At 40.9% G+C, this 144,179-nt stretch overlaps 6 protein-coding genes and 1 pseudogene across 7 annotated transcripts in view; 4 read left to right on the top strand and 3 right to left on the bottom strand.

The window, feature by feature from the left end:
- Positions 1-9,473, bottom strand: part of hells (helicase, lymphoid specific) — a 26,292-nt gene extending 16,819 nt beyond the window's left edge. The window contains exons 1-8 of one of the 2 annotated variants that reach the window (XM_038299399.1): positions 9,175-9,473; positions 3,635-3,729; positions 3,435-3,550; positions 3,231-3,353; positions 3,123-3,164; positions 3,016-3,052; positions 2,878-2,945; positions 2,757-2,798 (exon numbers count right to left, since the gene is read on the bottom strand). In XM_038299399.1, coding sequence (XP_038155327.1) covers positions 2,757-2,798; positions 2,878-2,945; positions 3,016-3,052; positions 3,123-3,164; positions 3,231-3,353; positions 3,435-3,550; positions 3,635-3,729; positions 9,175-9,182 — 531 coding nt within the window. In that variant the 5' untranslated portion in view covers positions 9,183-9,473. The remainder of the gene's footprint in view (positions 1-2,756; positions 2,799-2,877; positions 2,946-3,015; positions 3,053-3,122; positions 3,165-3,230; positions 3,354-3,434; positions 3,551-3,634; positions 3,730-9,174) is intronic. The other variant, XM_038299398.1, reaches the window with a different exon arrangement.
- A 1,730-nt stretch (positions 9,474-11,203) lies between these two features.
- On the top strand, positions 11,204-14,005 carry LOC119792675. The gene is made up of 7 exons (XM_038299412.1): positions 11,204-11,303; positions 11,613-11,831; positions 11,922-12,107; positions 12,203-12,350; positions 12,457-12,614; positions 12,715-12,859; positions 13,108-14,005. Exons 1-7 carry the CDS (start codon positions 11,209-11,211, stop codon positions 13,111-13,113), a joined length of 957 nt encoding a protein of 318 aa, XP_038155340.1. The 5' UTR covers positions 11,204-11,208; the 3' UTR covers positions 13,114-14,005.
- A 10,777-nt stretch (positions 14,006-24,782) lies between these two features.
- On the bottom strand, positions 24,783-26,086 carry LOC119792646 (annotated as a pseudogene).
- Positions 26,087-48,288: 22,202 nt separating this feature from the next.
- LOC119792673 (cadherin-1-like) lies at positions 48,289-68,286 on the top strand. The gene is made up of 11 exons (XM_038299411.1): positions 48,289-48,452; positions 51,780-51,894; positions 54,181-54,269; positions 55,648-55,800; positions 56,379-56,519; positions 57,819-57,974; positions 58,106-58,253; positions 63,619-63,791; positions 63,866-63,994; positions 67,677-67,809; positions 68,136-68,286. Exons 1-10 carry the CDS (start codon positions 48,402-48,404, stop codon positions 67,770-67,772), a joined length of 1,251 nt encoding a protein of 416 aa, XP_038155339.1. The 5' UTR covers positions 48,289-48,401; the 3' UTR covers positions 67,773-67,809; positions 68,136-68,286.
- LOC119792651 (cadherin-1-like) lies at positions 68,223-91,979 on the top strand. Its single transcript, XM_038299380.1, has 5 exons — positions 68,223-68,291; positions 68,521-68,668; positions 86,281-86,453; positions 86,528-86,656; positions 91,818-91,979. The coding sequence occupies exons 1-5, from the start codon at positions 68,223-68,225 to the stop codon at positions 91,977-91,979; spliced, it is 681 nt and encodes a 226-aa protein (XP_038155308.1).
- Positions 91,980-92,307: 328 nt separating this feature from the next.
- LOC119792672 (cadherin-1-like) lies at positions 92,308-110,740 on the top strand. The gene is made up of 13 exons (XM_038299410.1): positions 92,308-92,442; positions 92,673-92,820; positions 95,174-95,346; positions 95,421-95,549; positions 99,051-99,191; positions 99,505-99,660; positions 99,869-100,016; positions 101,314-101,486; positions 102,933-103,061; positions 103,236-103,421; positions 105,182-105,336; positions 109,683-109,825; positions 109,910-110,740. The coding sequence occupies exons 1-13, from the start codon at positions 92,374-92,376 to the stop codon at positions 109,990-109,992; spliced, it is 1,833 nt and encodes a 610-aa protein (XP_038155338.1). The 5' UTR covers positions 92,308-92,373; the 3' UTR covers positions 109,993-110,740.
- Positions 110,741-141,716: 30,976 nt separating this feature from the next.
- LOC119792650 (uncharacterized protein K02A2.6-like) overlaps positions 141,717-144,179 on the bottom strand; it is a 3,942-nt gene continuing 1,479 nt past the window's right edge. The window contains exon 1 of the mRNA XM_038299378.1: positions 141,717-144,179. This exon is cut by the window's right edge and continues 1,479 nt beyond it. Within this exon, the coding sequence (XP_038155306.1) occupies positions 141,717-144,179 (2,463 nt within the window).

Raw genomic sequence — 144,179 nt, 5'->3', positions numbered from 1 at the left:
ATTTTCTTTGGACTTCCGGTTTGCCATGCGGACAGGGTAGACGTAGCAACGGACTACTCCAGAACATTTCAACCTTTTAACTAAATTCACCCTACAGAAAGATAATTTTATGTCACCCATTGATACCAAAACATCTTGAACAGTGCTTTTGTTTACTTATTAACTAGTAATGGCCAGAAAAAGCGCAAAAGGAGCTAGGAAAGAGGATGCTAGCTTAACGCTGGAGGCTATCACCGCACTGCTTCAGCAGCATGGGGAGGATCTGAAATCAGAGTTCAAATCTTATGCCCACATGCTTAGCTCCAAGCTAGACCAGATGCGGCAGACCCTGGAGGAACGAGCAGAGCGAAACTCCTCCTTAGAGCTCGCTACAGAGGATCTGAGCCAGCGAGTGGCTAATCTCGAAGACTCGTGAGCTGCTCTCCGTGAAGACAACACCAAGTTAAAAGACAAAGTCACTGACCTGGAGAGCCGCAGTAGACGACAGAACATCTGCATCCTCGGTCTCCCCAAAGACAATGAAAGTGGGCACACTACTCATTTCTTTTCCAACCTTCTCTGAAAACTACTCAGGAAAGAGGTGCTCCGAACCCCACCGGAGCTCGATAGAGCGCACCGTTCCCTGGCAGGACGTCCAACTCGCCCGGTTATAATTCGCCTGCATCGATACCAGACCAAGGACCTCATCATCCGGGAAGCCAGGAGGAGAGGAACGCTCGACTACAAAGGTGCGTCTGTTCGTATTGTGGAAGGCTACAGCCCAGACGTCCTGGCCCGACGCAATGGCGGAACTCTACAGGCGGAGGTTGAAGCCGGCTCTTCTCTTCCCGGCCCGTCTTCATATTAGGCAATCCAGCGGTGCCAAAAAGTTCCTAGCTTCGGTGGAGGAGGCTCAGCAGTTCATTAAGAGGCTCCCGAAACCACCAGAAGACCAATAAAGGAGCAACGCTGTACTGAGAGCTTACTACATAAAAACAGGCGAGCTGGTTTTCTTCAGGGTGCAGTAGGTACTCTAAATACATCCTGTCAACATATTCTCTTACCAATTGACCTATTCTGTCCACCCTTTTTGTTGGTATTGGACTTTATGAATGGAGGAGCAGCTCTACTAACACCCGTTTATTTTGTCTCTATAGTGTCGGGAGCCTCCTTTTATCTCCTGTGGTAGCTTTATTTTTTCTATTTTAGCTACATTACTATTTTCCCTTGGTGTGCTTGGTGGCCAGTAAAGTACAAGATAAATATTCACATTGGGGTAGGGGGTTTATCTATTCCATGCCCACTAGGAGCAGTGGTTGGTTTGTTATTGACAGCTCGTTTTTCTTTTTTTCCTACTAATTTGAGGTTGTAGATTACTGGAAGATTCGATTTTTGAGAACGTTAATTTTTGAAGAGCTTGCTGCCATGTTGTTTTTTTGGGAATGGAAACATTGTCCCTCTCTGCCAGAGCATAAACGTTTGGAAACCATCCTATTATTGAACCCAACTTCTAAAGGGCTGGTTTCATGGCTTTATAATAAAATGTGTACTATGAAAGAAACCTCCACACTTAAACTTAAAGCCTCATGGCTTGAATATGACCATACCGGATCAGACATAGGACTCTATACTTAAACTGGTGAATACCTCATCTCTATGTGCGCGCCATTGCCTCGTTCAGTTTAAAATTAGTACATAGAGCCCACCTCTCCAAATATAAACTATCCTGTTTCTATCCAGGAGTCACCCCTTACTGCGATAAATGCAAAACTGCTGTAGCCACACTGGTCCATATGTACTGGTCCTGCCCCGCTCTTGGTCATTTCTGGACAGATGTTTTCCGTACAATGTCCAGGTTGGCGGGAGTGGTGATAACACCTGGCCCTCTTCTGGCTCTGTTTGGTTTTAGTGGTGAGGGGTCACCTTTACCGGCCTCTAAACGGCAGGCACTGGCATTCTGCTCACTGTTAGCGAGGCGCACAGTTCTGAGCAGGTGGAAGGGTGCGGCTCCTCTAACTCACAAACAGTGGTTATGTGACCTCATGTCATGTCTGCAACTGGAAAAAAATAGATGTTCTATCCAACATTCAACAGGTAAATTTAAAGAAATATGGGGGCCCTTTCTTGACTCATTCCAAAACTTACAATAATGCACTGGATAAAAAAAAAAAAAAAGATTCAATAAAATGTGTTCTGTCTCAGTCAGGGATAGGAAAGTAGTGTGTTGAGCTCTTGGTAGTGACCTGGGTGGGCTGAATGGGATTTTGTTTTTGTTTTTTTAGGGATTGTTTTTACTGTATTTTATTCTATATCCATCTTTGTTGGATAAATATATATTTTCTTGTATTTACAAACTGTATGTATAAAAGGAAAACTTAATAAAAAGACAGTGATTAAAAAGCTGATTTTCTGTTAATCACGTTAAAATAAACGTGTTTTAGCTGGTCGGTACACTGCTCCAAAATATATAGGACTAATGCTACGTTCAGGACCGTACGGAGCAGGAGGAGCAAAAACACGTGTACTGCTAACGTTAGCCCGTCTGCGACAACTCTGGAGCCCTGCTTGTTCCCACGGTCCTCTCAACATCAGAACTTTTTACAAGTACGCACTAAATCAGTAAATGGGCCATATAGTGAAGCTTAAAGCATAACGTTCTCGCCTCAAATCATCTTAAAAAGTATTTGGCAGATGAGAGCGCACAAGTACACATATTGAGAAACGGCCCTCGTTTTCAACATGTCCGACACACAAGAGGAGGAGAAGGAGGAGGTTACCTCTTCCTCTGCTTTGGACCTTTTGGCTTGAGACATGATCTCCTGCAGAGAAAGAAAACAACATTAAACCGGGTCCGACCGGGTCGACCAGAATAGGAACTGAAGCGAACCTTTGGCTCACCTCCTTAGACATGACATCAGCTATTTTATAGTCTTCATCTTTCCTCTTCCTCTTCTTCTTTTGTGACTCTAGAGTAGAGAAAAGAAGTCAAAACCGCTGGAACCGGGTCATCAGCAGCGCGTCTGAGACTCAGCTCACCTTTAAGAGTCTCTGCAGCGCCGGCACCAGAACCAGCCTGAAGAAGAAAAAAAATTTAGAGACGCCGACAGGAGGAGGAGGGAGCTACAGAGGAGCTCCTGTCTCACCTTCATGGCCTTCTTCTCCAGCTTCTCCTTCCTCAACTTCTCCTGGAACACAGTTAGCAGTTAGCATCGGAGGTCCTGCACAGGAGCCTCAGAAACACAATACTATACCTCCTGCTGCTGCTGCTCCATCTTGGTCAGCAGGAACTTGGAGTAGATGTTGCTCTTCTGAAGAAGATGCTGCAGCCTCTTGAAGCGCATGTCCTGAGAGTCCTTCTGCCAGGACTCCTGGGCCTAAGGACCAGAAGCAGAGGCGTTATCAACAGGAAGTGACCCCTGAGCCATAGCTTTGCTGTGGTTGGTCCTGCCGACCACCTTCTTCATCATCTCCTCCTCTTTCCGCTCCCCTTCCTCCATCAGCTGCTGCTCCTCCGCCTCCATCTCCTTGGTGATGACGACCTCAGATGGCTCCTCTGACTTCACACCGCCGTCTGGTAGGAGGAGATTAATATTACGGGCTGAAACGGAATGTGGACCCAGACCCTGCCCACCTGAACCAAAAGGTCTAGACTGACCTGTTCTGGTCTCCATGGCCGTGCCCAGGGGCTCCTCGGACTCATTGGGTTTGGGGCAGAGAGGCGAGGCGCTGCGGGGTTCTTCCTTGATACTGCTGGAAGCAAACAGAACATCAGATGTTTGGGTTCGCACAGAACCAACCCATAGGATCCAGGAGGACTGCAGGTTCTGTACAGGCCATGGATCCGTAGCAATGATGGAACCAAAGCTCAGAAAAACAGCCGGGAAACAGCAGCCCCAGAACCGCTGACTGAAAGCACCCTGCTCTGCAGACCTCCAGAACAAATTTGACCTCCGAGGACAGAAGAAAGGAACCATTATATTCCATCTCCAGGGTCTAACTACAGACATAAATAGACCCCGTGTCATTGGGTGACAGGCGTGCTGACAGAGCGGCCATCTTAGTTCAAATCAAGCTCCTATACGTGACGATATGAGTCAACTGAGGCAAACCCTTCTTTTGGGCCCGCCACAGTCTTATATAGACAGAGAGAGAAAACAACAACAACAAAAAGATCTGTCACTTTATCAGATCATTCCACAGCTGTACTTTCATACCGCCCGTAACCCAGCACCATACAGAGACAAATTGTTTATGTTATATTTTTTTCGAAGTGCACGTCCCGCCCTCCTTTATAAAAATGCCGCCCCGGCTGCCCGGTTCGCCTGTACAGTGTTGCCAACTCAGAGACTTTGTCGCTATATTTAGCAACTTTTCAGACCCTCTCTTTTTAAAACAAAGCGGCGTGTGTATGACGTCATCATCTGTGGTAGAAGCACTCAATATCTTCCAGGCATGTGAGGAAAACTATCAGCAGTTCAGTGGACAGGAAGAATAAATGGTAGCCGGAGCACGCAGATGATGTCATTCACGCGCCGCTTTGTTTTAAAAAAATATTTTAATATCAAAAATATAACTGTGGATGTCTGGGGGACAGTGATTCGCCTACATGTAATGAATGCTGGCGTAGCATAAAGAATAAATTATGAACAGTTTAGTTTGTGCCTTCAACTCGTTGCCCATAGGAAGATGTTACTTGGATATAACCTAACGGAATATCTTCAGAACGGCTCCAAATGACACCTAACTAATATGGGTGAGTAGAAGATGATGTAATAATGTAAAAACAAGGGCCCAATGTAAAAAAGAAAAAAAAAAAAAAAAAAAAAGCTTTTCCCTTTAAAGGCACACTATGCAACATTTTTCAGTTAATTAATGTGTTCCATAACGTTTTGGATGATTAAATGAGTCATTTCAGGTTGAACAAAGGTATTCTCGGCCGCCCTGGTGGTCTGTGGGGGAAATACTGCACTTGCAATTGCAGGAGCACCGACCCGCACCCACAGGCTCAGAAGTCTCGCGAGAGTCAGTCTTGCTTTACGGCGAGAACTGCTACACCCCCCAGTTAAAAGCATGCTCATTGCTAGCACAGTGGCGATCTTTGTGCAGTGCTGCTTTCACACCGGACACAGCAAAATCGCGTCTGCTGCTTCATTTTTACTGCTTGTACCAGTTAGTTCTGACGCGTGTTGGGCGGAGCTTCACTATCCTTTCTCTGCCTTGCAGCTATATTTGCTGTGATCAGTGGGAATAAAGTAGTTTTAATATGTGTTTAAGTGAGAAAATACACCTGAAAACGTAATCAGTGCAGTCAGTTCATTCAGATTATCATCCTGCCTTACAATATTTTTTCTTTCGGAGCCGCTCAGACCCCCACATACCAGCGGCGCGCCGACAGTAGGAATCCCTTCATCAGAAGCCTCTGGCCGGGTCGCCTCCTCGCGGTTCACCGCAGCAGCTGGTAGGTGTTTTTCATCTAAATACTCCAAACTGCAGGCAGCAGGATAATAAAAGCGAACATATTCTGCCGGCAGATTTCTGCATTTTAAGTTAATTTAGGCATCAATAAACTGTTTAAAAGGAGTGATCATAGCGCTCTGATCATCAGCGCTGTGTCTCTCTCCCAGCCAGCTCCCAGATCAGCTTCTCTGATTGGTTGACGCGGCGCGTCGAGCAGCAAAAATTCAATTTTTTTCATCTCGAGCAGCAGCGCTTTTGCGGCGCGTCACGCGCATCAGATGCTAGTCATTCGTTGCGTTGGCCTGTCTGCTAAGCTCAAAACAACCGCGCCTGGCTTGACGGAGAAACCAGGAGAACAGCTGTGCATATTTACGACAGTGCACTTTTACTTTCGCCCTCTGGGGGGAGCCTCGCTGGAAAATCAACACCGGTTGCATAGTGTACCTTTAATTGGATACACCACGCTTAAAAATGTATGAGGAAGATGACGTTGGCCTCGTCAATTTAAAATTTATCCCATATGAGAAAAAGGAAGAGAAGGAGGGAAATCACAGAGGCTTTTTTTTTTTTTTACCTTATTTAAATGTTCTTAGATGACGGAATACCTGTGAAGTGATGTTCAGAGGTTTTACAGGTGTTCTCTAAACTTGGAAATGTTCTCAATTTTACAACTTTTTGTGCTTCTTTACAAGCAGGTAAAAATCAGTGCTAAAAGTTTAGAGATGCTCTAAAAATGCTCTAATTTTAGGACAGTATTTCCACTTTTGTTCTTGTAATTTTAAGTCAATTTCTTTTTTTCATTCTACATCTTTTTTATTATGCAAAAATTAGCGCTTTTTTTTTTGTTTTTTTTGCATTTTACTTAGTGTTGTGTGTTTTTGCTTTGTTTCCCGTTTGGTTGCTGGGATCTTGTTAAAGGTCTAATACTGACACCCAAAGATGTCGTGTGGCAGAAAGCTTAAATAAAATGTTTTAAATTTGAAACCAAAGTTTGAGTAAATATATCAGTGCAATGGTATGCACTCCATTGTTTTTGAAGGTAATTTAAACATAGTGATATATTCTGTGTATCTCGATTAATTATCCTATGAAGTTAAGATTTTCTTAAGATCATCCAGCCCTATAGTTTGGAAGAAGTTTAGACAAACCTCCAAGGACAAAAACCCCATCTATAGTGTCTATGGTTAGACATAACATAAATGTACCATTTAGAACGATGTGAAAAAAAGTTTTGACAATGACAGATAAGTCAGATAAGTGGTTCTCCTAACTGTCAATCCTTCAGGTGATATGTTTACGTAAGGCTGTCCTATGTGCTCAGGCCGTTAGAGCAATATTTTCTGCGCACTTTCAAGCGTATATCTGTGGTGAGCTACGGTTTCAGACAAACAAAGATGGCGCAGGCACCGCACGGAGGAGGACTTACATGACCAACGGAGCAAAAAGCAGTGATTATCTGTCTGAACGGTCAGTTAAGTGAGTTCACAATAAAGTGCAAGAGATTATTGTATTATGTATTGCCTCCTATTCATTCTGACAGCAGCTTGAACTGTGGTCTGACCTAGGATGGCTGCCCCCAAGGCACGTTTATAGACATTAGAGTAGACCCAGCATTGAGTGTACAGGCGCCATCTTGGGGAGGTCGACCTGCTACCCTAACCTGCTGCTTTAAAGGTACACTATGCAACCGGTGTTGATTTTCCAGCGAGGCTACCCCCAGAGGGCGAAAATAAAAGTGCACTGTCGTAAATATGCTCAGCTGTTCTCCTGGTTTCTCCATCAAGCCAGGCGCGGTTGTTTTGAGCTTAGCAGCGAATGACTAATGCTGCGTTCACACTGGACGTAGCTGGCGCGACAGAAGCAGCGAGTTTACATGCAAAGTCAATGGTTGACGCGCGTCAAGGCGCAGCAAAAGGTCCAGCGGCGCGTTTTGAGCTGCAGGCGCAGCATGTCTGAGCAGCTGAAGCAGCGCATCGGGCGCGTTTAACGCAGGGAGAGAGACACAGCGCTGATGATCACTCCTCTTAAACAGTTTATTGACGCCTAAATTAACTTAAAATGCAGAAATCTGCCGGCAGAATATGCAGTTTGGATTATTTAGATGAAAAACACCTACCAGCTGCCACGGTGAACCGCTGCTGATGAAGGGATTCCTACTGTCGGCGCATCCCTGGTATGTGGGGGTCTGAGCGGCTCCGACAGAAAAAATATTGAAGGCAGGATAATAATCTGAATGAACTGACGGCACTGATTACGTTTTCAGGTGTATTTTCTCACTTAAACACATTAAAACTACTTTATTCCCACTGATCACAGCAAATATAGCTGCAAGGCAGAGAAAGGTTAGTGAAGCTCCGCCCAACGCGCCTCAGACACACTTTTGCACCGCGCAGCCAGAGCAGCAAAGCTGCTTCAGCCGCGCGTCAGAACTAACTGGTACAAGCAGCAAAAAGGAAGCAGCAGACGTGCTTTTGCTGCGTGAACGTAGCATTACTGCACAAAGATCGCCACTGTGCTAGCAACGAGCATGCTTTTAACTGGGGGGGTGTAGCAGTTCTCGGCCTAAAGCAAGACTGACTCTCGCGAGACTTCTGAGCCTGTGGGTGCGGGTCGGTGCTCCTGCAATTGCAAGTGCAGTATTTCCCCCACAGGCCACCAGGGCGGCCGAGAATACCTTTGTTCAACCTGAAATGACTCATTTAATCACCCATAACGTTATGGAACACATTAATTAACTGAAAAATGTTGCATAGTGTCCCTTTAAGCAGAACAGAAGAAGGATGCCTCAGCACTGCAATGGATTTTTGTCTAAACCAACAGGCTGTTAACATCAGAGCTCGAGGGATAACTTCATAAAGGCATCAGAGCTTTGGAAGACATTACTAAATAAACAGCAGATATACACTAGATAGAAACTCTCTTTGTTGTCCCACAGTGGGTAAATCGTCGTGTTCCAGCCGCAAAAGATTACAGCAAAAGTTGTCACACAAATTTGGACCTTATAAAGTGCATAAAAATAATAGAATAAGTGACAGAGTAAAAAATAAAAATAAATCGAACCCAATTTTATTAGTTAAGCACGTAAAAACAACCACCGCTGATCAAAGTACTGTAAATAATACATAAAACACTATAAATAAAAAGCAAAACAGCTAAAACATGGGTAAAAATAATATTCACATAAAACACAAAAAAATGAATATAAACAAAAAAAATGTTTTTACAAATATAAATACAGCGCATCTGAATAATAAATAAATATACAACTATGGACATTTTTACAGTATATATATATATATATATATATATAATTGACACCTGTATAAGTAGTTACTGCATACATCTTAGCAGAATAATCTATTACTCTTTACTCCACTAAGAATATTCAAATAAACTGAATCATTTGCTTGTTTTCAGCAAAAAAAACTATGAAAATTAGTTCAATATTCAAAAAGTTCAAGTTGATTAGATTTGATCCTGCTCAACAATTACACTGAGCGGAGCTGTCGACCGCCCCAAGATGGCGCCACCGAATCATGTCAGTGCTCATGGATAAAAGCGGACTACTATTATATTATGTCTAATGGCACAGTCTCCCTGCGTCCACTGAGGCGTATTGTCCATTGGCGACATTTTCAAAAAAACCAACCTGAACCAAAACCAAACATTTCTTCCGAAACATTTTTATTCGCTTATCTGTTTAGAATATTTCTTTATAAACATGTTTTGCCCACTGACCTGCTCATAGCTGTAAGCGAAGATGTACTCTTCTTGGTTGTTAACAGGGTCGTTTCAGCTCTCAGACACTTTATTGGAAGCTTGTTTCCAGAGTTACACAACCAGCGGGTTATTCAAGCCGCCATGCTTTGTGGCTCTCTGAGCTGCTGAACGGTCCGACAAACTGTAACCCGGTAATTTGGTTCCGTTCGGAACAAATAAGTAATTTACAGCCCTGAAGCCCAGCGAGCACAGCTGAATGAGTCAGGTCCGGTCCGACGTGAGCACCACTGGGCAGAGGGGTCGCAGAGGAAGGCGTTACGAAGAAGCAGCTAACACTAATCTACATCCGGTTAAAGGGTTTCAAAATAAAGTTGTTGTTTTTTTTCCCCTCAACACCAGTGTGATAAATCAGCTGCAGTGTTAACCTTACATTTATAGTGAAAGGTAAAGTATTTCTTTTTCCTGTTAATTTCCCTCACTTGTGCACTTCCGGGACACGGGGCTTCTGCCTTTCCCGCCAGTTGAGAATAAACCATTCCCCGTTTGAGGTAGGGGGCGAATTAAAATAAAGTGCCTCGAAAAAACTTTTAAGTACATTTAAATATACTTATGATTTTTACTGTCCCAGAGAAAATCTTCATATCATCCCAGGCAAAACATAATATCAGGGTAATATTTCAATTTAGCTTTTTTGTAAGAAGCCTGACCTCTGCCAAGTTATGAATCCAGCAAAAATGATTTATTGGAAAAGGGCCAGACAAATGATCTGCCACCATCAACTCCGGAAGTAGTATTTGTAGTGGTGTATATATATATATATATATATATATATATAATATATATATATATATATATATATATATATATATATATATATATATATATATATATATATATATATATATATATATATATATATATAGTCAGGTCCTCTGGTCCCTGGACCTCTGGTCCCTCGGTATAACGGGATCTATTCCACTGTTAATGATGGGGATTTCGCTCTGGTGATGGATGGCTGATGAAATAGAAAATTAAAAAATCATGCTCTGATCTATGTGTTCCAGGTCGGATCCATGCAAAGCCTGCTTTGACATTCACAGGCTGATCTGAGTCATTTGCTTTGCTCAATTAAGGCCAAAGCTAACCTCTTTTAATCCTAAACTTATTTTAAAGTTTAAGATTAGTTAAATTGCTAGTTAAATTGCCAAGAACTGTGAAAAACAATTTAAACCTTTTTACAAAATCAACAACAAACAACAAAGAAATTAGTGTTGACAAAATAAATTGCAGGTAAGGTAAGGCTGCAACAACATTAGCATTTGAAGTATCCAGTTAGTTAAAGACATTAAGGCTTTATAGACTTTAACTGGAAAACAGCATGCAAATAACACCACAATGGCCTGGGAATGGCTCGTTAGGGAAGTATGTAGCTCTGATGCGAAGAAGCAGTTTTAAATCGTTTCTGAAAAAAATCCTATTTTATAAACTCTTAAAAACAAATCTCAAAGTTTGATTGATCTTAAAAATAAAACACCCTAAAGATAAATACTATTGGTAAGAGATGAGAGTGGCTTCGCTTTTACTAACAGGCCTCAAAATGGCTGCATTGGTTCCTCTTTCAAGATTAAACAATCTTACAATTTACGAGATCTTCCAATCTTTTCAAAATAAATAAATAAAAACTAATCTACATGCTTAAACCGCTCTATAATTAAAGACACGTTTAAGATTAGTTCAATCTCAGGCCTTGTTGCATTAGAAGCTGCAGCTAAGAAGCTATACACAGGTAATAACTGGTTAAATTGCCAAGAACTGTGAAAAACAACAAAGCCTGCATGTTTGGTATCATTTTAAAGCAGATAAGCTAACCAACAAATATATGCCAGGGACAAGATAAATAAATTCTAATAGTTTAATTTATCTTTAAAAATAAAAATCGATAAATAATGTTAAGGTGAAGCCATACCTTGAAAACACTGGTAGTGGCTCCCCCCTTGGTCAACGCCCCTCGGGTAAGACTGGGGGGTTGGGGGGGTCTTCTAGCCTTTATACATGGTCTGCAGCCACTCATTCCTACATTCTTTTTCTCTTTTTTTTCAAGAAGGCAAGACAAGAGGACAACACAAGAACAACATGGAGGCTTCATAGTAAGTAGAAATCTGTTTTGGCTTAAAGTTTACACACTCTGAGATGTTTCTTAGTAGGAAATGCTAGTTTACTTATGCAGAGCTTTGCTCTGGCTTTACTTTTTTTTTTTTAAACATCATAATATGTATCCTACCATGGTTTTGTGTATTGACTAAGTTTAACTGATCTATTCCTCTTGCGGTACATTAGTTTAAAAATGTAAGTGGCAAGAAATAAATACCTTAAGATTGTTAAATCTGTTTCAAGAACCAAACCTCAAAATGGCTGCAAGGAAGACTAAGTTTAGTGGGTGTATTTTCTGTTTTCAGTGCTGCAAACAGGACTTACCTGCTGTGCCCTGTGTGCAAGAAGACCTGGCCAGCACTCTCACAGCACCTGACAAGAACCTGCATGAAGCGCAATCTGCAGGATATCCCAGGTGCTGTGGCAAAGGCTAAGACAGATGCCCATGAAATCCTGGTTTCAGGGCGTGTCTTCACCTTTGACCAGATCCAAAACATCATGAGGACTGCACGTGCATTACACAAGTATGAAAGATAATTTTATCAGAACTTTATAGTCATGTACTCATATGCCAAATACCGGAACCCAGTCTGTATCTTTTTATTTAATTTCAGCATGATTGAAGAGCTGCAGACGCGGCATTTCGTGGTGCGAGGCATCCCGTCCGACTTCTACCACAGTGCTGCCGGGCAGCAACCTGGAGGTTATCTGGCTCAGCAACTTTCAGGTTGGGCTGCAGCTGAGCAGAGTGACAAGTCTGAAGGAGTGGGAAGCAGCAGCAGTGATGAGACTTTTCAAGAGTACGGCTAAAACATCATGCTAGATATTTTTTAGCACAGCAACAAAAGTCAAAGCAAGAAACGCATTCTTCTAAACTCCTTTTTCTGCATTGCAGTGAGCCAAATGCTGGGTGGCAAACCGACAAAAGACAACAGATGCTTGATAGGGGTCTTTACGACAAGCACTCCAGGGATCACAAATTGCTCAGAGACTATGCTAGATATCTCCACAAAAAACGGCAGATTGAGAATTACACACAAGATGTAAGGACTACTCTCTTATTGTGACATTTTCTGAGCTGTGGTTCAGCACATGTAAAAAGCTCACTGTTGAACCAATTCACGTTATTAAATATGCAATTATTTTCAGGTGGCCAATGTAGCAAGATACCTGTACTACATGGACCCCAAGGAACCTTCTCTTCAATTTGTCCTGAACAAAGAGAAGACCCAGCAGTACCTCAGGGACCTGACCCAAGCCGGCCTAATGAAGCAGACGCAGATCAACTATCTGAAAAACCTCAAACGGTTAGTTTCTGTTTATATTTATGCAGGTGTATTTTTGAATCTCTGAGAATGCCATTGTTGTTTGTATATTATTCAAATGCATGTTTATTTCCCCTTTCAGTTTCCTGAAATTCCACACCTATCACACTGACCTGAAGAAGCGCGACCCCAAGCTTCATGGCCACTGTGTGGATTTCATTGAGTTCTTGGGTTTGCAACAGGGGACTTTATCCAAACAAGTGAGCAAGGGAGCTGGTAAGAAAGAGGTAGGTTAAACACATACAAGGAGGTAAAAAAAAAAAGAAATATAAATGCAAAAACCTGATTGGGAATCAGTAAAATTTCTAATCTACAGGCTCCCTTTAACAGCATTTAAAGATTTCGAAAGGAATCATAGTATTTAAAATAACGAAGAAGCTTAAATTTAAAAAAACTGTTTCACAACCTGTTAATTCTTTGCTTTCACCTTCATGAAAGAACGCAATGATTCATTTTCCTTTTTGTTTTTTAACAGGCATAGATCTTTATCTACAGACTCTCAACTTGCTCCAAAGATGTGGCTTTGCTGAAGACTGCAAAGACGGACTTTTTGACGGTCATTTGCAAATGAAACCCAACTCACCCCCCCAGAAATCACCCTTGTAGTCTACTACCTTGTTTTTTGACTTTTTGTTCTCAGGTAAACACACAGTCAGCTACTTTCACCTTGTAACCGATAAAATGTGTATGGTTCAGTGAAAATACAACAAGCGTACGCTCGCCTGACACTCCACACCCGTCTTGACCGACTTCAGCATTGGGTTTTGTACATAGATATTGACAGTCTCATTTACGTGGTTAAACCAGGTGAGACTCCCTTGGAGCTGGGGGATTATCTGAGTGATTTAACGGATTAGCTGGGAGGCAATACGATTCAGAAATTTGCATCAACAAGAACCAAAAAGCTTTGCATATCAGACCAGAAACAGGAAAAAGGTTGTGATGCACGTAAAAGCCATCACTTAAAGTCAGGAATGTAGTGATAGTGTGAAAGACCTGGTGGAAGGTTATTTACAAGGTTCTACAGGGGTCGTTTCAGAAGCTGCACAATGTACCATTAGGCGAGATAAAAAGCTTTCAGCTTAAAAATGCCACATTTCAGAAAAAGTTCCATGTGGTGCATGACAAGAGAAGGCTTTTTCCCGACGTAACAACTCTGCTGTTTGGTTACTAAGTGTTGTGAAAATGTTGGTCTCCTCTGAAACACAGGAGATTGACTTTGACCCAAGATTCAGAACACCCTTTTCATGAATGCTTGTAGGCCCAAGTGGATGTGGAAAATATTTCTTTGTAAAACCTGTTTTGCAGATATGTAACCATGTCATGGATGTTGTACCAGAAAATATTGTGTGGATTTATACTTCTTTTCAAAGTCTGTATGCTGAATTGCAACAAATGAATAAAAAGATTAAATTCATCGAGGGGTTACCTCATTCTTTTGATGATAAAAATCGGTTTCCTCGCGACCAAAATCATTTGGTCATTTTGATCACTGTCATTTTCCAGGCTTAGGAGCATCCAGAAGGGGTCAAGATTTTTACACAATACAGACATCATAGAAAAAGGAGTGTGATGATGTTGACTCAGAACAGAAGTACAGCCAAAACATGCAAAGGCAGAAAAACATCATCAGGCTGCTGGCTGATAAAAGAACAGGGTTAAAATCCAAGCAGTTGGCTCTGAAAAATCAGACGGGTGGCTTTGTTCTCCCCCTGCTCAGAATTGTAGCGCCTTTAATCAGAGAGCGAAATACTGAATGAAATGGGACTGAGTTCTTATGAGACAATGTCAGCAGGAGGAACCCCAAGTCACAGTAACCCCGAAATTCCACATCCTCCGTCACCGCTCCGCTCTGCCCCGCTGCGCTCCAGACCGTCTGAGCAAAGCAAAGCCTACATCATCCGCTGTTCCTCCTGTCTTGCTCCTCTCTGACTTTCTCGGAGTTTGAGGAGAACATGCTCTATATTATTACATTCAAAGCAGCAAAACAGGGTTTCCGCGGATCATTACAAATATAGGCCTTAATTGGTACTAATTAAATATGATTATCATGGCATTTGAAATGCTTTATTTAAAAAAAAAATGTTTATGAAGACAATTTCGTCAGATATATTATATCGCAATTAATTTGTGCATAACTGCATAACTGCTGATCATAAAGCGGTATGTTTGGAAAAGAAGCTCGACGCTGAGAAAAAGCTAGAGAATGGGAAAATGCTAATTTTAACTGGAAAACAAGGAATTCGGGATATGGCTGATGATTTTGTTGTTTTCTCTGTCTGTCTGTCTGTCTGTCTGTCTGTCTGTCTGTCTGTCTGTCTGTCTGTCTGTCTATCTATCTATCTCTCTATATAGATATATATGTACATATATACATAGCAGAGTCATGGAACTCTGCTTACAGCTCCTTCATATTTCATGTACACTAATAACTTGTGTACATGGTACGTGTTGATGGAATTAAAATAATTTCTAAAAGCATTAAAAGAGCATTCATTTAGAGTGACTCATTCCTGTATAAATCCTGTGAAAGCATACTTTAATATGACATATTAAAAAAAAACCCTACCAGCATCCAGCATATGTTCAGTTTCTGCCAATTTATTTTCTTTTTGTTTTAGATTTTTTGTATAAGGGATAACTAGTTAGTACTATGTTTTGTATAAACCATGTTTGTTCTCTGCTTCCAAACTTAGCATCTTTTGATCCATTCAAGCAATAAGAACTGTCTTTTTAAGTTGTGAGAGGCGCTCTTAGAAGTTTTGACTGGATTTGATTAAACTTTTAAGCATCTCAGTGTAAAATATATATTTCGATGGAGATGATAAATCGGCTTCCTGGTTTGTTGAAGTACCAATAGTTTGCATCCAATCATTTAACTAAATGCTCTTAGTTTTTAGGAATATATAAGAATTTTGCTCTAAAGTTTAGTTACCGATCTGTTGATACTATATTTTAATTTGACAAACCGGATCTTCTCGCAGTTCTTTTTCTTTTTTGGCGAGATTGCAATAGCGGATCTTGACCTGGCCGGACTGGAGTGGAGTAAAAAAATCACTCTGATCTGTATTTTGGCGGAGAAGGACGGAGACGAGCGGAGGACTAGCGGTGGATATGGAACAGCTCTCATTGATTAACATGACAGACTCGGCATGACGTACATGAGCTGGGCAGAGCACTGACGGAGTATGTGGAATCTGGGGGTAACACTGAAGCGTGACCCCATGCAGGCTCAACACCAGGGATGGCCCAACCTTTTTTAAACCAAGATCTACTTTTGAAGTTGATGGCATGTTGAGATCTACCAAGCCAAACACAAGGGATGGGCAGTATTTGTTTTTTATTTGCACAGGTGGAGAATAAACAGTAAGTCCAACAAACGGGGAAATTATCAATTGTGTCAAAAAATAGGTTGCAAAAACAGAACTTAACAATCTCATAAGAACTTACGCCATATCACTCACTCACTCACTCACTCACTCACTCACTCACTCACTCACTCACTCACTCACTCACTCACTCACTCACTCACTCACTCACTCACTCACTCACTCACTCACCAAAACTATAGAAAAGAGCAGTCAAGATCTCCAGACAAAGGCTGTGCAGTCAAAAAATCTAAATACACGAATTGATACACACACACAGAGTACAGTAGAGAGAAAACAAAAAACGTTAGAACTGTAAATTTACAGTCATATGTTTATATATATATATATATATATATGTATATATATATATATATATATATATATATATATATATATATATATATATATATATATATATATATATATATATATATATTTTTTTTTTTTTTTTACTACTTTTCAAGGCTGCACTTTAAAAATAGATGAAATTGTCCAGAGAGCTGTTCCAAACTAAATTTCCTTTTTGTTTTACACTTGTGTAAACAAAATGACAAATAAAATCTGTCTAAGATCACTTTAAAGCAGGAAGAAGGAGAAGGGAAGTCCACTATTTCAGAATGATAAACTTCACTGAGCATTGGCATTGGCAGAGAAACTGGCAGATGGATTAAAATTCAACAGGAAAACAGATAAAAATAGGAAAATACTAAGTACAAACTATGTGGATGTGAAGATGTAACATACAGCATGTAGCAGCTCCCCAGCATGTGAATTAAATTTGAGCGGTCTCGACGGGTGATTTTCAATGTTGTTTATTTTCTTTGATGTGGATCATCTCAGTCACCATTGTCACAGTGAAAACTAAACAAATACAAATATTAGAATATAAACATAAACTTACAACACACAAACAACAAAATAAAACGTACCTCGCTGCTTTCACCAGGGAATGCTAAGAATCACAGTGCAAGCACAGCTCTGACGGTTATTGTCGGCATTCATTGATACAGCGTTTTGCCGGCCTTTATAGGGCCTGTCCTCATTGAGCTACGGCAGCCCGTGAGGTACATAACAAAGGAAATTTTACAACATGCGAATACAATAAACAAAACAAAATACAAAACAGTGGTAATCAAAACAGAAAAATAATATCAAACAATCTGCAATCCTATAAACAATTTACAATAAATATATCCTATAAATAGTTAAATATAAATAATTTACAATAAATAGTTACAAGTTTAAATAGTTAAAGGAATAGTACACCCAAAACATGATTAGCCTTCATTTTCTACTCACCCCCATGCTGAACAAAACTCTGGAGTACTTTTTTGATATCTCAAATGCATCTGGAGATCTGGGAGGCTTCTTGCTGTCTGCTGACATTCAAATAATGGAGGTCTATGGCGCCCGAGGCAGAAAGGTCCATAAAAGTCCACAAAAAACGTGTCAATATTCCTCCAACCTGCTCGTCCAATGTATTCCAAGTGTCCTGAGTTGGTAGCGTCCATAATTTACTCGAAACGAAGTCATTTAGAATGTTTTTAGGGCATAAACAGTAGTGTATAGGATTTCCTCTGTGTACAAATCTTTGGTTACCTCACCGATCTAAATGTGGATTAGCTGCCCCAATGATACTCCAACCCAGAGCAGTTTTCTGAGCAAAGGGTTAATTTTCCCCACCAACAACAACTTCCAAGGGAGCCAAGGCAGAAGGACAGTCAAACCCAATTAATAAACCTACTTCACAGTCTTGTAAAGCAGCCATTTTTCCAGCCAGATGTTTAAGGTGAGGTCACTGTAATGCTGTACTTCTACTTGGTATGCAAGATGTATCAACAGGAATGAAGTCACGTGTGTATGCTTGAAAAAGCTCCTAATCTGTAAGTCAGACACAATTTCACTTGAAACAGGTGTATCATCAGAAACCATAGTACTAAGTTTTAACTGTACTGGTTTTGTTTCAACAGTCAAGTTTTTCACAAGATCTTCTAGGACAAAGGAGGAGTCACTCTAAGTATCTAGGAGTGCATAAGTAAGTATTTCCTTCCCAGGATCCTTCACAGAGGACAAAAAAACTGGAACAGTACTCGATGTCGCAGAAATGTTTCGGGTGAGTGCATGACACAAAACACTGCGAGAAACCTGAGGTGTTTCTTCTGAAGAGATGGAACACTGCTGAGCAGCATCCTGAGATCTTACTCTCTCCTGGTGCAAACAAGTAGGATTATGCCGTCTACACTCTCCACAAACATGGCGTGTTTTACAATCTTTCGATAAATGGCCCTTTCTCAAGCATCCAAAACAAAGATGGTTCTGATGTATAAATGACCTTTTGTCTTCCATTGATTTAACTGTAAATTTAGGGCATTTAGCAACACTGTGCGACATGTCTGTACAAATCAAACAAGGCAGTTTAGATTTCATAACATGAACTTTCTTGTTTCTTGAACTCCGTACTGGTACTAAAAGCTTTTACTTTCCTGGAAAGATCATTTGAAGAAGTTCTAGACTTTAACAAAAATGGAGAAGCAATAGGATTACATGCTATGCGTGCTTCCTTTTTTATGAATCTAGAAAAACATTCAAAAGATGGATATTCCCCACATGCATCAAGTACTTCAACAACAACTCTGCTCCATTTACGTACAACCCAGTCTGGTAACTTCTTCAACATCTTATGATTTTCTTCGCAATCATTTAAGATAGACAGTCCTTTAACTTGAGGCATCGCCTCTTCACAACTTTTCAAAAAGTCTGCAAAATCTCTGAGAGATGATGGATCATTTGGTGCAATCTTAGGCCATGACTTAAGTTTATCCCTAAATGCTTTCTGAATTACAAACGAGTTTCCATATCTCTCCTGAAGAACTGCCCATGCACCTTCATATGCATCTTCAGAACTTCTGTAAAAGAAACCTTCTACAGCCTTTCGGGCTTTTCCAGAGAGATAACTTTTCAGATACAACATTTTTTCTCCAGCAGAGATGGCCTTTGAATCAATTAAAGTTATAAATGATATCTTAAAGTCCACAAATTTCAAAGGGTCACCTGAGAATATGGCAGGTATAGGAACAGGGAGGCGACTTAAACTTAACGAGCTCGTTAAGGCTTCAGCCAAGTTTACTGCAGAAATCTCAGAGCAAACTTGAGATGGTAGAATAGTTGCAGCCCTTGCAGTCGACTTTCTTGGGTGTTTTAAAGGTTGTATTGACTTAACTTCAGGCTCAAAATCAAGATTTGCCCTTTCAACACCATCCTCAAGTCTGCTGTAAACATCAACCCGAGCTGCAGCCATTTTAACTTCCATATCAGTCTCCATTACCTTTAACTTGCTCTTTTCCTCATCAAGTTGCTGCAGCACTTCAGCCTCCTTCTGCTTAATTTCTGCCATAATCTGGGACTCATGCCATTTCCACTCACATTCAAGTTTACTGACTTTAGCATGTTGAGCTTCAATCTCCAACATGGATCTAACTTTAACCCTTTTGGCTGCAAGATCAGCTTCTGCAATTACCCGCTCTTGAGAAACTTTGGAACTGGTAGTTGATGAACCATATGCACATGAAGAATTTTCAGTAGAGGCTTCTCCAAAAACAGATTGATATTCATCTCTATTTAAGATTTCTCGCACCCTTTCCTTTTCAACTTCTTGATTAAAATGTTCTTCAACAATACTCCCTTCCAAACGCTTACACACAAGATCATAAATCTCATTTGTTAATAAAGTACAGGCATCTAGTTTCTGCACAATATCTGGAGTATTTAAAGAATTACGTTGAAGACACTCATAATTTTGTTTCACTTTATCAAGACTGTTTTGGACTTGCTGATTTATTTCATTCAGATTCTCCTGAGAGCAGAAACCTTTTAATTTCTTCCTGGCTTCACTGGCAATTTGCTTCCAGGATACATAAGATTTAAGAAATGCCTTTGTCCATTTCGCAGATTCTGCTTCTCTGTACTGCTCTCCCTTTCCAGTTAAAGGAATAGTACACCCAAAACATGATTAGCCTTCATTTTCTACTCACCCCCATGCTGAACAACACTCTGGAGTACTTTTTTGATATCTCAAATGCATCTGGAGATCTGGGAGGCTTCTTGCTGTCTGCTGACATTCAAATAATGGAGGTCTACGGTGCCTGAGACAGAAAGGTCCATAAAAGTCCACAAAAAACGTTTCAATATTCCTCCATACTGCTCGTCCAATGTATTCCAAGTGTCCTGAGTGGGTAGCATCCAGAATTTACTCGAAACGAAGTCATTTAGAATGTTTTTAGAGCATAAACAGTAGTGTATAGGATTTCCTGAAAGCGCGTGCATGCAAGTTCACGACGCTACGGAAACCGCGGCAGACCAAACCGGATGAAAGTGCGCATTCAGCTCGGCAAAGAACTCATGCTCTTCCTCAACACTGAAGTCCTCAGACATTTTTCTTTCGTTGTTTCTTTCTTTGCACAGGTAAACAGCACATTTCTTCTTCTACGCTTGCATTATTGGCAGAGCAGACGCTGAATGCGCACTTTCGTCTGGTTTGGTCTGCCGGCTTCCGTAGACTCGTGAACGCGCTTTCAGGAAATCCTATACACTACTGTTTATGCTCTAAAAACATTCTAAATGACTTTGTTTCGAGTAAATTCTGGATGCTACCCACTCAGGACACTTGGAATACATTGGACGAGCAGTATGGAGGAATATTGACACGTTTTTTGTGGACTTTTATGGACCTTTCTGCCTCGGGCGCCATAGACCTCCATTATTTGAATGTCAGCAGACAGCAAGAAGCCTCCCAGATCTCCAGATGCATTTGAGAAATCAAAAAAGTACTCCAGAGTGTTGTTCAGCATGGGGGGTGAGTAGAAAATGAAGGCTAATCATGTTCTGGGTGTACTATTCCTTTAACTTTCTTGTCCGTGGACCTGAAACCAACTCTTGTCCTTTTGGCTTTACATCAGTGCACACATCTTCAGTAGAAAGTCCTTTTACACTTGGCAGTGACATCTTAACCCTTTACAATGACTTAAACCTTACAGTGAAATTAAACCCATAAAAAGAAATTTATTTATTTATTTATTTTTTTTCTTCCTCTTAATTAGTCCAGTTACCTTTTAAGTAATTCGGCGTAATTTCACAAACGCCAATAACAGTCAAGTGACGTCATCTCCAAGTTGTTTCCGTGTTTGATTAATCAATTTCTCACCAAGCCAGCGATCATCTGTTGGATTCAGTTTCTGAAGCAAACTTGGGTCCACTGCGAAGACAACTCCTCATGGAGGCGTTGACTCTGATGCTGCGTCAAACTTCGGCCGATGTCCGATCCAGACGTCTCGCCGTCAATGGATGTCCAGACGCACAGAAGCCAAGAGTTTTCACTGTAGCAGCTCCCCAGCAATTTGAACGGTCTCGACGGGTGATTTTCAATGTTGTTTATTTTCTTTGATGTGGATCATCTCAGTCACCATTGTCACCGTGAAAACTAAACAAATACAAATATTAGAATATAAACATAAATTTACAACACACAAACAACAAAATAAAACGTACCTCGCTGCTTTCACCAGGGAATGCTAAGAATCACAGTGCAAGCACAGCTCTGACGGTTATTGTCGGCATTCATTGATACAGCGTTTTGCCGGCCTTTATAGGGCCTGTCCTCATTGAGCTACGGCAGCCCGTGAGGTACATAACAAAGGAAATTTTACAACATGCGAATACAATAAACAAAACAAAATACAAAACAGTGGTAATCAAAACAGACAAATATTATCAAACAATCTACAATCCTATAAATAATTTACAATAAATATATCCTATAAATAGTTAAATGTAAATAATTTACAATAAATAGTTACAAGTTTAAATAGTTAAAGAAAGTTAATTTTAATGGTTAACTACCCATTACACAGCAGAATGGGTTGTTGAGTGTTTTTTTAATTTCGGGCAAAAGTTCCTGTGATGTTATGAGCCGGAAAGCTCTTGAACTCCAATACCCAGCATGCAATGGGGCACGTGGCGTTACGGATTGGAGGCTAGTGCGAGAGGGCAGTTCTGAATGTAGCTTGCTACTGAAGGTTCTGTGGAAGTTTGGAAATAAATATACAGAACAAGTTTACACGCCTTGTCTGTTCTATATAGAATCGAAGAACAACACAGTTCCAAAAATCTTTCGAAGAATCTGCCACGACTCAGCCACCTGACGTCGGTGTGCAGATCAGTAGCAGATCAGTGTGGTCTGCACCTGCCTCCTCGAGCTGGGCACGGAATAAACGCCTCTGAAAACTCCCGGCCCGAACAGAGCAAGCGATCTTCATCGCAACGTCCACGACATGCTTCATATTTAAAATACTGCCGCACAGCTGTTGCTGTATGATGCAGCGGTAGCTCCAAAAATCCGGGAAAGTTTCAGACATCTTGAACAGAGCAACGAATCCAGCAGTGCGCCCAACCATAGATGGAGACCCATCAGTTGTGATAGATGTTATCTCATTTTCTCTGGTCCCTGGTAACAACCTAGCAACCGTGGTAAACCATGCCCAGCAATCACCATGCATAAAAAAGGTTCCCTGCATACTTTTTACTTTTCATTTTATTATTATGAAAACAGACGGGTTTTTTTAAACTTTTTTTTTTTGTCATAGCCATAAATAGGTTTACATTGTAAAACTTCTCACGATCGACTGAAACTCCGCCCACGATTGTCTGGTAGACCGCGATCGACTGGTTAGGCACCGCTGCTCTACACCGTCTGCAGCCAGACTGGATGAAAGAGCAAGGGAAGTTCTAAAAGCCCTGCCAAACAGAGATTGCAAAAAAGCAAAATACATATTGAACAAGTTTTTCAAAAGCGGTGAGAGCTAGACAACCAAAGTCAAATTTGTTTGTCGGGATTGTGTGACGGGAGGTTCTCATATACTCGATCTGCTGAAAAATCTTTTGCTTCCGTTTAAGAGGAAGACGCAGACCCAGGATCCTGTCAACATATTCTCATTATGAGTAAGTATGAAATCGTACGAAAAGTTATGCACACTATTTCGTACGTTTTTGGACGTTTTTCCTCAAAAAACCACATCAGTGCGCATGCGCTGGCAGACAGAAAAAAAAAGCAGATCTGCGGACGGACGTAAAAATGGGAAAAACAGTGCAATCAGCACTTATTCATGTCTCTAACTACGTTGCTTGCTGTTTTATATCTTAGGGTTAGGTGTAGGGTCAGGGTTAGGGCTAATTGTAATTTATATTCTATATTTGTGAATGGGGCGTCAGATGCGCATGCGCATTCGACGAAAAAAACGTCCAAAACGTACGAAATTACGGTGCATAACTTTTCGTACGATTTCACACGCACTCATAATGAGAATGGGTTGATCCTGTAAGGTGGATCCCTATCCTGATGGCCTTAAAGGAGCTAAACATCCCAGTATCCTCAGTCAGCAATCCATACGCACGCCAACACCAAAGACGTTTGAAAGAAACAGGTTTTATGGAGAAGAAGAATGGAGATAAGCATCTTGCGAGAAGGAAAAAATAAAGGTCCTTTCCCCAAAATTCCCAGGATTAGAGCTATGAACGTAACGGACAGGACCCAAATACGGACAAACAAAGAAGCAGAAGAGTTAAAAACCCACAATGGCTGAAATTTTCACCCTTTTTTTTGTTTGCTTTACCAAGTCTATGTAATAAAAGTTTGGTAAAAGAATTTTGAATAAAGATACTTTTACTGTTTCAAATTATTCATCTGTACAGTGTTTTTTTCTTTTAGACTAAAAGTTTGTAGCAATCTTTAAACATTTGTAAAGAACACGTTCCGTGACTAAATGAGCAGGAGGCCCCCTTTTTGATATATCGCTGATATTTTTTCACAAAATCAAATACCATAACATCATTTTTATAAACGTCATCCTCGTGGGTAGCCAATATTTCATGCAACGATAGCCCGCACACTTTACGACACAAATGATAAACACAGTGGTGACTGCATAGAGAGACAGAGTATTTTGAAGTTGACAATTATGAGAAAAATATTTTTGAGAATTTGTCTTTCAGAAATGACCCGATGCTTAATGGATAGCAGAGCTGTCAAGTAATGAAGTACAAATACTTCATTACTGTACTTAAGTACACTTTTTAGGTATCTGTTATGCCCAAAAGTGCATGCCTGCCGAGATATGCATCCCCAGTCGCGGGAGCCTGCGTCTCTCTGTTCAACTATTGACGAGAAAAACGGGTTAAAATATGTCCAACGGAGCTTAGATTCTTATATTAATGGTATTAAAACGTTTAAATATACCTCTCGTGGGGAAAAAATTGGTTATTTGACATATTCATTTACAAAAGTAAGGATTTTTATGACAACATTAAATCCAAAGATTTTGACCGAGGTATGGCTGATTTATTTGTTGTAGTCTCTTTTTATTCACACACAATAATAAGTCTTGAGTCTTGAAATGTCAAAGCTTTCTCTTAAAGGCCCTTGAGAGGGAGAACTGCAAAAAGGGGGTGGAGCAGTGTGTCCATCTGCAGCCAGACTGCTGGCATCCTCTTTCTTATCTTTGCCCTTGCTGAGGTCGATTGAGTTCAGGTTCAGAGGAGAACCAGTGGGGCAGGGAGAGGCTAGACTCTGATGCTCTTTGAAAGAGTTGCAAATAACTTCAGAATCTGGTATTTGCTTGGGGGACTCTTGAGCTGCAGACACTACAACCGGTTGAGTGAACCAAGCTGATAAAGATGAGAAGAGAAGTGCTGATGAAGAAGTGAAGGAACACCGAAGATTTAAAGCTGTACCCATGAAAGTCTTCAGAAAGCTCTGAGAAGAACTTCTGCTAGATCTTCAGCTCCTCAAATGGGCGTCCAATGGTCCTTTTGGGATGTTGCTTATTGTGATCCGTCTCTATGTCATCATTCAGGTTACACTGATCCTTGTCATCTTCGTCATTCTCAGTGTCTGTCTCTGCCTCTGGCTCCTCGTCATCGTTTTCATCTGCCACATCATCCACCCCAGGAGGCCGGCTGTATAGCTGAGCCAAAGGCCCACCAGGGGGTACATGAGGCAGCTGAAAGTGGACTGACTTGATAGTATGCAGATGCAAATGATTCTTAGGAAAACAGTTCCTCATGACGAGGCTTGAAGTGTTCACTAGTGGATCCAGTATCCGCACTGCTAGACACTCAATGGAGGAGTTGAAAAAGGATTCTAATGCCGTCAGCCTCTAAGAAAGCCTTTCGGCCCAGTTTGATGTTGGTAATGTTTTTGAGGCAGACCAGCAATCCTTTACGAATCAACACACATCTATGTCGGGTGTCATTGCAATGCAAATACAGGTACAGAGTGAGCAAGACAGACACATGGCCACTGTCCACCAAACGGCAAGCATTAGGTTTAGATTAGAGTAGAGCTCCAAGTGCATCCAGAGCTATCTTGAAGAGGCTGGTGTTCTTCTTACTGTAGGGCCCGACAATCTTGAAAATAAGTTCCATCACACCGCATTTGCCCAAAGAAACAGCATTTACCGAGTTGGTACAGTAAACCCTGAGAACCTGCAGAAAAGGCAGAAGCAGCTTTGTGTTCTGTAGATTCTGTTTTATTACATTGACCGTGATGTTCAGAGCTCCACTCAAATGTGCCTTTGCTCCAAACCTTCTGTCTTTCGGTCCAACCTTGGCCTGTAGTGAGTGAAGCTGCACCATGAGTTCCTCACTGGGAGGAAGCTCATTACTGGCAGAGATCACAATCTGGAATAAAACTCCTGTTCCTCCTTTGGAAACAAACACTCCCACTCTGCTGCCTCTGCCGATTGTCAGCAGCTCACTGAGGTTGTACATGATGTTCAGCGTAGTCTGGACATCCCTGCTGTTCTCCAGAGAAGACAGGATGACCTCCATTCCTCTGGAGCCTTTAGACATCACCTCTTTTCTGCTCTTCTCTTGCGTCTGTATGAGATGAAGGATCTTTGTAGTTACCTGTTTTGCCATTTCTACATTTCTCAGCATGACCTCCACCTTCATCCTCTCCAGTTGGCCGAGGAGCATAAGTACCCTGGCGTTACAGGGAACATTCTTCTCTGTTGCCATTTTGGCCTCGTTCATTTTTCTCCCACATCAAAAGGCCATGTTGTCTGCATTTAAAGGAGCTGTGGTCCAGTGGAAGGTGAGCCGAGTCTGACTCAGAGATAAGGCAGACAGCTACTGTTTGTCTGAAACGCCCTCTTTTTTCCCTTTGGTTCTTGGTCATTAACACAACAGCATGGCAGAGGAAGAAATGGTGCCCCATGTCAAGTCTTCGGTATGGTTGGAATGCAGCGAACGTGGCAGTATTAAGGTACAGGTTTGGAGGCGAAGAGGTAACCAAACTGAACACTTACTGTCTGACCATTGCGTGGACCAAATGGCTGGGCAGGAAACTCAAAGATGGGCCTCTTGAAAGGCTACTAGAGGATATAGCTAAGAGGTACAGGGTAGGCTAAATTGAAGGCTAAATAGTGGGAGTGGATCATACTGTCACTTTCTAGGTATTGACAGTAACAACACATGTTTTGGAAGTGTTTTGTAAAATGTTGTAAAATGTAAAATAAAATTAAAAAGTTACCAGTTTTATGTTGCACTTATTTTCTATAGTATTTTAGAGAGTGTACTTGTTTCAAACACCTGCGTTAGGTGATTTTTATTTTTGTGTAGTGGTACAGAGTGATCCAAATTGGTAACTGCACTTTAAACTGCAAATTTAATGTAAGGTTGCAATAATTTCCCTTGAAAGTTACCTTGAAGGCACACAGGCCCGCTAAAGATGAGGCTTGAGACAATCTCACCAGATTCAATGATTTTATTACAATTATTGGAACAAAAACAATTTAAAACCACTCAGACATTTAAATAACAGTCACAGCTCAACCCCAGGATGGCAGTGTAAATCAGGGTAGTGACCTACAAAAGAACACAGCAAAAAAAACAAACAAAAAGAAAATCGTGCACCAAACCGAAAGGAGTACCACAACCCGGAAAGTCCACCACCAACACCAGGAGCTGGCCGTTTCTGTCAAAATAAAAAAGACATTCAAATCACACATTTCATATTAAAACAGTTCAGTGCACAAAAATCAAGCAGCAGTAGTTTCAATAAAGTCAGTTTGGGGATGAACCCCCACGCTGCAGCAGACACTGCACAAAGATTCACCAGAAGAATCTGTACACGCCAGTCACAGACCGGCCCAAATCAGTCACACTGGACGAGAGACAGGAAGCAGCTTCACGCTGACCAGGACGGCGGGCATGGAGCCGACAGCCAAAGTAACAGGCAGCCGGCGACAGACGCCTACAGGCGGACTGCCGGCCGGAAACAACAGACAGAACAGCCAGCCAAGGACAAACAGCAGCGTCTAATCAAACATGCATGTCAAAAAAATATAGAATCTAGAAGCATGTGAAGAATGAGCTTTTCACTTACCACTGAGCTCTATGTAGTGCCTCTGGCAAGGAGAAGAATCAGGCAGCTTGTATGGGAAACCTGCATATATATATCAGTAAAGCTGAGCTAAGGCTAGGCTAACAGAATAAAAATATAAAATAACTCTTACCACAAGAAGGCTTCATCAGTGCTTAGTTAAAAGCGCATCATTCGAGCGCGCATCCGTATGCAGCTGGCGTGCTGCGCCAACAAACACCAAGGTCTGAACCGGAAGGACAACATGATGACCAGGTGAGGGAGGGCCCTTTATATACAGGTGCTGGTCATAAAATTAGAATATCATGAAAAAGTAGATTGATTTCAGTAATTCCATTTAAAAAGTGAAACTTGTATATTATATTCATACATTACATACAAACTCATATATTTCAGATGTTTATTTTGTTTAATTTTGATGATTACAAATGACAACAAATGAAAATCTCAAATTCATCATATCAGAAAATTAGAATATTACTGAAGACCAATAAAAACAAAGGATTTATAGAAATGTTGGCCAACTGAAAAGTATGAACATGAAAAGTATGAGCATGTACAGCACTCAGTATTTAGTTGGGCCTCCTTTGGCCTGTATTACTGCAGCAATGCGGCGTGGCATGGAGTCGATCAGTCTGTGGCACTGCTCAGGTGTTATGATAGCCCAGGTTGCTCTAATAGTGGCTTTTAGCTCTTCTGAATTGTTGGGTCTGGTGTATTGCATCTTCTTCTTCACAATACCCCATAGATTTTCTATGGGGTTAAGGTCAGGAGAGTTTGCTGGCCAATTAAGAACAGGGATACCATGGTCCTTCAACCAGGTACTGGTAGCTTTGGCACTGTGTGCAGGTGCCAAGTCCTGTTGGAAAATGAAATCTGCATCTCCAAAAAGTTGGTCAGCTGCAGGAAGCATGAAGTGCTCTAAAACTTCCTGGTATGTGGCTGCGTTGACCCTGGACCTCAGAAAACACAATGGACCAACACCAGCAGATGACATGGCACCCCAAACCATCACTGACTGTGGAAACTTTACACTGGACTTCAAGCAACGTGGATGAAGTGCCTCTCTTCTTTTCCTCCAGACTCTGGGACCTTGATTTCCAAAGGAAATGCAAAATTTACTTTCATCAGAGAACATGACTTTGGACCACTCACCAGCAGTCCAGTCCTGTTTCTCTTTAGCCCAGGCAAGACGCTTCTGACGCTGTCTGTGGTTCAAGAGTGGCTTGACACAAGGAATGCGACAGCAGAAACCCATGTCTTTCATACGTCTGTGTGTGGTGGTTCTTGAAGCACTCACTCCAGCTGCAGTCCACTCTTTGTGAATCTCCCCCACATTTTTGAAGGGGTTTTGTTTCACAATCCTCTCCAGGGTGCGGTTATCTCTCTTGCTTGTACACTTTTTTCGACCACATCTTTTCCTTCCCTTCGCCTCTCTATTAATGTGCTTGGACACTGAGCTCTGTGAACAGCCAGCCTCTTTAGCGATGACCTTTTGTGTCTTGCCCTCCTTGTGCAAGGTGTCGATGGTCGTCTTTTGGACAACTGTCAAGTCAGCAGTCTTCCCCATGATTGTGTAGCCTATAGAACTAGACTGAAAGACCATTTAAAGGCTTTTGCAGGTGGTTTGAGTTAATTAGCTGATTAGAGTGTGGCACCAGGGGCCATCAATTTTGAACCTTTTCACAATATTCTAATTTTCTGATATGATGAATTTGAGATTTTCATTTGTTGTCATTTGTAATCATCAAAATTAAACAAAATAAACATCTGAAATATATGAGTTTGTATGTAATGTATGAATATAATATACAAGTTTCACTTTTTAAATGGAATTACTGAAATCAATCTACTTTTTCATGATATTCTAATTTTATGACCAGCACCTGTACAGACAGCGCCACGACCAATTGGATCGGCACATGTGTGGTGCATTCAAAGCCCGCAGGGCATACTGCCACATTCGTATTATAAAATAAATGTTTTACTTTGCAAAGATGTAATTTTCCATTTGGATATTTTACATCATATGCTCCAATACTAATTTTTAGTTTTTTTTGTGAAATATATAAATAAATAAACCCTTTTTGGGCTTTAGCATTGAAATATTTGTTTTAAGCAATTTTCTTATTTTCATCAACGTTGACTACATGTATAGTTCATTCCAGATGTGGAAGTTGTGAAAATCATCAGCATAAATGAATGCTAAACAGAAGATTTATTAGACTTAATAAGGCATTGTTCTCGCTTTTGTCATGATTTCATCTAAAGCTCGGACCCACATGCAGTGAAGCCAAACAGAGAGACACAGAGTAAATGTTTGAACGGGTTTTATTGAAAGGTATTTAGGGTTCGGTGCAGAGTTCCTCCAAACACTGCTCAGCCGGAAAACGGAAAGATGAGGGGAAGACAGGCTGTTAGGTTAAGGCAACTCACGTTTCCTGAGAAGAGGAGATACATAGACACCCGTCTGTGTGTTGGTCTTCCAGGGTTTGTTAGATTCGGTGGAGGGCGGAACAGGGTTTACCCAGAACTCGGACGGAGTGGAATGATGCAGCCGCTGGTTGCAACTCAGTTTTCCTGTGGTACTTGAACGGGTCGTGGTGAAGTTGACTTCCTTACTCAGAGAGTTCTCAGCGTACTCAAAGGGGCTGGATCCAAACCTCCTGTTTGTAATCCGTCGCTCAATGTAAGGCTCAGTTGATCCCACTTGGGAGAAGACGGTCCGAAAAGGTCCAATTTGCAGGAAGGCTTCCTGCCGAAAGGCAAAGAACAAACAAAGTTGAGACTCAGGGAGAAACAAGCGCTCAGTTAATCTCTATGTGATCTCAGCATGGTTAGAGAACAAAAAACAAAAAAATGCAAAACTCAGATTAGACTCAGCATAAGCAAGGAACACTCTGGTGTCGAAGTAGTGGCAACCAGCAGCTTAAGAGTAGTCCGTTGAAGAAGCAACAGCTTGCAGGTGTGTGAGGACGCGAACCGGAGCCAGGCGCCTCCTGGTGGTGGAAGGGAGAAACACAAAAGACAAGACAAACAGACGAACACACAACTGGGATCCTGACAGCTTTAGATCTGGTAAAAAGCATAGTAAGCTGTTAACAAGTGTTTAATTAACTTGTAATGATGGCATAATAAAGTACACTTAGATAAATCAAACAAAAAATATATGTCTTAAAGGCATAACAGTTCACAATAAAAGATTTATCAGCCTTAATAAGACATTGTTATTGCTTTAGATCCAGTACTTGCAAAAAGCACGTTAAATGTAAACAAGTGCATAGTTAACTTATAATAGATGAGCAATAAAGTGTATAATAATCTTAATAAATATTATTATATAAAAAAAACAATTACTAATGGCAAGAAAAAGACATGGTTGGGGTTATTGAGTCAATATAGGTGTTTGTAATGTTATTAAAAATGATAAGATACTCATGAGGATTTTATTAATATACTTAAGCATCAAAAACTGTTAACAAGTTTCTTATGAGTTATTATAAATGTCTTATAGTCTGTTATTACCAGTATTATAATAATGTTGTTCATACATATATAGTGTTATGAACACTTGCACCACGCATGCAGCGTAGAATTAACTTCAAAAAGTTCAATCTTGGTCTTATTAGAACCAGAGAATTTTCTTTATCATAGTCTGGGAGTCCTGCATGGGTTTTTTGGCAAACTCTTTGCGGGCTTTCATGCGTCTTGCACTGAGGAGAGTCTTCCGTCGGGCCACTCTACCATAAAGCCTTGACTGCTGGAGGGCTGCAGTGATAGTTGACTTTGTGGAACTTTCTCCAATCTCCTTACTGCATCTCTGAAGCTCAGTCACACTGATCTTTGAGTTAATCTTTACCTCTCTCATCAAGGCTCTTATCCCATGATTGCCTAGTTTGGCTGGATGGACAGGTCTAGGAAGAGCTCTGTTGTCCAAAACTTCTACTATTTAAGGATTATTAAGGCCACTGTGCTCTTAGGAACCCTAAGTGCTGCAGAAAATCTTTTTTATCTGCACCTTTCCTAATCAAGTCCAATCAGTTTAATTAAACACAGCTGGACTCAAATGAAGGGGCAGCACCATCTTAAGGAGAATCAGAAGAAATGGACAGTATGTACGGTAAATATGAGTGTCACAGCAAAGGGTGTGAATACCTATGAGCATTTGATATTTCAGTTTTTCTTTTTTAATATATTTGCTAAAATTTGTATCTTTCTGTTTTTTCTGTCAACATGGGGTGCTGAGTGTAAATTAATGAGAAATAAAATGAACTTTATTGATTTTAGCAACTGGCTGCAATGAAATAAAGAGTGAAAAAATTAAAGCGATCTGAATAATTTTCCTGTACACAAAATTTTGTTTTGGCAGCTTTCAGAACATTTCCATTCCATAAAGTGCAGCAGTGACCAAACATAAACAGTGTAGGAGAAAAAACATGGTGCAAAAATGCATTGATATGAAAGTTCAGAGCATCAGTATATATGGTGCAATAATGCAGTATTTTTGGTTTGGTGTTATCAGTGTGATGCAGAGTTTTCTCAACAGTTCAGCTGTCTGATGGCAGAGGGGAAGAAACAGTTTCAGAATCTGCTGGTCCTGCATTGAATGCTGTGAAGCCTCTTTCCAGAGGGCATCAGGGAGAACAGTCCATAGTGGGGGCTGTATATATAGATTATATATATATCATTTATGTCTCAAATCCCCGTAATTATTACAAACTATACCTTTAATCAGGCACGTGCAGAGGGGGGGGCTAAGGGGGCTTGAGCACCTGCCCCTTTTGCTCCATGATCCCAATGTGCCCTTTTGGTCCCTTTTTTTTTTTTTTTTTCATTTGACACATGTACTGAAATTATTATTATTATCTTTTTTTTGGGGCAAGAAAAACAATACAATAAGCCCTCTGGTCACATTGTTACCTTTGACCTTTTGCCGGTGACAACGCACTTGCCTCTCGCACAGTCAGATAAGGCGGCTAACTGCGGAGCTAAAGGTAGCGAATATTCCACATTACACTGTGGCCGCTGCTCATTTGGCCCTAAGCAAGATCAACCATGATCGGACGGATGGCTATGTCTTCAGTCTGCACCGCCTCTCCAATGTCAACCTGAATAGAGATGTAAGTGAAACCAAATGAGCCCCATGGATGATGCAGTATTGTTTGATCTAAAACACTGTTTACTCTGTGCTTTTAGTCTTTTACATTGAAAATTATGTTTTTTAATTCACAAAAAACTGTTCTGTAATGATTACAGAACAGTTTTTTTTGTGAATTAAAAAACATAATTTTTGGTGAAAATACTGGAGTAGGCTTGCTACTTGTCAGACAACGGAAGACTTTGAACGTTGTATAATTTCTCTACTTTAGCAAAGAGTAGCGGTTTAAACGGAGGAAAGTATAGGACGCGGCGCGCCTTTCCCTGAAGAACTACTGAGCGGGAGGAGACAGCCAGGTGAGGAAAAGCTGTTCTTATCTATCGATTCAGTATTTTTATCATACAGACTGGCTGTTGTTCTTGTGCTATGAGCTAGCTGCTAGCTAATGACTTTGCTAGCAAAGCAAGATAACTAAAAAGCTTCCCTGTGTCGTTAATGATAGTAGGACATTCTTCAGTATTACTTATGCAATAGGGGCACATCGCCCGTCAAAAACCTATCATCTCCATAATGGATATATGTCTGATTTTCTAATTTCCTTTGCTGCATGATGTACATTGCATTTATTCTAGCGTTAGGTAAATGTATCTTAAAGGAGAACTCATCCAGAACTACCATGATAGATATATGATAGATATAATGTATGAAGCTGGTGAAAACAAAACTGCGCAGCTGCTGCAAGGAGGATCGGTTGTCAGACCTTGTTGGCAATCGAGAAGGATGTGCCAATCATTCACAGTGAGGTTAACATTTTTAAAGACATGGCTAACAGAAAACTGCTGCTGTGAACAAAAGAGAACAAAAATAGCAAAAATACTTAAAAGTTGGAATTTTGTTTTTAAACAGTTAAATCACCATGACGGAAAATAAGTTTTTGGATCATAATCTTGGGTTTAGTTTGGGGGAAAAAGAAAGGCAAGAGACTGAAATAAATAAGACATTGACCTTCACTCAACACAGAAAAGATGAGACAATGAGGAAAAAAAGAAAAGAGAAACTGACAAGAAAAAACAAAGAGGAAAGATTGAAGAAAATGTATATAGGTACTTACAAAATACACTAAGACACAAACAGAGTAGGCTTTTCTCATGGTGACATGCATTAATAAATGTTTGCTTTGTTCTTTTTTTCTGCAGTTCCACGTTAAAGTTTGATGCAGCAGCTCTGCTTTTCTGAATGGACCGTCTCCATCTCCACTGTCAGTACAGCAAACCAGGCAGACATTTTTTTTATAGATTACAGTACACTAAAAGGTTGCATTGTGCCCTTGTATGCATTTTTAACAGTTTAATTCTGTAAAGACAAAATATGTCTGGTGGTCCAGCTCTGATTTACATCTTTGGCTAAATTGCAGGTTTGAATATTGTAATACTTTCCTATAACAAAATAGACCTGCAGAAAGAAATTACTAATAAAATATTTTACATATGCATAGTTCTATGTTCTTTGTAGATATTTCCCTTAGCTTTGATTGTATGTCTCACAATTTTGTAATTTATCATTGTTCATTAAACTCTGAAAGCTATGTGACTTTGTTAATATTGTGTCCTAAAATGCGATAAGATGTGCCCTTTTTTTTTTGAGCACCTGCCCCTTTAGTGGTCTCTGCACGGCCCTGCCTTTAATATACAATGTACCTAAAATATACCATATATCATTGAGGTGTGAATTATATTTTTGTTACACAACTAAAACTCTCCAGCTGTTGCACACATACCTGTCCTAATTTGATTCTTGAAATGAAGCTGCAGAGGAAAGCAAATCATGGAGAGATGTCAGTCACGTCAGGACGTGTTCAATACCCAAAACCCCAAAGCTCTTATCTAAGATTAGATCGCTTGTTGGCCTGCCATAGAGTGAGATGCTTGAACTTGTGCAGTCTCTCTGGAAAACAAGTCTTTCATCATATTAAGGAATGTGATATTATTCAAACTTTTCTGAGGGGTGAATTTTTTCCACAGCAAAAACATTCTAAAAGTTAGCAAAAATGTTCTGTTCCATTGGCAACTTGTCTCACTTACCAATTAAATTACAAATTATTTACATAGATTTCCATTTTTTTAGTGAGCTTTTATTGAGTTCTTTACTATCTGTCAACTTTAAAACAAACTAATGCTGTAACCTAGGTTTTTATTTCCTAACCCTTTCACATTGTTAAAGCTAAAATCAAGTGTTCAGATTTCCCATTGCTAAATACAGCTAATCACTTATTTAATAAGATGCTTTTAATTTTGAAGTCATTGTTTCAGGATTTTACTTCCAAAGAATATTAACTTTACACCAAAATAAAGGATAATTACATTTCTGAGGACATTTGTGCTGAAAAGCAGCAGTTCCAGCAGCCTGACCTCATTCTTTGTACAATGGAGATACATCTAAATTCCATAAATCCCTCCTAACAATGAAATCACCATTCTGTTACTTAATCATAGTGTTGTGTCTGTTATAATCGTGTCTGCGCCAGTTTCCACTGGCCTTTGAAAAATTACAAATGAGAACACAGCACGATAAATCAGTTAGACTTAGACAAACTTTATCATCAATTTGTATACACTAAATGTATACAAAACAAAATTTCGATGTATACAGCTTTTCAACAGTTAATAAGCAGCTTAGTGAAATTAACATTTCTATTCATAAAGTGCAGCAATTATCAAAATGTAAACAGTGTAGGAGAAAAGGAAAACCAGTTTAAAGACATTGTGCAAAAGGCATTGATAAGGAAGTTTCAGAGCAGTGCAAAATAAATAAATATGGTGCAAAATGCAGATGAACATTGAGCCTGGTTCTATTTAAAGGGATTATAAAATCTGCCATTTTGGTAGTGCAAATAAGATGTTTTCAAGTGTGATGCAGAGTCTCGATTTGTGACTTGATTTAGAGTTCTTATGGCAGTGGGGAAGAAGCTGTTGCAGAATCTGCTGGACCTGCATCGAATGCTGTGAAGCCTCATTCCAGAGGGCAGCAAGGAGAACAGTCCATGGTGGGGGTGTGAGGGGTCATTTATGATCTTAAGGGCGCGGGACACTCAGTAATGGCTTTAATGGAGGAAAGAGGAGCCTCACTGTTCCTCTCTGCTGCTCTCACCACTTTTCTCACCTTCTTTCAGTCTGAGGTGCTGCAGACAGGGGCAGGTGGACTCTCCTCATCCTCCGCAGGAAGTACAAGCAAATCTTTGCCCTTTTGACCAGTGAGGTGGATTTACAGTCCAAGTGAGGGTGTCTGTGATGTGCACCCCCAGGAATTTGGTCCTGTTCACCACCTCTACAGCTGAGCTGTTGATGACCAGTGGAGCGCGGTTAGGCTGGTTCTTCCTGAAGCTGACGATGAACTTCTTCATCTTCTCCACGTTCAGGATCAGGCTGTTATCTCTACATCAGCCCACCAGCTGATCCACCTCCTCTCTGCAGTCCTGTTATGGTGATCTGATCTATGGCGGGGGTTGGATTTTGCAATAAATTCTCAAAATAATGCCTGCGACACGTGGACAAAATTATAACACATTTATTTCTAGTTATTTAGCAAAAAAAATCTTTAAAAACATATAAACAAGGGTGGCTTAGTTCTCCTTCCTTTAACCCTTTCATGCAGAGTGATCACAGTATACAGCTGTTTAGAAGTGTTGTTTTTTATACATATGGCTCCAGTTTTCGGCACCTATGCATATATTCCAATCTAGTGGAAGCTATTGCATCATCGCATACAGAAAAATCCCATTTGTTGATCATGGGAAAAAAAGTTAGTGAAATCAAGATGGCTGACACACAGGGAAAAAGACCAAACACCTCGGCTATAACGCTTTCTACAGGGAACCACCATTCCAACAGAATACCATATTACAACTGTAAAACTAAATTACAACTATATCTATGCAACTACTTTGTTGGTATAATTATTTTTTACAGTATAAAATACATAAAGTACACTTGAGTGGACAGATACATATTTCTGCATAGAATACAGATACCTTGTTTTACATTCGTAAGGATATATGAAAACACACAGTAAAGATTCTTACTCAGTTTATCATAATTCATGGATGAGAGGGTTAATGATGTCCCTATCCACACCCACATCTTTTTTATTTTATTTTTAATAAAGAAAGCAAAGAAAGACAAATTGTGGACACATCAGCCACGACAGAACTTGTTGAATGCAAAAACATTGAAGCTCTTAGGCAATAATGTTGGATTAATTGTACAAGTTATTCTACTTTAATCATATTATTATGCTTACACACTGGGATCATATAATTATGCTCACACATTTTGTTATCCTTATTTTACTTATATCATAAAGAGTGTTGAAGTATTTTACTTGCTTGTTCTGTACTAATGTTTTAAGTCTGTGCAGATGGAGTGCTGAATGTGAGAGCTGGCTGCTCAAGGTCAGACGGTTCAAGGAGAGAACACAGGGAAATGCACGCACTAACACCGGAGAAAGGAGTGCTTTCCTTATCTCATGATACTGTATGATGTTATGCAGACTTCTGGTTCCGACTGGGTTTCACCCCCTCCTCCTCCCTTTTAGCAGTCGGAACCAACATTGTAGCTAGGGCGTTCCTTAATAAAGGCTTGGAGGGCAGAGCTGTTTCAGAGTGGTTTGGAGAATTGTAACTGAACAGTCTCTGATCACTCTCCTTGCAAGTATTTGCAATTTTTACAGGTTACTGCATAAAATGTTTGGTGTTTAAACCTAACATTAATTGGTCCTTCGAGCCGGATTGCAAGATACCCGACGACCCCCAGCAGGTGAGTGAGATCCAGATAAGCCTGCGGCCGCAGCAAAGAGACCCTTTACGGGACTGGTCTCTCCCTTACAGGCTGGGGTCCGACGGTTGAAGCATTTCGAGGACGCAGAGAATTGTGAGTAGTTTTTCTTTTAATAAGGAGTGAGTGAATTATTGGAAGAAAAATATATAAAAATATAAAAAATTTATAAAAATATAATAATATAAAAAAAAAAAAAAAAAGATAGAAGTGAAGGGCGTGGGGTCACGAGATTCCCCTTTTGAAGTCCTCTCAGCGTGGGGTCACGAGATTCCCCTTTTGTACTAAAACCCTGACAATTCTAGACTCTATCAGGTAAAAGAGAAATTTTAAAACAGTTAAAGTCCGCGGGAGGGCAGGCTCCCTGAGTTGTAAACTAGTTAAATTCTGCGTAGGATAGCGGCGTCCTCTGTGTTTAAAATAAAGTAAAAGTTAACTGCGCAGCGTGTATGTGAGTGTGTGTGTGTGAAAGGAAATATAGATATCACTAGATATCTGTATTTCATACCAAAAAGACAAGGGTTAAATGGTGAGCTTTTGTGGATGTTTGTAGACAAGAAAACTCCACCTGTAAGGGTTGAAGTGAGTTTTACCACAAAAAGTAGTTGATCACCATCTTGTCTGAAGCCCCAGTGTTTAGAACAAGACAGGTGTTGAAAACCCACTGGGCCCAAATTTAGTTCAAAATGGGAAAAGGGCAAAGTAAAGAAAAACAGAAGTTATTAGAGAAACTCCAGTGCAAAGATTGGAAAGCAGTCGAAAACGATGACCCATTGGCGGTAGAGCCATTGTGTCACTGGATAAAAAACTACGGTTTTAATGGCAAATTGAGAACCACAAACATAAAAGATTTGCAACAAAAAATAAAAACAAAAAGCAAAAATAAAGACACTTTGATGGCAAAAAAGGTTACATGCAAACCATGGTCTGGATGAAATTGGCAGGTCAGAGAGAAGAGGGAGAGCGCAGAGCTAAGAGAGAGAGGGGGGAGAGACAAAGAAAAGAGAAAGAAGAGGAAGAAAGGGAAAGTGAAGAAAGAAAAAAGGAAAAGGAAAGATCAGTTATGTTTCATAGAAAGGAGGATGATGAGTACGCAGGGCCCTATTCTAACCTGATACATCAAATACATAATCTCCCACCAATGGGAGGTGCTGCCGCTGCAGCCGATCCCTCAGCTCTCTCACCCACGGGGGATCCTCCACGATATACTCCCCCACAACATGTAGAAGCACCATTGAAAATAGCCCCTCCTCAAGTAGCTTCTCCACAAGCTGATACCTCCCAGGGATATATTACTAGGTCCAAAGGTTCTGTAGGGGATTGGTCAAAAACTTTAGCGACAACATTTAATGACATTCTGTCTCCACGGGCACCCCGAGTGATGCCTGTGAACCTGGAAGCTGAAGGAGCAGTCCTCACGCTTCCTTTAATAGAATTACCAAACCCCTTAGCAGGCCAGGTTGAGGGGAATGCCCAACAACCAGCCACAGTAATGGTATACAGAACCTGGACACAGGAAGATGTTAGAAAAGCAGTAGAAGGAATTCCCTCTCCAAAGAAGGATGTGGAAGAATGCATAATTCAAATGGAGAATCTGAGAAGATCTTACCATTTGAATGGTGCGGAGGTTCAGCAAGTCTGGATGTGCCAATTAGGATCAGAATGCCACCATGTTAAAAGGGGATTTTGTGCCAACTACAAACCAAGAACCCCTTATCCCTTTGCAACCAGACTCCCGAGACTTAAAAACAGCTGTAGAGCATCTGATTAATCGTGTCAGGGCCAGGTATCAGAAGAAAGCAAATTACACAGAAATAGGGAGATGCACACAAGAAGCGGGACGAGCCTTTTGATGAATACAGGGTAAGGATGGAAAATATATTTAGAGCACATAGTGGACTGCTCTTTGATGACAATGATGAGGGGCCATTTAAACAGCAGCTGAAGAATGCACTACACGCAGGGTCATTACCAGAAATCAAAGGATGGGTTGAGCGCCACTACATAAACATGAGTGTAGGAACGCTCCAAACCTATATAAATCACGCCCTGCATGCAGAGAAAGTCATAAAAAGTAAAAAGAATCACAATAAAGAATCCACTGTGTTTTATCAGGAGGAAGAGGACACTGTGTTTTATCAGCAGTCCAGAGGTAGGGGCCGAGGCCGTGTAAGGGGAAGAGGTTTTGGACCACGCTCAACTGATAATTCCACAGCGTGTTGGTCATGTGGGAAAGAAGGCCACATGGCTAGACATTGTCGAAGCAACCCACACAATGCAGGAAGCTCAGAATGACTAGATGAGCAACCATTTTCTATTAGAGAGATAGAGGGTGAAAATATGGATGTCTTAAACCTAGAAAATTTTTTTAAGAAATGTTATAGACCAGAAATAGTTCTGATGGTCCAGGGCACTCCTGTTAAATTTTGTGTGATACAGGAGCCTGCAGAACCACAATAAAAGAACCCATACCCTTGCACATACCCATCGTAAAGACAGCAAGCACAAGCAGCTGCACAAGCAGCTTTACAGCAAGACCCAAATGAACTTGGTGCTGCTGCTGCTTCTGCTTCAGCCCCAGTCTTGCCAGCTCCTAAAGTTGAGAATCCACCGGCTTATTCTCCTATGCCCAGCACCTCCACAAGGGTTACCCGTTCTGGGGGACCTGTGGGGGATTGGTCAAAAGATATGGGGGGAGGCTTAATCTCCCCACAGCCAGCTACTGAACCCAAACCCGAAACTGAGGTGTTTCCTTTAATTGAGCTGCCCAATCCTTTGGCGGGTCAGGGGCCAGATGAAAATCCATTTTTTCCTGTCATGATGGTCTATAGGCAGGGGCGGATTTAGGAAATTTGGGGCCCTGGGCATGGATGGGCAGGGGGCCCCCTGACAAGAAAACCTATAAAACAGACCCATTCTACAGATAGAGAAATGTTAATAGAATAGACATTCATTATTTGTTCTAGGTTTAGTCCCTCTCTTCTTGTCCCTTTTTCCTCTCTATTTTATCAGCCTTCTGATGGCATTTTAGCAAAAGCATTTTTATCAAAAACATAATTAATATGCACAAATAAGGATTAGTTGTATTAACTATACATGTGAATGGCACCCCAACAGTTTTCCTGTGTGACAGTGGTGCATGCAGAACAACTGTTAAACAACAAAATTCCAGGTGCTGGCCAAGGACCTGAGACTGTCATAGTCCGATTAGCTCAAGGTCATTTAAAGGCTGTGCAGGAGATCCAGCTTGTGTGGTTGAGAGACCCTGAAGGACTCTCCTGCCGGCTGTCTGCACTGACTTTACCTGAATGTCCAGTTAACCTCTTAGGCAGGGATGCTCTATGCTTTGCTTAGACAGAGGCTGGGCATCCCATCCCTGGTAGGGACACTATTGGTCTGGTGTCATTGGTACTATGCATTATGCATGCCTTTCTTTTTTTATGCTTGATATGAGCATCAGTACTGATGAGAGGAATTCATTGTTTAAAGAGAAAAGGAGCATTTTGCTCCATTAATAAACATTTTTAAGCACTACACTAACTAGATGCTGTTTATCAATGTTGGAGTATCACCGGCTCTGATGAATGTGGAATTAGGACTGTTTTCCACTTTGTAAATGATTTTAATTGAACAACTGAGACAGACGGTAAATACAGTACTTTCTTCTGAATATATAGAATCGTGCAGAGTTAAACCCCACTCTTATATTTTTACCTACTATGCTTCACTATAAAATAATAAAATAAATAAATAATAAAATAATAAATAATAAATAATAAAAAAAATAATAAATAATAAAATAAAAGTTGAACATCTGGGCTGTAGTTACTCTGTGTTGCCCATCTCATGTATTTTATCTGTGGCTGAAAACATGAATCATATTAATTGATTATTTGCATATTCGTAAACAAATTTAGTGATTCATCATTAAATGGAGTATAGAGACTCTAACACATAATATACATGTAAAATCTGGCTTTCCCCGACAGAGTAACTCACTTGGATCAGTAATCATACCAAAACTGTAAAATAAATTTATAAACATTTTGCAAATACGATTATAAAATGTTTTTGTCTGTCAATACTTTCCGTCCGGAGCTCTTCAGGAGGAGATGTTTTGGTTTCACCTGGTTTAATGTCATTAGTAATCTTCTTTACAGAATTTTTGGCTAACCAATTAATCGAAAGAATTAACGATAGACTGATCGATTTACGAAATAATTGTTAGTTGCTGTCCTAATTTTATCGTAACATTGCATTAAACATAACATTTCTTATTAAATACATGTGAAGTGGGGATGACATTCAACGAAACAAACATGTTAATCAGCCAAACTATCTTAAAATCCATGATGGCACCTATATGTGACCAGAACATAAACCAATCCTTCCAAAAAAAAATAAAAAATTTCTTTGAATGAGCTTCTATATTGAGTCATGATTTTACTCATGTCTCAACCGGGAGGATTGTAGGATTGATTGAGCATTGAGCATCATTATATAGCATATGGATTTATATTCTATGCAAAAAACTTTTGTAAAGCATGTCTAATATGTGCTAAATTTAAGACCTAAAAAAGGTGCTTTCCCTAAACCTATTTATCCTTTCAATTCTGTTTGGTTATAATAGATTTGTTTTCTAAATGGATTGCAAGAAAGTGATAGTTAGATCAGATGAGTAATAAGTAAAATCACTTTCTTAATTATTCTCTGGAACCTTATCGTACTGCTTAGCACTCTAGTAATTCTACTGTGGTACTTGTTATAGAATACACATTTGGTCTCCTTCACCGACCTTCAGAGGAAGTCCATCGTACAAAGGGGGTTGTATTTTTTAGCATACAACCATCTCAAACTGGTGAAGGTTCAACAACTCTGCCGAGAGGTCATAGGAAGTAGACCATTGTGTAAAAAGATTATCCATAGAACACTTTTTGAAGTTTGAACCTAGAGGATGTTGCGATTATTCATATTAGTTTTGTTTTAGCTCTCACTCAGGGCAAGGATTCTTGTTGCCCTCATGATCCAGCTATTTGTAAAAGGGACGTCTATCTCTGCTATAACTCTACTAGAGTAATCAGTTTGGTGACTATTCCTTTTCAAACATTCTCGCAAAGATTTAAACATGACCCGGGAGATTGGCACGGTTATGATTTCTACCTATTTCCTCGCGTAGTTCAAAGAACTCATAATGGTTGGGGAGACGTATTTAGAACCACTGGACAGTGGAAAAAGGGATCGTATGGATGGACACCTTTAGCTAAGAAATGGATGAGTAGAATATCAGGGTTCACTGTTAACCATGCCTCCAAAGTTTTCACTATGATAATAAACTCCACAGCAGAACCCCTTGAGAAGGAAGGCTGTTCTTCCTCATTTCTATGTGCACGGTCTAGTGGAACCGATCCATGTTGGCCTTTGTATTTGTGCCCCGTAAATATTACACAAGAAGGAGATGAGATACAAGGGATTCTTACTTCTGCCCAAGGTGAACAGATAAAAATTCAAAATATTAATGGTCCGCTTAAAACAGATGAATTGTTTCAAGTCATCACTGGAATCTCTGGGCAAACAAACAACTGGCTTTTAATGGCAGAACAAGCAGCTAAAACAGTGTCTAATGATTGTCTTGTGTGTATGGGAGCCAGACCGCTGTTACGTGTGGTTCCTGCCACCATAACTCCTCAATGTCTTCTAAATATAATGAATTATACGGTCCCATCTGATAATTGCACCTATTGGGATAATATCTATCCCCTGACCACAACTGAGAAAAAGAAACCGATCTTTTTGAAAAAAGTAGCTGTGGCAAATTTCACCTGTGTAAACAGGACCGGAGCGGGCCCGAAACTAGGCACACTAAATGAAACACAATGTGCAAGTATTTTACTGGTATCCACCTTTTTTAAACCTCAATCCCGCAGCGACATCTGGTGGTGGTGTGGAGATGACAAATTGTTTGACAAACTTCCATGTAACACCACTGGATTATATGCTGCTGTCACCTTGATTTGAACTTGAAATAACAAATCTTTTCTTGGCCTACCATGGTGCGAGATGTTTCAACTTGTACACTCTTTGGAAAGAAGTCGTTTATCATGTCATTTCAGGTTAGGGTATGTGATAATATCTCTGCTACCATTACCTGACTAAATCTAAACGTTTACATCTCCCTATCACCTTCCCAGTATTTTATACCTTCTGATGATTTTTTTTTTACTATAGTTCCACTATGTTAGTGGAAAAGTAAACACATGGACCTTACCTGAAACATTAGAGACATCTACATGGCAGTTTTTATAGAGCACTGCACTTTGAAGTCATTAGGCGAATTTCACAACTACAATTGAGAAACTGCACATGACTGGTTTAAATTGTTTTTTGAACATTTTAAGGTTGGACTATAATAATTCTTTACTATCAGGAAGTCCAAAAACTGTAGTTAAAAGACTTCAACTGATCCAAATTGCTGCAGCCAGAGCTCTGATGAAAATAAAAAAGAGAGATCATATCTCTCCTATCCTGGCTTCTCTTCATTGGCTTCCTGTTAAATCAAGAATAGAATTTAAAATCCTCCTTCTCACATATAAAGCCTTAAATGGCCAAGCTCCATCTTATATCAGAGATCTGATTGTTCCTTATGTTCCTAAAAGAGCACTTCGCTCTCAATTTACTAGTGGTTCCTAGAATTTCTAAAGTAGAATGGGAGGCAGATCTTTTAGTTATCAGGCTCCTCTCCTGTGGAACCAACTACCAGTTTTAGTCCATGAGGCAGACATCCTGTCTACTTTTAAGGGAAGGCTTAAAACTTTCCTTTTTTGATAAAACTTATAGTTAGAGTGGCTCAGGTTATCCTGAGCTATCTCTGTAGTTATGCTGCTATAGGCTTAGACTGCTGGAGGACATAGGGACCCCTTTTTCATCTATTTTCAGCTATCTCTATTCTTCCACTCTGCAGTATCTGTTAGTTCAATCTCTAACATTCTGCTCTTTCTTATTCTCATAGTAGCTTCATCTGGTCTGTTCCTGTTTGGCTGTGACTCCATCCGGGTGAGAAATATCAGCTGTGCTGCTTCCATCAACACCTTTGTTTATAGATGCTGGAACTCGGCCTGTTTTTCTGTGTAGCCCTGTTTCTCTGACTGTGACTGGCTGGATGTGCTCTCTTCATCATCTGACATGGGAGCTGGCTCAGAGCTCGTCTGCCTGGTTGTGTGTTTCCTGGACGGGGCTGGCTTTTAGAGGTTGCCTTTTGTATCTCTGCTTCTGTCTCTTTGAACCCCAGTCGGACTCGGCAGATGGCCGCTCACACTGAGCCTGGTTCTGTTGGAGGTTTCTTCCTGTTAAAAGGGAGTCTTTCCTCTCCACTGTCACTACAAGCATGCTTGGTGAGAGGCGTTGCTGAAGAGTCAATGAGTCGATGCAATCAGCTGGTTTTCCTTAAATAGAAAACTTTGAATAAATCTGATTGGATGATCTGGTTGAATCGTTTCTGTAAAGTGCCTTGAGATGACGTGATGTGAATTGGAGCTATAGAAAGAAACTGAATTGAATTGAATAGATTATAAGTAACTTGTGGTGGATAGAAGAGCTTTGAGGGCCAGATATCTTTCATAAGTTACAAATAAATCCTTCAAAAACCTTCAATAAAAAAAAAAAGTTCAATAGATCCCTATTGAACTTTTTTTCCCCCTCATTTTGTCTCCCATTGTTTAAGTGTAGCTCTCGCATTCTCTGTATGGCTCTAAACATCAGTGTTAAATCTAACTTTAAACCACCAATCTGTATAGCAGGTGAGTGAAATTAAACTATTGGGTGTTACTTTAGATCAAACAATGTCTTGGTTTTCACATTTAGCAATTTAGCAGAAATATCTCATTATTTGGAAGCAATGCCAAATATATGTCAATCAAAACAAGAAAACGTGTAATACAGTCTTTAGTTTTATGTCACTTGGATTACTGCTCTACTATGTGGTCAAATGCTGCTCAAAAAGACTTCAGCAGACACCAGATAGCTCTGAATGAGACAGCAAGACTGGCTCTGGGATGTACATTTGGATCCGTAGGTGCTGTCTTGCATCAGAGACTTTCATGGATGAGATTGGTTTGTTGTTCTTTGGTGTCTCTGCTCTAAACCTGAGCCTACTAAATGCAGACACAGGCTTAGTACGAGACAAGTTGTTAATCTGAGTTTTACTCTGCCTTTTCCAAGAACTAATGCATTAATAACACATTTATATAACGCACCATCTCTCTGTGGAATATTTTATGTTTAACTAGGGACAACATAATGTATGTTTTTGCTTTGTTTTACCGTATTTTCACGACCATAAGGCGCACCGTACTAAAAGGCGCAGTCTCAGTTATGTGTCCCATTTCTGTATTTAACACACACATAAGGCGCACCGGACTATAGGGCGCGTTTTTTATATACAGGTACATGTCCTCTACTACGTTTAAATACCTCTACTGCATATTTAAAAATACAGCGGGGGCAAAACTGAGTATGACTGTGCTTTATTCATGTATTTATTACATAGTATTAATCAAACCTGGGAGCTGGCAGTGAGACAGACACATCGCAGATGACGGAGCGCTGTGATCACTCCTAAATTAACTTAAAATCCTGAAACCTGCCGACGGAATATGTTCGCTTTTATTACCGGTATCCTGGTGCCTGCAGTTTAAATTATTTAGATGAAAAACACCTGCCAGCCACCGCGGTGAACCTGGAGGCTGCCCAGCCTAGAGGCTGCTGTTGAAGGGATTTCTACTGTCGGTGTACCGCTGGTATGTGGGGGTCTGAGCGCCTCCGACAGAAATAGATAATCTGGATGAACTGACTGCAATTATTAAGTTTTCAGGTGGACTTTCTCACTTAAAAACATATTAAAACTACTTTATTCCCACTGATCACAGAAAATATAGCTGCAAGATTTAGATTATTTAGATGAAAAAACACCTGCCAGCCGCCGCGGTGAAGAGGAGGAGACCCGCCCAGAGGCTGCTGTTGAATTAAGTGTTCAGGTAGAAAAATAGAGCGGGAGCAAAACTGAGTATGATTGTGCTTTATTCATGTATTTATTGCAAAGTATTAATCAAACCCATCAAAGTCATCATCCTCTGTTTCTGAATTAAACAGCTGCGCTAAATCAGACATGCCAGTTTCCCCTTCTTCGCTGTCAGTCACTTTCCGTGCAGCGCAGCTCCTCAGAAATAATGCTGGCTTTTGCGAAAGCTTGAACAACAGAGCCAGCAGACACGTTAGCCCAAGCATCTACAATCCATCCGCAAACGGTGGCGTAACTTGCCCGGCGCCGCCTTCCACTTTTCGTGAAACTGTGGTCTCCGTCTGTCATCCATCGCTCCCACGCCGCTCGCAGCCTTACTTTGAACGGCCGCTTCACACCGATGTCGAGCGGTTGAAGTTCCTTTGTCAGACCCCCCGGGATAACGGCGAGCACAGCGTTCATTGATTCACCTTTTTTTTCACATCGGCTGCGAGATGGGCACGCAGCGATGGTGATGCGTGGAAAAAACCACCTGGTCTCCTCACATACACCTGCCTCAGCCACGCTTTCATCATCTCCTCATCCATCCAGCCTTTTTCATTTGTGTTAATATCATATGTCATCAGAGCGCTGTGTCTCTCTCGCTGTCAGCTCCCAGATCAGCTTCTCTGATGCGGCGCGTCCAGCAGCAAAACTTCAATTTTTCCATCTCGAGCAGCAGCAGCGCGTTGGCAGATGCTTAAACGCTCCTGACGCGCTGCGCCTGCTGCTCAAAACGCGCTGCGGGACCTTTTGCTGCGCCTATACGCGCGTCAACCATTGACTTTGCATGTAAACTCGCTGCTTCTGCTGCACCTGCTGGGTCCGGTTCACACCGATGTCGAGCGTTTGAACAGCGAGCACAGCGTTAATTTGTTTCCCCATGTTTTTCACATCAGCTGTGAGATGGGCACGCATGGAGTTACATATTAACAGCGATGGTGATGAGTGGAAAAAAAACACCTGGTCTCCTTACATTCAGCCACTCTTTCATCATCTCCTCAATGAGGTGGTCTCAAAAGTCGCAGTTACAACACACATAGGGCGCACCGCACCATAGGGCGCACCGCACATTTTGAGGAAAAAAAAAGACGTTTAAGTGCGCCTTATAGTCGTGAAAATACGGTATTTTGATTTAATAATGTTGTTTCTACTAGTGTTGCACCGATACCGATACCAGTATCGGGTGGGGCCCCGATCTAGCACTAAAATGGTGGTATTGGTATCAGCAAGTACCAAAAAATAGGTTAGCAATACCATTTTGAGAGCCAAAAGTTTATTCAACTATTGTCACCTATTCCAGGTAGGCAATTAAAAGTTCTACTGGATTCAGTTTGTATTAGTTTTTTTCCTGCTTCACAAAGGTAGGCAGCAGCTTGACAAAGCCATGGTGGCAATTATTTTACATCCAAGTAGTATGCACTTCTTCAGATATACACACACATCAATTTCAAACAGATGGTATCGGTATGGTATCGGCATCAGCCAATACTGCACAGCCAGGTATGGGGTATCGGTATCGGAGCCAAAAAAATGGCATAGACAACACTAGTTTCTACTGTAAGTTTTCTGCACTGATTGTGATGTTTTATTGTTGAAAATGGACCCCAGGAAGAGTAAAGTCTCTGCTCTCGTAGAGACTAATGGGATCCTTAAATAAATAATAATTAATAATTTTTTTTACACATTCAGCAAATGAACAAATACTTTCTTTCACCCCACACTAGGAAAAGTGAGCACCCTGTGCAAATGGAGCCGTCGTGCTGTGCAAACATTAAAACGACATAACCTATCAGAAGCAGAAGCCTTTTCCTGTTCAGCCTGCATGACCAAATCAGGACCCACAGGTTGCACACATGCATGCTGTCACACATTTAACAAACCTGCACAAGCCTGAGAGGTAGATTTCATTCCAGAGAGATGAAAAGAAAGGAACCATTGCAACAAACTACTTAACAGTACACAGCATACTGAGCAGGGAACAGATGGGGAGCATGTGGTTAACCGTTTGCTGTGCTTTATTCTTCAGTGTTCAGGTAAGACAGAAAGGTTTTACTTTCTTCAGCAGCTTGCTTCAGTGCTAACTACAGCATCTGGATAATGAACAAAGACCCACAGTCTGTTTAGAAAATATCAGTAACTGTTATTTATTGCTGCTTTTTCAATTCAATTCATTTTAGTTTATTTCAAAGTTTTCTATCTAAGGAAAACCAGTTGATTGCATCGACTCATTGACTCTTCAGCAATCCCCCACACTAAGCACTTGTAGCGACAATGGAGAGGAAAAAGTCCCCTTTAACAAGAAGAAACCTCGAGCAGAATCCTTTTTTAGTTTTTTCTTACCAAACATTTCATGACAATTATAACTTGGGTCAATAATAATAATAATAGTGCATGTCCCTGATTGCGTTTCTGTGATTTTAGGGGGTTTCACTTAATCAGAATCAGAATTACATTATTAATCCCTTGGGGGAAATTCTTTTCCTGCAAAGCAACTGTTTACAGAAGATAGAAAAATATGATTGTATGTAAAATAGAACAAAATAGAGTAAATTAGACATAATAAAATAAGTAAAATTTGTAAGAATACACTCCTAACAGTAAAATGACACCCTTCCAATATAAACACTGTAAAATAAGATAAGGATAAGAATGACCAAAGGCAGGAATGATGTCCTGTGGTGCAGCTTGGTGAAATGAGTCTCTGACTGAAGCTGCTTCTGTGGGCGACCAGCGGACTTCTGTCTTGACTGTCTCAGATGTCTTATCTAAACATAAAAAAGATTGCATAACATCCTCTGCATTCTAACAGGTTTGCACAGAAGCCCAATAATTACCTGTTCATTTAAATGTGGTCAGTCATGATTTTATGCCTATAGAATAAAAGAAAAATATCCTTAATAACAAGGGGCTGTTACTCCCATAGACATAATATAAGAGTAAACCCCGCATTGACTGTCGCGGCGCAGGAATTTTCGGGTGCCATCTTGGGGAGGTCGACCTGCTACCCTAACCTGCTGCTTTAAGCAGAACAGAAGAAGGATGCCTCAACACTGTGACAGATTTTTTTCTAAATCAACAGGTTGTTAACATCAGACCTCGAGGGATAACTTCATGAAGTCATCAGAGCTTTGGAAGACATTACTAAATAAACAGCAGATATACACTACATATAATAGAAACTCCCTTTGTTGTCCCACAGTGGGTAAATTGTGGCATTCCAGCCGCAAAAGATTACCGCACAAGTGGTCACACAAATTTATTAAGTACCTTATAATTTGCATAAAAATAATCGAACAATTGACAGAGTAAAAAAAAAAAAAATATGATCCAGTTTGTTCAGCACTTAAAAAAAACACAGCTGACCAAAATGCTGTAAATAAAAATAAATGAATAAAACAAACTTTATAAATAAAAACACAAAACAGCCAAAACATGTAAATACTGCGCATCTGAAGAATTGTTTGAAAATGTTACAGTATTTAACAATATTTTTTACAGTATATAAATATATATAAATTATAATTATATATATATAAATATATATTTGAGGATACCTGTATAAATATGTTTCTGTATATAGTAAAAAAAAACACTAAGAATATTAAATAAACTGAACTATTTTTGTGTTTTCACCAAAAAAAAAAACAAAAAACTAAACTGTGAAAATAGGTTTGATATTCAGAGAGTTAAAGTTGATTAAAACTGATCCTGTTCCTGCTCAAAAAATACACCGACCGGATGGGTCGACCGCCCCAAGATGGCGCCACCAAATCACGTCGGTGCTCATAGAAAAAAGCGGTTGCTGCGATGTCTACTCTTATATTATGTCTAATATTTTTCCATTCCAAGCGTGTTTTGTCCTTTTTGGCCATAATGAGCAGATCTAAATAGACATGTACGCTATCTGCTGGCAGTACTGCAGAACTACCAGAAATACAGATTATGACAAATGATGCAGCTGCTAAACGGCCATCCTGGAAGGCCTCATGATAAGGTGCAAAGAACCAAGGAGCATCAAGGTCAGAAATATTCCTATGAAATAAAGAAAAAGAAAAAAAAGGCATGGGCTAAAAATCTTCCATTGAAATGAGCGTAACTTAAACACATGTAAATTCTACTTTCCCGTAAATGCATTGTTGATGTGGCCTGAATTTATACAACTTTTCATTTTCTACTCCTTACAATTTAAAAAGGGACTCATTCGTTTTGTTTCATTTCAGCTCATTTTCATTATGTCCTGTTGGTATTTAAAGAAAATAAAAATCATCAAAATAATCAGTTTAATTCAGACACTCAATTTATTTTTGGTTGGACTTAGTGCTGCCCCAACTTGTTTTTCACCACATACCAAAATAAATATAATTTACTGTTACCATTAGTTAAAAAACTAAGAAAATGGACTATAAGGATGTTATCATCCAGAATTGTAGAAAAATGTTCCTTTTAAATAAAAAAATAGAAACAGAAATTGATCTTACAATATAGAAATTCACTCTCTGCATTTAACTCATCTCCTTGGGGAGCAGTGGGCTGCCACAGTATGGAGTTAAGGGTCTTTCTCAGGGACCCAGAGTGCAGGCTATGGAGATCAAACCAGGTTCTTGCAACCTTATCAGAGCACAGACAAAGTGCTCTAATCCACTAGACCAACACTCCCTGCCAGGGTGGTGAAGTAATGCTTTTTAAACAGTAGGATTTATACTAGAGTAATAAACATCAATACTTTGGAAACCTCTGGGTACCATCGTACGAATTATATACAGCACTAACTCCTCAGTCAACATAAGTAAATGACAGTAGCATTGGTATCATTAATATTTTTATTAATGTTATTAATGCTCACATTCATTAACTTTGCAGTGACATCTGAATGCATCCACAGCTTTAGCTTCCCCTACATTCAACACTACCACTCAGACTGCTGGGAGCTCCACACTCACTGGCTCCATTGCTTTCCAGTTAGACACATACACTGCATCATAACTCTGGACATATCTCAACTTCTGCCTGTGTTTTGAATGGTTAGAGTGTCAGTTTTGGGCCCCCCTCTGTGCTGGGCCTGGGACAATTGACCCGTTTGTCCCCCCTGTCGGTGCGTGTGAGTACGAGCGACTGCCCTATTAATTTGAAGAGTCATATTTTGTGATTATCCCTTTAAGTTTGGCAGCAAGGAGGAGGACCATCTGGTCTAAAATGATAACGGCACTATAAAAAAAAAAATCACGTTATCACAGAAAAGTGATCGACACAAAAAATCAAACCTGCACCAAAACACAAAACGTGGAGTCAAAGAGCTTTATAAAAATTAATTCACACTCTAAGGGGTGCACTTTTGTAAAAAACCTGTTTTTCTTCTACAGGCTTTACCAGTGCAGCTGACTGAAGAACCATACTATGACATCTGCTTTGAATCCAAATTACTTACTTTCACGGTTACTGAAAAGGTTCTGAAACCAGGCATGATACTTGGAAAAGGTGAGAAGAAGTCTTTTATTCTTTGGTTTGGCCCAGCTAGCAGTTATGTTCTACTTAAAGATCTAAGGATAATTACGTATATCTCCAGTAATACCTGCTGATGTCCCCTTATGGGAAAGACAGATATTTTATTCTTTCTCTTGTATTCTCATAGAACTTTTTTTTTGGATTCACCTTCATTTGGCAGCAGATGGGGATTTACCATTAGGGAATACTAGCCCCAAGTTCTTGGGGCCCCATACTACTCCTTTTACATGTATGGTTAATACAACTATTCCTTATTTGTGCACATTAATTATGTTTTTGATAAAAATCCTTTTTGCTAAGATGCCATCAGAACCCTTATAGTAGTAGTGGTAGTCCACCGCTTAAGAAGTCAGTTAGTAACGAGCCAACCAGCCACAGGTGTGTGGGAGGACCAACGAGCACAGGGTGCCACCTGGTGGTGGAGGGGAAAAACACAAAAGCACAACCCACACAGACTGGATTCCTAACAAAATTTAGTTTAAGTAAACTTAAGCACACCGCAATCAGCTGTAATCAGGGCTGTCAGGCAACACAGGCTATGAGGGTCAAAAAAAGAAAAAAGGAAGAATAATAAATATGCATATAAATACAATAATTGCACATGACTAATTAACTTGATATCAATTCAATTCAGTTCTTTTCTATAGCGCCAATTCACAACACATGTCATCTCAAGGCACTTTAGAGTTCACCAGATCAAACAGTCAAATTGATTCAGTTTTCTATCTAAGGAAAACCATTTGATTGCATCGACTCATTGACTCACAGGCAATCCCTAACACTAAGCATGCTTGTAGCGACAGTGGAGAGAAAAAACTCCCTTTTAACAGGAAGAAACCTCCAGCAGAACCAGGCTCATTGTGAGCGGCCATCTGCTGAGGCCGACTGAGGTTTAAGGAGACAGAAGCACAGATACAAAAGGCAACTGTCAATCAGCTCCACAGGCGGCCCCTTCCAGGAAACACACAGCAAGGCAAACGAGCTCCAAACCAGCTCCCATGTCAGAGGATGAGGAGAACACATCCAGTTAGTTACAGTCAGAGAAACAGGACTACACTGAAAAACAGGCCGATCTCCAACATCTATAAACAAAGGTGTTGATGGCAGCAGCAGAGATGATATTTCTCTCCAGGGTCGAGTCACAGCTAAACAGGAACAGACAAGGTGAAGCTACTATGAGAAAAAGCAGAGAGAGCAGAACGTTAGAGATTAAACTAATAGATTCTGCAGAGTGGGAGAATAGGGATAGAATGAAGCAGAATGATGAAATGGGGGTCCTTATGTCCTCCACCATTCTAAGCCTATAGCAGCATAACTACAGAGATAGATAACGATAACCTGAGCCTCTCTAACTATGAGCTTTATCAAAAAGGAAAGTTTTAAGCCTAGCCTAAAAGTAGACAGGGTGTCTGCCTCACGGACTAAATCTGCTAGTTGGTTCCACAGGAGCCTGATAACTACGGTAACAGAATTGATTCCAAAATTCTTATATTTGTTTCTAAATGCGGGAACGGCCTTGCACCACTGCGTTTATTAGACTTGATTCATCCTAATCAGCCTACTGTACATAGTAAGCGTATCAACTGCTCTTGGCTGTTCCAAGGTTGAGGCTGAAATTTTGATCTTTGCTGTAGCACCTCTATGTTGTGAAACAAGTTGGCCAGATTGCCCAATGGCCCAATGGCCAGACCCACCTTGGTAGAGATCCTTTTAAATTAGATACTTGGCTTCTAGCTTACTTATCTTCAACGTCTCTCAGCTGATTTCACCCCCAACTCTCTGCCTTTAATCCTCATTGCTGGATTCATACTGCATGAAATTTAAAACTCAGAAGCTGCCTGCTAATCTTATTATTATTGTATGTGCGTGTGACCATTGGGAGCATAGCTAGATCTATAGTTACCATAGATCTAGCCCACCAAGCAAAAATTGGTTGAAAAGACGTTGAAAAGGCATTTAAAAGATGACATGACTTACGTCTACACGACGTCTACATTCAGTTGAAAAGTAAAAGGTGAACAGCTTTAAATTCAGATTGTTGAAAAGACGTCAAAAACTGGTCTTGTTATGTCTTTTCACCGTCTATTATTGGTATAAAGTGAGACAAAATCAGACCGACCAAACAGCCCAATTTTTCAACAACTATTTCTGGAATAAGTCAAGATGTAGATGTCTGCTGCACATTAGAGCAATGAGGAGTTGATTTGAACAATGCAAAAGCTTTAAAGGGAACAGCTAACGTTTTTCCTTCTGTTTCAGTGGACCACTCCGATTGCACTGACATCATGACAATTGGTTCCATCTCTAATGATTTCACTTTCATGGCTAAACAGGACGGGATATTAAGGGTAAGGAATGTTTCATAAATTACAAATGCTCATGTGAAATGAATTGAATTAAGAATTTCCTATCTGGGTGACATGGTTTGTTTGACCAAACCTCAGTATTTAAAGCCCATTACAAACCAGTATCAAATTTAGTCTTTAAATTGCTCCTGAACATCAGGACAGTAATCAGTTTAAGGTTTAACTTTGATTACTGGACTAGGGTTTATTCACAGGAAAGTACAAACGGATGAAAGAAACAAACAGGACAATAGTTCATAATTTTATATTTTATTTGACTCACACAGAGAAAGGGCCATCAATATGTCTATGTTCCTATGTTCCCCTTGGAAGACAGCTGCTCTTAGTTTTGCATGTCAGTTATGAGGGATTGTTATAGAATCAATAGGTGCATTACCATAACAATTGTGGACAAAAATATGTTGATATTCTACTTATAAGCAACAGCTGTAAGCAACAGCCTAACTATAGTCTAAGGCGGCCCCTAGTAGAACTGATAAGGAATGCAAAAACACCAACCATAGCAACACTATAGATCCAGACTCCAACACCCCTAACAATGGTCTCCTCCAGATGGCCCAGTTGAAAATGTTCAAGTTCGATTTGTGAGACATGGGCTGTGTCCGAACACCAGCCATAACCCCTGAATAACTCCATCACTATACAGAGCGGGGACAATACAGTGGACTTTATAGAGAACTCAGTTAACTGAATGTTCAGACAGAAGATCACTACTTTTTGCATCCCATTTGTCATGTAACTCCGCCTCCCCAGACGGTGCCTGCACCATTTTTGTTATTTGGGCAGCGACAGCCATAGGTGACAGTGGGGCGCTGTGACAAAATAATCCAATGATGCTTGGTGAGGAGAGCTCACGATGGAGATAATCCATTTTGTTATCCAGTGAGCGGACATTGGAGAGCAGGATTAATGGGATCAGTTGTCTGTGGGGAATCTTAGATTTGCCGTTAGCCTACCTCTGCAGCCCCTCTTTTGCCTCCTCGCACTTCGCTCTCTCCGGCCCAAACCCTAGCCAGCCTGGTCCCTGGGCCCACTGTATTGTTTACATCTGTCCCAAGCAACTGTCAACATTGGCTGTATTTAAGAGTCCAGAAACAAAATTTAGTGACCGAAGCTCAAGCAGGCGCTGGCAGTCGTAGATGCAAGATTGATGCCTTATTTGCAGAGTTCTAAGCTGGGTATTTTGTGGAGTTGTCAAGACATGTATCAAGCCACTGCCTACAGGCGCAGCCATGTTCCTGATTCTTACCAAAATTTGGACTTTGCAACTCGGAGTCAGAACCTCTTGAGGCCTGGAAGAGTTTTGAATCCTTATCTGGTGTTATCCTGTGCTAATTTTACTATGGTGTTTCTCATCCAGGTAACATCTGAAGTCGTTCTTCATGAGGGCCATCGGGACTTCTCTATCTACTCGTTGGGTTCAGAGGCTCAGTGGATCATTACTTTAGCCAGGGTGGTGTATGATGGCCATAATCACAATATGACCACTGAGGTGGACGCTACCAAAGAACCGGTAGGTGTCGATATGGGCCAGAAAATGTAATTTTTTATTGTTGAGAATAGTTCTTCTGATTTACCTTAAGAAAGCTCACATTACCACGGATCTCTGCTTTTTGTATTTTTTAAACTAATTCAGTGATATTTTCTGTGAAACACTGCCACCTTGTGGCTGGATTTAGCATTTGCTGTTACCACATGGCTATCAGTGCTGAGCTGACATTCCTTCTTTCTTCACTAAAATACTTTTGTGAGAGCTTGAGATAATAACCTGCTACAACTGCTTCATTTGAACTCATATTAGGAGTTTCCTCTCTAAAGGCATTTTTAGTCTTTTAACTTCTGTCAGTGAGCCCCAGGGCAGCTGTGGCTACAATGTAGCGTGCCACCATCAGCATGTGAGTGTGAATGGGTGAATGACGCAATGTAGTGTAAAGCGCTTTAGTCAAGTCCTCTGGCTTAAAAAAGCAATATATTAGTACTAGGCCATTTACTATTTAAATTTAACATTGGAGGTACATTTGTTGTTGTTGTTAATTCTGGAAGCCATTTACAGTTTCTGTAGCTTACTGAAAAAAATCTATGTTTTATTAGGATGCAGGATATCCGCAGGTTCCCATCCTGGATTTCCCCAAATCTAATGGAGGGCTGAAGAGGAGGAAGAGACACTGGGCTATGCCTCCAATAAGTGTTTCTGAGAATCAGAGAGGACCATATCCCATGCATCTTGTTCAGGTGAGATGAACTGAACCATAAAAATGGCATCCAGGCAATAATAATAAAAAAAAATCTATTATCATACCTTGTGTTTTTAAGGTGTATACAGATTTATGTTTCCATTCTACCATTGGTGAGTTTACCAAAGCTGAATTCTACTCCCTTGAATAACTAAATTATTTGCTGAATTGTTTGCTAAAACTAGTAATAGTAATAAACACCATCTATGCATGATGATCACTGCTACACTTTAAATGGAAATGTTCATTTTACTGTCATAAGCTCTAAGCAACGTAATTTTGTTTCGTATACCGTCGGTGTGCTGGTTAGGATTCTCAGTTATCCAGGTCATAGTCATTCTCAAAAAAAGTAAAAAAAAATTTAACCAATAGACTTGACTGTTTTCCAAGTTTGAAGACGCTTCCCCTTCCAACCAGGGAACTTTTTCAATTCAGAATGTCAGAAGTAGCATTGAGTTCCAAGCTTTATAGAGTAGCCCAACAAAGCCTTGTTTTGGCTTAGAAAAGATGCAATTGAACTGGAAGAACAGGTCTGCCTCTTAGTAATAAGGGTTGTTGAGGTCTGTGTTAACCTGCAATACCTGATACTGGTATATGCCCCTGAAAAGGGGTGAGTTGTTAGGGGAATTGTTGTCCTACTGACCAGGTGAGATGCTTCTCTCCCCTGTTTGGTGAAGAGGATTATGAAAGAGGGAAGGAATCAACTGTATCGCTGCATTGTAGGTTTTTGAAAGCTGAAACCTGAGTCCGCCTCCTGTGTGTAAGATTGATTTTTCTGTTTTAACATAAATGGCTTCCTTCACAACCCTTTCAAACCGTCTTCTTTGTCCAAAATGTGAACATTCTTGTCCTCAAATTAATTTCTTTTGTCCATAAGGTGTAGATGTACCGCCTAGCTTTCTGGAGGAGATAGCTCTCCTGTGTTGGGCCATGCATCTGTGGAGAGGTTGTTTGGTTTCTCCAATATAAAGATCACTGCATTGAACTGCATACACCACCCCAATCATATTTGGTCTAGGACAGAGGCATAGACCAGTATCTGGTATTGCAGGCTAACAAGGACTATAACGACCCCTAATGCTAAGGGGCAGACCTGTTTTTCATGTTCAATTGCAGGTGTACACTCTGTGTATACGAAATGACACTAAAATTTGTCTGAGTCTAAAATCCTTTAGCCAGGCAGCTGTTTTAGGTTACAGTTAGTCCTAGCTGTTGGTGCTGTCGCCTACATTAATGCCTCCCTTTAAGTTATTTTATAGGTTTAAAACTTTTCTCATGCATGTTTCATTCTGTCCAGATACGCTCTAATGTAGATAAGTCAAAGACGATCCATTACAGCATCACTGGTCCCGGAGCAGATCAGCCTCCCAATAATCTTTTCACCATGGACAGGAAGACTGGTAATCTGTATGTCACACAGAAACTGGACAGAGAGGAACAGGCGGAATACAAGGTAACTAGTTTTCTTTTCAATGCTGCTTTAAAAGATAAAGTTATTATTAATTGGAACAATTAACAACACCGAGCTTTAAACAGAACCCACAAAACATACTTGTTAATAAAATGAAATGTTCCTTTCTATAGCTTGTGGTTCATACTGTGGCAGAGGGAAGTTCTGGAAATGCAGAAGATCCTATGGAAATAATAATCAGAGTAATCGACCAGAATGACAACAAACCCGTTTTTAATCAGACTACCTATGAGGCAGAGGTTCCTGAGGCCTCACCAAAAGGTAAAGTAACCTGGTTCAGGAAGTGAACCTACAAGGAGGGAATTGTGCTATTTTTTACTAGAGTAAATCAGATACTAATACATAACACACTTAAAATCATTGTATTACTATAAACTACCTGAATTCAGTTGGCCTTGTAGTGAACTTTATAAAATTCCTAAGATCTTGAGGGAAAAAAAACATGTCATATACATAAATTGTTTATCAACCCACGCCCCACTGGCTTTGTGTTAGAACAACAAATAAAAGTGTGAATCAAGCTTAAATCATGGTCAAACTGATAATTCTGCACATATATTTAAATAAATTCACCACAACTTTATTAAAAACAGAAGAGTTTATTAACAAAAACTATTCAGCCCAAAGTTAAACATACTTCTCAACTGAACTAAACTTCTATGAACAACGAAGAAGGAAACACATGTCTGAAAATAATAATCAATAAAATGAAGCGATGATATCAGAGTTAGGAATGGATTTTATATGTGGGATCCAAGGTTTATCTTGAAGAATTCATAATGAGGTTGAATTAGCTTTTAACTAATTTAGAACAATAGATTATTATGGACATGCAGTTTTCGACAATTCCACAAAATATGCCGTTCAGAACGCTAAAAACCAGGCTATTACCACCAACGCCTGCTGGAGCTATGGCCACAAAATGTTTTAAACAGAGCCACTCTCGATTGTTTTAAAAGCTGTGGAGTGCTATGGATGGATGGAGACAACACAGCGGGGTCTGGAGAAGGCCAGGTCAAGGAGGAGGCCGGAGGGATCGGTGTGCTAGGCGATGTAAGAGGGGTAGCAGAGGCGGGCTAAAGGCGAAACTAAGAAGGAATCCCCACAGAGCACCGATCCCATCAATCCTGCTCTCCACCGTCTGTTCACCGGATAACAAAATGGATAATCTCCAACTGGAACTCTCTACAATAAAGGAGTTTAGTAACTGCTGGGTCATCATCCTGACTTAATCATGGCTTCATTCATCGATACCGGACAATGCTATTAGCCTGGAGGGGCTCACGCTATACAGAGCCAATAGAAACAAAGAGCTAAGAGTTAAAAACAGAGGCGGGGGGGTCTGTGTTTACATAAACAACAGCTGGTATAAAAATATTACATTGTTCGCTAGCTTCTGCCCTCCAGACATTGAGTTTCTGACTGTTAACGGCAGACCTTTTTATCCGCCCAGAGAGTTCAGTATTACCGCTGTTTATGTGCCTCCCAGCGTTAATATAAAAGAGGCCACGAAGACTCTATACCAGGCTTTCTATGAGCTTCAATCTTCACACATAGAGGACGTTTTCATCATCAATTTTCTAAATTGAAAATTGTGCTCTTCAATGACTGGGAGGGCCATGGAGAAACTCCGGGATTGTTTTGAATGTACTGACTGGAACATGTTCAAAGCTGCAGTAACCTATGACAACAACAAAAAATAGATGAGTATGCCATGACTGTATCAGCCTACATCAACAGAAGCATTGAAGACGTCAGCATCACAAAGAAAATCACCACCCACATAAACCCACGAGCCAGGATGAATGGGAAGGTTCAGAGATCGCTAAAAGCACGGAACTCAGCTTTCAAGTCTGGTGACAGAGTGGCACTGAGAACAGTGCGTGCAAATTTGAACCGTGCCGTTAGATGAGCGAAGCAGAACCACAGCTGGAAGATCCAGGATCTTTTCCACGATGACAGCAACACCAGAAGGATGTGGAAAGACATATAGGAGATGACAGACTATAGAAAGCCTCCTCAGAAGGTTTAAACACATTTCTTGCCCCAACCATGACCAGTAGTCAAGCAGGCGGAACTTACATAGTTGGTATTTCGAGAGAGGAAACCCACTCGTAGCATTGATAAGTTCAAGCTCTGGATATTGGGTTGAGGAATCATTTAAAATAACTCATGTGTAAACTCTTTAGGTCACAAAGTCCATGGTGTGCTTTTAAACAAATTTATAATATAAGAGCCAATTAGCTTAACAAAGTCTCCTGTGGAGACTGGAGCTAGTCTAGGGTTTATTCTTTATACATCATGTGCATTGTCATTCTGTTAGCCAGATTAGACAGAGTAGAAGGCCTTCCTTCACATGGTGGAAGTAACTGTGTGTATGGAGCTCATCTAATCAGGACACTCTTCGTGTCTTTAGAAATACACAGGATATGGGCACATCTTGGAGCTGGTCTGATAAAGGTGAGCTATCTGTAATTCTTGGGGATAGAGGCAAGATGCAGGTTCAGGACATGGATGGCGTGTCAGTTTCTGATACGAACAGCTGAGCTTCCACCTGATGCAACACATAGACTTATGAGGTATAAGAAGCAGGAGATGACCTTGGGCTCAATCTTTTCCAGACGCTCGCTGACGTTTTTTGAGCCCACAGCTGTGCAAGCTCCAAGCATTTTCTCTGTCTTGTAACGACCTGATCTGGAGTAAACTCTGTTACTTTTTTACTTCTGTTTTTTTATTCCTTTTTCATATGGTTTTACCCAGTTTGAGTTAAGAGTAGTAAATAACTTGCTCCCAGGAAAAGAACCGGTAGGGAAGTTCTGAGGCGCAGCCGCTATCAGGGGGACATAACTTCCATATTAAAGTAGTTTTGAAACTTTGCTTAAATTTTCCTTTTCTATGTCTGCTTTGTATATTTAACCCCAGTTGGCCTCGGCAGAAGGCCTTCTTCTGCTGGAGGTTACTTCCTGTTCAAAGGGCCTTTTTTATCTCTGTTGCTGCATGGCCAGAACACACCGAATCCGATTTTGCATGCATTCCAACCGAAAATCATTGCGCTCATTGAAAATCAATGGGGATGATCACACCTGCCACGAGTTTCTGCATGGGGCTGCGTAGCTCTAGAAAAAGCAAATAGCTCAAGATAAAGCAAATCTAAACAGCTTAACAGTTTCTCTCTTTATTTGGTATATATATCTGCCCTAAACAATAATCAACAGGAGTTTTTAGCTCGATATGATTGTAAACAGTCCATTGCATTGGACTTTTTTTTGCAATTTTTTAAAAATATTTTAACTATTCATGCAAAGTATTATGGCACTTGGTAAAGAAGTTTATCGATACTTTTACAATATGTAGAAAGTTTAAACCTTATGTTGGCTGGTACTGTATGCGCTCTGTTTTCAGAAAGGCATCTTTTGTGTCTGCAGACAGACCGGGCATAAAACAACGTCCCTCTCTGCATGCAGAAACCGTTGGGCTCAAAAACCAACAACCTTCTGGGACTTTCAACCGCTACCCATGCAGCTCACACGACTAGCGTTTATTTTTTTCTGGTATTCACATTCACGAGAAAAAAAATATCACTCTGAGTCATTTCTCTGTCCTCAGCTGTATAAAACTCTGCTCACTTCAGAACCAACAACACAGCAAAAATGCTTCAGGGTCACCCCCCTTAACCTGGCAAACCCAGGACCAACAGGTTTGCCTTTTTTTCCTATTAAGTAAACCACAAAAATTTTTAAATTCAGTAACTGATATATCCTTGTGTCCATGCATAATAAAACAGATATATATGTCTAAAATAAGTTTTTGTGTTTATTTTCCATTGTAATAAAACTAATAAAAACCAGAAACCTTAAGCTGTGTCTGCTAATCTAAACACCTACCAGTATCCATTTTTTAATTAAGTCATCCTGCTATGTTTAATCCATAACCTATCTTTGGTCAATTATAATTTTTAAAGTGGACCTGTTACCCTTCATTTTAGAGTTTATCAGCCTATAGCTTGTTACTATGATTTGACATCAGTTTATGGCTGCACTAACTTATCTTGGCAAAAGTAAAAATAGCTCACACACTGGACATTTCCTCATTCATCTGGGTTATCTTTGTTCTTAGTAGAAAAGTAATTGAGTATTTTTTGGTCTGGAAGCCCTTTGATACCTCAATTATTAATGCTGTAAGTCTCAATTTTTTTGTGATATTATTTAAACCCCATTCTATAACATTACAAATCTAGTGTTTTGTTTCCTTCAGTGTTGTTTGTTGAAGTAATTAGACTTAATTCTAACCGGATTTCAACCCTGTTGCAGTCAATGTTTTTACTCGTTAAAGTTTTAATTTTTGGTTAAAGAAACACATATTATGACAATGTTTATTAAGAACAAAACATTATCTAATGTTTATCTCAAAGTTCACTTTCATTAAGTTTTATAAGTTACCACATTCTACTTGACAGTCGAAACTGTCATGAAACGCGGAAAGAGGGACCCAGTATTCAAGGAGAGACAGTCAGTAGGAAAGTTCAAAACGTTTATTACATAAAGCAAAACAAAAGCGGAGCTGTGGCTTGCAGACACTGCAGGATGGGAAGCGGGGCACCGCCCAATCACAGACACTCTGCAGGAGAAACACAGTTAAGTGACCACAATCATCTGACTGAAGATGATGTTCTCAGTGAGTCACTTACCTGGTTTAGCAGTTCAGTCCATGAATGCCCCCAAGTGCTGCAGTTCCAGAGGACATGCTGGAAGCCGATCCTGGTCAGGGATCCAGAACAGACAGGAACAGAAACAGGTGGCAGGATCCAGACTTCCAGGCATCCACAGGCTTCCAGGAGGATTCAAAGTCAGACTGGGACCAGAAGCATGACCAGGTGGTCATGCACAGGAGCAGAAAGGATCAGGTGCAGATGAGCAGGCTCAGTGGAAGAGGGTAGCAGAGACAGGACGTGGAACCAGAACTAGATGCAGGACTTTAAACTGGTCTCCTCCCTGGAGCCAGGCTTACTGGAATAAAAACTGAACCTCCCCACATATAGAGCCAAAAACCCCGAGGACTCCGCAGGGGCGGAACAGTGGACGATCAGGAGACGAGACAAGCACTAAAACCCTCTTTCCACTGGCCGCCAGGATCCAGGGCATGAACCAAGGCAAAAACTGAATGGACAGACTAACAAAAAGACAAGTAATGATCTGGCACTGAATGCTCAGGCTGAACTGAATATAAACCAAAGGAAACAGGTGAGAGGAATACATTATAATTGAGGCAGAGGGAAAACGACAGGTGAAAGGAATTACTAATTAAGGGAGAGCAAACAGGCCAGATCATGACAGAAACATTATAAGTTAGAATAGTATAAAATAAACGTATAAGCTCTTTTACACAAGGAAAAAGGGGATAAAAAGACAACTGAAAGAATTTGTTTCTCTTTAGGTGCTACAGGAATCAAAGTGTCCCAGTAGAAGGTTGAATCTAAAACAGTATAAGCCGATATAACCGAGAGGTTAATATTTGGTTGGGTTCTCAGAAGTTTAAATTATACCTCGGCAAAAAAATAAAATGAAATTTATATATATATATATTCATTTATTATTAATTTATCTGCATTTTATTTCCTCTTCTTAAGGTTTCGAGGTGATCCAAGTTGAGGCCACAGATGCTGATGAGCCAGATAATGACAACTCTGCCATCCGCTATCGGATTATGAGCGAGGAGCCTCAAGGACCCAGTCCATCAGTGTTTGCAATAGACCCAGTCACTGGTGTCATCACAGTCAATGCTGAAGCACTGGACAGAGGGGTACTTAAAGCAGAATATAAAAGAGATTCATCCCAACAGCCTGAATTTACTTTGTCTTCTATCTCCGCTCACAGAAACACCCCCAGTACACTCTGCTGGTAGAAGCGGCAGATTTAGCAGGGGAGGGACTGGCTGCGCAAGCTAAAGTATTGATCACTGTGTCCGCAAATGATGATAACCCTCCAGTCATCTCTCAGCCTGCTGTAAGTAAATAAAATAGTGTTTTATTAAATAATGTATTATTTCTGTGCAATTTATTTCTAATACATGCTTAAAAACAAACCAGTTGAAAAAATTTGGTGTAATTCCATCTAAATATCCCATATTGATCCCAGATAGAGATTAAATGTTGCTGCTAACGTCACTTATTAAAACTTCATTGCAACACCAGAAAATTAAATCAATTAAAATGACTCCCTTTTTTCATTATGTTCTTACCATCAGATTTAACCCTGCAGAGGTTGAACGATGGAATATTTTTTAGAAAATGTATTTTATTTTAAACAACAGAAAATGTAACTTTCTGAGAGATGAAAGAAATCCATTGATTACAATGTTAAATAATTTCAACACTATTATTGAAATTTTCAATACAGCTTATTTATATAGCGCCAATTCACAACACATGTCATCTCAAGGCACTTTACAGTTCACCAGATCATCCAGTCAAATTATTAATTAAAAGTTTTCCGTCTAATTAAAACCAGTTGATTGAATCGAATCGTCGACTCGAAGTCACTCCCTCACACTAAGCATACTTGTAGTGACAGTGGAGAGGAAAAACTCCCTTTTAACAGGTAGAAACCTCCCGCAGCTGAGGCTGACTGGGGTCCAAGGAGACAGAAGCAGAGATAGAAAAAGGCAACTGTCAACCAGCTAAAAAGCTGCCAAGTCAAGGGAACACACAGCCAGGCAGAAGAGCTCCAAGTGCACATCTAGCTAGTCACAGTCAGAGAAACAGGACTACACTGAAAAACAGGTAGATCTCTTACATCTATAACAAAGGTGTTGATGGCAGCAGCACAGCAGATATTTCTCTCCAGGATGGAGTCACAGCCAAACAGGAACAGACTAGATGAAGCTACAGTACTATGAGAAAATGCACAGAGAGCAGAACGTTAGAGATGGAACTAACAGATTTTGCAGAGTGGGAGAATAGAGAGAGAATGAAGCAGAAGGAAAAAAGGGGTCCCTATGTCCTCCAGCAGTCTAAGCCTATAGCAGCATAACTATAGAGATAGCTCAGGATAACCTGAGCCACTCTAACTATGAGCTTTATCAAAAAAGAAAGTTTTAAGCCTAGCCTTAAAAGTAGACAGGGTTTCTTCCTCATGGCCTATCATTTGTATCATTTATAAAACACTAGGCATTTCCATGCAATTAATTATGCATTTTCTAATTTCGACATGTCATTAAAGAAAAATATATACATACTGTACTGATTACATAAAAAAGCAACGGTATCAAATGTATTTCTAATGACAAGACAGGGTTAATAGTGTGAGGCTTTTTTCCTTTTTTTTTTAGAAATTCAATAGATAGTGACGAATGGGCATTGTACTATCCGTTATCCTGAGACAGAGGAACTGTTCCACTAAGATATATTGTATAAGTATATATGTGTGGTAATGTACACCATAGATGAACCAGGCGGCATTAGAACCCACAGTCTCCTGTGTGAAACGCAGTGGCACTGACCAGTCAGCCAAATGGATATACTCCTCACAAAGCGACCTGGACGCATCATCACAAGGAGGCATAGTGACAGGACCAGACTGCCAAGCATGTACAAACTGAGTAAAAAGTTCAAAGTCTGAAATGTCAGATGCTATTCTGAACCCTCAAACACCAACATATAATTTCTTCACCTAAGCTAACTGAACAGGGACAGAGCTTTAGCATTACCAATACTGCATCCAGATCAATTTCACATTAAGGAAGGAAACTGTGTGATCTTGATATTTAAAAAAAAAAGAAAAGAAAAAAGGCTGTGCTCATGTGGTAAGGTAGACAACAGAGGCCACAGGTGGGATTCAAACCCCAGACTCCCAAAGGCAAGTCTTGCACACTGACCAGTCAGCCAAAAAGATATCCTATTGGTGAAGTAGCCATAGTGCATCATCAGTCGGAAGGCAGCCATTGCTTGAGTAACAATGTACGTACAGCAGGACGTTTTAATCATTAGACACACACGGCCTTTATCAGTCATCAGTCATCTTGGTGGGATAACCTGTAACATTTCTGTTAGAAATAACCTATGTTTTGCCTGTTAAGGTTACCATGCCTCAGAGTTCCCATTGGTTTGCAAAGAAAAAGATACCGGTAGTCAAAAATGCATACCAACTATTGTTATAAATTGTCACATCGCATCCTCTTGTCAGTTCACAAGCCCTTATTAATGCAATTAATTCAACAGCCTGTGCTGAATGATGTGACTGAATTTCCTCCCTACTTCCTCCCTAATTTTTTGTGTTGTGTTTATCTACCTTTCAGGACTTTAACCGGTTTCTTTAACTGTTTCACCTTTTTCAACTTTAACTGTGAACTTTAATCACTTTTGCAGGGAACTTTACTCACTCGTCTACCTTTGCGGGGGACTCTTAACCCCCTGTCTTAACACTTACTTGGTTTGGTTGCCGTAAATCCCGTCAATCCCTTGTCGGCGAAAGGAGGTAACCTATGACACTGACCCAGCAAGGAAATTATCTCCCGGGTCTTTCCTTTCAGATCCTAGATTCTGACCACTGGTGGTTTTCAGGACGTTGCTTCTCTCGTCAACAAGTCGAAACGGCACCAGGCTGTTAGGGTTAATGATAATAACCTCGGATTTTCCTAGAAATAAACCAACACAAACACAGTTACTTTTCTGCAGAAGAGGAAAGTGTACCTCCTCACCCGTCCAGATCATGGAACCAGGTGTTCCAATCAGTCCCACGGTCACAGGTGGATAAAATCAAGCAAACTGTTAACATTAATATGCAGATGGATCACTCTCAGGAGCTCAGTGAATTGCAGCATTGATATGTGACAGATCATGTCAACTGTGCAACGAAACCGGTGGTGAAATTTCTCCAAAGTCAACTTTCAGCTGAATCAGCAGAAAATGGAAGGGTTTGGGAACAGCGGCAACTCAGTCAACATTTGGTTTGCCACGCAAACTAATGGAACCGGGTCAGCGATGCAAAGCAGTTGCCTCTGGACACCAGCGCAGTCGAGACGCATTCTCTGGAGTGAAGAATCCCGCTTCTCCCACTCTGGGTTTGGTGGTTGCCAAGGGAACAGGACTTGTCTGACTGTATTGTGGTGGAGGGGGGATCATGGTGTGGGGTTGGTTCTCAGGAGCTGGGCTTGGCCCCTTAGTTCCAGTGAAAGGAACTAAGACATTCTGGATCATTCCATGATCCCAGCTTTGTGGGAGCAGTTTGGATCTGCATCCTTCCTCTTCCAACATGGCACAGAGCAAAGTCCTTAAAGACATGGATGGCAGAGTCTAGTTTGATGAACTGGACTGGCCTGCAGAGGGTCATGACCTAAACCCAATAGAACACCTTTGAGGTGAATTAGAGGAAAACTGAGAGCCAGACCTTCCAGGATGTGACCTCCCAAATGTACTACTGAAAAAATGGTTAAAAAAAATTCCCATTAACACTACGGCTAATGGACAGCTTGCTCAGGATAGCTGCAAGGGGTGGACCGGCATCATTGAACCCCATGGGTCAGGACAGGAATGTGACTGAAGCTCACTGAGATGAGGAGGGGAACTTTGTCCAGTATACTGTATATTAAATACAATTAATAGAATATGAACAACAAAATATTCTTGAAGCTTGTAACACAGCTTGCAAGCTATACTCACAGCTTAACGAAAAAATTTATGTTTTTCAGGATGCAGTGAATCCAGAAGCTCCCGTCCTGCTTTTCCCCCAATCTAGTGGAGGGCTGGAAGAGAGACTGGCCAGTCCCTACAATAAGTGTTTCTGAGAATCAGAGAGGACCATATCCTTATAAGCTTAATCAGGTGAGACAAACTGAACCATAAAAATGGCATCCAGTCGATTTTTTTTTCTTTCATCTTTTATCTTTAAGGTGTATTCAGATTTTTTTTTCTTTTCTACCATCGGTGACTTTACCAAAGCTGAATTCTGCTCCCTTCCATGAATAAATTGTTAGTAGTAGTTTTGGTCTGTTATTTAACATTAGTAATGTTAATAAAATTCTTTAGCCAGGCAGCTGTTTTAGGTTACAGTTAGTCCTAGCTGTTAGGGCTGTCACCTGCACTAATGTCTGTCTTTAAGTTATTTTCTTGTTTTAAAACTTTTATCATTGATGTTTCATTCTGTTCAGATACGCTCTAGTGACGATCACAACAAGAAGATCCATTACAGCATCACTGGTCCAGGAGCAGATCAGCCTCCCATTAATCTTTTCACCATGGAAAGGAATACTGGTAATCTGTATGTCACACAGGAACTGGACAGAGAGGAACAGGCGGAATACAGGGTAACTAGTTTTCTTTTAATGCTGCTATAAAAGATGAATAGTTTTTATGTAACAATGTTAATATTTTCAAGAAATACTCAGATCAAAATTTGATGAATATAAATGTTTAGTCACCTGTGATGAAATCAATTAAATATAGTTAATTATAATTGGAACAGTATAAACCCTAAACGAATAACTTGACCCACAAAACATACTTGTTAATAAAATGAAATGTTCCTTTCTATAGATCTGGGCTCATGCTGTGGCAGAGGGAAGTGCTGGAAATGCAGAAGATCCTATGGAAATAATAATCAAAGTGATCGATCAGAATGACAATAGCCCCGTCTTTAATCAGTCTACCTATGAGGCAGAGGTTCCTGAGGCCTCACCCAAAGGTAGGTCATATATCATCTATATCAATCATATATCAAAAATATTTATTCAGGCAAACTAATAAATATCTAAACTGCCTGTTATAATCATGATAACATTATGTGTGGAAAACTAGTTTACTGATTGAATGGTAGTGGGTCAGTGCAGGGCAGCTGAAAGGCTTTGCCAGGCAACACCAGCCTGTGTGCACAGTTTCTTTCATGCCCTGGAAATCTTTCATAGTTTGTTATGTTTTATGTTGGATATTTTCATCCCATCTATAGAATTTTGTGCACTAGTTGATATTTTCTGTACTTCATAAGAGAACAGTATGGCAGGTAATATATGGCCATTTTTGACCTGTTGTATATTAGCCAGTCCCTAACAATTGTTTGCCCTTCCATTGTGGGAGGTAGAATAGGTTAGATACTCTGGAAATTCTCTGCCCTCTGAATCTGCTGGTAGTTCATTTGCCATCTCTGAGAAAGACTTCCTTTTTGCTATTCAATGCACAACATTCCCTGGATCAAAATCAGTAATTTTTGTTGGCCACAGTGCAGGATCATTGAAATTAATGGCGTGATCTGTCTCTGAGCCACTATGCTCAGACACTCCGATCAGGCAGCAAGCCCCTGCAGCTGCACTGTCTCCGTTATGAGTAGGGATGGCTCTCTGTCTCCTCCTCAAACAGACGCTGTCACCCTCCGCCCCCCGCAGCAGCGACGAGAGAACTGCTACGCTGTCCTCTTTTATTTTTAATATTTACTCCCAAAATCCCTCAAGCCTTTGGTGTCATCTTCCCTTTTTCTCTGAAAACCTGACATTCTTAGTTTGCAGCAAAATTTACTAAAAAAATTTAGTAAAAAAAAATATATATAGGTGTTTATGCATCCATGTTATAAATTGAATTTTTAAATTAGAAGAAAAAAGAAAGTTTTTCCATTTTAAAATCTAAAGTGTTTTTTGAAGTAGAGAACAGCAAGCTTTCAGTTTGGTATAAAGACAATTTTCTGATTCACATGTTTTTTAAAACACCTGAACTGACTGTTATTTTATTTTTATTTTTTCTGTCTTAATGAGAGCAGCGGGCTTTATGCTGCCCTGCAAGGCTTTAAACCTGGGTTTGAATGGAGACAAAGCCATTCTAAAGCACATATCAAGGAGCTCATTTTGAGCCTGGATCCATATTTATTTTTGATTCTGTTCATGATGGAGAATCCTGCTTCACAGCAGCAGGTTGAGCCAAACATCCTCTAAATGTTCAGGCTCCGCTCCGGTCCAGCCAGGTCAAGATCCGCTACGGCAATCGCACCAAACAGGAAAAAGAACAGTGAGAAGGTCTGGTTCGTCAAATTTAAATATAGTAACAACCTACCGGTAACTACAAATTAGAGCATAATTCATATATATTTCAAAAAACTTACTGTGAGGAGCTAGGTGCTGGACCCAGAATGCAGTCAGCCAGACTAGGAGAAAGAAGCAAAGTTTATTTTTGGTTTACAGGCAGACAGGGAAGGAAGGCGTTTCTGGAAGCAGGGGCAGTTTGAGGTGGAAGGCAAGCTCTCTGCAGCAGGTGGAGAAGAGGGGGGTGGGTGGTGTGGCTTGGTAGCTGGAGACTGATTTGGAGCTGGATCCTAGGTAGACAGAGCACAGGTAAGATTAATATTTACAACTTCAAAAGCTGAAGTAATTACTTCCACAGTTACTACCAGCTAACGGTGACCATCAGGCAGTGAGCGCACAGGAAGCCAGGCTTCAAATACTGCTCCAGATGAAGATCAGTGTCAGCTGTGTGCAGCCAGCTCCTTCCAAGCCACACCTATCAGAGAGAGGGAGAGAGACGACAACCTAACTGCACCCAAATCAGGCTCAGACTGTAATGTTCCTGGCTCTGGAGCTGCTAATTGCAATCAGTGCACCTGTTCTCTCTCCTCCCCTCCTGCTTAAAAGCTCTGTCCCTCCTGCCTCCAGTGCCAGAACGTCTCAAGGCTCTTGGTGAGAACTTCCAGCCTATTGCTTTTGTGCATCTGCCTGTCTGAACCTCGACCTGTTTTTGTCCCAGTTTTTCGAGATTGCCTTACCCCCTTTCTGGATTTTTGTCTGCCCGCCTGAGCCCTGCTCGTCAGCCTCAGAGATCTGGACTGCCAAACCGTGTTTCTGACCCAGCCTGCCTGTGAGTAACTGAGATTGCCTGCCCCTTTGCACTGTGTTGCTTCTGTGGATATTGAACTGGATTTGGACTCGGAACTTCCCCTGGATTCCCCCTTGGATACCTCTGCTGGATTTACGGACTCCCCCATCGTCAAGACCCGGACCGAACCTAGGTTTTCCCCAGCACGGACTCCCTCCTCTCCTGAAACCGGACTGAGCCCAACCGAGCCTTCTTGTAGCCAGGTTAGTGACCAAGTTCCTTACTCAAACATCTGCCTGCCTCCACTGGTCACTAACCACCACTCTGTCTATAGGAACTGCCTGTCGCTGAGCCTGATCGTTCTTCCCGGGAGTCCGTGCCACCCTCTCTCTTAAATAAAGACTGTTAACGCTTCACTGACCTGTTTGCGGGTTGTCCTTGGGTCCATCCATCTCCACTACAGTAATCCATTACAGTACGTTCTGGCCAAAAGAATGGAAAACATGGACCCTGCACCCGGGGATCAGTGGCGCGCGGGGGTAGAAAAGTCTATTTCTGACTTAGAAGCCGGCGTTTCGGAGATCCTCAATCATCTCCGAAACCAGGCTACCCCACAGCCTCCACTTCCGCAAGCAGCTCCTCCGAGTTCCCCGTCACTTCCGGTGACGTCATTTCCGTCAGAGCCCCGTCTCTCTCCGCCTGGGCTTTTTAGTGGCGATCCGGAGCATTGTCGGGCTTTTCTTACACAGTGTGAGATACATTTCGAGCTGCAGCCATCCTCCTTCCCTACTGACCGGTCTAGGGTCGCCTATGTTATTTCCCTGTTGGCCGGTAAAGCCAGACTGTGGGGAACCTCCGAGTGGCAGAATGATACACACATCTGCCACTCGTATGATGACTTCTCCAAAGAGCTTGTGAGGGTGTTCAGTCCCGTGCTCCCCTGCCGGGAGTCCTCTAGGGGGCTCTTATCTCTTAGACAGGGGGATAGATCAGTGGCTGATTATATTATTGATTTCCATTTACTGGCTGCAGAGAGATGAATATGCCCTCATGGATGTTTTTATTCATGGTCTTAATGACAAGATTAAGGATGAGCTGGCCACCCGGGATTACCCTAAGACCCTAAGTCAGCTTGAGGAGCTTGCCACTAGGGTAGACCTCCGTCTAATGGAGCGAAGAAGGGAACGTCGCTCTAACCCCACAACCCATCCTCAGTTTTCGGCTCCTCCTCCTGTTTCATCTCCGGTTACTCTTAAGCCCTCTGAACCTGAACCTATGCAGCTGGGCAAGGTGGGCCTGTCAAGAGATGAGTACCAGCGCAGACAGCAACAGGGACTCTGTCTCTATTGCGGGGGGGATGGCCATCAAGCTCGGTCTTGTCCAGCAAAAGACAAAGCTCAGTAGGGGGTGGGGGATCCCTACTGAGCTACACCAAACTGGCCGTCTCCTCTGACCGTTTACTTCCAGCCACTCTAACCTTCTCTTCTAAGTCCCATAGTTTGTCAGTTTTCATCGACTCAGGAGCCGACACTGAGTTCATGGATGAAGGTTTGGCCGGAAGATTGAGTATCCCACTCCACCCTGGCTCATCCCCCCGCAGTGTGCTCGCCCTGGATGGTCACGAACTCAACCAGTCACGCCTCGTCTCTGAACCTGTGGAGCTAACGATGGGAGGTAATCATAAGGAGATGCTGACTTTTATGATAATTGACTCCCCGCAGGTCCCTGTTATCTTGGGTGCCACCTGGCTCCGTAAACACAATCCCCAGATTGACTGGCTCCAGAGGTTTCTGGGGTTCGCTAATTTCTACAGGAGGTTTATTACCAACTACAGTCAGGTCGCTTCTCCACTCCACGCTCTCACCTCTAGCAAGGCCAAGTTTATTTGGAACGAGCAGGCAGAAATTGCCTTCAAACGCCTTAAGGAACGGTTCACCTCCGCACCTATCCTCGTTTCCCCCGACCCGGAGAGGCAATTCATTGTGGAGGTAGATGCCTCTAGTTCTGGGGTAGGGGCTGTCCTTAGCCAGGAGTCCGGTGATGGCCGCATTCACCCTTGTGCTTTCTTTTCCAGGAAGTTGTCAAAATCAGAGCAGAATTATGATGTGGGCAACCAGGAGCTCTTGGCGGTTAAGTTGGCCCTCGAAGAATGGAGGCACTGGCTCGAGGGTTCCAAGCTTCCATTCTTGGTCTGTACTGACCACCGCAACCTGGAATATCTCAAGACTGCTAGGAGACTTAACCCCAGACAGGCCAGGTGGGCTTTGTTTTTCAGTCGTTTCAACTTCACCCTTTCCTACAGGCTGGGTCCTAAGAACATCAAGCCCGACGCCTTGTCCAGGCTCTTCGAGGCAGTAGACGACGACCAAGAACGGGGGTTCATCCTGCCAGACACAGTAAGGTGTGCTGTTTCTCGCCTCGGGCTCGAAAAGGAGGTAAGGGACTCTCTAGGGTCTGTACAGATACCCGAGGCCTGTCCCAAGTACAGGCTCTTTGTCCCTCTCCACCTCAGACCCAAAGTCGTTGATCTCTGTCACAGCTCTCGCCTTTATGGTCATCCTGGCATCAACAAAACCATTCGGCTCATCCGATCTCAGTTTTGGTGGCCTTCTCTGGCCAAAGACGTCGGTGAGTTCGTCTCTGCCTGTTCCCCCTGCAATCAGGCTAAGGCTTCCCGTCGCCCTCCGTCAGGTCTGCTTCGACCTCTGCCCATCCCTTCTCGGCCTTGGTCCAGCCTTTCTATGGACTTCATCACTGGTCTCCCCTCCTCCGACGGCTTCTCAGTTATCCTCACAATTGTGGACCGTTTCTCCAAAATGGTCCATTTGGTTCCTTTACCCAAGCTCCCCTCAGCCAAAGAGATGGGGTTGATCCTGGCCAAGGAGGTGTTTAGGTTACATGGCCTGCCTTCTGACATTGTGTCAGATCGGGGTCCCCAGTTTGTGGCCCGTTATTGGCAGGAGTTTTGTGCCATGCTCGGCATCTCCGTTACCCTCTCCTCCGGCTTCCACCCCCAAACTGACGGCCAATCTGAAAGGATGAATCAGGAGGTCGAGACCAAGATTCGCCTCTTTTGCCAGTCTGATCCCTCTAAATGGGCTCTGAATTTGCCCTGGGTCGAGCACGCGATTAACGCCACCCCATCCAGCTCTACAGGTCTCTCCCCCTTCTACGTCGTTTACGGGTTCCAGCCGCCGGTGTTCACTACTGAGGAGGTAGAGTCCAGGGTCCCCTCTGCCCGCCTTTCAGCCATGAGGTGCCAGCGTGCCTGGAGGCGGGCCAAGAAAGCCATACACGCGGCCTCCCAAAATCAGGTCCGTGCAGCTAACCTCCGGCGAGTTCCAGCCCCGCAGTACCAGGTGGGAGACAGGGTCTGGCTTTCCACCAGGGACCTTCCCCTGAAGGTCGACAATAGGAAGTTGGCCCCGCGGTTCGTCGGACCGTTCACCATCTCCAAGGTGGTCAACCCGGTGGCAGTACGCCTCCGCCTCCCTCCCACCATGAAGGTCCATCCCACTTTTCATGTCTCCCGGGTCAAACCTGTCAAAACCTCCAGTTTGGTTCCCTCCTCCACGCCCCCACCGCCCGCCCGCCTGGTTGATGGCTCCCCAGTTTACTCTGTTAGGAGGCTCCTGAAGTCCCGTAAGTGGGGTCGTGGTACCCAGTACGTCGTTGATTGGGAGGGCTATGGGCCCGAAGAGCATCAGTGGGTTCCTGCCCGCCACATCTTGGACAAATCCCTTATTAGGGATTTCCACAGGGCCCAGCCGGACCAGCCTAGGGCGTCTGGAATCCGCCCTTGAGGGTGGGGCTCTGTAATGTTCCTGGCTCTGGAGCTGCTAATTGCAACCAGTGCACCTTTTCTCTCTCCTCCCCTCCTGCTTAAAAGCTCTGTCCCTCCTGCCTCCAGTGCCAGAACGTCTCAAGCCTCTTGGTGAGAACTTCCAGCCTATTCCTTATGTGCATCTGCCTGTCTGAACCTCGACCTGTTTTTGTCCCAGTTTTTCGAGATTGCCTTACCCCCTTTCTGGATTTTTGTCTGCCCGCCTGAGCCCTGCTCGTCAGCCTCAGAGATCTGGACTGCCAAACCGTGTTTCTGACCCAGCCTGCCTGTGAGTAACTGAGATTGCCTGCCCCTTTGAACTGTGTTGCTTCTGTGGATATTGAACTGGATTTGGACTCGGAACTTCCCCTGGATTCCCCCTTGGATACCTCTGCTGGATTTACGGACTCCCCCCTCGTCAAGACCCGGACCGAACCTAGGTTTTCCCCAGCACGGACTCCCTCCTCTCCTGAAACCGGACTGAGCCCAACCGAGCCTTCTTGTAGCCAGGTTAGTGACCAAGTTCCTTACTCAAACATCTGCCTGCCTCCACTGGTCACTAACCACCACTCTGTCTATAGGAACTGCCTGTCGCTGAGCCTGATCGTTCTTCCCGGGAGTCCGTGCCACCCTCTCTCTTAAATAAAGACTGTTAACGCTTCACTGACCTGTTTGCGGGTTGTCCTTGGGTCCATCCATCTCCACTACAGTAATCCATTACACAGACAACACAACTAACACCGTTTATTTAAAAGATTGGATGCAAACTGTTGGTACTTCAACATACCAGGATGCATGTTTTGCTCATACGAATTTAATGATAATATCGTGCATGCTCTCCTCAAGCTCAGACGAAGTGGGAGCGGAGCAGGACGGGAGGAACAGCGGAGGCTGTAGGCTTTGCTTTGCACAGGAGGTCTGGAGCGTAGTGGGGAGGAGACAGAGGATTTTGGATTTCAGAGTAACAGGAGAAGCGGCGCAAGTGACGTCAGGCAACATATGGTAATTTATAAATGTTTTAAATCAGGTTGGGTCCGGATTAGCCAGCAGGTGGGTCCGGGTCCGGTCCCTGGTACTCTAATCCGTGACCCCTGCATTAAACCAAAGCCAAGAGTAACGAGTAACGTTTGTTTTAAAAATGTAAGGAATAGAAAGTACAGATACTTGTGTGAAAATGTAAAGATTAGAAGTCAGAAGTGGGAAGAAAAATAAGTAATGGAGTAAACTATAGATACATAAAAAGTGTACTTAAGTACAGTAACAAAGTATTTTTAGTTCGTTACTCTCATGATTTTATCAAGAGCTCGTACCCACATGCATAAAAAAACAATACAGAGAGCCCAGGGAAAAGGTTTAACAGGTTTATGGAGAAGCTTGTGGAGATTCCAGTGTTGCTCTGAACACTGCTCAACCGGAACTGAAAGGCGAGGGGAAGACACTGCGGTTAGGTCAGGTTCAGTGGGAAAATTGATTCTCGAACTAAAAGAGGAGAAAAGGTTTGCAGACTCTCGTTTCCAGGAAAGTGGTTGACTCTTTGACTCCAGTTGGTGTGGGGTGTTCCAGTGTTTGTCTCACTCGGTGGAGGGCGGACAGGGTTTACCCAGAATGTGGTTGTTTGTAGGAGAATGGAGAAACTGACTGCCACTCAGATTTCCTGCGGTACTTGAACGGACTGTGGTGCAGATGAATCCCTTGCTCAGTGTGAAACTCAAATGATCTCTTTTAAGGAAAGCTGATCCAAACCTACTGTTTGAATCCCCAGCTCAGTTTGAGGCTCAGCTAATCCTTCCAGGGAGAGAAAGTCCAAAACGTCCAGTTTGCAGGATGACTTTCTGCCGAGAGGCAAAGACAAAAATAGCAAGATTAAAACTCAGGTTGACAAAAACTCAGTTTGACTCAGCAAAACTCAGCTTGGCTAGAGTACCCAAAACTGGCAAACACTCTGGCGTCGAGGTAGTGGCAGTCAGCAGCTTAAGAGCAAAGTGAACAAAGAGCTAGTGACGACAGGTTTGATCTGAGAAACATGAAAGGTGGGATGGATGCGTAGAGACGGTGGCAGGTGCAGGCGGACAGCAGAGGGATTAATGATCTGGGCAATTTTGTAAGGACTGATGAATCGTGGTGAGAGCTTCTTAGACATGGCCTTGAGAGGAATGTCACGTGTCGACAACCATACCTCTTGCCCAGGGGTATAGTCAGGAGCAGGACGCCGTTTGGAGTCAGCGAATCTTTTAGCAGAGGCAGATGAGCGGTTGAGGGTGGTGATGGTGTCTTTCCAGATGCGCTGACAGCGGCGGATGTGGTGGTGGAGTGATCTAACCGTTATCTCTCTCTCGTCTGCAGGGAAGAGTGGGGGCTGATAACCTATTGAGACTTGGAAAGGGGATAAACCGGTAGAAGCAGATCGCTGAGAATTCTGTGCGTACTCGATCCATGTCAGGAACTGACTCCAGTCAGTCGGATTGTTTGAGGTTAGGCAGCGGAGAGTGGACTCGAGTTGTTGGTTCATCCTCTCCGTCTGCCCATAAGTCTGAGGGTGGTAACCAGAGATGAGACAGGACTTGCAATTTAGAGCTGAACAGAAGGCTTTCCAGACCTGTGAGATGAACTGGGGACCACGATCTGAGAGGATCTCTTGAGGTATTCCATGGAGACGGAAAACATGCTTCACGAGAAGTTGGGCAGTCTGGAATGCAGTGGGTAGTTTCCTGAGGGGGATTAAATGACAGGCCTTGGAAAAACGGTCAACAATGGTTAGGATAGTGGACATACCTCTGGAAATTGGGAGACCGGTAAGAAAATCAATTGCTATATGGGACCATGGACGGGTTGGAACAGGTAGAGGATGCAGCAGCCCAGAAGGTGGTTGGTGAGAGGTCTTGTTTCTGGTGCAGATGGGACAAGCCAGAACATACTCCTTAACGTCTTTATGAAGGGACGGCCACCAAAAGCGTCTTGTGATGAGAGCAATGGTTCTGCTCACTCCAGGATGGGCAGAGAATTTTGCTGCGTGCATCCACTGGATGAGGGCGGGATCTGACGGAAGATGGAACATAAGTTTTGTTTGGAGGACCGTTACCTGGGTCATGTTCAGAGGCCAGGGCTAAGTTGATGAGATCAGTGATCTCCCAGGAAACGGCTCCAATCGTGCATGAGGCAGGGAGAACAGGCTCGGGTGTCTCAGGTTGATCAGTGGAGTACAAACGAGAGAGATAGTCGGGCTTGACGTTCTTGGAACCAGGTCTGTAAGAGATGATGAGATTGAAGCGAGAAAAAAACAAAGACCATCTGGAATGACATGGGTTGGATCTTTTAGCAGACTGGAGATAAGCCAGGTTTTTGTGGTCTGTCCAAACCAATACTGGATGCTCGGCACCCTCGAGCCAATGTCTCCATTCTTCCAGGACGAGTTTAATGGCAAGAAGTTCTCGGTCTCCGACATCATAATTTTGTACTGCCGGAGAGAGTCTGCGTGAAAAAAATGCACAGGGGTGAGTTTTCTGATCTGAATCTGACTGTTGTGATAATACAGCTCCAACACCGGAGTCAAATGCGTCCACCTCTAGGACGAACTGCTTAGAGGGATCGGGCTGGATAAGGATGGGTGCCCTGGAAAACAGAATCTTCAGTTTGTTAAAAGCATTTTCGGCTTCAGGTGTCCATTGGAATGTCTCCTTCACAGAAGTCAGAGCTGTGAGGGGTAGAGCTGTCTGACTATAATTTCTTATGAAGCTGTGGCGTTTACGTCTCAAGTAACGCTCGCTGGACGACAGTATTTTCTAGCGAAAATAGTTTATTGAACACAGACACGACTGACTGATGACGTAGCACGTACAGACTGCTTCACTGACTGACGTACATCACGCGCTGCGTGCATAGAACTCAAAGCTGCGTCACATATGCGCAGTATGCAATATTATGCACTTAAACTTATACTCTACATGACATCTCCCCCCCTTTTCAAGTATAGTAGGCATTCACTATACAAACATGAACTGTTAGCCTAACTTTAAACTGTATGCTTAATCTTGTACACCCACTTCACCTTAGCCATTATATAATAAACAAAACCTTCCACAGGCCCAACAAAAAAAAACACATTCTTACAAGGTTTCTTCTGTTTCGTTTTTTTTTTTCTTTGCCTTTAACTAAGGGTAACTAAAGGTGTGGGTGGACTTACCACAGTCCCTTGAGATGAGAAGGGATTTATTCTGCCCTTTTGTTCATTATCTCAACTAAATGGCATACCTGGGGTTTGATTTAACGATCCGACCAAACCTGGTGACGACTGGAGTAGGGTGTTCAGGAGAACCAGGGATGTCAGCAGGAGCGCCGGCGGTGGTTAAGCCCTGCTCTGCTGGCTCACGCTGTGCATCTTGATCCGTCGGCTGATGAACATCCATCTGTCGTGGTGATGACAGCTCCTGGTTGATCGGCCTGATGTGGCGTCAGTTCCGTCGTGGGGTGTCGCCTCTCTCCGTCTCCAGTGTGAAGGAACGCGGCGCAGCCTCCTGCCGCTGCACGGTCGCTGCCGTTGTCCAAGCCTTTTCTCCGTCGATCTTCAATCTGACTTTATCGCCGATGGAGAGTGGTGGTAGAGGCTTGGCGGAGTACCTGCGGTTGTAGTACCTCTCATAGGACTGTTTCGCTTTTGCGTCATTTTCCTTGACAGCTTCTAGATTAGGCCACATTGGCCACAGGCTCTCTTTGAGTACGGGGAGCGTTGTGCAGATTTCTCGGCCCATTAGCAACTTGGCTGGACTTTGCCTAGTCGGCTCTGTTGGTGTTGAGCGATAACTCAGGAGAGCAAGGTGAGGGTTATCTTGTTTGAGAATCCACTTCGCCGTCTTCACAGCTCGTTCGGCCGTGCCGTTGGATTGTGGGAAGTGAGGGCTTGAAGTAACGTGCTTGAAGTCGTACTCAGCTGTAAAGTTTCTGAGCTGCTCGGCTGAGAACTGAGGACCGTTATCTGTCATAAGCTCCTCTGGTATCCCGTAGCGTGTGAAGATGCTTTTCAGCTTTTGTATGACGGTTTCTGAGTTTGTCTTTGGTAAGTCTAGGATCTCGAGCCATCTGGAAAAAAAGTCTATCACGATCAAGTAGTGACGACCTTTGAACTCGCACAGGTCTGCTGCGAGCTTCTGCCATGGTAGGTCTGGCAATGGTGTGGAGATCAACGGTTCTCTACTTTGGCTCGGTCTGTTGATGTTGCAATGTTTACATGACATCACAAGCTTCTTCATTCACTGGCGATGCCCGGCCACCACACAGCGCCGTTGTACCGTTCTTGGCACTTGGTAAGGCCTTGGTGGCCCTCGTGAATCCTCTGCAACATAAAGTCTCTCATACTGCAAGGGATCACAATCTGCTTGCCACGTCGCAGCAATCCATTGGCCTCACTAAGTGAGCCCCGGTCTTTGAAGTAGGCGCTTGCCCTGACAGCTATGCTCTTCAAATGTTCTGGCCACCCCTTTTGGACGTACTTGAGGACCCACTGGAGCTTGGCATCCGTTCTTGTCTGGTCCTTTATCTGCTGGATGATCGGCTTCCTCACCCTCAGGTCGTCTTCCACCGACTCCACGTACACTTTCACCTCCGCTTCTAGGTCACCTAGGTCGGTCTCCGCCATTGGCTGCCTAGATAGGGCATCTGCGACGACTAGGTGTTTGCCTGGAACATATTCTGCGACTGGCTTAAACTTCATTAACCTGATAAGCAGGCGCTGACAACGAATTGGTGTGGTGTCGAGGTCTTTCGAGTTGATTAGAGTCACCAGTGGCTTGTGGTCTGTAAGTAGCTGGTATCTTTCTAAGCCGCAAAGATACTGATAGAAACGCCCACACTCCTGCGAGACACTCCTTTTCTATCTGAGCGTATCTCTTCTCGGCATCAGTCAACGTACGCGAACAGAACGCAACAGGTTTCAGGGCCCCATCATGGCTCTGTAGGAGGACTCCTCCGAGCCCATAACTGCTTGCGTCTGCACTGACGACAGTTGGCTTCGCCGGATCAAAGAACTCCAAGACTGGTGCTGTTGAGATCAGCCGTTTCACTTCGGTGAACGCTCTGTCTTGCTGGGGGCCCCAGCAACAATCTCGCTCAGTCTTGAGTAGCTCGTTGAGTGGCTGTAACACTGTGGAGAGGTTTGGTAGGTAACGGCCTAAGTAGTTCACCATACCAAGTAGCCATCTCAGCTCACTCACGTTCTGAGGTGGTTCCATGGATGTTATGGCTTTGACCCTCTCTTGGTTAGGGGCTATGCCGTCCTTGGTCATGACTTGTCCCAGGAAGTTCAGCTCCGGTCGGCTAAGCCTGCATTTGTCCTTGTTTAGACGTAGACCTGCAGCGGTGATGGTCTCCATTACTCGCTTTAGCCTCTGGTCTTGAATTTCCTGTGTTTCTCCGCAGACCAAATTGTCGTCCATGTACACGACTGTCCCTTCATGCCCTTGCAGTAGTTCCGACATCTTTCGCTGAAAGATCTCGGGCGACGATGTAATCCCAAACGGTAGCCGCTTAAAGCAGTATCTGCCTAGGGGCGTGATGAAGGTGGTTAGACGTGCACAGTCCTTTTCCAGAGGGATTTGCCAGAACCCGCTCTCAGCGTCTAAGCTGGAGAACACGGTACTCTTTGCTAGCTTGGGCATGATGTCATCCAAGGTAGGTAAAATAAACTTTTCACGTTTCACATTTTCATTAAGCTTTTTCAGGTCTACGCAAATTCTTATTTTTCCGTTCTTTTTCATGACAGGTACCATAGGCGCGCACCATTCAGTCGGATCAGTAACCTTTTCTATTATGCCAATAGATTCCATTCTTTTTAACTCCTCTTCGACTCTGGGGAGTAGTGGAATTGGTACTCGCCGTGGCGTGGCAATGCTGTATGGCTCTGCGCCTTCTTTAAGCGTGATTTTCACTGGCGCTCCTTTCAGTGTCCCTAAGCCACTGAATGTGCTGATCTCATCTATGTGCTTAATTAGGCCCAGTCTGGTTGCCACAGTTCTGCTCAGGAGATTGTCGCCATTTGTTTTGACTACAATTACTCTGAAGCAGCAATTTCGCAGTTGCTCGCTGATATTAGCCTTTAATTTAGCTAAAAACTGGCCCCGTGTGGCCACCGTACCGCCTGGGCTCTGGAGGGTGTTCTTCACTTCACTGAGCTTGGGCTTGCTCCGTAGTGTTTCGTATGTGGCTTCAGACATAATTGAGGTGTCCGCTCCGGAATCAATTTTAAATGACACCGGCGTATCTGCTACATCTAGAGTGGTGCGCCATGGTGGCTCATCCTCTGCTAGTGGTGCATCCATTTGTTTTAGCTCCACTGAGCCCAAGAACACTGTCTCATCATCACCAGCTTCGGTAACCTCTTGTACAGCTTTTGAGTAGCACACAGCTGCAAAGTGCTCAATTTTGTTACACTTCATGCACTTTTTGCCTTTTGCACTGCACTGCTCGGCCTCCATATGATTACGCCCAAATCTCATGCATGCTCCTCGCTTTGTCCTTTTGTTTACCTTCGGCATGTTGTGGAATTTCTTATGTTCGGTTTTCCTCACGGATTTTACATTGTCCACGTGCTCTGCGCCGTGCCCCCTGTCTGTATTCTGTAACTTAATCAACTCACAATGCCTGGCTGTTTCAATGGCAGTCTTCAGTGTTAAATCACTTTTCATTTGCAGTCTTTGTGACACTTGTTTATCCCGAATTCCAATCACTATGCTGTCCCGCATTTGTTCCTCTTTTAGTGCTCCAAAGTCACAGTTTTCAGCTAGCTCATACAGTTGCCTTACGAATGCTTCCACGCTCTCGCCTGGTTGTTGAGCTCTTGAGAGGAACTTGGCGCGATCATAAATCACGTTTCGTTTCGGGAAGAAATGTTCGTCGAAATTAGCCATTACGTCGTAAACGTCAGCATCTGCTGCATTAGTAAACGTGAAAGCCTTGAATATGTGCTCTGCCTCCGCTCCCATGGAATAGATCAATGCATTTACCTGCACATTTTCCTCTTCCTCCGCAAGCAGTGAAGCTCTGCGATACCTGCTGAATCGTAGCTTCCAGTCAGGCCATGCTTCAGGCTTAGAGAAGTCGAACTGCTCCAGTGGGTTAAACTTTGCCATGGCGATACACACTTGTTTTTTTTTTTCTTTTTTTCACGTCCGACGTTACAGAGCTCCAATCCAGTTGTCTTCTGACATCATGTGGCGTTTACGTCTCAAGTAACACTCGCTGGACGACAGTATTTTCTAGCGAAAATAGTTTATTGAACACAGACACGACTGACTGATGACGTAGCACGTACAGACTGCTTCACTGACTGACGTACATCACGCGCTGCGTGCATAGAACTCAAAGCTGCGTCACATATGCGCAGTATGCAATATTATGCACTTAAACTTATACTCTACATGACAGAAGCGTCTGTAGAAATTTGCAAACCCTAGGAACCTCTGAAGCTGCTTTCAGTTCTCAGGTGTTGGCCAGTCCAGAACTGCCTTAATTTTGTCTTCGGATGGCTTCACCTGCCCGCCTTCGAGCACAAACCCTAGAAAAGTGACAGATGGTTGGTGAAATTCACATTTTTCAGCTTTCACAAAAAGTTTGTTTTCCAGTAGTCTCTGAAGAACTAGACAAACGTGTTTCTTGTGGTCTGAGAGGTTCTTCCTTTTCCTTTTTCTTCCGTCTTTGATGTTATAATTTAAAGCCTTGAAATACGCACTCTTAAGTGCGCACTCGTTCCAGCCTGAGGCTGCAGCTTTAACCCGGAAGTCAATGGAGAACTCAGCCACTGTCGAATTTCTCTACTTTAAACTAAGCAGGGCTCGGGAATCAATAGTTTTGTCTGAGTCATGATTGAAAACTTGAGAAAACTCAGATATAAACTCAGAAAAGGTACATGAAAAGCTGGACTCAGAAGAGAACCTTGCCTCCGCCCATTCAAGGGCTCATCCAGTAAGTTGAGAGAGAATGAAGGAGATTTTCTTCCTATTATTCGGAAAACTGACGGGGGAGTGCTCAAAAAGCAAACGACACTGAAACAAAAATCCTTTACAATCCTTTTGGTTACCTGAAAACCTTTTAGGAGGACTCGGGCGGAACTCCGGAAATGACGTGACTGTCGGTGACCTTTGAGGCGGAACTGGTTCTGGAACAGGAAGTACTGCTGGTGTGGCATTAGCATTCCTCATGTAGCCAGCGTATTCCTGCAAAACTTGATTCTGGTGTTCAATATGAGTGTTTAACTCACGGAGGGTGTGCGCATGTCCTTGGATTTGGGCAGCTTGCTCCTCAAGCCTCCTCCGGAGGTGATCCGCTGGGTTTTGTGTTTGGCCGCAGTGTTCTGTCATGATTGGTTTAAGAGACTTAACCCACATGCAGAACACCACTGGAAGCAGAGTAAAAGTTTAACAGAGTTTATTGAAGGTTTTCACACAAAGAACATGAACTGGTTCAGGCACTGGTCCGGGACTGGATTCACTGATGTCTTGAAGAGGTCCAGACTGATCTTTGTGAGAGAGGGAACCGGTTGGGTCCAGAGACTGTTGGTTCAGCAGAGTGCTCAGCAGCAGCAGCGTCTAGCTTCTGACTTATGAGTGGCAGACCTTGGTTTGAGATTCCAGCTCTTCCTTGAGAGCAACAGGAGGAGTCCAGATTGAGATCTTCAGGTTTGGCTCCCTTAGGCAGGCAGGCAGGTTTACAGGCAAAGCTCATCCAGAGCTTTAGACTTAGACGGGTTTCCTGTGAGCAAGAAGACAGAGGCAGATTAGAATCAGGTTTCTCTCTAGAGACAACTAAGATTCTATCAGAATAACAGAGGCTCAGGTTCGCTAACCAAACTTGGTCAACACTGCGGCGTTGAAGGAAGGTCTGGCTGCTGCTTATGTAGGAAGGTCTTCTGATGGGCTGATGAGCTTCAGGTGTGCTGGAGGGCTCCAGCCCAGGAGACCCACAGCGCACTCTGCTGGAGAAAGGTGGTATATCTCCAGATCCCAACACTAAGCAGGAATCTGATCATTTAGAGCAGGATTTCTTAACTCTTTTTTTTTTTTCATCATTTTATTGTCATTACACTATCTCAAGTACAGAGCAACGAAATGAACTCTCTACGTTTAACCCATCCCTTTGGAGACCAGTGGGCTGCCATTGTGCGGCACCCGGGGTCCTCAGCACTCATTGTCCTTCATATTTGAAATATGTCTCCATTCAGGCACACCTGATTTAAATGATTACATTACCTCCTCGGCAGCCATTGAACGCTCCAAAAGCCTTTTAATCACCTTCTCATTCAGGTCATGTGTTTGGATGCAGGGAAACACCTAAAACATTGAGGACAGTGGGGATCCAGAGCTCTATGTAATGATGAGAAATCTTGATTCTCTTGCTAAAGAAAAAAGGCTAACATTTAACAATACTCACATTGTAAAATGAACTAGACCATCAACTGACAGTTTAATGACCATCCAAGAAGAGAGCAGTGGCTGCAAAGTCTGTGGCTACAAAAGAGCTTCACTTTTTGCCTTTATTCAAGCCAGGATTTCAACTTCTCCATAATCATGGTGCAAAATGTTTAAAATACAGCACTTATTTCTGCTGGGAGAAGAGGAATCCCCCCTCTTGACTTTGGCAGATATCAGCCAGGTTTGCTCTGGAGAGAACCTAACATAAGATGGCATTCTACCTTTTCATTTACAAACTTGGACCTCTGGTTTTTGCAGTGCCAGAAGTGGTGCATCTTCCATAACTATATCTCAGCTTCAAAGGGAATTGGCTCTTGGTTTCCTCCATAATAACTTGTGTGTATTAAAAAAAAAAATATATATATAAATGTTGTTTTTTTTAATTTACACTTAATATTGTTGTACTCTCCTGTTTAAAAAAGTAATAATAATTTTGAAAAAAAGAACCTAACAACACACTATAACCCTTTATAGGGCATTTTGAAATATTGAAAATCGAAATTTCAAGCCATTAGTGTTATTGGAATCCAGGACAATACCTAATTACCTTTGTAACATACAAAAAATATGGATATTTTGATGGCAAAAATTTATGTCAATGTAATAACAAGAAATGTCAACTTACCCAAATATACTGAGAAAAATAACAAACGTGCTTCTATAAGAAATTCCTGAAAAACACTTTGAGAGTAAAAGAATTATTATTATTTTTTTTTTGGGGGGGGGGGGGGGGGGGGGGGGCATTACCTAATGTTGATACTGGCACTTACATTTTTTAGTTTTATACCTAGATATAATTGTTAACTGGGCTCATTAACTTTAGAACTTTAATTTTTAACTTTTAAATTACCTTTAAAATTTACCTTTTTTTTCAAGTTAATTTACAGTAGGCAATATATCTTTCAAGGGCTCATCTAATTGGTTAAACACCAAAGTATAATGTACAACCATGTAGCAGTACCTTTGCTGAATGGCTGGATATAGATCTTTTGCTTCTTGACCTCACTGAAGGACGGGGGGGGACTCCATTTGTAAAGGGGTGCCAGCGATCAAAAACACTAACTTGCCCTATAAAGAGTTAACAATGACATGAAGCTAATTAGGTAGAAATGATGAGCTGCTCTGGTCAGCCGGTCTTCACATTTTATTTTTTTGTCAAATAATTCTTGTTAAAACGGGACAAAGCTTCTGCTTTAATTTATCTGCATTTTATTTCCTCTTCTTAAGGTTTCGAGGTGATCCAAGTTGAGGCCACAGATGCTGATGAGCCAAATAATGACAACTCTGCCATCCGTTATCGGATTATGAGGGAGGAGCCTCAAGGACCCAGTCCATCAGTGTTTGCAGTACACCCATTCACTGGTGTCATCACAGTCAATGCTGAAGCACTGGACAGAGGGGTAATTCAAGCAGGATATAAAAAAAAATCATCCCAACAGCCTGAATTTACTTTGTCTTCTATCTCCGCTCACAGAAACACCCCCAGTACACTCTGCTGGTAGAAGCAGCAGATTTTGCAGGGGAGGGACTGGCTGCGCAAGCTAAAGTATTGATCACTGTGTCCGCAAATGATGATAACCCTCCAGTCATCTCTCAGCCTGCTGTAAGTAAATAAAATAGTGTTTTATTAAATAATGTATTATTTCTATGCAAGGGTGTAACTTTGTGTTGAAAGTTGGTGGGGACGGCTCATAAGGAAAGGGAGCTACCTGCGCGACGCCTTTTTTTGTTGTTGGAAAGGATAAAGCCAAAAAAATGCGAATAACATTTATCAATTTAATGCTTACAGTTGAAAACATAACTGTTACAATATTCACTTATATATTTTGTGCAAAAACTATAACATAAATCTAAACAGACAGTTCAAATCAAAGAAATCAAATAAATATATCAATTTTGTAGAACATTTATTGACAGTCAATTTTGGTTCACTTTTTAAAATTAATTTACTTTTAAACCAGGACTCGGACGAGATCTTATGGGGCCTTAAGCAGAATATGATTAAGCAACTCCGTCTTTCTGTCAAGAACATCCACCAGCAGGGTATCCAGGGGGGGATTTACCATTAGGCAATACTAGGCAGTTGCCTAGGAACCCAAGTTCCTGGGGGCCCCATAAAACTCTGTTTCCATGTATGGTTAATACAACTAATCCTTATTTGTGCACATTAATAATGTTTTTGATAAAAATCCTTTGGCTAAAATGCCATCAGAACGCTGATAAATAGAGAGGAAAAAGGGACAAGAAGAGAGGGACAAAACCTAGAACAAATAATGGATGTCTATTCTATTAACATTTCTCTATCTGTAGAATGGGTCTGTTTTATGGGTTTTCTTCTCAGGGGGCCCCCTGCCTGTCTTTGCCTAGGGGCCCAAATTTCCTAAATCCGCCCCTGAGTGACGTCACACCTGCAAGATCCTATCCTTACCTTCCTGCTAGATTGCAAAAAGCAGCTTGCTCATGAGTTGTCAACTTAACACGCTAAATCTTAAATGTACGTGTACATATAAAAGAAAAAGGGGCGCAGTGCTTGCTACTGAATGGCAACACTATCAAAGTCAGGAAAAAGTTTTAAGTAAAGCCGGGATTAAAACAGTAGCTACAAGAAGCTTCAAATAAAAGGTGTTCTTTATGTTCAACCTAAACACCAACTCCGATAGACCATCAGTAGAGCAGGTGTTTAAATTAATCAATCACTGCTGCGAAAGCTTATAGCAGTGAAAGCTAATATACCACAGCCATCACTTAATAAACGCAAAATAAACAACCCTCTAAAAACGGAAAACTGTAATGGACTGAAAGTCCTGTTTTTATGTGGGAAATTATTTGCGTGTGTTTTAGTATATTTCTGATATATTGGCGCTCTTGTCTGTTTCTATGGCAACGATACTGAATGTAGTGTAACTTAGAGACCTGCATGGGTCGAGTTTTACCAACCGGCACCCGCCCTAACCCGTTAGGATGACTACCGAACCCGACCCGTCACCCGCGGATATCTTCAATTCAAATCCGAACCCGACCCGACCCGACCCGTTGATATTTAACCCGCAACCCGACCCGTTAACACATCATAGGCTATTGTACGCTGCGCTGCACCCAGTGCCTGATTAATATAACATTTCTGATGTCCATAACAACACACACGCATAAAAAAAAATCACCAACTACCCGCCCGCACTAAGAAAATATCCGCCCGACCCGTTTATTTTTTTTAAATGTATTTTTCGCGGGTACCCGACCCGTTGCAGGACTCTAGTGTAGCTGACATAACAGGGCCGGAAAAGAGTGGTTTGAGTTTTTTTCCCAACGGTTCAGTTATATTTTAAATACGGTATTAACTTATTTTTACACTATTCTCTATTCTTTTACTACTTTAAGTCTCTCCTGACTAAAATTAGGTCTTAATATTTCTACAAGTCCCTCTCACCTGCAAGTCTGAGTCCACTTCTGTCCCTGAATGGGTTAGCATTTTTGGAGGGAAGCGACAGGTGTTATGGGGAGAGGGCGGAGGGGGGTGATGGGGAGAAAGCGAGAGGCAACAGATTCTTTTTTCTGAGTTTTTTGTCGGGGTTTGTGGACGGTGAGCAGCGGGGAGAACTTTTTTTATTTTCATTCTGAGGAGCGGCATGAATGGGGTTTTAATCAGATATACACAGCACCGAAAGCAAAATACGTGTACAAAATATTGGTGGGGACTGTCCCCCTACCGGTCAAGATTGGTGGGGACATGTCCACACCAGTCCTTAAGGAAGTTACGCCTATGTTTCTATGCACTTTATTTCTAATACATGCTTAAAATAAATCATTTGACAAAATTCTGTTTAATTCCATCTACATATCCCATATTGATCCCAGATGGAGATTAAATGTTGCTGCTAACGTCACTTTTTAAAACTTCATTGCAACACCAGAAAATTAAATCATTTAAAATGTCAACCTTTTTTCTATTATGTTCTTACCCTCAGATTTAACCCTGTAGAGCTTGAACGATGGAATAATTGTCAGAAATTTAAATTTTTTTAAACAAAAGAAAATGTAAAATTTTGAGTGATGAAGAAAATCCATAAGTTACAATGTTTAATAATTTCAATGCTATAATTGATCTTTCAATTCAATTCAGTTTATTTAAATAGCGCCAATTCACAACACATGTCATCTCAAGACAATCTACATTTCACCAGATTAACCAGTCAAATAAATAATTCAAAGTTTTCTATCAAATTAAAACCAGTTGATTAAATCGACTCATTCACTCGAAGGCACTCCCTCACACTAAGCATGAGGGTAGTGACAGTGGAGAGGAAAAACTCCCTTTTAACAGGAAGAAACCTCCCGCAGCACCAGTCTCAGTGTGAAAGGCCATCTGCTGAGGTCGACTGGGGTTCAAGGAGACAGAAGCAGAGATACAAAAAGGCAACTGTCAACCAGCTAAAAAGGCGGCCAAGTCAAGGGAACATACAGCTAGGCAGAAGATCTCCGAGTGCACATCCAGCCAGTCACAGTCAGAGGAACAGGACTACACTGAAAAACAGGCCGTGCTCCAACATCTATAAACAAAGGTGTTGATGGCAGCATTACAGCTGATATTTCTCTCCAGGATGGAGTCACAGCCAAACAGGAACAGACCGGATGAAGCTACTATGAGAAAAAGCAGAGAGAGTAGAACGTTAGAGATTGAACTAACAGATTTTGCAGAGTGGAAGAATAGAGATGGAATGAAGCAGAAGGAAAAAAGGGGTCCCTATGCCTTCCAGCAATCTAAGCCCATAGCAGCATAACTATCTTTTGTATCATTTATAAAACCCTATATATTTTCAGGCAGTTAATTATGCATTTTCTAATTTTGACATGTCATTAAAGAAAAATAAATAAAATCCAAATGACAATAGAGGGTTAATAGTGTGAGGCTGTTCCTTACAAATTATATCGATACTGACAAATGTACGTTGTATTATCCATTAACCTGAGACACAGGAACTGCTCCACTAAGATATTAAATGTTAAGATCTGACACTGTCAAGTGTGGTAATGTACACCACAGAGGAACCAGGCAGGATTTGATCCCACAGTCTCCACGTAAGACGCATTTGTTCTGACCAGTCAGCCAAATGGATATACTCCTGACAAGGCGACCTGGACGCATCATCACAAGGAGGCATAGTGACAGGACCAGACTGCCACGCACGTACAAACTGAGAAAAAAGTTTAAAGTCTGAAATGTCAGACGCTATTGTGAACCTTCAAACACCAACATATAATTTCTTCACCTAAGCCAACTGAACAGGGACAGAGCTTTAGCATTACCAATACTGCATCCAGATCAATTTCAAATTAAGGAAGGAAACTGTGTGAACTGGAGATTTGAAAAAAAAAGAAAAAAAAAAAGGCTTCGTTCCAGAGGCCACGGATGGGATTCAAACCCCACACTCCGTTTCCAACATGGCACAGAGCAAAGCCCTTAAAGACATGGATGGCAGAGTCTAGTTTGATGAACTGGACTGGCCTGCATAGGGTCATGACCTAAACCCAATAGAACACCTTTGAGGTGAATTAGAGGAAAACTGAGAGCCAGACCTGCCAGTATGTGACCTCACGAATGTACTACTGAAAAACTGGTAAAAAAAATTCCCATCAACACTACGGCTAATGGACAGCTTGTTCAGGAAAGCTGCAAGGGGTGGACCGACATCATGGAACCCCATGGGTCAGGACAGCAATGTGACTGAAGCTCACTGAGATGAGGAGGGGAACAAATACTTTGTCCACAAAACAATCACAAAACGAACCAGAACCCATGCCAGAGGACGAAGAGAGCACATCCACTCAGTCACGGTCAGAGAAACAGGACCACACTGGAAAACAGGCCGATCTCCAACATCTATAAACAAGGGTGTTGATGGAAGCAGCACAGCTGATGTTTCTTTCCAGGATGACGTCACAGCCAAACAGGAACAGACGAGGCAAAGCTACTCTGAGGAAAAGCAGAGAGAGCAGAACGTTAGAGATTGAACAGATTCTGCAGAATAGGAGAATAGAGAGAGAATGAAGCAGAATGATGAAATGGGGGTCCCTATGTCCTCCAGAAGTCTAAGCCTATAGCAGCATAACTATAGAGATAGCTCAGGATAACCTGAGCCACCCTAACTATAAGCTTTATCAAAAAGGAAAGTTTTAAGCCTAGCCTTAAAAGTAGACGGGGTGTCTGCCTCACGGACTAAAACTGGTAGTTGGTTCCACAGGAGAGGAGCCTGATAACTAAAAGATCTGCCTCCCATTCTATTTTTAGAAATTCTAGAAACCTCTAGTAAACCTGCAGATTGAGAGTGAAGTGCTCTGTTAGGAACATAAGGAACAATCAGATCTCTGATATCAGATGGAGCTTGGCCATTTAAGGCTTTATATGTGAGAAGGAGGATTTTAAATACTATTCTTGATTAAAGGGGACAGAGACAGGGAGAGGGCTAATGAGGAAATTGTAAACAGGTGATGGCTGAACAGAAAACAGAGCAAGAGAAAGAGGACACAAGAGGGCAGCAGAGGACAACAAATGGAGAACCAGGAAGACAGGAACTAATAAGAAAACAACAACAAAATAATAATCAAATAACTAGGATAAAGAAACATGGTGAAAAGAAAACTAAACACTAGAAATCAAGGAGCAAAAAGAAACCTAACAGAATATGAACAACAAAATATTATTTTAGCTTATAACCCAGCCTGCAAGCTATACTCATAGCTTTCTGAAAAAATGTATGTTTTATCAGGATGCTGTGAATCCAGAAGCTCCTGTCCTGCTTTTCCCCCAATCTAGTGGAGGGCTGAAGAGGAGGAAGAGAGACTGGGTTATCCCTCCATTAAGTGTTTCTGAGAATCAGAGAGGACCATATCCTTATCAGCTTAATCAGGTGAGACGAACTGAACCATAAAAATAGCATCCAGTCGTTTTTTTTTTCTTTCATACCTTTTATTTTAAAGGTGTATTCAGATTTTTGTTTCTTTTCTGCCATTGGTGACTTTACCAAAGCTGAATTCTGCTCCCTTCCATAAATAATTTGTTAGCAGTAGTTTTGGTCTGTTATTTAACATTAGTTATGTTAATAAAATCCTTTAGCCAGGCAGCTGTTTTAGGTTACAGTTAGTCCTAGCTGTTAGGGCTGTCACCTGCACTAATGTCTGTCTTTAAGTTATTTTCTTGTTTTAAAACTTTTATCATTGATGTTTCATTCTGTTCAGATACGCTCTTATAAAGATCACAACAAGAAGATCCATTACAGCATCACTGGTCCAGGAGCAGATCAGCCTCCCATTAATCTTTTCACCATGGAAAGGAATACTGGTAATCTGTATGTCACACAGGAACTGGACAGAGAGGAACAGGCGGAATACAGGGTAACTAGTTTTCTTTTTAATGCTGCTTTAAAAGATGAATAGTTTTTATGTAACAATGTTAATATTTTCAAAAAATACTCAGATCAAAATTTGATGAATATAAATGTTTAGTCACCTGTGATGAAATCAATTAAATATAGTTAATTATAATTGGAACAGTATAAACCCTAAACGAATAACTTGACCCACAAAACATACTTGTTAATAAAATGAAATGTTCCTTTCTATAGATCTGGGCTCATGCTGTGGCAGAGGGAAGTGCTGGAAATGCAGAAGATCCTATGGAAATAATAATCAAAGTGATCGATCAGAATGACAATAGCCCCGTCTTTAATCAGTCTACCTATGAGGCAGAGGTTCCTGAGGCCTCACCCAAAGGTAGGTCATATATCATCTATATCAATCATATATCAAAAATACTTATTCAGGCAAACTAATAAATATCTAAACTGCCTGTTATAATCATGATAACATTATGTGTGGAAAACTAGTTTACTGATTGAATGGTAGTGGGTCAGTGCAGGGCAGCTGAAAGGCTTTGCCAGGCAACACCAGCCTGTGTGCACAGTTTCTTTCATGCCCTGGAAATCTTTCATAGTTTGTTATGTTTTATGTTGGATATTTTCATCCCATCTATAGAATTTTGTGCACTAGTTGATATTTTCTGTACTTCATAAGAGAACAGTATGGCAGGTAATATATGGCCATTTTTGACCTGTTGTATATTAGCCAGTCCTTAACAATTGTTTCCCCTCCCATTGTGGGAGGTAGAATAGGTTAGATACTTTGGAAATTCTCTGCCCTCTGAATCTGCTGGTAGTTCATTTGCCATCTCTGAGAAAGACTTCCTTTTTGCTATTCAATGCACAACATTCCCTGGATCAAAATCAGTCATTTTTGTTGGCCACAGTGCAGGATCATTGAAATTAATGGCGTGATCTGTCTCTGAGCCACTATGCTCAGACACTCCGATCAGGCAGCAAGCCCCTGCAGCTGCACTGTCTCCATTATGAGTAGGGATGGCTCTCTGTCTCCTCCTCAAACAGACGCTGTCACCCTCCGCCCCCCGCAGCAGCGACGAGAGAACTGCTACGCTGTCCTCTTTTATTTTTAATATTTACTCCCAAAATCCTTCAAGCCTCTGGTGTCATCTTCCCTTTTTCTCTTTTCTTTTTCTTTTCGGCGGACTTCTGAAAACCTGAGATTTTTAGTTTGAAGCAAAATTTACAAAGCCAAGCGTAACCAAAGAGTAATCCATCCATCCATCCATCCATCCATCCATCCATCCATCCATCCATCCATCCATCCATCCATCCATCCATCCATCCATCCATCCATCCATCCATCCATCCATCCATCCATCTATCCATCAACCCAGCTGTCAATAGGCGAGATGCAGAGCCCATCCTAGACCGGTCCCAAGTCCATCGCAGGGCAATACAGACACAAACAGGACAAACAACCATTCACACACAAACTAACACTTCTTTCTACAAGGCAGTCAATGATTTGCCGATGTTTCTAATATCAATCACCCACATAAACCTGTTACTTTGCAACAAAACTGACAATGCAATGTTTAGCATAAGCAGAAATCTGATCATTTAGAGCAGAATTTCTTAACTCATTACACTGTCACAAGTACAGAGCAACGAAATGCACTCTCTGCGTTTAACCCATCCCTTTGGAGACCAGTGGGCTGCCATTGTGCAGCACCCGGGGTCCTCAGCGCTCATTGTCCTTCAAATTTGAAATATGTCTCCATTCAGGCACAACTGATTTAAATGATTACATTACCTCCTCGGCAGCCATTGAACGCTCCAAAAGCCTTTTAATCACCTTCTCATTCAGGTCATGTGTGTGGATGCAGACTCCATTTGGAAGGGGCCTGCAAGCGATCAAAAACACTAACTTGCCCTATAAAGGGTTAACATTAACATCAAGGTAATTAGGTAGAAATGATGAGCTGCTCTGGTCAGCCGGGTTTCAGATTTAATTTTTTTGTCAAATAATTCTTGTTAAAACGGGACAAAGCTTCTGCTTTAATTTATTAAGGGAGACATTAATGCAGGTGAAGTAATTAGACTTAATTCTAACCGGATTTCAACCCTGTTGCAGTCAACGTTTTTACTCATTACAAAGTTTAAATTTTTGGTTAAAGAAACACATATTATAACGATGTTTATTAAGAACAAAACATTATCTAATGTTTATCTTAAAGTTCACTTTCAGTAAGTTTTATAAGTTACCACATTCTACTTGACAGTCGAAACATTATAAGTTAGAATAGTATAAAATAAACGTATAAGACAACTAAAAGAATTTGTTTCTCTTTAGGTGCTACAGGAATCAAAGTGCCTCAGTACAAGGTTGAATCTAAAACAATATAAGCCGATATAACCGAGAGCTTAATATTTGGTTGGTTTCTCAGAAGTATACCTCGGTAAAATAATAAAATAAATAAATATATTATATATATATATATATATATATATATATATATATATATATATATATATATATATATATATATATATATATATAAGGGGTCTGCAAGCGAAAAATGCTAACTTTCCCTATAAAGGGTTAACAATGACATGAAGGTAATTAGGTAGAAATGATGAGCTGCTCTGGTCAGCCCGGCTCAGATTTTAAATTTTTGTCAAATAATTCTTGTTAAAACGGGACAAAGCTTCTGCTTTAATTTTTCTGCATTTTATTTCTTCTTAAGGTTTCGAGGTGATCCAAGTTGAGGCCACAGATGCTGATGAGCCAAATAATGACAACTCTGCCATCCGTTATCGGATTATGAGCAAGGAGCCTCAAGGACCCAGTCCATCAGTGTTTGCAATAGACCCAGTCACTGGTGTCATCACAGTCAATGCTGAAGCACTGGACAGAGGGGTAATTCAAGCAGGATATTAAAAAAAATCATCCCAACAGCCTGAATTTACTTTGTCTTCTATCTCCGCTCACAGAAACACCCCCAGTACACTCTGCTGGTAGAAGCGGCAGATTTAGCAGGGGAGGGACTGGCTGCGCAAGCTAAAGTATTGATCACTGTGTCCGCAAATGATGATAACCCTCCAGTCATCTCTCAGCCTGCTGTAAGTAAATAAAATAGTGTTTTATTAAATAATGTATTATTTCTATGCACTTTATTTCTAATACATGCTTAAAAACAAATCATTTGACAAAATTCTGTTTAATTCCATCTACATATCCCATATTGATCCCAGATGGAGATTAAATGTTGCTGCTAACGTCACTTTTTAAAACTTCATTGCAACACCAGAAAATTAAATCATTTAAAATGTCAACCTTTTTTCTATTATGTTCTTACCCTCAAATTTAACCCTGTAGAGCTTGAACGATGGAATAATTGTCAGAAATTTAATTTTTTTAAACAAGAGAAAATGTAAAATTTTGAGAGATGAATAAAATCCATAAGTTACAATGTTTAATAATTTCAATGCTATAATTGATCTTTCCAATTCAATTCAGTTTATTTATATAGCTCCAATTCACAACACATGTCATCTCAAGACAATCTACATTTCACCAGATTAACCAGTCAAATAAATAATTCAAAGTTTTCTATCTAATTAAAACCAGTTGATTGAATCGACTCATCGACTCAAAGGCAATCCCTCACACTAAGCATAAGTGTAGCCAGTAGACTGGAAAAACTCCCTTTTAACAGGAAGAAACCTCCCTCAGAACAAGTCTCAGTGTGAGAGGCCATCTGCTGAGGTCGACTGGGGTTCAAGGAGACAGAAGCAATAGATAGAAAAAGAAGCAGAGATATAAAAGGCAACTGTCAACCAGCTAAAAAGGCGGCCAAGTCAAGGGAATACACAGCCAGGACGAAGAGCTCCAAGTGCACATCTAGCCAGTCACAGTCAGAGAAACAGGACTACACACTACTACACAGGAACAGACCAGATGAAGCTACTATGAGAAAAAGCAGAGAGAGCAGAACGTTAGAGATTGAACTAACAGATTCTGCTGAGTGGGAGAAAAGAGATGGAATGAAGCAGAAGGAAAAAAGGGGTCCCTATGTCCTCCAGCAATCTAAGCCCATAGCAGCATAACTATCTTTTGTATAATTTATAAAACACTAAACATTTCCATACAATTAATTTTGCATTGTCTAATTTCGACATGTCATTAAAGAAAAATAAATAAAATCCAAATGACAATACAGGGTAAATAGTGTGACGCTGCTCTTTAGAAATTATTCTGATAGTGACAAATGGACATTGTTCTATCCGTGTGATGTTAAACAGCGTCTTCCTTCTGTAGTCCAAGGTCTCGATCATCAACTAGTTTTGCCAACCCCAACCATGGGAAAAGTGAAAGGCCTGTTTTGTTAGCTGTGCTCCAGTGCTTGTGTTCGGGGGGATCTTCAGAATTCCATATGGGATCATGGGGTTGGAACACTGAGCTGGAGCTGAGTTCTCTTTTCCTCCTATTAGACAAATGATGGTCCTTCACAGCCTGGGTTGAGATGATGATGGTGTGATCGGAGAAAAACTCAGGAGCAGAGGTGCCTGACCAGTTTGCAGGCAATGATGGATATATGCTGTCCCTTCCACACAGGAACCAGCCACCCTTCGTAGGAAGTTAGCTTTTGGTTTCCAAGTAGAATAGCTAGTGTGCTTTTGATTAGGGAGGGTGTCGCAGACAAAGTCAGGGTGGAGGGCCAGTGATGGTACTCTGGCATCCTGTTATATGTACTACCTTCTCCGTGTCGTTCTCTCTAGATGAGCCAATACACCCTGGATGTGATGGGATAACCTGTAACATTTCTGTTAGAAATAACCTACGTTTTGCCAGTTAAGGTTACCATGCCTCAGAGTTCCCATTGGTTTGCAAAGAAAAAGATAGTTGAAAATGCATACCAACTATTTTTATAAATTGTCACATCGCATCCTCTTGTCAGTTCGCAAGCCCTTATTAATGCAATTAATTCAACTGCCTGTGCTGAATGATATGACTGAATTTCCTTCGCTTCAACTATATTATGGGGGAGTGACACGACGGCATGACCTGTTTTCATTTTTACTAAATCATCTTTAAAACAAGAGCCATCAACAAAAAACACTTCCCCTGTCAGCAACAGAACATGTTAGGTCTGGTCCCAGGACCATGTGGTTCTTTCTCATCAGCAGTTGGGATTAATGTAGATGGGTTCAACACTGCACATCTTTGTATTTTCAGATGAGGTTGTGACAAATGTTCAGCTGTATGTGACAACTGGTGTGCTGGTGAAACTGCTAAACAGGCAGCAGCAGGACAATTATGGCTCCTCTGATGTTTACTTAGAGCAAGAAACAGAACAAATCATCGATCTAGAAGAGTTATCAAACAGACAAGAAGCAGCGCCAACTAAAGAAAAACAAATATAGGTAAAAAACGGAGCCACCATGAATCTAGAATTACTCTATGCAGTTTGTAACAAACCAGTTCTCCCTAAAAGTTTATTTCAAGCAGCAGTTATCTTGAGACATGGGCCTTTAACTTTAATACAGAGACATTTTGATTTTTCAAAACGTTTTTTTAACTCGTCTACGTCTTCTCCTATTTTTTGTTTTGTGGACCCTAAATATCCATAAATCTCCATGATCTGCCCTTCTACAGAAAACTGCAGGTGCTGTGTTTTCTTTTTTAACTTGTTCTTTTTTTAAGTGTCCTGTCTGACAATGTGTCAATAAGAATAATTGTCTTGATGCCAAAAAGAACCCAACAGATTTCACTTTCACAAGTGGAGCAGTGCAGCTATCACCATAGTGTTCCAATCCTCATTGTCCTAGAAATGAAACAACACAATCACAGTTACTTTTCTGCAGAAGACGAAAGTGTACCTCCTCACCCATCTAGATCATGGAACCAGGTGTCTCAATCACTCCCATGGTCACAGGTGGATAAAATCAAGCATTAATGAGAGGATTGATCGCTCTCAGGAAGCTCAGTGAATTGCAGCATTGATACGTGTCAGGTGATTTCAACTGTCCAACAAAACCGGTCGGCTCATGGTGTGGGGTTGGTTCTCAGGAGCTTGGCTTGGCCCCTTAGTTCCAGTGAAAGGAACTAAGACATTCTGGATGATTTCTTGATCCCAGCTTTGTGGGAGCAGTTTGGATCTGCATCCTTCCTCTTCCAACATGGCACAGAGCAAAGCCCTTAAAGACATGGATGGCAGAGTCTAGTTTGATGAACTGGACTGGCCTGCATAGGGTCATGACCTAAACCCAATAGAACACCTTTGAGGTGAATTAGAGGAAAACTGAGAGCCAGACCTGCCAGTATGTGACCTCACAAATGTACTACTGAAAAAATGGTAAAAAAATTTCCATCAACACTACGGCTAATGGACAGCTTGCTCAGGATAGCTGCAAGGGGTGGACCGGCATCATTGAACCCCATGGGTCAGGACAGCAATGTGACTGAAGTTCACTGAGATCAGGAGGGGAACAAATACTTTGTGCAGTATACTGTATATTAAATACAATTAATTGAATATGAACAACAATATATTATTTTAGCTTGTAACCCAGCTTGCAAGCTATACTCACAGCTTACTAAAAAAATGTATGTTTTATCAGGATGCTGTGAATCCAGAAGCTCCCGTCCTGCTTTTCCCCCAATCTAGTGGAGGGCTGAAGAGGAGGAAGAGAGACTGGGTTATCCCTCCATTAAGTGTTTCTGAGAATCACAGAGGACCATATCCTTATAGGCTTAATCAGGTGAGACAAACTGAACCATAAAAATAGCATCCAGTCGATTTTTTTTCTTTCATACCTTTTATCTTTAAGGTGTATTCAGATTTTTGTTTCTATTCTGCCATCGGTGACTTTACCAAAGCTGAATTCTGCTCCCTGCCATAAATAAATTGTTAGCAGTAGTTTTGGTATGTTATTTAACATTAGTAATAGTGATAAAATCCTTTAGTCAGGCAACTGTTAGTTCTAGCTGTTAGGGCTGTCTCCTGCATTAATGTCTCTCTTTAAGTTATTTTGTTGTTTTAAAACTTTTATCCTCATTTTTCATTCTGTTCAGATACGCTCTAGTAAAGACAGCAGAAAGAAGATCCATTACAGCATCACTGGTCCAGGAGCAGATCAGCCTCCCATTAATCTTTTCACCATGGACAGGAAGACTGGTAATCTGTATGTCACACAGGAACTGGACAGAGAGGAACAGGCGCAATACAGGGTAACTAGTTTTCTTTTAATGCTGCTTTAAAAGATGAATAGTTTTTATGTAACAATGTTAATATTTTCAAAAAATACTCAGATCAAAATTTGATGAATATAAATGTTTAGTCACCTGTGATGAAATCAATTAAACAGAGTTATTGTAATTAATAACTATGGACCCACAAACTGTACTTGTTAATAAAATGAAATGTTCCTTTCTATAGATCTGGGCTCATGCTGTGGCAGAGGGAAGTTCTGGAAATGCAGAAGAGCCTATGGAAATGATAATCAAAGTGATCGACCAGAATGACAATGTGCCATATTTTTATCATACTCTCTACGTGGCAGAAGTCTCTGAAAACTCACCAAATGGTAGGTCACTGGTTTCATCTACTGAAAAAAAGAGAAGGCTGGGACTTTTTACCCAAGAAATTGATTCTTTACAAAGTATACCATTCAAAAGCAATGTTTTACAACATAACATACCAAAAATATAATCAATATAATGACAATGATATTAATTTCAGTTTTTAAAAAGACGAAACTTGAAGCTTGGTTCTGTCTCCGACTTTTACATAAATATTTAGAAGTTCGTCCCTGTGTGGAATAATACTTCTGTTTTTTTTTTTCTATACTGTACATTTTAATCAACAATTTTTAACTAGGTTTTTGTTTGTATATTTTGTTCAGCTAAATTACCTCTGCAGGGCAACAGATTAAAACTTTGCACTCAGGTTACTGGTGTAACAACGTCTAAATATATATATATATATATATATATATATACCGGTATATATATATATATATATATATATATATATATATATATATATATATATATATATATATATATATATATATATATATATATATATATATATATATATATATATATTTTTTTTTTTTTTTTTTTTTTTGCAACCCAGTTGTGATAGTAATGGCCAAATGTTGTTGGAAAAGTTCATGGTAAACTTGCACCATGGGAGTCTCTCTCTCTGGGAAAGAAATAGTTAGACTAGCTCCGAGCCAGTTTTCATGTCAAAGGAATGAAAGAGAGCTGATCAGTTTGTCATAGTCAAAGCTGCGCCCATAGCTATATCTAGGAGAGAAACAGGACTAAACACTGAAAAACAGGCAAAGGTCCAACATATATAACAAAGGTGTTGATGGCAGCAGCACAGCTAATATTTCTCTCCAGGATTGAGTCACAGCCAAACAGGAACAGACCAGATGAAGCTACTATGAGAAAAAGCTGAGAGAGCAGAATGTTAGAGATTGAACTAACAAATAATAAAGAATGGGAGAATAGAGATAGAATGAAGCAGATTGATTCTTTGTCCTCCAGCAGTCTAAGCCTATAGCAGCATAACTATAGAGATAGTTCAAGAAAATCTGAGCCGCTCTAACTATAAGCAAACTATAAGCATTATCAAAACTAAAAGTTTTAAGTTGAATCTTTTTATGAATATCTACTTTTGAAACAACAGAGATGCATTTTTTAAATTTTAAACCATTTTAAATGTCATTTTTCATCGGTTCCATGATTTTCAAGGAATTTCTAATAGCAGTATAAGACACTTTAAGGACAGCATATAAATAGTTAAGTGTAATTGATGCAGTTAAATTGTTTCTTTTTTTATCGACCTGAATTTCCTTTTCTCTCCATCAGGTTTTGACATTATTCAGGTTTTGGCCACAGATGCCGATGAGCCTAATAATGACAACTCTGATATCCGCTACCGTATTATGGAACAGGTGCCAGCAGAACCATCGCCTAACATGTTTACTATCAATTCTGTTACTGGAGCCATCAGAGTTAATGTTGCTGCGCTGGACAGAGAGGTGAGATTCCTGATAGTTTTGACCCATCTGCTTAAAAGCAGAATTATGTTACTATCAACATGTTTAGTTTTATTTATTAGATGCCAAGGTTTATGGAGATGAGTTAAAATTCAAAAACAGAACTTGTTCTTAAGTTTCTTAGTTTAATAATCTGATGTTTTGGTAAAGCAACCTTTGACTCAGAAGTTTTACCAATCAGTGTTCAGACTCACTGATCTAACGCTTTCTTTTTGTCCACTGAGCAAAAATTGGTGGAAAAGACATTAAAAAGATGACATAATTTACGTCCAAGCGACTTCCACATTTGGTTGAAAAGTCCAAAGGGAAAGGCTGTAATTTTCAAATTGTTAATAAGACGTTGAAAACTGGTTTTGTAACGTTTCAACATCTATTATTGGACTAAAGTGGAACAAAATCAGACTGACCAAACACAGACACATTTTCAACAATGATTTTACATTAATCTAAACCAACTAAATCAAGACAATGATGGACCCACTAGATTTAGCCTAAAAACCAATGTTGTAAATGACATCTGGTGTTTGGGGGGCATCATGACACAAAATCTCGGCAACAAACACTAGTTTCTAGCTACAGTAGCTGGAGCTGTGAGCAAACTCTGGATCTCTCCTCCTTTGGCCAGCAGATTATTAGCTCACTTTTGATTTGGCTTAGAAAACAGGCAAATTGAACCTGATGAGCGGGTCCACAACTTTGGAATGGGGGTCGTTTGGTTTCTTTGTTAGCCTGAAACCTTTCTAAGCCAAAACAACGCTTTGTTGGTGCAATCTATAAAGCCTCGAACTCAACGCTATTTCTGACATTTTGAATTGAAAATGCTTCCTGGATAGGAAAAGAAACGTCTTCAAACTTGGAAACAAAATCCAGTGGATTGTTTTTTCTTACTTTTTTGTACTGACTATGACCTGGATGACTGAGAATCTACACCAGCATACGTTTCTCTAACGTTCAGTCACCTTTGTTAAGAGATAAGAAGACTTAGACTAAGACTCAAGAAGGTAAAAATTTATAAAAATGTAGGCAAGCCAGGAGGGAGGGAGAGATGCGTCTTAGCAGGCAGAGTAGAAGAGGTGAATACTTTCTATAAAGTTATTCATAGATGGAAGGCTGCAAAGGTACACAAAAATCTACCCATAGTTTTATTCTTAACTAAGTTTGGAATTTTTCATTCAAGTGAAAAAACCAAATATGCACAAGATGTTTATATTTATCTAGGCAAGTTTTTTTATTTAGAATATTTCGGTAGCAAGACAACTCAAAATGCTCTACAGGAACAAAACTTAATGTGAATTAACAAAGAAAATTACATTGAAGTGAAATGGTAGGAGATTAAATTGTAAACAGTAAAATTTGTTAATGTCTTTGTTTGCTGAAGGAAGTGATGCTCTTTGCTTTGTTACTTAAAATCAGCATTTCATCCAACAGATGTACCCTGAGTACACACTGAAAGTAAGCGCCACCGACTTAAAAGGAAAAGGCCATACTGGCATCAGCGAAGTGATTATCAAGGTGACGGACAGCAATGATCATGCTCCAGTTTTTACCGAGGCATCTGTAAGTACAACACGCACACAGGAATGCAGTAGTTTTTAAACTGACCAGTTTTTAATGGATCGCCTCTCTTTAAAGTCTGTAATTAAAAACATTTCATTAACAAGAAATAGATTCCTTTTCTTATGAGTCTTTGTCCCGATATTGAATCCCCTCCCATCCTCTGCATTTCCTCAGTACACAGCAACAGTTGACGAGAATAAAGTAGATGCTGAAGTTGTTCGGATGTTGGTGACAGACGGTGATGAGCCACGTTCTTCCGCCTGGAATGCAAAGTTCACAATCGTTGATGGAGATCCTGGGAATCTTTTCACCATGAAAACAGGAAGTAACAAACACGAAGGAATCATTACTACTGCAAAGGTAGGCGGAGCAGCTTCTTTTTTTTTTTTGGAATCAAGTTTTATATCGTCACATTAAAAATATACAGTGGGGCAAAAAAGTATTTAGTCAGCCACCAATAGTGCAAGTTCTCCCACTCAAAAAGATGAGAGAGGCCGGTAATTTTCATCATAGATATACCTCAACTATGAGAGACAAAATGATAAAAAAAAAATCCAGAAAATCACATTGTCTGATTTTTTAAGAATTTATTTGCAAAATATGGTGGAAAATAAGTACCGGTATTTGGTCAGTTACAAACAAGCAAGATTTCTGGCTCTCACAGACCTGTAACTTCTTCTGTAAGAGGCTCCTCTGTCCTCCACTCGTTACCTTCATTAATGGCACCTGTTTGAACCCGTTATCAGTATAAAAGACACCTGTCCACAACCTCAAAAAGTCACACTCTAAACTCCACCATGGCCAAAACTAGAGGCTGTCAAAGGACACCCGAAACAAAATTATAGACCTGCACCAGGCTGGGAAGTCTGAATCTGCAATAGGTAAACAGCTTGGTGTGAAGAAATCAACTGTGGGAAAACATACAAGACCACTGATAATCTTCCTCGATCTGGGGCTCCACGCAAGATCTCACCCCGTGGGTTCAAAATGATCACAAGAACGGTGAGTAAAAATCCCAGAACCACACGGGGGGACCTAGTGAATGACCTGCAGAGAGCTGGGACCAAAGTAACAAAGGCTACCATCAGTAACACACTACGCCGCCAGGGACTCAAATCCTGCAGTGCCAGACGTGTCCCCCTGCTTAAGCCAGTACATGTCAAGGCCCGGCTCAAGTTTGCTAGAGAGCATTTGGATGATCCAGACGATGACTGGGAGAATATCATATGGTCAGATGAAACCAAAATAGAACTTTTCGGTAAAAACTCTACTCGTCGTGTTTGGAGGAGAGAGAATGCTGAGTTGCATCCAAAGAACACCATACCTACAGTGAAGCATGGGGGTGGAAACATCATGCTTTGGGGCTGTTTTCCTGCTAAGGGACCAGGACGACTGATCCGTGTGAAGGAAAGAATGAATGGGGCCATGTATCATCAAATTTTGAGTGAAAACCTCCTTCCATCAGCAAGGGCATTGAAGATGAAATGTGGCTGGGTCTGTCAGCATGACAATGATCCCAAACACACCGCCCGGCTAACGAAGGAGTGGCTTCGTAAGAAGCATTTCAAGGTCCTGGAGTGGCCTAGCCAGTCTCCAGATCTCAACCCCATAGAAAATCTTTGGAGGGAGTTGAAAGTCCGTGTTGCCCAGCGACAGCCCCAGAACATCACTGCTCTAGAGGAGATCTGCATGGAGGAATGGGCCAAAATACCAGCAACAGTGTGTGAAAACCTTGTGAAGACTTACAGAAAACGTTTGATTTCTGTCATTGCCAACAAAGGGTATATAACAAAGTATTGAGATGAACTTTTGTTATTGACCAAATACTTATTTTCCACCATATTTTGCAAATAAATTCTTTAAAAATCAGACAATGTGATTTTCTGGATTTTTTTTTTCTCATTTTGTCTCTCATAGTTGAGGTATATCTATGATGATAATTACCGGCCTCTCTCATCTTTTTAAGTAGGAGAACTTGCACTCTTGGTGGCTGACTAAGTACTTTTTTGCCCCACTGTATATATATGAAAAATTATGGTGAAAGAAGTTATTACATCAGCTGAGGTCCAGCCTGAGCCATTAATGCCTGAAGAAATATAATGTTTTTCTTCTATTAACAGGGTCTGGAGTTTGAGAAAACCAGTAAGCACACTCTACTGGTTGCAGTGGAGAATGAGATTCCTTTTGCTACTGCATTGCCCACTTCCACTGCCACAGTGGTGGTGACTGTGAGAGACGTCAATGATCCTCTGATACTTCAATCAAACCTAAAAACGTAAATCTAAATCCAGTCTCTCACTCTGTGTCATTACAACCCATGCAACAATTAGAAATATTAACTCTATGCATAATATTGTAGGGGGAACTATGAATAAAATAAATATTTAAAAAACATGTATTAATGATGATTAACTGCATCTAAACCATTTTTATGAAAGGTAGATAGATAATTAATTAAGTCATTAAGCCCACTAAGTTAACAGTAATTTTTGTTTCAGTTTTTTTTTTTTTTGCACTTATAGTTGTTTTTAATTCAGTGTCCTTCCAAAGTAAGAAGGTACCATAATGCACTGCATTTTCTTTTTTTTTTTTTCTAAGATTTGTTTTATTACCATAAGCTTTTACAAGAGATTTATGGTGTATAGCAAGCAAGTTATACTGAAATCTTTATTTTATAAAGCAAACTTATTGATATATAGTCTTACAGACATACCATACAAGGAAGATTATTTTTGATTTTTAACACCAAAAGAAAACAAAGAAACAAAATATAACACAAACGTTTCCCCTCCCACCCCCCACCCTCCTTTCTCGTATGGTTCTCAAAATCCTTTCATTTCTGCACACAACACATCCATCTGAGCGCATTCATCTCTGTTTAATTCAACACACTACTTCTATCGAGGTACATAAGAGAGGAAGTTATATAAGATGAACCTGCAAAGGGATAATTTGGAGCCTGTCCAGAAAGGCTCACTCCACTATAGACAGCTGGGTCCAGAGAGGGCAGAATGTCTATGATGGGGCCCAGATTTTTTCAAAGATTGCATGTTTTCCTCTAACATTATACAGCATATTTTTTAGGTGTGCAGTAAGATACAAGCTCATTGATCCAGTGTCTTACTGACGGGGAATTTTCAGATTTCCAGTTAACCAGGATACATTACTTCACTGCAGTGCTTGAAAGTAAAAAAAAAAAAAATAAGTATTTCTTGTCATAATTATTGTCTTTGAGAATCCATAGTTTTGGGTCTTGTTCAATTTGCATTCCTATTACCCTTGAAGTTATCACAATGACACATTTCCAAAGTCCTTTCATCACTGGCCAACTCCATAGCATGTGTATAAGATCCCCATCAGTCACTTTACATCTCTAACACATAGAGGAAATTTTACTGTCAATTCTGTGCAGCCTGTAAAGAGTGTAATATTTCCTATGAAATATATCAAACTGAATTTGTCTGCGTTTTGTGGAGGTTAGCACAGTCTGTGCCTGTTACAATAGATGATGCCACTCTGCCTCCTCATAAATACACCCTAAGTATTTTTCCCATTTCCTTTTTGTAACTGTTTTATCGTAAGTGGGTAACTTTCCATTGATGATACCATATATAGAAGATATTATTCCTTTTGTTGATGTGCATGATTCATTACATAGGTGGCTTTCAAGAGGAGTTTCTTATAGGTTGCCTGGGAAGGTTTCTTTTGATTTCTCTTTAACCCAGTCTCTGATTTGTAAAGATTTGAAGAAACTATCTTTGTTGAGCTTAAATTTTTCATTTAACTGATGAAAATTGGAAAATATATCATTAATGTATAAATCAGCAACTGTTTGGATTCCTCTACCTCTCCACTGCCGCAAGGCTGAGTCAGCAATTTGATGTAAGAGGCTGGGATTACCCCACAAAGGTGCTCTTCTAAGAAAGGAGAGTTTTGTGCCAAGAAGTGAATGAGATTCTTGCCAAGCAGTAAATGTATAAATTATTATTGGGCTGTTTGATAATGTGGCTAAACATTTCTTCGTACAACAAGGCAAGTTAAAAGAAGCCTAGGTTCAGGTCTTAAGTCCACTGATGTTAGAGTTAGGGCTCTCCTCTTCCATTTTAGATGTGATTAATCTATCTCTGTTCAAGGGATATGTATTAAAGACTTTTAAGGTTGCTGTAATTAAACCTTTACTTAAAAAAAACTGTCTCTTGACCCAGATGACTTGGTCAATTATAGACCTATATCCAATCTTCCTTTCTTATCTAAAATTCTTGTGAAAATAGTTGCCAAACAAGTGTGCGATCACTTACACCATAATTAACTTTTGGAAGAGTTTCAGTCTGGCTATAGAGCTCATCATAGCACTGAAAAAGCTCTGGTGAAAGTCGCTAATGATATTCTCATGGCCTCAGATAATTGACTTGTATCTGTGCTCGTCCTGTTGGATCTCAGACTTGAATATTTTGTAGGAATTAAAGGAACAGCACTAGACTGGTTTAATTCTATTCTATCTATCTGTCAGATTTCTGTTTGTTCACGTTAATAACAAATCTTCCTCATTCTCCAGGGTTACTTGTGGAGAACCACAGGGATCAGTGCTAGGGTCAATTCTCTTTACTATATTTACATCATGTCTCGAAGACATAAAAACCTGGATGAGTCTTAACTTTCTCCTTCTGAATGCAGAGAAAACAGAAGTTATAGTCTTTGGACCAAAGTCTTCTAAAAAGAAGCGATTAGTCAGTCAATTCATTTGGATGAGATTAAACTAACTTCAGATAATAAAATAAAAAATCTTGGTTTTAGTCTTGAGCAGGACCTGTCATTAAATCCAATATCAAAGGTTTCTAGAATTTCCTTCTTTCATCTGCGGAATATTGCAAACTTTGGAAATATCCTGTCCAGGCCTGATGCTGAGAAACCAGTCCATGCATTTGTAACTTCAAGGCTGGACTATTGTAATTTTTTACTATCAGGAAGTCCACAAGCTGTAGTTAAAAGCCTTCAGCTGATCCAAAATGCTGCAGCCAGAGTTCTGATGAAAATTAAAAAGAGAGATCATATCTCTTCTATCCTGGCTTCTCTTCGTGGGCTTCCTGTTAAATCCAAAATAAAGATCGGATTGTTCCTTATGTTCCTAACAGAGCACTTCGCTCTCAATCTGCAGGTTTACTAGTGGTTCCTAGAATTTCTAAAAGTAGAATGGGAGGCAGATCTTTTAGTTATCAGGCTCCTCTCCTGTAGGAACCAACAACCAGTTTTAGTCCGTGAGGCAGACACCCTGTCTACTTTTAAGGCTTGGCTTAAAACTTTCCTTTTTGATAAAGCTTATAGTTAGAGCAGGGGCGGATTTAGGAAATTTGGGGCCCTAGGCAAAGACAGGCAGGGGGCCCCCTGAGAAGAAAACCCATAAAACATACCCATTCTACAGATAGAGAAATGTTAATAGAATAGACATCCGTTACTTGTTCTAGGTTTTGTCCCTCTCTTCTTGTCCCTTTTTCCTCTCTATTTATCAGCGTTCTGATGGCATTTTAGCCAAAGGATTTTTATCAAAAACATAATTAATGTGCACAAATAAGGATTAGTTGTATTAACCATACGTGGAAACAGAGTTTTATGGGGCCCCCAGGAACTTGGGGCCCTAGGCAACTGCCTAGTATTGCCTAATGGTAAATCCCCACCTGAGTTAGAGTGGCTCAGGTTATCCTGAGCTATCTCTATAGTTATGCTGCTATAGGCTTAGACTGCTGGAGGACATAGGGACCCCTTTTTCATCCTTCTGTTTCATTCTATCTATTCTCTCTCTTTGCAGTATTTGTTAGTTCAATCTCTGACGTTATGCTCTGCTCTTTATTATCATAGTAGCTTCATCTGGTCTGTTGCTGTTTGGCAGTGACTCCATCCTGGAGAGAAATATCAGCTGTGCTAACCACTGGACTTTGTTTTCCACGTCTGAAGACGTTTCGCTCCCCAGTGTTGAGTTCCAAGCTAAATTGAGTAGCCCAACAAAGCCTTGTTTTAGCTTAGAAAACATTAAAATTGAATCTGAAGAACATGTCCACCCCTTAGGAATGCTTGGGGAGTCGTTGCGATCTTTGTTAGCATGCAATACCTGATACTGATCTATGCTTCTGAAAGGGGAGTCATTAGGGGCATTGTTGGCCAGGCTGACTAGCCGATGTCTTAGTCCCCTGCATGGTTATCAGGATTATGATAGTAGGAAGGAATCAACTGTATCGCTGTGTTGAAGGTTTTTGAGTCCATGCCGTTTGTTTAAGGTTGTTTTTTCTCTCTTTACATAAACGGCTTCTTTCATACCCCTTTCAAACCACCTGTCCTCTTTGTCAAAAATGTGAACATTCTGGTCTTCAAAAGGTCCCCCTACCTTTTTTGACTATGTAAAGAACCACACCATCAGCCGATCACGCTCTGATTCTTTTCATCCAATCAAAGCAGTGTTGATTATATGAAAAAAAGTGTTACAACTTGAAGCAATTATGTGGCAAGAACCCATAAACACCAAAGGGTAAAAGAAAGACAAATACAGACATTTGTATGAGGGACTTCATTATTATATGCTTTGTTTTGACTTTGCTCTGTTTACATGTTCTCTGTACTGTCGATCCTTAGGTACAACATCGTCATTGACCAAGCCGACTGGTTGAACGCTGCAGAAGACACAGGCCTGAATACGTTGAAATGCTCCATGCAGAAAGATTCTGCATTGGTCAGACACAGCATACAACCAGTTGTTATTGATGCAGGCAACAATGGTGGGTGCAAAATAACGTAGTGGTTGTACCGGTTCCACTGCAGTGCAGTTCAGCTGTTTACATCTGTGTCTTTTTCCTCTCTAGATGACGTTCCGGTTATTGCAACTGGAACTCTAGTCATTCAAGCTCCATTCAAGGTCCAGGTGAAAATTTCCCAACAACGTTAGACTACACTCTCACATGAGAAGCTCTTCTACTGTGGCTGAAAGCTAAAGAGGGGAATATGTTTAGCAGGGTCTTTGCTCTTCTGCAGCTACTTTAGCAAAATTTCACATCAGACTAAAAAAAGAATGTTTGTCTAACCCATAAAAGTTGGTTTAAAGAAATGTAGCTTTAAAACATAAATAAAAGTTCTAACAACCAGCTACAGGCAGAACCGAAAGCTTATTGTCCTTCAACAAATGAACATATTGTGAAACATTTCTCCCAAACACCAGACGTCTTTTAGAACAGTGGTTCCCAACCTTTTTTGACATGTTTTCCCTTTTGGGCATTTTGTAATACCATCAGTCAGTCAACAATATTGATGATTGTCCAAAAGGAAAATGCACAATAACTGATTTTAAAATATTCCAAAAAAGTTAAAAAAAAAACAATCCATTGGACTTTGTTTCCAAGTTTGAAGTCATTTCGCTTCCCATCCAGGAAGCTTTTTCAATTCAAAATGTCAGAAATAGTGTTGAGTTCTTGAGGCTTTATACAGCAGCCCAACAAACAAGCCTTGTTTTGGCATGCAAATTGAAATGGACGAACAATGGACAATAAAGAACAACATATGTATGTGGCCTGCCAGTTATAATAATATAATAGAAATAAATACAAAATAAATACCTATTATAAATTCAGTTTATTTCAATGCTCTGTCCTTCTGACAATGTAATGTCAATAAATAATAAAACAAAATAACAACAAAAAACGGTGATCCCAGGCTGTTCTCTAAATCCAGTCTGTTCCTCTGCTTGGTTTTAAAGCTGAACTCAAATATAAACCTATATCCAACTTTCTTTTTGGTTTATAAAAGCTTTTTTTTGTTTTTTGAATTTGGTCCTCACAAAGCAGAACAGATCCCAGTTCTATTTTATTCTAATACCTAAGAAATTACATATTTTCATGTACCCCTTGCAATGCACTCGCAGACCTCTAGGAGTAGGAGTACCCCTGGTTGGGAATCACTGATTCAGACGTTGGTTTGTAGGCTAAATCTGGTCAGTCTGTCATAGTCTTGATTTGAACGAAATATAGTTGTTGAAGATTGGGCTGTTTGGTCGCTATGATTTTATCCCACTTTGGTCCAATAATAGACGCTGAAAAGACGTTACAAACCCAGTTTTTAACGTCTTTTCAACGGTCTGAAAAGTATGGCTTTTCACCTTTCACTTTTCAACCAAATGTAGACGTCGGTTGGAGGAAAAAAATAACAAATTTGCAACCAAAGTTTTTCTTGGTTGGTCAGCTGCACCAAAATACACTATATTGCCAAAAGTATTTGCTCACCTGCCTTGACTCACATATGAGCTTAAGTGACATCCCGTTCCTAATCCATAGGGTTCAATATGACGTCGGTCCACCCTTTGCAGCTAGAACAGCTTCAACTCTTCTGGGAAGGCTGTCCACAAGGTTTAGGAGTGTGTTTATGGGAATTTTTGACCATTCTTCCAGAAGCGCATTTGTGAGGTTGCACACTGATGTTGGACGAGAAGGCCTGGCTCTCAGTCTCCGCTCTAATTCATCCCAAAGGTGTTCTATCGGGTTGAGGTCAGGACTCTGTGCAGGCCAGTCAAGTTCATCCACACCAGACTCTGTCATCCATGTCTTTATGGACCTTGCTTTGTGCACTGGTGCACAGTCATGTTGGAAGAGGAAGGGGCCAGCTCCAAACTGTTCCCACAAAGTTGGGAGCATGGAATTGTCCAAAATGTCTTGGGATGCTGAAGCATTCAGAGTTCCTTTCACTGGAACTAAGGGGCCAAGCCCAGCTCCTGAAAAACAACCCCACACCATAATCCCCCCTTCACCAAACTTTACACTTGGCACAATGCAGTCAGACAAGTACCGTTCTCCTGGCAACCGCCAAACCCAGACCCGTCCATCAGATTGCCAGATGGAGAAGCGCGATTCGTCACTCCAGAGAACGCGTCTCCACTGCTCTAGAGTCCAGTGGCGGCGTGCTTTACACCACCGCATCCGACGCTTTGCATTGCACTTGGTGATGTATGGCTTGGATGCAGCTGCTCGACCATGGAAACCCATTCCATGAAGCTCTCTGCGCACTGTTCTTGAGCTAATCTGAAGGCCACATGAAGTTTGGAGGTCTGTAGTGATTGACTCTGCAGAAAGTTGGCGACCTCTTCGCACTATGCGCGTCAGCATCCGCTGACCCCGCTCCGTCAGTTTACGTGGCCTACCACTTCGTGGCTGAGTTGCTGTCGTTCCCAAACACTTCCATTTTCTTATAATACAGCTGACAGTTGACTGTGGAATATTTAGGAGCGAGGAAATTTCACGACTGGATTTGTTGCACAGGTGGCATCCTATCACAGTTCCACGCTGGAATTCACTGAGCTCCTGAGAGCGACCCATTCTTTCACAAATGTTTGTAAAAACAGTCTGCATGCCTAGGTGCTTGAATTTATACACCTGTGGCCATGGAAGTGATTGGAACACCTGATTCCAATAATTTGGATGGGTGAGCAAATACTTTTGGCAATATAGTGTATATTATCATTTTTTATTCTGTCAGATGTATTTCATGATATATCGTTTTCAACTATAAAAGAGAGGAAGCTTTTTTTTTTGCTCAGCACTGCAACTATCCCATTTCTTAACTCTTTTACCTGATGAACGATGTTCTCTTTAAGTCTTTTCTGTAGGTGGCTTGTTAAAAATGTTTATCCTCCTTAGGTTGTAATTTCTTTCTGAGTGAACATCATCTTTAAACATTGAGGAATTTTATTATGTTAAACTTTATCTGACGATTTAGCTTTGAACCACTTGACCAAGTCATAAATCTTTAGGTTTTTACCTGAATAAATAATGGATTGCCATGAGAACTATAATGAGTATTGACTTATCAATCTAAGATTTTTTTTTTATTTAAACTAAACTAGTTCTAGACTTTTATGTATTTCCCTGAATATCAGTCTGAAAATGGCTAATTCGATCTGATGAGAGCACAGTTGTTAAGATGCAACTTATGCAACACTGTTAAAGTTTCTGGCACTAGCCTTTACAAATAAAAACATGTGATCTAGCAAACCATATTTTAAATTTAAGTAATAATCAGGATGTTTTTTTTTTCGGGAATTGTGTAGATTGACACCATTATATAACTGTAACTGAAAATCTTGTCTTCAAACTTTAAAAAATCTGCAATGTATAAAAAAATGTCTGCATATGACTCATTGTTCAAAGGTGTTCAAAGGTTTTTCCTCAAATTTTGTTAACGTCATTCTTCTGTTTTTTCGACTTACACAATTAAACATTCTGTAAATGAGTAAATATTGTTTGCTTCAATGAGTCCTGAATACATTTTTCTCTCTTCAAAGTAGCTCCATCCGGTTTGGTGTCCGTTCAGTTGTGATGCCTTTACATAAGATGGATGGATGACAGACATCCATGTTTATCCCTTTAGTTTTGTACGAAAAATACATTTTAAACTACCTCAACTGGCATGTCTCCCTTTAGTAATGAACAAAAAGAACAATTGAATTACTTACTTTTTGGTGTTTTGTGAAGCGTATGGCAATCTGACCTTAAATTGTTTTTTGTTTTTTTTTTAACACGACTGAAGGGTTACACGCCCGTTGAGGTACTATAAAGTCTATTTATGGAACAAAACTAAAGGGTGAAAGGCAAATCTGACGTCTTATGCATGCGGATTGACTATAGGTATGCTGGTCTGATGGGGTATGCTCATCTGACAGAACACATTTGAGACCAACTTTAGGGCTAATAAATCTTTTCCAGCAGCTAACAAAGCATGCCGGAAAAGTTGATAATTGTGTATCTTATTTGTCTCCTGTTTTTTCCAGTATGGCTCTGGGAATAGATGTCAGAGTTTATAAAATGATGATTTAGATCATCTTTTATAAAATTAAAATGAATTCAAAGTTAGTTTTCATAGTAAAGTGAATTGGTCCTAGCACTGATACTGTGGTACTCCACAGTTAACCCTTGACAGATATAAGTCCATTAAATGAGGCCATGAGAATATTATTAGTGACTTTCACCAAAGCTGTTTCAGTGCTATGATGAGCTCTAAAGCCAGACTTAAACTCTTCACGAACTTCATTATGGTGTAAGTGGTTGCACATTTATTTGGCAACTGCTTTCTCCAGAATTTTAGATTAATTTTCAATGTTTAATTACAGCAACCTTAAAAGTCTTTGGTACATATCCCCGTAACAGGGAGATATTAATGACATCTGAAATTAAGGAGGAGATTAAAGGGAATACTTCGTTAAATTCTGGTTAGAACTGGATCTAACATACAACACTCAAGGCTTAGATGAAGACAATAGTTCTGCCACCTCTGAATGTTCAACTGCATCAAAGCAGTCTGAACTCAGTTCAGGTTCTATGGCTACCTCAGATGGTGCCTCACCTTCCAGAGATAAACCAATCATAGTTAGAGGAGTGCTAATGATCTTATTTTTAATACAATCAATCTTATTTATAAAGATTCCATATAATCATTACTGCTAAGCAGTGGCGGCCGACCCATAGGGGGCGCTGGGGCACCGCCCTCCCTGATAAGAAGAGAGAAACGTAAAATATGTTTTTGGAAATTAACTCATAGTTGTCAGTTTTACTCTCTAGAGCAAAACAAATTATATAAACTACATTTCCCTATCTACTGTCATTCATTTGTGGATTTCCACAGACAGACTCCTACCGTCTCTGTCTTGGTGCGCTGATCAGACAGACCCACATGTGCAGAGAATCTGTCAATCATGTACTATTGCTAGGTGAATTTAATAATTTAATGGCCAATCAGCGTCTCAGAATTTTATGGTCTTGGGGCACTGAAAATACTGCCGTTTAACAGGCTTCTGCACCCAATGCGCAGGTGCAGACAATTAGAGGGACGATGGCGAACGTAACGAGCGAGGTGCAGCTTCCACCAAATTCGGTGAGATCCTTATTTATTTACCCATTTGCCAGAAGAACAATGGAGGAGAAAATCCTGGTTAAAGAGTTGGGACCAGACAAGCCTGACCTTATCATCAACCAGCAGAAAAAGGAAAAATATAAAGTCTACAATAGGAGTTTTTGCAGGAGTTGGTTCGAGCGTAAAAAAGTAAACCTAGAATAGAATAAAATAGAATAGAAAATCCCTTTATTGTCCCACAATGAGGAAAATTCTAGTGTTACAGCAAAAGAAAGATAACAAAAGTGGTAACACAACCTTAGACAAGTATATAAAAATAACATAATCATAGAGAGTTAAAAAAAAACTAAATAAACAAATAACATTCTGTACTGTAAATTATTTTTACAATATAAATACTTTGCACTAGGAGAATAAATAACCAATATACAAACGTGGACCTGCACATGAACCTATGTTTTTATAATATATATTTTTTGGCATTCATTTTAATATACTGACGTGATAACTTAGTATATGTTTGATTGGTTGTTGTCATACATCTATTTGGAATTTATAGCCCCCCCTGAAGAAAACTCCACCAGCCACTGCTGCTAAGAACAGGTGGGATCGATGATTCAACAGAGCTATGGCTCTGGGTGAGTTTGCAACTGTATTAAAATATATCTACGATTATTCTTATTCTCCTCTATTAATGAGGAGAAATATGCTGCACTTGCTGTACCAAGGGTCCTGTTATGCAGCAGCAAACATTTTTTTTCCAGACTAGGTAGGATTCCCCTAGGCCTGTGACCATGATATTCTCTCCAGTTTCCTAGCATTTTGCTTCAGAGTGCACAGCTCTGCATTAAACCAGGGAGCCAGCTTTCTGTTTTTAAAGTATTTCTTTTTCAAATGGCTGTTTAAGGCAGTATGCAGAGAACTAGCAAACCCATCAACAAACTCATCAACCTGTGAAGGGGAATAAACTAAACTTTTGCCCTCTGCAGCACTGCTCAGTGACACAGAGGAAGTGAAACAGATTCTTTAAAATGTATAACTGGACTGTCTCATAGTGATTTATTAAAGTGAAACCTTATTTTGGGGGAGGAGAACTCTGATAAAGTAATCCTGAAGGTTATTAAAGAGTGGTCACAGAGGACAGGGGTGTGAGGAAATACTATATTTCTTCACATTATATGCCATATGTCAGCACAAGGTCCAAAGTATAAAGATGAGAATGTGTGAGACTGTTCACGTTTTGAACAAAGCCAATAGCATCTATGATATCTGAAGTAATTCATGTTTTGTTAATGGACTATGAGAGAGTAGGGGCATCACTGCCACCAACCAATAACGAGTGAGGATCAAGCATGCTCAAAGAATAAAGAGAAAAGGGCGAAAACATGAAACTTACATTCTCTTAATTTAGCCAGTTACCAACCAGTAGCAAATTATTTTTATATCTCAAATCAAAAGTACATTTTCCTATAATGTACTGTTTTTTTCCCCTCTTCATGAATCAGTTATGTTCTTTTTCTCTGGTATTTTCTACAGATTAACATTACATACTCCACTGTTTTACTTTCCACAGATTCTACTGGTTTATCTCCCTGTTTCATGTTTTTTCATTATATGTCATGTTGAATGAAGTACCATGTGATATTATCGAAATGAATTTAATAACCTTTTTTCTATTCTGTTACACCCAAAATTTCTTCTAATTTATCCAACTTTTCTATGTATTCTTCGAAGTCATGTTTTTTGAAACCGTTTTGATGTGTATCTTTAATTTTCCTTTTAATTTGCTTCTAACCTCGAACTTATTAAATGTGACTCTTATAGAATTTACACTCTGGCTTGTTGAGTCTTAGGCCCTTTTCGATTTGATGTGTCTTTACTTGTCTGACACTGGATCTAGGGAAACCTCTTAATGACGACACTTTGATGTTTAAAAATCTTCTGAAGAGGATGCTCACTGTTATCCATAATCGTCTTCACTTAATGACAAATTATTTTTAATGAAATAATCTCAAGCAGTCTCTAGATGAGTTCCTAGAACAGATACGACCTTTTTATCAACTTGTTTAGCTTTTTTAGGTAATTTCCTCTAATGCTGTCACACCAGCAGATGATGAAGGAAGAGATCACACAACATACAAGATATGTAGCATCTTGTTGCAAACACTGAATGACCTAAGCTTCCTTAGGAAGATCAGCCTGCGCTGTCTTTTGATGTAGACGGCTTTACAGTTGCGTCTCCAGTCAAGTTTTTTGTCCAGGTGAACATCAAGGGATTTATACTCCTCAGCCACCTCCACTTCGTCTCCCTTCATTTTAATTGGATTCAACTTGTTCCTGTTTCTAATTAAATCTGGTCATCTCCCTTGTTTTGTTGACATTCAGGATTAGCTGATTGTTTCCACACCATGCTAAAAAGCAGTATACCAGCTCTTTGTACTCAGCTTCTTGCCCATCTTTGGGCACCCAATGACCCAAATGACTATCTGTTACTAGAAAAACACAGGTGCACAGAGTCATTTAAAAGGAATGGAGAGAGTTGTGGTGTCCCTGTGTTGCTAAGTACCTGATTAGACGACGGTTCAGTTCAGTTTTGTGTGCCATTTGCACTCAACAGTTATCTCAGATACCGTGCTCGGACGGATCTCGGAAAGGTTTCAAAAGGGTAGCGTAAATGGGGCTAATGTCTCTCTAGGACAGCAGTCGCCAACCCGAGGCTTTATTATGTTTTCCAATGCTGTAAAAACTTGTATTAGAAATACATTTAAAAAATAAAGATAAAGATTTCTTCCAACAAAAGGTATGCAGGTTAAACTATGCGAGTTACACAACTGGCAAATCCATGCTTGTTCAAAGGTTAGCAAAATATTTAAATTCAATGCTAGAAACAATATTCAGAAAAATATAATGGATCCTTCCTTCTGATAACTGGAACTCCTTGTCTTGTTTTGGACCTAGAGGTCCAAAACAGTCAGTAACACATCTTAACATTAATGTGTTTTGATAACGTGTGTCTTAAATAAATCAATAATCAGTAGGTGGTTTCTGGAGAGGTCACCTAGAATTTTGGATCGATGATATGACTGAACTAACATGTCACCAAACTATGGAGTCAGAAAGGGGCCAAAATATGTTTGTAAACTTTTGAATCTTTTTTGAATCAGAAAAAAATAGAAGCTGATATTTAATGTCAAATTTTACCTTATAATTTGAGAAACTAAAAAAGCAAACACTCCTGTCAGATTGAGGTCGAAATCTGAGTGTGGAAGAACTATTTTCTCAGATTATAAGTAAATTTGACATTCAATATAAACTTATGTTTTTTTCTGTTTCAACTTTTAATTTCTTTCAGTTTCAAAGTGATTTATAAGTTTACAAACATTTTGACCCCTTTCTGACTACATAGGAATCAAACCCAGGACCTTCTTCCTACAAGGCTACAAACTGTGTAAGCATGCAGCCCCAGTTTTTAATTAATGCAAAAATATTAAACAAAATCTAAATCAAACCTTGATATAGAAAAGTATGTGAATATTTTTATGAATTGGTGAATGTCTGACTGTGAGGGACTATACATGTAGAGCTTGGGCCGGATGAAATGCTATAAATACTAATTACCTCATGCTTTTTAAAATTTCTTTTCATTTGATACATTGCAAACACTGTTACAAGTTGTGGAAAAACACCCATCTTAATTTGCATGCACATTATTTTATGAAGTATTTTTTGCTTGGGCCATGAAAGCCACACAGGAACAGAAGCTTCGATGGGGTTTCTTCACTTTTCTGAATTTACTGATGAAGTTGCAGATATCCTGGTTCCCGGAAGTCCTTTCAATGCTTCTTGCAGCGCTGGGGATGTACTTGGTTTTGAGTACAGATGATCTTCCAAATTTCCTGATTTAGGTTTCCCACAATGGTGGCTGACAAAACCTTTTTCGCCTGTGTGAGTACGCAGATGGCGTTTCATACTTCTTGAATGGCGGAAACTCCTTCCACACTGATCACAGATGAATGGTTTTTCGCCTGTGTGAGTACGCAGATGACGTTTCATATTTCCTGAATGGCTGAAACTCTTCCCACACTGATCACAGATGAATGGTTTTTCGCCTGTGTGAGTACGCAGATGACTGTTCATACTTCCTAACTGGCTGAAACTCTTTCCACACTGATCACAAAGGAACGGTTTTTCACCTGTGTGAGTACGCAGATGACGTTTCATACTTCCTAACTGGCTGAAACTCTTTCCACACTGATCACAAAGGAACGGTTTTTCGCCTGTGTGAGTACGCAGATGACGTTTCATACTTCCTGAATGGCTGAAACTCTTCCCACACTGATCACAGCTGAATGGTTTTTCGCCTGTGTGAGTACACAGATGGCGTTTCATATTTCCTGAATGGCTGAAACTCTTCCCATACTGATCACAGAAGAAAACCTTTTTGCCTGTGTGAGTTCCCCTGTCCTTCCTTGAGTTGTCCAGCGATTCAAGGTCTAGGTCTTCTACTTGTTGCTGCACCTTATGACAAAGATTATCAACATTTTTATAAGTATCCATCTTTAAAGGAGCACAAAATGTATAGAAAAGTTCATAGACGATTTAACCACTGCATATACAGGTACTTCTTTAGATGCCTCATTGTGCCTGAAATCTCGATTCTTCATAAGAAAAGTTAAAAACTGGATTGACTTACTTGTTCCAGAGCCATTTTGTTGTCTGCATGAATTTCCTTCTCTTTTTGTTTAGGTTTGTAGCTTATTCTGCTCAGAGAAGCAAAATATATTCATTAAATAACTTAGACATTACACAATGACGCCATTAATTTTTAATAGTTAAAACTATATCAATAACAAAAGTCTTTTAAGACAAAATGCAAGATTTTCATCAATAAAAATAAGTTACTCGATTATATATGTAGTTTGTCAGTGTCTTTCCGGCTGTAATGATATTTAGTCATTACAACTTGCTTACAGACTAAGGGCCGTTTTTATGCCCATCCTGAAACAACCAGGATTGGAACTTAGGTCTCCCATGTTCAGTGGTGGAAGACGTAGTCATCAGAAATACTCAAAATCAAATTTTCCTGAACAAGTAAAAGTTACTCATTAAAATATCTACTCTAGTTAAAGTAGCAAAGAAACTCACCTTTTAAAATACTTTACTAAGTATTCAAAACTACAAGCATTTAAAGCTACCTAAGTATTCAAAAATACAAGTTAGATTTTCTAATATAATACATGTCTCTATAATTTTCAAAGTAAGTTTAAACAACCTTGTAACTATCAGAAACCACCGGATGTAGTGATGCCTAAAACCACTGTGCTCCAAATTCTACCCCACCTGTAAAAAAATCAGCATTGAAATGCATCATAAAACAAGGACAGCTATTTTTTTTCCAACTATTTTTTATTTAAAAAGAGTCCAAAAAGAAAAAAAAAAGAGTTTCTTGAATCTCCTCACACTTTCAGTATAGAATAGAGGTTTAAGGTTAAATCTATTACCACAAAGAAACCATACCTCTGATTTGAGAGTTTATCCTACTGAACAATTGGGCCACATGGCACCAACTCATGCCTTAAAGTCGTAGGGAAGTCATATTTAAATGTCAAAACATTCTGGCTTAAACATAAATGTACTCTTTATCAGACGATATTGTCCCAAAAGTTTGAAAATGTCTATTTAAAAAAATTCCTGTCTTGAAATCTCTGTGTTTGTTTTCTCTGGTTATCTTCTGCAGGCCAGTTAGTTATACGTCAGCTTGAACACCTAAATTCGGCCAATCATATATCAACGGTCATCTGTCAATCGAATTTTTTCGGTCATAGCATCTTAAATCAAACGTTGCAACTAATATACGCAACGGTGAAATAAGAATAATTTCTTTTCCCATTGAGTTCCGTCCCAGTGTTCACGGGGATGGACGTCTGTGTCTTCAGCAGGCGTAGAGCTAACAGAACTGGCAGCGTTGCGATGCAAGGGCTCAAATATGTACGGCTGTAAGCCTTCTACACCAAACCAAGCTCCTGCCGCCCTGGCGTCCTCTTCAACAACATCTTCATCCCCGCTTTCCTCCTCTAAATGAAAAATGGATGACGAAGGAAACTCATCCACGATCTCTGACACTAAACTCTCCTCCTCTTGCATGTTTCCGCTGTCCATAGCGTTCCTTGACAGTAGCTACGTTTACATGGACACAACTAATCGGATTGAAGGCCTGATCAGATCAAAAATGTTTCATGTAAACATGTCAGACTGAAGATTCTAATCCGATTCGGTCCGATCGGTTCTAAATTTAATTCCGAATGAGAGAGGTGGTTTTTGCCGATTGCCATTCCGATTGGCGTCCATGTAAACACCCATTCGGATCTTAAGAGTAAAATAATCTTCACTGCGCACGTGTGCAACGTCAGCGTGACGTTTTTCCGCCTTGTCAACAACAGGAAACCACCGGTCGCTCTCGCTCTCGCTGTGAACAACATGGATGGGAGTCTAGGAACGCCGACTTATACACTCAAGTTCATTTAAAGCTGCAGGAAGCAGGAATTTATCCTCCTCCTCTTCCTCTTTTCTCTCTCCACAGCCCACCCGCTCTTCCACTCCGGTTCAATCGCTCATTCTCTACATTTTCTCTCGGACATTTCGCTGCCAAGCGCTTTTTTCCTCCTCTCTCCTTTTTTCTTTCCGCTCGCTCCGAGCGCATCGTTTGTCAGGCCTCCCAAAAACCAAACGCAGACAGAACTGCCAAGTTTGGCAGGAAGTTCTGCGCATGCTTAAAAGATTTAATCTGATCCAACGCTTGGTACATGTATACACACGTCATGATCGGATCATTTCATTTAGTGTCCATGTAAACGGAGATTTTGAATTTCCGATCAACCAAGGTTTGGATCGGATCGGGGAAATTTTGCGCATGTAAACGTAGCTAGTGTGGTTTCTAAGTCACCAATTTAGTGCTATTTGGTCCCAATGGAATTTACCATTGGGAACCTACTAGCACTAAGTTACTAACTGGTTAGCAAAATACTTCCGACAAACTGGCCACGCCTTAACCTTCGGCCACGACAATCCCGCCCTCTTGATAAACGACCAATCACATTCACTTTATTCACTCGTTTAAAGTCGAGCACCACTCAGTAGAATTCAGAAAGGAAACAGTTGGAACAGCTGCTTCCCTACGACTTTAATTACATGTGTAATGTATACTCTGAATTGTAGTGGACTGGAAGTTAGAAGTACGCCCACAAAAATGACTCAACCAAAATAAAGATACTAAAAAAAGTACTAAAGTACACCAATCAAGTTATTGTAATTTGTTACCTTCTACCACTGCCCATATCACAGTTAAAGACAAAAGGCAGTTTACCATGAGAACAGTGACTATGCTTTATAGTAGGCTACATTTAGATATTAAATCATTTCATCCCTTTTTAGTTGTATTATTTATGATGTTTTTTTTTTTTTTACAAACATTAACAATTTCATCTGCAAACAATAGTGATTTTCTTACCTTTTATGCTGCAAAGTTAACCTCTTTCCTCCTGCTCTGCTTTTGATGATGAACAGTACAATACTTTTTCAAGTAATGCAAGTTTGTTATTTCATTGTAACCATGGGGTTACCTAACTTGAAAGTTCCAAAGTGAATTTTAAAAATAAATACATTTTCAAAACAAATACATTTTCAACTGTAGCTGTTTTATTTTTTTTTTATTATGCTTAAAACTATTTCCAGATGTAAAGGAAAAGATGGGTTTCAGTCACATGGTTTTGTTAGAGAGTGATTTTACATGGCGAACAGGAAGCAAACTGTCAATGGAGGCAACCCTTGCAGACAACCAGTATATTAAAGAACTACAGTCTCACGCTAAAAACATAAGAGAATTTTGCTAAAATATAACATGTTTTATTTCAAAATCACAAATATTGAAACATTCTATAAAATTCCAACTGAAGATTGTTTTATTTAATGAAATGCAAATAATTTCTAAAGCATCTATTTACAGTAAATGTCATATTGAGGCAGTTCATATTATAAACAGATCCTAAGCCGATTAAACTGGGCTGTAACTAACGAATATTTCACAAATTGATTATTCTGTAGATTATTTTTTTGATTAATAATCGGATATTTAAAGACTCCTTATAGAATTTTTTTTTTTTTTTTTTTGAACCAGGTGAAACTAAAACTTTTCCACCTGAGGAGTTCTGCATAGAGCTGCTTGACAGATGAAATTTTTTTTATCTTAAATGCAAAATGTGTGTCAATGTGTCAGCTACAGGCATGTTTTAGAGCCTCTATACTCCAGCCAAGGATTAATGGATTACTAAATAGTTGATGATAATTTTAATAACTGATTAATCCGATTAATTGTTTCAGCTTATGATTAAACAGATAAATCAAATTGTGCCTATAGAAAGTATTTGCAGCTATAGGGTCCAATAATTTAAATATTAATGATTCAATTAAAAACAATATTTGTATTTTTTTTATATGGGTTTGAGTGAATCTTCAATGTTTGCCTTTAGATTTTAGTCTGAGAGGACCCTGTTTCAAAAAAGTGATGAGTATTTATGACAGGACCCGATATACCTCTGCAACAATTCTATTTGTCCAGCAGGTGGAGACAAACTTTTATGTTCTTGCACATATTTTCAGAGCTTGTCTGTTCTTAGTACATGTTTAACAGACATTTCACTGGAACTGGTTTCACTGCTTTTGTTTTTGGAAAGTTCCAATAACACCTGTCGTCACAAAGTTAACCAACATCAGGAAGTGACTCAGCCATTGCTGAATTCTCATTAATTTTCCACTGCAGGTCAAAACCTGCCCGATTATTCCTTGAAATCCCAAAGGAAGAGTGAGTCCTGCTCTGTTGCTTGAGGTTAAATTCACAGCCAAACCTCCAAAATCAACCCAACCCTAAGATTCAAATAAAGAATCTGTGGGGAAAGCTATTTCACTGGACTTTTTCTCTAGCAGTGAAAGTGCTTTCCAAGATGTGTTTAAATGATTCTTTAAAAAAATGCCAAAACAAGAAGCCACGGCTCATTCTGTTTGACAAAGATCCTGATGTTTTGATGGTAAGTTATTTTCTGGAAGCAGTTTTGATTTCAAAATACTGAGCAAGTTCTGTCATGATGACAAAGGTGCTCAGTGTTTCTTTCCATTCAAAGACATTGAATCAGCACATCCCACACTCATCAGTTAAAAGAACTAGCAATAATTATTCCCAGGTACCAGAGGGGAGTTTTTAGTTTTTATTTTCCTTATTTTTTAGATTATCCTGGGATGTCATATTTTCTGAAAATGATACTGTGACTTTTAGTCCACAATTAAGTTTCTGTTAGGAATTTTTTTTAAATCTTTACTTTTCTCAGTGGTCATGCTCAGAATATATGCTGTGCCTTTTAAAATGACAGCAGTAACACCGGGCATATTTAAAAGTAATTTGACGATTTATTTATCAGTTGTTTAATATTCACCATGCATCCTTTCCATCGCCCTACACCAAAACCTCTCTGTTTAGTTAAAGTTTGTCCGCTCCAAAAAACTGCGATTAGTGGAATTTGAGGATGATGTCAACAGTTTTCTTTTCTCTAAACTCTAAACTACTTCACGATGATTGAGCCTGGGCCACAAATATATATATATATATATATATATATATATATATATATATATATATATATATATATATATATATATATATATATATATATATATATATATATATATATATATATATATATATATATATATAAAACTTTCATCTGTCTATTAATTGCCCATACCATTCAGGACATATATCCCAGGGTATTATAATTATACATTTATTTCCTCCAATCAACTTTTGATTTTTGTCTCATTGAATATTATTCTAAGAACCTTTATTGTTTATAAGATTTAATTAACAAAGTGAAGCCTTGGCCAAAGTAAGTCAAATATATTTATTAATGCCTTTAACTGGCAAAGCAGTTACAGAAAAGCAGTAAAAAAAGAAATAATACAAATAAGATGCATTACAATAAAAATAAACATTTGAAAAAGTCCTTTTTATTAAAATGTGTCATTTTCAAACTTTTTTCAAAAGCTGCATTTATTAAAGGAAAAGTCCGCTCATATTCAGAATTCAAACTTCTGAAAGTACTTTAAATATGAAATTATTCCATACTGTTCAATAAATAAGAAGTGTTTTTCATTAAGAGTAATTTTCATGTGAATGTGCTTTACTGGAGGCATCCATGTTTGTCAAAGAACACTACTGCCACCTACTGGTTTGTGATGTCACGGTGCGGTATCGGCTGTTGATCAAGTCCCAGTGCTGCATCTGGTGTTTGTCACAACGCGCTATTATCCAAGTCATCTTGAAAACATTCTTCTTCCAAATGTTGGCTACATATTACGTGTTTTTTCTCTGGCCAGAAGTTCGGTGGCAAATCCTCCCTCTTCAAGTTGGCAATCCAACGACGAACCCGTCCGTGGAGGATCAGGAATCAGAAAGGTGAAATAACTTTTACCCTATGTATTCCAACATCCAACTGCCATGCATGTGGGCATTGTCAGTCTAACTATAGCTCTGGTCTAGTAGTTCTCATTGATTTTGCTTGTTAAGCGGGGAGAATGGCGCTAGGCTTACCGCACCGTGATGTCACTGCTGGAAGAGTGAGGTTTTACTTAATTTGGGCAAAAATGGCCGCTCCCAGACTCAGTGATCACGACGAAAATTATTGTTTTTATTTTTTACTGAATAACGCTAAATTCATTAAATCACTGCAAACGTATTAGTTTTAGGTATAAATAATCATCCGTTGATTATTCCTTGCTGACCAGACTTTTCCTTTAAACATCCTCAACAATTCAATTTAAGTTAGAGTTGTTTCATACAAATTGTCAAGACAGTAAGAAAAAAATACATTTAAAAAATGTACTGTTTGTTGATTTCCTGTCTGCAGCCTGAAGCAGAAAAACAAAAGATGAAGCAAAACAACAGAAACTGAAAGCTCCGGCTTTTAGCGATAACTCACAGACAGATGATATTACTAACAGACAACATCTGACAGGTTTTCTCGAAACTGAAGTCATGCATGGTTGTGTGACGGTGAGTGCACATTTACAGGTTACTGGTAAAGTTTTTTATTTTTCATTGAAGCTTTTTTAAATCCGGAAAGTCCCACAAGATTACCAATTTCTTTTTAAAAGGAGTCCTGGCCAGGACAATTCCATAAGAGCATTTAAACACATTTAAAACCCCTGGATTTCATTTCAAACCTTGAGTAAGAGTTTAAACTGGCCTATTGGAAACAGTTCCTTCAATTTCCACTTTTTTTGTGTCAATACTCCATGTGCTGCACACATAACAAAGAGCTGCGGATAAGAGCTATTTGCTTTGAACTCTTTTGACCTTCTCAGAGCTTATAATAACTTGCATACTGACTGGAACTGAGAAAAACAGAAACATGGTTTATACAACAGAAGATTTAGATAAACTTATTTTAAAAGATAATTAAAACATATATTGATGTAAAGAGGAATATGAAGATGAGTAATGGTTCTTCTGCCTCGCTGTCTGCCTCCTGCCGTCATGGTGCCGCTCACTGGTTTATGGCCAGACTTCGATCTGCTTCTTTATCTTTGACCTTGTATTTGCGCTGCAGCAGAGCTTTACTGGTTACAGGCTGGGGGTGAAAATCCTAAACGTGATCTTATGATCGTCTACAGACTGCAGGGAACTAAACTGAAACCAAGCTGGAATGTTTGTTTTACCTGCTCTGCCCCCTCTCTGCTCTAAAGGTGATCCTGCTGTTTACCATGGTCGATGACTGTAATTGTTAAAAGCAGCCACACCTAGAGCTGTTGCAGCATGACAATAGACGGCCCAGTTTAACAGACTTTAAGATGCAGGGTGTGGCCTAGAGATTTAAGTGCAGATAAACAACAGACAGGTCTCTGTCCTGAGGCAGAATCAGCCTGCAAGAGATTAGAGGGGATGTGGAATGTTGTGGTTTGTGCAGTCCAGACAGCCCATGTTTTACAGCTTTCACCATATTAACTACAGAAATATGCAGAAATGCTGTGGTGAATAATGCATTATTTTTGTAATAACATATTCAAAACAAACAAACTCTTTTCTTGTAAAGTTTTATACAGGAGAGAAAAACTGTCTGTTTCTCACAAACTGAGAAACAGACAGGTTAATTATCGCACAAAGAACATTCAACAGCACCATGAAGTAAACGTGAGGGCTAAAAAGTATTGCTCAGACTGAGACAAATTAGACACAGTTGGATGCATGAAAAGTCATCTTTTAATTATAAACGTTTTTCATGGGTCATTGGGTCCAAGCAAAAAAAAAAAAAAAAAAGATTCAACAGAACACTAAACATATTTAAAGTAGTACTGAAATCCAAGTTATCACACAATAATTTCCTTTTTTTCTGGCATATTTTAGAGAAAATCGAATTTGCTCTATATTATGAACCTCCCAGATTATTTTTTCCTCATTCATTGAGTATTTGGGGTTCTTTATTCCACCATTGTTTATGAAAGCGTTCTAACTACCAGCTGTCCGTATACCTAATAGGTATCTTTCCTAACTCTGGGGCCTATGGAGTATATTTTCTGAATATTTTGAATCAAATGATTCATATTTGATGACCATGACTTTACTTTAGTAGGGGGCAATATAAGCCTTGCAGATTCATCCCCATACAATCTCCAGCAATGTGCAAACTTGGTGTCTTTGTTTATCAATTACTTACTTTTGAGAGTAATACATAATCTCAAGTTATTTTTCTGGATGAAGATTTATTTGGGAAACAATAAACCCAAAGTTCTTTAAACCCATGTGTCTCTGACTGAAACTATGGGCAATAAATTTGATCAAAATATAGGTAGAAAATGTTATTCAAAGTGGATTGAGTGGTAATGTTGCTTCATTTTTCATTTTTCATTTGTACTCTGCATCAAGAATTTTTGAAACCCTACAGTATAAGGCAACATTCACACTGCAGGCCTTAAGGCTTGATTCTGATTTTGTTGTGAAATCTGATTTTTTTTTTGCGTTGCCGTTCACATTTCCAAATATATTCGACTTGTATGTGATCTTCTGTGTGAACTGCATTCATATAGCTCAAGTTTCCTTCATGGGGCTGCAATGAAGTCACAAGCATTTGTGAATTACACATGGAGGGTAGCAGTGTTGGGCACGTTACTTTGAAAAAGTAATTAGTTATAGTTACTAGTTACTTCTCCCAAAAAGTAACTGAGTTATTAACTGAGTTACTCCACAATAAAAGTAACTAGTTACTAGTAAAAGTAACTATTGCGTTACTTTTGCGTTTCTCGCCCCCGTAACCCTCACCACCCAGCCCCCACCTTCTCGCCGTGTGTTTTAAAAGCCAGCTGAATAGAGCGGACGACAAAGACAAGAACCTGCAGAGAGTTTAGCATTTATTGCAACTCAACGTAAATGACATCAGGGGGAACGCGATGTGAAGTTTTTTAACAGGGCATTCAGATCTGGTGAGTATATGAAATTAATAACTGGGGATGTCTAATTCTGAAATCCTGTGTACTGCAACATCTATCTATCTATCTATCTATCTATCTATCTATCTATCTATCTATCTATCTATCTATCTATCTATCTATCTAAATCTATACTCTGTGTGTGACATAAAATATGGATCTCTATCCCTGCCACAAAGGCCATCAAATAATGTTTAAAATAAAAAATACAGTAGGTTGAGAAGGCAGAGTATCCATCCATCCATCCATCCATCCATCCATCCATCCATCCATCCATCCATCCATCCATCCAGATTTCTCCCTTTCTCCATATAGGCTATCATTTCTGGCTTCATTTGATTGTTCACGCTCTCCATAGTTCTCCTGTGGCGCGAGCACAGAGCGACTGTTGCGCGCCTTTAGCGAGCATGCGTGTTTCCTGTCGCTTGCGTGGTGAATCGTCCCGCCAGCGCTGTGCGGAGATGCAGGGGAAACCGTATCTGATGGGGAAACGCAGCTCGACGTAACACCGGTATTTCCATCAGGAAAACGCTGTTTTGCTGCTGGAGTCATCCTCACTCTCCATCTCTCTGTGTGTGCTGTACGTTAACACCCGCCAGCAGAAACACCCACCTATTCAACTGACAGACGGAATCTCACTATTCATCAGCCATTCTCATCCTCCCCTCTCAGGACAAGGCGCGCACCTCTGGATGACCTAAAATAAATCTTTAATATCTCTTAAACAAAAGTAGCACAAACAATATTTTTTTCTGCACAAATCTTCACTAACGTTGCGCTAACCATTCAGTCTATTTGCAGAGTTTTTTTTTACGTGGGTGGGGTGTCAGCTTCACGCAGCTGCGCACGAGTCCCATCATGAAAAAAGGTTCATTGTGCGACCTGAGTAACGCGCAGTAACGGGGTGCCTGCAATGGTAACTGCGTTATAGTTACAGTCAAAGTAATTAGTTAGATTACTCGTTACTAAAACAAGGTAACGGCGTTAGTAACGCCGTTACTTTCAACGCCGTTAGTCCCATCACTGGAGGGTAGTGATGGAGCTCATCTAGCGATCTTTGCCAACTTTAAAAACTCAATCTTTTCAACATGGTTAAATAAAAACTGTTCTCCTCATTATCGTCCACCATGGTTTTTGTTTTTCTTCCTGCTTCCGCATAGCAGAACACAGAATAGTGACCTTTTTTGAGTATTTATGACGTTCAGGTCGAATTAATGTGACTTTCCCATTCAGACACAAGTCGTATTTGAAAAACTCAGATTCGTATTGGATTCAGGACTGCATAGCCAAGTGAACTAGGTCATATTGGAAAAGGTTGGATCTTTTTTGCCATTAAAAGATCAGATTCAGGTCGCGTACGGACAAAAATCGCATATGGGTCACTTCAGGCTGCTGTGTGAACGTAGCCTAAGTGGGTGCAAGACTTGGACCTCTCCAAAACCTTCCATTATGACATTTCTTCACAATGACATGGCCACACTATAACCAACAACATAACTACACAGCACACAGCACCTCATGGGTTTGACAGGAAGACTACAGTAATAAAGTAAAACACATCCGCTTTGGTGAAAATATAAATAAAATCTATCAATTGCAAGAGAAAACAGTCAGCTTTGGAGTTGCACAGTGTATATAAAGCAGGTGGGGCAGGTGGGGCAGACCCCAGGCTATGCATGGGGATGAGCCAAACTATTAGCTAACTAATCTGCTTGTATTGCTCCATCTCTAGCACAAGCTAAAGATTGGAGAGAACATAGAGAAAGACTATGGGTCAGCATCAAAGCGAGTCGGCCCAAACCATCCGGCATCTCCTGATGGGAAGGAATGCTTCTCTAACACAGTCTTAGTGTAAAGGTGGGAGCTGCTGACATTGATTGAGGACCCCAGGAAGCAAAGACTGGATGCTCAGGGCTGGAGTGGTTCATCACTCAGCGTAAAGTCACTGAGGTGGTCAAAAGACTCCACAGTTGCAAGGCCCTAGGATTGGATGACATCCACCCTGGGTACCTTAGATCTCTGGATGTTGTTGGGCTGACACACCTCTTCAACATCCTGTGCCAGTAAGGACAGTCCCTCTGGAATGGCAGAATGGAGTGGAGGTTCCCCTCCATAAGAAGGGCGACCAGAGACTAATGTTCCAATTATAAATGGGTCACACGTTTCGGCCATCCGAGACAGGCCTATGCCATGTCCTATGTCAGGGTCCACCATGACACCCTGACATAAGCATAGTTGTTGTTCCAGCCCCGAAACATTCTACACTCTCTGCAGGGTACTCAAGGGTTCATGGAAGTTTGCCAATCATGTGCTTTCAACCATGTCCCTTGGGCACCCTGTGGGGGGTGCTCCATGAGTATGGAGTAGGGGGCCAAAATGGCCCCCAGTAAAGTGGCCATCTGACAATTTGAGCAGTTTGGTTTGCATTGCTAGCATTACGTCGGACCTGTTACAGGCGAATATTGGACTCTTGCAGGGCTCCCCTCTGTCTCAGGTCCTGTTCATAATCTTTAGGGTAGCATTTCAGTTTACTTATAAGGTTATTTGAAGAAAATTCATAATATTAAATGAAACAAGTAGTTTCACAGGTTAAAAGAAACAGGATGAATATTTAGCTCAATGTAAAAAAGAAGTCTATCAAAAGCTCAGTTTAATCAAATATAAGTTTTAATCAAATAATAAATTCTTTCTAATTAACATGAAAAAAGACAACTATTTGTTAAAGGTGGTCCCTCATTGGTCAGCTCGGGCTTCAATGACGTTACAAAGTTGGTAGGAAGGATTCTGACTTCTGCCCGCAGCTTGTTAATAATAGTAAGGCTGGGGGAGGGGATGAGGAAATGACTTACCATAAAAGCTTTTTTTTTTTTTTTATGTAGTAAATTTAGGCATATTTTTTTTTCTGTCCATGAAGCTCAGGCAATATTACTAAAAGCGAGAAAAGAAAAAAAAACATTGATAAAACCACATCCGATGTTTCCAACTTACAGATTTAATTTCAAATACTCTCCTTAATGCTCAGTTTTAACCCCAATTGCCTCTACATTCATAGGGTCTCATTACTAATTACGCATTACCCATGGTAAAATTAACACTAAGTTTGTTTCATTTGTGTCAACACCAACAAATTAAGGACTAAAACTTTGCTGTGTTATGTTGTCTAAAAAGAAAAGAGAAAAGAAAAGGAGAAGAAAGCTGTTGGTGAAAGCAAGCCGGCCTAAAAATACTAGCCCAGCTCAGTTGGGAGGAACAGGAAAATAATAGAGAAACAAAACTAAACAGAAATGTTTGACCCAGGCTATACAGTCTAAAACAGCCTGGAAAGGTAGAAGTAAATCTATGAATTGGAAGTGATCCCTTTTTTCTCATTTGTTTGTTCATTGTCTTCCACTTTATCCAGGGCAGAGACGTCGCAGAGAATCCTGGACTTCCATCTCCTCAGACTCCTCCTCCCGCTCTGCTGGGTGAAGCCTGATCGTGTCCTTGTCGTCCCCTGGTCCTCCTCCTGGTGGGACATGTTTGGAACACCTCAGAGGCAGGCGCCCAGGGGGCTTCTAAAAAAGATGTCAGAGCCCAACAGACTGCTCTCAATGTGGAGGAGAAGGGGCTCTACTTAGAGCCTCTCCTGAAAAGGGAAAGCACTACAACCCTGTGGAGAACGCTCATTTATTTGGGGTGTCATTCTCTTGGTCATGATCCACATAGTTGGGGGTTGCAACGTTTACTGACCGGTAAATCAAGACCTTTGCCTTTTTGCTCAAATCTCTCTAAACCACGAATGATCGCTGCAGCGTCTGCATTATAGCAGCAGCCGCACCGATCTGTCTGTCGATCTCCCGCTCTGTTCTCTCCACACTTGTGAACAGGACCCGAGATACTAGAACTCCTCCACATGAGGAAGGAACTCTTCTCCAACCTGAAGGAGACGAGCCACCTTCTTCTGGTTGAAAAACATTCCCTTGGACTTGGAGGAGCTGATTCTCATCAGTGCTGTAGGTCTTGGCAGGAGGAAGCCAGCAGAAGCACATCATCTGCATAGAGTAGGAATAAAATCTCCTGGTCCCTGAACCAGACTCTCTCCAGCCCTTTGCTGCTGCTGAAATCCAGTCCATTATGAACAGGACTGGTGACCGAGGGCAGCCCTGTTGGTGCAAAGGGCCCCCCGACTCCTTACTACTGAAGCACCTCCCAAAGGGACAAGATTGAACAATTCTCCTGCTCCACAAAGCATGTTTTTGTCTTTTAGCATGCATAAAAAATACTCTGACTAAAATAAACAGTAAAATTTGTATCTATTTAGGTTCAGGAACTGAGGAAAAAAACATTTTGTATGAAATAGAAGTTTTGGACTTGTTAAAAGGAAGTGGTTGAGGTCTATGGTTTTTTTCACACTCATAACTTCATCTAATCATCTGTTTGCACAGTTCTTTCTTCCTGTATAGATAAAACTTTTAACATGAAAGCTGAATTTATTTCCTTTTTTATATTTGCATTAAATTTCTGTGCTCTGATTGGTTGAGTTAAACTGTTGTTTTCCTTAAAGATGTGCTAGTTAACCTGACTCACTGAGCTTGGACTTGTTTTGTAAAGTTGAAGCTGATCTTTGAGCGTTGTGCGGAAAGCTGTAACACGCATAACTCTGATCTCAAGGGCAGATTATGATGGCTTCTGTTGCCCATGTTAAAGCGGAAACTTAGTTTTTCATTATTTGCTGTTAGGTTTACATTCAAAATCAGAGTCTGTCTTTTGAAAGATTAAAGAACGGTTAAAAGGAATAAATTTTCAGATACCGGTCTTCATGATTCTAGCTTTCGAAATCATTTCACTTTTGTTTTATTTTGTAGTATATAAAGCATTTTTTACAACATGCAACTAGTTTCATCAAATTGCACCCACCTGAAGAGAAAGATGTAAATTTCTCTCTCCAAAATGACATCATGTGGAAAAGTAGATGTACCCTCCAACCCCCCACAACCCCCAACCCCCCACCAACAGAGCAGCAACCTTCTTTCAACAGACTTTCGGTTTAGACCACAATGACTGACAGGCTCACTGCGTGAATCACAGGGATGACACACACAATCCCGCACACACTGGTGTTACGGGGTAAAATGGAAAATTACGCAATAGCAGATTGTCAGAGAATCACATGAAAGACACTCATTAGTGATGTACTGCTTCTCATAAAAAAAAAATATAAAAAAAACTTTTGTAAAGTTTTGAATTAATTTCTAAACACTTTATCATGGACTAAATGACCAGGACTGAATGGACCAAGACTCAATGGACCTGGACTAAATGGACCTGGACTGAATGGACCTTGACTAAATAGATGTGGACTAAATGGAACTGGACTAAATGGAACTGGACCTGGTCTGAATGATCAGGACTAAATGAAATGGACCTGGACTAAATGGACGTGGACTGAATGGATGTGGACTGAATAGACCTGCACTAAATGGACCTGGACTGAATAGCCCTGGACTGAATGGACCTGGACTGAATGAACCTGTAATGAATGGACCTGGACTAAATGGATGTGGACTAAATGAATCTGGACTGAATCGAACTGGATCTGGACTGAATGATCAGGACTAAATGAAATGGACCTGGACTAAATGGACGTGGACTGAATGGACCTGGACTGAATGGACCTGGACTAAATGGACCTGGACTGATGAACCTGGACCAAATGGACCTGGACTGAATAGATTTGGACTGAATAGACCTGGATTAAATGGACCTGGACTTCATGGACTTGGACTGAATAGACCTGTACTAAATGGACCTGGACTAAATGGATGGGGTCTGAATAGACCTGCACTAAATGGACCTGGACTTAATAGCCCTGGACTGAATGGACCTTGACTAAATAGATGTGGACTAAATGGAACTGGACTAAATGGAACTGGACCTGGTCTGAATGATCAGGACTAAATGAAATGGACCTGGACTAAATGGACGTGGACTGAATGGATGTGGACTGAATAGACCTGCACTAAATGGACCTGGACTGAATAGCCCTGGACTGAATGGACCTGGACTGAATGAACCTGTAATGAATGGACCTGGACTAAATGGATGTGGACTAAATGAATCTGGACTGAATCGAACTGGATCTGGACTGAATGACCAGGAATAAATAAAATGCACCTGGACTAAATGGATGTCGACTGAATAGACCTGCACTAAATGGACCTGGACTGAATGGACCTGGACTGCATGGACTTGGACTGCGTGGACCTGGACTAAATGGACATGGATTAAATGACCTGGACTGAATAGACTTGGACTGAATAGACCTGGACTAAATGGACCTGGACTTCATGGACTTGGACTGCATAGACCTGGACTAAATGGACCTGGACTAAATGGTGGTGGTCTGAATAGACCTGCACTAAATGGACCTGTACTTAATAGCCCTGGACTGAATGGACCTTGACTAAATAGATGTGGACTAAATGGACCTGGACTAAATGGACGTGGACCTGGTCTGAATGATCAGGACTAAATGAAATGGACCTGGACTAAATGGACGTGGACTGAATGGATGTGGACTGAATAGACCTGCACTAAATGGACCTGGACTGAATAGCCCTGGACTGAATGGACCTGGACTGAATGAACCTGTAATGAAATGGACCTGGAATAAATGGATGTGGACTGAATGGATGTGGACTGAATAGACCTGCACTAAATGGACCTGGACTGAATAGCCCTGGACTGAATGGACCTGGACTGAATGAACCTGTAATGAAATGGACCTGGACTAAATGGACGTGGACTGAATGGATGTGGACTGAACAGACCTGCACTAAATGGACCTGGACTGAATAGCCCTGGGCTGAATGCACCTGGACTGAATGAACCTGTAATGAATGGACCTGGACTAAATGGATGTGGACTAAATGAATCTGGACTGAATCGAACTGGACCTGGACTGAATGACCAGGAATAAATAAAATGCACCTGGACTAAATGGATGTCGACTGAATAGACCTGCACTAAATGGACCTGGACTGAATAGACCTGCACTAAATGGACCTGGACTGAATGAAACTGTAATGAATAAACCTGGACTAAATGGATGTGGAGTAAATGGACCTGGACTGAATGGAACTGGACCTGGACTGAATGACCAGGACTAAATGAAATGGACCTTGACAAAATGGACCTAGACTGAATTCCATCCATCCATCTTTTAACAGGCTTATCCCAAGTGGGGTCGCAATGGGTGCTGGTGCCTATCTTCAGCTGTCTACGGGCAAGAGGCGGGGTCCACCCTGGACAGGTTGCCAGTCCATCGCAGCCTGGACTGAATTGACCCAGCAAACCGATTCTGACTAAGAAGCCTGTTCATTAATGTCATTTGGTGGACCCACGGCTCAAACTGTTTGGATCTGATTGAAAAGATCAGATTTGTGTGAGACACATCTTTCAGACAAACCCATTTAACACTGCACCTAATAAATCTGTCAGGGTGTCTTGAAATAACCTGTGAAGCAAAATAAAATGTCATGCCGGATGTGGCTCACGTCCAAAATAAGGGTGACAGAAGTGAAATAGATAAAAAAAAAAGATATCAAAAGAATGATTTAAGGAAGCCAAACCTCCATCCAGACTTGAGCTATAGACGGAACCTGTCAGAAAACTGGAGGTTTAGATAATTCTGGAGGTTTTTTGTCAGTTTTTAGCTACAATATACGGTAGATGAAAGCACCCAAAGCTGCTAACAAGGATGAAAACATGCACTTCTTGTAACTCCTTGACATAGCAGGTGAAGTGGCAGTGGATTATACATTTGTCTTGGCCACGGATGGAGATAAGTACAAACTGTCAATAATGAAGCTTTAATTCAATCTGGAAGACTCTTATCAGCTTCATCTGAACCACCTTCTCCGAAACCAATCTTCTTTCAAGATCCCCTTCATTTAGCTGCTGGCCCAGCTTCTCTCTCCCCAAACAAACTTTTACATTGTGCTTATTTTCTTTTCTCTATGTCTGCAGGGACTCAGTCCATCAACGCAAAGTCATCAGCACATTATGTCTTTATTGGCTCTCATCATTATCATAATTTTCGTTGTAAGTAGCACATCCTGATGCAAGATAAACCGCGTGCTCAACTGCACTACTCAGCCTGAGCATGAGCGAGATCAGCTGCCCTGCTTTGCCTCTCCTCTAATTTCTATCCCTTCACTCCCTGGTTTGGGTGTCCATTCTGCTAGCTCAGCCCCAGAACCTTTTTTGGACTACTATAATCCTTTTCTGGGTTACTCATCCAAACATATGTTGATTCACAGCATGAAAAACTTCTGCCAGGGCCCAGGCACCAAGGAACTTATTTTGTTTATATCTTAATGTGCTTCTGTCTCCTTGAACCCCAGTCGGCCTCAGCAGATGGCTGCTCACACTGAGTCAGGTTCAGCTGGAGGTTTCTTCCTGTTCAAAATGAGTTTTCCTCTCCACTGTCGCTACAAGCATGCTTGCTGTGAGGGATTGCAGAAAGTCAATGAGTAATCACCTTGTTTTAGAGAGAAATATTTTGAAGAACATGATTATTACCTGTGGCTGCTCAGTGGAGCAGTGGGTAGCACTGCTGCCCTTGCAGCAAGAAGGTTGTGGGTTTGATTCTTGCCCCAGGGTGTGTTTGCATGTTCTCTGTGGGTACTCTCTTGGTACTCCAGCTTTGTCCCACATTCCAAAAGCATGTCTGTTGGGTATATTGGCTTCGCAAAATTCTCCTTAGGTGTGAGTGTGTCTGTCTCTGTGATGACCTGGGATGGACTGGCAACCTTTCCAAGCTGTGCCCCGTAGACAGCTGGAGATAGGCACCAGCACCCCTCACAACCCCATTTGGGATAAAGTGTGTCAGAACATGGTTACCTGTATAAATAAACTGAATATTTTCTAATTACAGCTTTTCTCTGTTTGAGTTTCTCCAGGTTTAAATGTTGGACACGACAGAAGCATAATGCAATCCAAAAAAAAGCTATTTTTACACCAAGTTTAAAAATCTTTTTCTAACATTCTAAGTCTTTTAACATAAATGGCTCCTGACCACTGTTTACTGAGATGTTTAAATACTATTCGCTGTTTACTTGATTGTCTCTATTTTTTTTCCTTTTATGTAATACACAAAATAAAGGTTTTATATTCAAGTTTTAAAGGAGATAAAGATCTAAGGTCTGCAGGCTTAATACTCCCCCCTCAGGAGGGGGAACCCTAATCCTAACGTAGGTGGATAAAAACCTAAACCTAAAGTCAGTGGTTTTAGAATAAACTCATCAAATGTGAATTTACGGTACTGACTGCAAAAATGTCTGTGGCTTGCTCCCGTAAAATGGACCAATAAGAAGGACAATTCAATTGAATTCCTTTCAGCTTATTCATATAGCGCTAATTCACGACACATATAATCTCAAGGCACTTTACAGTTCACCAGATCATAAAGTGAGATTGATTCAAAGTTTTCTGTGTAAGGAAAACCAGTTGATTGCATCGACTCATTAACTCAAAGGTAATCCCTCACACACAGCATGCTTGTAGCGACAGTGGGGAGGAAAACCTCCCTTTTAACAGGACGAAACCTCCAGCAGAACCAAGCTCTGTGTGAGGGGCCATCTGCTGAGGCTGACTGGGAGACAGTAGCAGACATGGAAATAGAAGCAGAGATACAAACAGAAACTGTAAAAGGTGGCCCCGTCCAGGAAACACACAGCTAGGCAGACGAGCTTCAAGCCAGCTCCCATGTCAGAGGATCAAAGAGAGCACATCCAGTTAGTCAGTCAGAGAAACAGGCCGATCTCCAACATCTATAAAACAAGGGTGTTGATGGCAGCAGCACGGGTGATATTTCTCTCCAGGATGGAGTCACAGCCAATCAGGAACAGACCAGATGAAGCTACTATGAGAAAAAGCAGAGAGAGCAGAACGTTAGAGATTGAACTAACAGATTCTCCTGAGTGGGAGAACAGAGATAGAATGAAGCAAAATGATGAAAAAGGGCTCCCTATGTCCTCCAGCAGTCTAAGCCTATAGCAGCATAACTATAGAGATAGCTCAGGATAACCTGAGCCACTCTAACTATAAGCTTTATCAAAAAGGAAAGTTTTAAGCCTAGCCTTAAAAGTAGACAGGGTGTCTGCCTCACAGACTAAAACTGGCAAAAAATGTATTATAATTTCAAATACTTCTATGTCTAAACAAACTGTAATCAGTGTTGTTGTCACTTTCAGAGACATTTGCTTTGTAAATTGTGCCACCATTACAAGTTTTTCAAAACAGCCACAGTTGAACTGAATTGATCTTAAAGCACAGCTGTTTATCTTACTGTTACTCTTCATGATATTCATTTGAACTCTGATCAGTCACTGTACAGTAATTAGACTATTTATATGAACTGAGTGCTATAGTAAAATGAAAGTAATGAATCCTCCCTCCTGTGTCTGATCAAATATTATTTTAACTGAGTCTTTATTGCAGTAACTTCTGATAGAACTATGAGTCAAAAAAAAAGAAAAAAAAGAGAGATAATGGTGGGAAACTATGCAAGAGGCTTTTATAAGGAACAACTTGCAAGTCGATTAACCATCTAAGGAGGAGCGCTGCTGGAAGGATTAGTTGGAGGAGGAGCAGCAGCAGCTCTGATTTCTCCTTCCACTCCAAAGGTTTAATGTAACTGAAAGCACAAAGCTGAACACATTCCACTTTTTTGAAAGGGCGGGATCAGCGCAGACACAAAACCGAGCCCAAAGTTGGGTAAAACCTGATGTGATGTGGTTGCAGCTGCCTCAACCTGCAGCTCTTCTTTTGAAAGCTGCAGCTGTTTATCTCTGTTTACCCTCAGGTCATGTGACTGTGTTTAGGTGAAGCCACTGATAAGGCAGCAAAACTGCTTGACTGCCTTGCATCTCTGATGGAACTTAAAAGCTTGCGAGGAGCCTAATGATGGGCTCTTAACAGGAAGTTCTGTGTTACTAAAGGATGGAAGTGCTTTTATCCTCTTGTCAGCTGGAGATGTATAGATAAGCTTTACAGTATAGATGCATGGACTTCCCCACTGAGCTTTTACTGTAACCTCCCTGTGGTCATAAATGACTTAGCAGCAAGTTAGCACTTTACACTGCACCATCACTTCACACAATAGTGCTAATAAATCCTTACTTTTATCAAATTAGACATTTATATCACTAAACAAAAGATTACTGAAGTCAACAATAAAAGGAAAACTGCTCAGAACAGAAAGATGTATATTGCTATCAACAGATTAGACTTTGACTGAGAGACTGAGAGAAAAAATGTCATAACAAATAGGATCAACGTTACATCAAAGAAGAGTCAGAAGGATATGAAAAATACACACAGAGCAGAAACAAATACAATAAAAACAGCTATATTATGGCGCATACACTATATTGCCAAAAGTATTTGCTCACCCATCCAAATTATTGGAATCAGGTGTTCCAATCACTTCCATGGCCACAGGTGTATAAATTCAAGCACCTAGGCATGCAGACTGTTTTTACAAACATTTGTGAAAGAATGGGTCGCTCTCAGGAGCTCAGTGAATTCCAGCGTGGAACTGTGATAGGATGCCACCTGTGCAACAAATCCAGTCGTGAAATTTCCTCGCTCCTAAATATTCCACAGTCAACTGTCAGCTGTATTATAAGAAAATGGAAGTGTTTGGGAACGACAGCAACTCAGCCACGAAGTGGTAGGCCACGTAAACTGACGGAGCGGGGTCAGCGGATGCTGACGCGCATAGTGCGAAGAGGTCGCCAACTTTCTGCAGAGTCAATCACTACAGACCTCCAAACTTCATGTGGCCTTCAGATTAGCTCAAGAACAGTGCGCAGAGAGCTTCATGGAATGGGTTTCCATGGTCGAGCAGCTGCATCCAAGCCATACATCACCAAGTGCAATGCAAAGCGTCGGATGCGGTGGTGTAAAGCACGCCGCCACTGGACTCTAGAGCAGTGGAGACGCGTTCTCTGGAGTGACGAATCGCGCTTCTCCATCTGGCAATCTGATGGACGGGTCTGGGTTTGGCGGTTGCCAGGAGAACGGTACTTGTCTGACTGCATTGTGCCAAGTGTAAAGTTTTGTGGAGGGGGGATTATGGTGTGGGGTTGTTTTTCAGGAGCTGGGCTTGGCCCCTTAGTTCCAGTGAAAGGAACTCTGAATGCTTCAGCATACCAAGACATTTTGGACAATTCCATGCTCCCAACTTTGTGGGAACAGTTTGGAGCTGGCCCCTTCCTCTTCCAACATGACTGTGCACCAGTGCACAAAGCAAGGTCCATAAAGACATGGATGACAGAGTCTGGTGTGGATGAACTTGACTGGCCTGCACAGAGTCCTGACCTCAACCCGATAGAACACCTTTGGGATGAATTAGAGCGGAGACTGAGAGCCAGGCCTTCTCGTCCAACATCAGTGTGCGACCTCACAAATGCGCTTCTGGAAGAATGGTCAAAAATTCCCATAAACACACTCCTAAACCTTGTGGACAGCCTTCCCAGAAGAGTTGAAGCTGTTCTAGCTGCAAAGGGTGGACCGACGTCATATTGAACCCTATGGATTAGGAACGGGATGTCACTTAAGCTCATATGTGAGTCAAGGCAGGTGAGCAAATACTTTTGGCAATATAGTGTATCTGATAGCTTTTGGTGGAATTTTAATTCAATTCAGTTTAATTATATAGCGCCAATTCCCAATGTTCTGTTCTCCAATATGTATATATAACAATATGTTGAGGCGACACAGAAGCACGCGTGACCACTCTTCAACTTAGCAGGTACACCCTTTATTTGTTCCCCCCGCCCAACACAATACAGTACAAAGGTTCCTATGCACAGATAGCCTGATACTACATCCCCCTTTCTGAATAGGATTTGTTATGAGGGTCTACGTAAGAACATGTAGAAATGTAAACTTAAATTACACACCAGAAAGATGCATCCTGTGAAATAACCAAGATTAACTCAGTATCTTACTAATACTTCTCCACAGCAGAATGTGCTAGAACACTAACTTATTACTGCTTATTTAGTTTACACTAACATTGCACAAACTTAAATGTCTTTCCGGTCACAGACCCAGCATTAGAACAAAGATATAGATCAATCTCAGAACATCAGAGCAATCTCTATAACATTTAACTTTAGCTACTAAGAGGGAGGGGTGGACTACCCAAATCCTCTATCTGAGTGTGGGGATTATTCTGCCCCATGCAGAAAACTCACTCAGTTCCTATGAACGAATATAATCATCCAGATAGGCTGGAGGTCTCCTGTTCCTCAGTGAAACTCGACTCTCATGTGGTGGAGTCTGATGGCTATCCTCCTGCTGGTCTTCATCTGGAACCGGTGTGTGTGAAGAATTGTTAAGATTTTCTTCAGGTAATGTCTCGTGTGGAACAGCAGAAGTCTCAGGTGTAACAACAGATGTTTTGGCTGCTCCCGGAGTGTGTGAAAGATGGTAGCTATTCCTTCTCAGCTTGCCTCTGGGTGTCTCGATGATGTAGGATCGAGGCGACCCTGCTCCAGACACCACTGTTCCTCTGGTTTGCAGATCTGTCACCCACACATTCGCCCCTGGACGTAGGAGTGACATGTTGCGTGCCCGGTGCCTCCGGTTGTAGTTTTGTGTTTGTTTCTGCCTGTAGTTGTTCTCCGCAGTCCTCAGCTTTTCCACATCAATCGTCTTTGGCGTTAGCTGCGACTGAGTAACAGGAACAGTTGTCCTTATCCTCCTTCCCATGAGAAGCTCAGTTGGACTGAATCCATTCGCTAATGGAGCTGAACGGTAGGCCATAAGAGCAAGATACGGATCCCCCGCCTTTTTAAGGAGATTCTTGACAGTTCTGACAGCTCTCTCAGCCTCCCCGTTGCTTTGAGGGAAATTTGGGCTGGATGTTTCATGACTGAAACCCCATTCTTGTGCAAATCTTTTGAAGGAATCCGAAGCAAACTGTGGCCCATTATCAGAACGGAGACGTTCTGGTATGCCATGGCGTGCAAAGATGGACTTACAGTGTTCGATCACTCCCTCAGATGTTGTGGATGTAAGTTTTACAACTTCAAAGAATCTGGAAAAATAATCCACAACAATCAAGTATTGTTTGTCCTTAAACTGGAATAGATCAGCTCCCACCATGACCCATGGTCTTTGTGGAAATTCAGTGGACAGTAGTGGCTCTTTGTGTTTAGTTCTCTCCCGACAACATGTGTCACAGGTCTCCAACAGCTTAATCAGCTCACTGCTGAGACCTGGCCACCACACTGAATGTTTGGCCCTTTCTCTACATTTAGTTATCCCCAAGTGACCCTCATGCAGCTTCGATAGAATGTCCTTCCTGAGAGAAGCTGGAATCACTATTCTGCTACCATACAGAAGCAGACCATTTTGGACAGTAAGTTCCCCTGAAAACGGCAGATAAGGCTGGAAACCTTTTTCAATAGAGTATTTATCTGGCCATCCGTCCACACAGAACTTTTTCAGCTGTTGGAGTACACTGTCGCCATCCTGATGTCTCTGGATTTCCCTCAGTCGTGGTTCCGTGGCAGGTAAACATGCAACGACTGAGTCAACGTACAAGTTGACCTCCTCTTCTTGCAGTCCTCCCAACTCGTTGAGGATTGGAGCTCTAGACAAGACATCAGCTGTAGCGATATTTTTGCCAGCCACATGGGAAATACTGTAGGAAAATCTCATTAGTCTCATTCGCAGTCGCTGTATGCGAGGAGGAAGCTCATTTAGACTCTTCGACCCCAGCAGCGGGACTAACGGCTTATGATCGGTTTCAATGTGGAACCTCTTCCCGATCAGAAACTCTGCGAACCTCTCACAGGCCCATGTTGAAGCGAGAGCCTCTTTCTCAATCTGAGCATACCTCTGCTCTGTCTCGCTGAGAGACCGTGATGCATATGCCACTGGCCTCCATCCTGTATCAGGGTGTTTCTGGAGAAGAACTGCACCGAGTCCATACGATGATGCATCTGCTGAAACGCATGTCTCTGCATTCGGGTCATACAACGCTAGTCCTGGTGGTGTCGTCAGATCTGTTTTAATGGCGTCGAAAGCTCGTTGCTGTGGTGGACCCCATAACCACATGTTTGACTTCTTCAGAAGATCTCTCAACGGTCGGGTTTTCTCTGCCAGGTGTGGGAGGAACTTCCCAAGATGGTTCACCATACCCAGGAAGCGTCTCACCTCGCTTATATTTTTGGGCTCCTCCATGGCTCTTATAGCACTCACTTTATCAGGGTCTGGACTCACTCCTGATGCATCAATAATTTGTCCCAAGAACTTTATGCTGCGTTTAGAAAACTCACATTTGTCATTCAGTGTTACTTTCGCTTCCTGGAGTCGAAACAGTGCCTTCCTCAGTCTTTCATCGTGCTCCTGCTGTGTCGTCCCCCAGATGAGGACATCATCCATCTGACAAAGGACTCCATCCAGGCCCTCTAGAATCCGTGTCATGCGTTTCTGGAAGTGCTCTGGTGCTGATGAAATCCCAAAGCAGAGCCGATTGTAGCAATAGCGCCCAAAAGGTGTAATGAAGGTGGTGAGCAGGGAAGACTCCCTTGACAGTGGAATCTGCCAGAATCCAGCATTGGCATCCAATTTGGAGAACACTTTTGCTCCTGCTAGCTGTCCGAGCGTGTGCTCAACTGATGGCAGTGGGTGTTTTTCTCTCATGACATATTTATT

The sequence above is a fragment of the Cyprinodon tularosa genome, unplaced genomic scaffold, assembly GCF_016077235.1.
Source record: "Cyprinodon tularosa strain WSP-4 unplaced genomic scaffold, ASM1607723v1 ctg428, whole genome shotgun sequence".
NCBI lineage: Eukaryota > Metazoa > Chordata > Actinopteri > Cyprinodontiformes > Cyprinodontidae > Cyprinodon > Cyprinodon tularosa.
Note: the sequence above shows the minus strand (reverse complement) of the source record. Positions and strands in the feature narration are given on the sequence as shown.

Coding starts and splice junctions, on each gene's coding strand:
- LOC119792675 (XM_038299412.1), top strand. CDS start 11,209: ATGGTCTGCAGCCACTCATTCCTACATTCTTTTTCTCTTTTTTTTCAA. Junction 11,832..11,921: donor ACTGCACGTGCATTACACAA/GTATGAAAGATA, acceptor ATTTAATTTCAG/CATGATTGAAGAGCTGCAGA. Junction 12,615..12,714: donor TATCTGAAAAACCTCAAACG/GTTAGTTTCTGT, acceptor TTCCCCTTTCAG/TTTCCTGAAATTCCACACCT.
- LOC119792673 (XM_038299411.1), top strand. CDS start 48,402: ATGGGGAGCATGTGGTTAACCGTTTGCTGTGCTTTATTCTTCAGTGTT. Junction 48,453..51,779: donor CTTTATTCTTCAGTGTTCAG/GTAAGACAGAAA, acceptor TTTCTTCTACAG/GCTTTACCAGTGCAGCTGAC. Junction 63,792..63,865: donor CTGAAGCACTGGACAGAGGG/GTACTTAAAGCA, acceptor CTCCGCTCACAG/AAACACCCCCAGTACACTCT.
- LOC119792651 (XM_038299380.1), top strand. CDS start 68,223: ATGGAAAGGAATACTGGTAATCTGTATGTCACACAGGAACTGGACAGA. Junction 68,292..68,520: donor AGGAACAGGCGGAATACAGG/GTAACTAGTTTT, acceptor TCCTTTCTATAG/ATCTGGGCTCATGCTGTGGC. Junction 68,669..86,280: donor TCCTGAGGCCTCACCCAAAG/GTAGGTCATATA, acceptor CCTCTTCTTAAG/GTTTCGAGGTGATCCAAGTT.
- LOC119792672 (XM_038299410.1), top strand. CDS start 92,374: ATGGAAAGGAATACTGGTAATCTGTATGTCACACAGGAACTGGACAGA. Junction 92,821..95,173: donor TCCTGAGGCCTCACCCAAAG/GTAGGTCATATA, acceptor TTTCTTCTTAAG/GTTTCGAGGTGATCCAAGTT. Junction 101,487..102,932: donor TTGCTGCGCTGGACAGAGAG/GTGAGATTCCTG, acceptor TTCATCCAACAG/ATGTACCCTGAGTACACACT.